This window comes from Myiozetetes cayanensis, unplaced genomic scaffold (assembly GCF_022539395.1).
Source record: "Myiozetetes cayanensis isolate MyiCay16 unplaced genomic scaffold, myiCay2020 scf1, whole genome shotgun sequence".
Classification (NCBI taxonomy): Eukaryota; Metazoa; Chordata; class Aves; order Passeriformes; family Tyrannidae; genus Myiozetetes; species Myiozetetes cayanensis.
In genome coordinates, this window is record NW_026086604.1 from 16,483,677 (window position 1) to 16,620,413 (window position 136,737).

General features: G+C 39.1%; 1 protein-coding gene and 1 long non-coding RNA gene across 2 annotated transcripts; both read right to left on the reverse strand.

The window, feature by feature from the left end:
* Nucleotides 1-47,279: 47,279 nt before the first annotated feature.
* On the reverse strand, nt 47,280-84,073 carry EMC2 (ER membrane protein complex subunit 2). The gene is made up of 11 exons (XM_050305866.1): nt 83,999-84,073; nt 78,567-78,680; nt 77,839-77,903; nt 73,576-73,661; nt 70,682-70,739; nt 59,791-59,876; nt 59,559-59,618; nt 57,031-57,112; nt 55,795-55,905; nt 54,941-55,045; nt 47,280-49,646 (listed from the first exon to the last, which is right to left on the reverse strand). Exons 1-11 carry the CDS (start codon nt 84,036-84,038, stop codon nt 49,560-49,562), a joined length of 894 nt encoding a protein of 297 aa, XP_050161823.1. The 5' UTR covers nt 84,039-84,073; the 3' UTR covers nt 47,280-49,559.
* A 7,833-nt stretch (nt 84,074-91,906) lies between these two features.
* LOC126635112 (uncharacterized) lies at nt 91,907-116,148 on the reverse strand. The gene is made up of 3 exons (XR_007627528.1): nt 115,946-116,148; nt 115,233-115,424; nt 91,907-91,935 (listed from the first exon to the last, which is right to left on the reverse strand). It is a non-coding gene; the product is annotated as an uncharacterized LOC126635112 (long non-coding RNA).
* Between the last annotated feature and the right edge of the window lie 20,589 nt (nt 116,149-136,737).

Here is a 136,737-nt window from a genome sequence, read left to right on the forward strand (position 1 = left end):
ACAATTGTTCCTGTCACAAAAGGAAAAGTGGTACTTTTAAATACTTCTGGTTGTAAATAATTTATTATACATTTCTGTAAACTCTTTCTAGGATTCAAATGTGATATTACTACCTGATTGTACTTTGCTCTCTGCTATCAACAGTATGTACCAACAGGATTATTAACCAAAAAAGTCATTTGACTGCCCCTAAACTTTTTTTCTTAATAAGTTAAATAGATGCAGTTCTTTTAGGGATCAATTTTAATTTACTGGTTCTTAACCCAGTGTCCTCTTGGAAGTTCTTTAAGCTGTTCTTAGTTGTTCAATGCCCTTTCTGAAGTGTAAATGCTGTAAGAATGCACACTGAATCTGTACTGGTGTGATGGGCTAACCCTGACTGGACACCAGGTGCCCACCAAAGCTGCTCTATCACTCCCCTCCTCAGCTGGACAGGGAGAGAAAGTAAAACAAAAGGCTCATGGGTAGAGATAAGGACAGGGGGAGTCCACTCAGCAGCTACCATCATGGGCAGAAGAGATATTGCCAATCTGAACCAGACTAGAGTAATGAGTAGGGGATGCAGCCAAAGAAGGCTGTGACCCCATGGGAAGCCTGTGCTGCAGCAAGCTCCTAGTGGGACCTGTGGCCCCGTGGAAAGAGAAGCCTCTGTAAGGGCAGGTTTGCTGACATGACTGGTGACCCCATGGGGGACCCACACTGGATCAGCCTGTTCCTGAAGGACTGCACTCCATGGAAAGGGATCCCTGCTGGGGCTGTTTGTGAAGTACTGCAGCCCTTGGGAAGGACTCATGTTGGTGTGAGAGGACTGTCTCCTCTGCGAGGGATCCCATGCTGGAGCAGGGGAAGAGTGTGAGGAGTCCTGCCCTTGAGAAGTAAGCAACAGCTGAGACAACGTGTGATGACCTGACTGCAGACTCCATTCCTCATCCCCCTGATCTCCAGGAGGAGGCAGAGAATTCAGGAGTAAAATTAAGCCCAGGAACAAGGGAGCAGTGGGGGGAAGGTGTTTTAAATTTTGTTTTTCGTTTCTCTTTACCCTACTCTGATTTGATTGATAATACAATTAATTAATTTTCCCAAGTCAAGCCTGTTTTGCCTGTGATGATAATTGCTGAGTGATCTTTCATTTATCTCGACCCATGAGTTTTATGTTATAATTTCTCACCCCTGCCCATCTGCAGAGGAGGAGTGATACAGTGGCTTTATTGGACAGCTGGTGTCCAGCCAGGGTCAACCCATCACTTCATGTAAGTAGCAGCCTGCATATCCTACACAGTCCGTACAGAAAGCTGGCAACTCTACAGATAAGCAGGATGGCTGTGGCATGAGGACCCCTCGTATGTGAACAAAGCAACGTGCATCACTCACTTTTTCTTGATTCCTGTCTATCTTCTCCCAGTTTCTCCTAGGCACTTCAAATGGAATTCAGTGTTGCTCAATAACATGTCACTGTGCATTGGAAACTTTCACTATATGAAATTATTTCAAAGCTTAAAAAACAACATAAAGTTTCAATAGTAACAATCTGGTATATAAATCAAGCTTAAAGGAGTGGAAGAAAAATTTACTCAAAACCTTTTACCAGATCCTTCCTGGATTTGAGATTATTCCTATCAATTTTTGCATGTCTAGGTAGCACTAAGAACTGGGGCAGTCTTCTCACTCATCACAAACTTGAAGACCCTCTGTAACTTTTTCTTTATAGCCTGTTATAGCCTCCTGTTTTGTGCCAAAATTTGAAGAGGTAGCAAAGACTAAGAAATAAAATATGTCTGGGATAATACCTAGTCTGATATAATATTTATCAAAGTGTGATTTTTATTTTAATAAAACCAGTAGTAAATCAAATGTGGTGTCTGCTACACGTCAGAGACAATACAAGAGTTGCTTGTATAGAATCCAAATGTTCCTTTGTTGCAATGCACACAAATAGGTTGATGGCCCTGTGATCTCTTTGGATACTTTTAAAAGGTGTTTGTGGGGTTTTTCTAAGTCTGAAATGCATGTCACTGGAATTTTGCAAAGCCAAATTAGCAAGCTGTAATACTGCTGAATATATATATTTATCTGACAGATAATTCACAAGTCCATTAACTATTTTTCCTCTTCCTCAGCCAACAATTATATATATAAAAAAATGGTATTTTACAACTTATTTTTGACTCATAAACATTCATATTCTATGGAATCTCAGATATTGACCCCAGACAAGAGTCCCTTTGGTTCAGTTTTTTAATGTCCTACACCAATTCAGGCATTCAGATATTGCTGATTCCCATTATAGACAATGCTGTAGAAGAATATTCTCCACACTCATCACATTTATCAACATTTAACCATTTCAAGTAGCACTGCTTGCCTGCAGCTTTTAAAAAGTTAAAATTATTAAAAACAAACAAAAAAGGGTTGAAAAATCCATAAAACTTCCTGTATTTGAATTTCCGTCCAATTTATTGAAAAGTTTCCAAAAACAAAATCTGATAATTAAATTTAGTGAATTTTTAAGAATATTTGAAAAAAAACCCACAAAAAACCCAAACCAAACAGACATGAAAATAAAATTTTGTGTAGTGATAATTGACAATGGATGACCAGGACCATTAACAACTTGCAACCAAGAAAAGAAGAGGTATGGCTGCAGGATATATAGTAACCAAATCGAAGAGAAAAACATGAATACCAGTATACCCATGTGAGACCTTAAACAAAAAAATCAGCAACATTCTACCCTCCCTAAAGGGTAGAAGATCAATCCAAGCTGTAGCAGAAAATAAGTGTATCTAGGACATACAGATTAGAGAGGAAAATGGTGTATTGACCTTCCAAGAAAAGAATACAAATTTGCAGTAGCAGAATAAATGAAAAAAATTATATTACTTATTTCTGAGGGTATGATTGTTTTTTAGAATTTCTTTGAGTGGAAAGGACAGGTAGGCAAAAACATTTAGGTACCAGGCAACACTCACATTAAAACTCAAAAAGGAAACTTATCATGAATGCGCTCTGAACAAAAATTAGAAGAAGGTTTTTGACCATCAGAGGGAAAAAAAACTGAATTCCTATTAGGAAGTCTGGAAACAAAACTTACCTCCTTTTAAGCTGCAAATTCAGCAGTTCAGAAAACATGCTGTCTTTGTCATTAAAGAATTGTGCAAAATGTTCCAAGGATTTACAATCTTCTGTAGTCCTGTGAAATTCTGTACTCAGAAAACTGCATTGTTTAACTGCAGTAAATTGAAAACTAAAACTTCCAACCACATCTTAGTGCTTTTGCCACAGAAGGAGTCATTTAATGGAAAAAATATGGTACCTAAATAGAACTACCATGATAGCAGAGTCAATCCTGAATAAAATGGGATTACTGAGATCATTTACATTGCCATCATTCACCCAGTGTTACACAAAAAACTCACACATCTCAGACTTTGGCTTGGGACTCTTCACTCATATAAGCAGATTTATTTGTAGGGGAAAATTCTCATGGACTTTGCATCACTGCAGCAGAGGTTATAATTGGGTATAATTGCAGTTTCAGAGAAAAATCAGTCCGCAAGATACTGATACTATTATTAATAATTCTTGTAATATGAATGTATTGAAACTATTGTTCTGCAATACCATGTTAGTTCAATGTGAACATATTTTTTCCTGGAACTAGTATTATAAAATTCCTTACAAAAATAAGAAACTGTCACAAGGGAATTGATAAAGTTATTCCGGAAAAGGCCAGTATTTCAAATTATATGCAGGTAGATCCATTAGGTGCAATTAAAAGTTCTAGCCAGTTTGCCTAGGATCTCTGACACAAGTAAAAACATGTTCTACTCAAGTTATCTGTGACAACTTTCTGGGTAGTCCCATATACGACTGTTGTGTTTCCAAATTCATGACAAGCTGCAGATACCACAGCATAGTTTGCCACCCCTGATGAGGGTGCACCTTGAGAAGACAGCTCTGGACCCTTGAGGCCAAAAGATAAAAGAAGAGATCCAAAAGACAATAATAATATGTTTGCAGCAAGCAAAATAAAAAAAACCCAAACCAGGAATCTCCTTCCATGACTATTTGAGAAATTATAAAAACCTTTTGATAGAGCTGGGGCAAGATAAATGTTTGTGGGTAGAGAAAATACTCTATCTGGGACATGAGACACATCTGGACAAAAGGAGAGGCTTCACCAGATCTGAAACAGAAGAGCAAAGTTCAAGTTCAGTATTGGCTGAGGACCTGACAGGACAAGCAGACTCATGTCCACTAATAGTAAGACTTCAAAACCAAAGCACATGCATATAGTAATTTTTCTGGCAAACAAACAAAGGGACCAGCCTTTCAACAGCAGTATCTAGTGAAGGCTGGGCCATTGGGGAATATGGTTTCAAATAATTTATTTAAACAAGTCAAGATTCTGATCTCATTAGACTGGTGAAAATCCAAAGTAATTCCAAAACCTTCTAGTCTGGGGTTCAAAAACCTTAATATGGGAGGGAGGGGGGAGGAGATCTCCTTTTTTAATAATATTGACATAAGAATTTTGTTTGATCTTTGTGGGTTTTGCTTCAAACATTGTTTCCTTTTATTAATTAGGAAGGTTTTTATTTATTTCTACTTTTTAAAGGATCATCTTTATTTCTTCTTCACTTTTGCTGTCTCACTGTTCCAAATGCCTTGGAGTTTTCTATTTTCTGGTTCCACCCTTCTCAATGGATTTACAACAAACTTTGTTGTATATGAAGATCAAAGCACTCATCCTTAAGCTAGCAAAATTTTCAGATGTGAAAAACAGTGTAGAAAAACAACAAATTGAAAGGTTTCTTAAAAAGCAGGGTGTGTGTGAAAAAAGGAGACCAATTGTGCAGCCTCAAGTAAGACACATACCGGCAGCTGCCTCTGCACTGGGGAATACCAGTTATATAAAGCACATGTTCTTCCAGAACCTCTGAAGATGTCACGAGCAGTTCCCAGACCCCCCGCTCTACCACCCCTCGGCCACATCAGCCATCCCCATTGCCTGGATGCAATCACACTGACCCCACTGAAATTTTCCACATGCATGTCTGGGGGTGCTCTGCAAAGTCTACCTGCAAGGTGGGACCCAAACTTCATTTGCTGAAAGCTCTTTGCCTGCCTGCCTGAGACACAGGGGAATGTTGGTACATACACTGGATCTGGGGAAAAGACTGTCTGCAGCCAGGTCACTTGCCCCGAGGCAAGCAGAGGGGCTCCCTGGCACTAACCTGGCAGCACAGACTAGCAACAGGCTGTGCCCCTCCAGCCCATCCTTCTCCTCCTCCCCAGTCCCTACCCCATCCCCTGTCGGCACCACGTTGGCTCTCCAGGCAGGAATCCCACTGGTATCTCTGACGAGCTACTTGAAAATGAGACAGCCGTCTCTACAAACTCGTCCTCAATTTCTATTGAATGATTGATTGTTTTTAAACTAGTGCATTGTATATTTTGGGAAAGAATTTATGATTTACCAAAAAATTTCCTGCTGAAATAAAGCCAAAGGGAGACTGATCTGGGCCAAGTTGCTCAATGTCCATGAACAAGAACACGTTTTTCTTTTTCTTGCTTTCTTGTTTTATGCATGTTTCTGGACTCATTTCATCAGCTGTCAGTAGTTAAATACCATTTCAGAAAAGGGTTTATTATTGTAATTTCCTCAATTATTCTGTTTGTTTCTGCTATGGTCTCCTGAAACAAAATCAGTCAGCTAAAGACTTAATAAAATATTTTCCCCTGCTGCTCCTTGAAAAGGGCCTAAGCCTTCAAAGTGCTGTGTTTCCTGATCTGGTTTGTACCTTGAAGACCGTGACCTTAACCGAGGGCTTTTTCCTGTGTGCTCCACTACTGCTTTCCAAGGGACATCACTGACTTCAGTTCACAGCCAGCTCATGTCCCCAGACCATACCCAATGGCACAGCAGTGCGTGATAACCAGGAAAGGAAACCGATGAGAAATGAAATGGAAAACAAGAGCCCTTTTTCATCACATCAACAAAGAAGAAAACCAGAACAGATACATTAAGTGATGAAAGCAATCCAGCTTAAATATACACTAGACAATGGGTTAGTTTAAGCAAATGTAGGTGTCCCTCTAACAGTATGTATCTTTTGAAGTGTTACATTAAAATGTTAGGAAAAATCTGGTTTTAAAGTTATATTCTTTAGAGGAGAGAAAAGCAATTATTTTTCATGTAAGGTTAAGCAAAGCAGAACCCACCCTCTGGTTGATGGGACACGCTGGGCATGTTGGGGCTGCTCTGACACCATGGAGGTCAGTGGAAGGCTCTTGCTGGACCTCATGGGCTTTGGGTGAGGATCCTGGCCATAAATGATGGTGGAACACAGCAACACGCAGCGACATCAGGCAGCCCTGGTGCTCCCTCACTGCTCCCCCAAAAACAAGACTGGAACACAATGCGTGACAAAGGCATAGAATGAGGCAGCCAAAAAATCATGAGCCTCAGATGTTTAGAGTGTGACATCTGCTTCTGGCTCAAGCAGTTCCTATACTGAATTCAGTTGCCTTTCCTCCAAGACACCCAACAACCTCAATTTATGGGTTCCAATACCATTTATCTTAAATACAGGCAGAGATTATCTGGCGCACAATGGAAATGTAACTATTTAAGAATCAAAACTAAGCAAAATCTATTTACAGCTTTGTAATTGCCCTGTGAATCATGAATAACCAGGCCAAAGCTTTCAGTGTCAAGATATTCAAAATCATGATTCAAGCCTTGAAAACAAGCATTTGGCTATAAAAACTAAGTTTTTTAAAAAATAATAAAAGCTGGGAATTTTTTTATTAATTTCTCCATATTTTGGCATTTGTGCCTCTGCAGTCATTACAAATGGAAATTGACATCTTTAAAATGCAGCTCAGAGTCTCCCTTGTTCACTTGATGCCAGGGGATAGGGCTTTTAAAGGAGCAACCAACAATTCTGAGTCCTGCAATAAATTTCCAAGACTACTTTGTGTTTTCACTGCTCCATTTGGTCAGGTTAAACAGGTACCAAACACAGAGTCTCACACTGGAAACAGGTTGCACAGAAATTACTCGGTGTTTTGGTGTTTCAGCATATGTGTTACACACATAACTTTGCTGTCATCCAGATGCTGTCATTCAGATGAAGTGCCTGTTGAAATCACTAGGAATTTTTCACAATGTTTCAGGGCTTTGCATCATTCATACCTCCTGCATGAATTTAATATTTAAAATTGATAAAACCCCCAATAAATAAATGTTGCACTTTACTGCAAACCCATCAGAATTTACAGAACATTTGTAAATCAACACCTCTCCACTCTGTGCAGTGCAGCCCTCCCTTGTTTCCTTTGTAGAAGGTAAATTCCTGAGGCAGGCAAAGCTGTCAGTGCCTTTATGTTTGTACAATGTCCAGCACAGAGGAGATCTGATGGGGCTGTGTTTGGTGCACTACTTTCAGTTTGCTCTCACCTCTGCACTTCAAGGCTCCAGCAGGCAATAAAAGCAAAAGTGCCAAAATACTGCAAGTGTGGATAGTCTCACTTCATTTCTAGTCTACCTGGAAGCAGAGGTATCAGGGACTTTGTGATTTCCAACAGCCCTAAGCCATTCAGATTAGATAAACTGCAGATAAACATCTGAACTGCGACATTATTCTATGTGAAATTGAATCTTTTGAAGTTCATCTGTCCTTTTCTCCAGCTGCTATTATCTGTGGCTTTGAGATCCTGCATCCAATCCTATCAAAGTTATGTAAGCTCCCTGTGATGCTCATAAACAGTCTATCATTTGTAAAAATGCAGCCTCTCATTAAATGCATTTATGACTTCAGCACTTGATGCATGCAGTATTTTATTGGCTTTTTCTCAGAAATGCACATTTATTTTATCATCTGATACTTAAAATAAGTATTGCAAATAAAGAAAAAAAATCTGTGTACCACATAGAAAAAAAACCCCAAACATACAAAAGCTTTAGCTATGCCAAGATTGCTTAATTCTGATTAGCAATGACCATTAAGCAATCATTTATGGATTTACTGTGAGTGTTCATAGATACTAATGGGTTTTAGAATTCCTTGGGAATCCTCAAAGGTCAAAGGAAGAAAATGAACTATGAAGTGATAAAAAATGTATTAGGTGACTAATGGACAGGTTGTATATAAAACGGTTCCAGCAGAAAACATTGAATTTTACCGCTCAGATTTAAGTAAAAGCAAATCCTGTGAGCAGTGGCCCTTCTCCACTGAAGAAACTAACAAAGAGAAAATTAAAATGTTTCATGGGGAGGTGTGCTTTTCCCTGTCACTAAGAATACATAGGATATGGCAAGGTCACTGATACGAAGATAAAATTTATTTGATTTTTTTTTTTTTAGGTAAATAGGTCTTTATTTAGTTTTCAGTTTCTAACCATACATTGACATTTTTGCATATTTTTGCACTATGCATATTTATGCATATTTTTACACATTATGCCTTTCAGGAAACTCAAGGCTCTTCCCAGTTTAGTGAATTTAGCTTTATATCAACATTTTTGCCCTCACAGGAAGGAAGGGAGTTGTAAAAGCTGGAAGAGACCTACACACTCCACTGTAGGCACGATCTCAGATCTAAGCGGGGGCTTGTGTGCCTGCCCCGGGCCATCCCCGCCGGGTGCATCTCAGCACAGCCCGCGCCTCCAGAGCAAACCCAGAGCTCCGGGGCGCTCCGACCGCGCTGGAACCAGCGAGGGCGCGTCAGTCCAAGTGGCCAACCAAACAAACTTATTTCGCGCTGTCAGACGCGTTCAGAAATCTCTGACAGGGTGAATTTGTCTGGGCAGACCCCAGGCCAGATCAGATACGGCGGCCGCGGCTGCGGGGCCGGTGCCAGCTCAGCGCGGCTCTGCCAGGCCCGGCGCGCAGCCCGAGCAAACACCGCGGGCCCCGCTCCGCCTGCCTCGAACAAACACGGGCCTGCTCCGCTGCACATTTATACGGGCGGGTGAGTCAGCCGTGCACACATACATTATTAATGACTGCGGAGCCGTGTGCGGAGCAAACATCCAGCTTGAGAGTGGCCCTCAGAGCTTACTCAGCCCTCCTCCTGGCTGAAGTCACTCTGACCATGAAGTATTCTTCCCGGTACCATCACTCAAAGAGTGATGACAAATCCAAAGAGGTTTTTTGGAGGCAATTTTTGTGTATTTTTGCATAGTGAATGGCAGTTTCACTGAGCAGGGAAATAGATTTGGATTCTTGTTAGAAATACTTTTTATTGGGAGCAGAAGAAAGAAATCAGAAGTGAATATAACTTGGAATGTGATATATGCCTATTACCTACATGAATGCTGAAGATTTATACCACACTACATACCTTTAAAGTTATGTTATGAAGATGAAGTAATTGCATTCCAGTTTTTGAATAATAGTCCAATCAGGTGGATAAATACAGGCAAAACTTTTAGCTTGTCAGCAAAGTTAGTAATTTAAATAAAATTGTCCACCAATAAGAAAAATTAGTAGGGGGAGTTTTGTTCATAATTGGTAATTTTCTGCAGAAACCACAGATTTGTTGGTTTTCCATATTTTTAAAAATTCAATTACATACATATGTATATAGGAGAAGCAAGGCAAGGCACGGCAAGGCAGAGATCAGAGGAGAGGAGAGAAGAAAAAAGAAAGAAGAGAGAACAGAGAAGAGAAGAGAAGAGAAAAGAGAGGAGAGCTGTTGACATCAATATTTCCAAATCAGCTACACTGATTTCAGAGGCTGAATGCACAGGAATAGATGAAACCTGCAGTACTGCCAGCTTCCCCCTTCCCTCTGCTTACCCTCTTCTGCCCTGTAGTTAATTACATGCATATGGATTGTGAGACCCATGTTCCTGACTTCCTGCTGCCTGGTTCAGCATAGGAGGTTGATGTGAGTTCTCCCACTCTCCACAAGGTTGTCCTACCTGCCAGACGAGGAGGTACGCAGAGGAGGAGCTGCTCTTCTCAACCTTTCCCTCTCAAAACTGCTTACATATTGCCTGAGGCAAATAAAGCTGTGGTAGTTAGACTGAGGAGGGAGCTGAGACAGACAACGTCCTGACCAACTATATATGCCAAATAATGCCAAATTATTTATGAAAAGGACAATATCTTCATCTTAAAGGGTTAAGACAGCTCATAAAACCTTGTGGTGCAGTATCAAGTCCAAGGAAACACAGGACAGACTCTTAGACAAGAACTGTAAATACTGAGCCATATATATGGCAAGACTATTAACCCTCACTAGCTTTATGAATGCAATATTTTGAGTTTATTAAGTGTGCTATAAGTTGATTGAAAGTGTTTATTTAGCAAACAAAATTAACTGTTTCAATACTATGGAAAAACCGAGTGAATATTGACTGATTTTATTTTATTTTTAAATTGCAATTTATATAAGGAAGGAGGAAAAGGAAAGAAAAACTAGCAAAGTGAGTGGATCCAATGGAGCAAAGCAACTGGGAATTTACCATGGATAACATTGTATGCATAAGTACTTTTGCAGAAGAAAAATCATGCTGGAGGAGCCAGTTTGCTAGACTTCAGTATATGCAGGGTAGGGAAAATCTTTGATGAGTTCAGGAAGCAGGCAAGGGCTTTATTTTCTTTATTCTCAGTCAATAGCAATGAATAAAGTATCACTGAAAATGGCCCAAGAAGTCTACTGGATGTTCATGTCCGGAAGGAGAACAGAGATCAATGGTTGTCTCTATGAAGCTGTATTTAGTGGGGATTTTTCCCTTCCAAATAGTCCTGACTGACACTAGTAAAAGTTGAAAGGAGGATGGATATCTGCAAGGATAATCTTTAAGGTGTGTGTACTACTTTCACAGCTATTAGATTAAAGCCCTTTACTGAACTATTTTATTATCAGACTTATAAATCAGCCTCAGTTCATTTTACAAACATTAGTACTACCATCAATTACATGCATTTAGGACTAATGGTTTTACAGGAATGTTAATAGTACAACTTTATTTCTTGAAAACCATCACTGAAGACTATTAAAAGGTTATTAATTGCTATGTGTAGCATGCAGAGTTATTTGTTTCTGGTTTTAAAGTATCAGTAAGTTGGCATGTAAGTACATTTCCTAACCAAGTTAAACTTCATGGATATCAAATTTAGTAAATGCAAAACCATTCATAAGCCATCCTTGTCCAGCTTTCCTTCACAGACATAGTCTAAGTAGAGCACAGACCATTCTTCTGCTATCCTTTAAAGCCCTTACAGACATGCTATAGCACTCCAGACACTGCCACTGGCCCTGCAGGGTGGGGCTTGGGGCACACAGTGTCCCCAGGCAGACACTGTTTTCCCAGGTGGAGACAAGTGTCTGGTCCCAGCCTGTTTGCTCAGGTAGCAGTGGTGGGTGCAGCACTGAGACCTGAACAAAACATGGATAGCACAAGCAAATGCTTGAGGAGTGAGGGTTTCACAAGAAACTTCCTAGTGTAGGATGCGAAACCTGTTGCAGGGAACCTTTGAGCTCTGGCTCTCTCCATATCTCCAAAATTCTGAAGCACTTCTTACATTTAGCCAGGCATGTCCCCTTTTACCGTTCAGCCCCCTTATCATGCAGTATACTCCTCTTCAGAAGCACAGATTTAGCTCCAGGGTACATAATACAAATTACTAAATATGATGTTCCTCTTTGTGTGCTGAAATCGATTGCTTGCCCTATCCAGATCTACTCTTAGCCCATACTGAGTACTACAGTTTGGTTTGTGATATACTAAATAACAAAACAACCGAGACTTGAGATGTTGCACGAGCTCATCTTATCTCCTTTCTCTCTCTGTGTCATGAACCTGAGATCTCGGTTCATTAGTTTAGGAGGCTGTTTACACATAAGAGCAGGAGGGAAAGACAGATCCTTTGAAGCATGTGAAACTACACCAATTTCCACTAGCTGAGGAGACAGTCCCAAGAGAGCTGTCATGCAACCTTTAACGAACTATGTGGCGTGCAAAGCAAACTTCAGATCTCAAAGACTGCACACTATTCAGCTTCCATCAAGTCAGATATTTATGATTACCTCAAAGGTTTGCAAAGTAGGAGTAGAAAATATAGAGGAAAAAAATCGCAGTTACCTTTCATAACCCATCCCTAAGATACAGCTTTTATTTGTGTCAAGCCATGAATATACACTGTTTCAATCACTGGTCTTAGTAAATCATGCTGTCTAAAGGAATTTCAGTAAGTTGTAGGTACCATTTTACGGCTGAACCTTAATGTCAATCCTTCATTCCAGAGTGGTTCAACATAGCCATGACCTTCACATCCCCCTTCAGATTGAATCTGTTACCCTCAGTGAGTATAAAGGCTGTAAAGAAGCACCTGATCATAAAATCCACTTGGAATGCTTTCTTAAACCTCCACCAATTATCCATTAAAAATTCTGGTTTTTACAGGCTTACTCTCCTAATGAAAACCCAATAATAGCATAATTTTTTAAAACTATTTCTAGTTGCCTGGAGAAAAATTTTGACAACTTGAAATAATCACTGATTGATGTGACTAAATAAAATCATCTGAGTATTTTTGTGGATAATAAGAGGCATTATCTATTTCTTTATAAGCAAGAATCTGATCTAAAAGAAAAGATGTGGATGGCCTGACAATCACCTCCCTAGATCAGCCACTAATCAGCCTTGGAAAATAAATATAATCTATATGATAATGATAATAATATAGAAATAAAAATGGTTTTCATTCAGAGGAGACTGAGATGCAATTAGATTAGTTCTTCAGCTAGATGCCTTTTAATTTGCAAGGAGCTCTTACACTGTAAAGGAAAAACACACCAGAAGTAGCTGCACCAGAGTTTCCAGTGAGTCACCCTGTGCAAGCCAAGCATAACCAGGAGCTGCTTTGGCTTTGGCAGTCTTAAAACAGCCCAAGGCAGGAAGCTGGACCATGAAGACAAAACAGCCACTCAGGGGGAGATTTGAATGCAGTTCTATAGTCTTCTTTTAAAATAGAAACAAGTATGATTTTTTTCTTCATCATTTTCACTTGTTTCTCTCCCCTCAAAGTGGGAGCTAATCCCTCTGTTTTAAAGACCAGCTCATTGACTTCACTTGATTCTTCATTTGTCCTCATCATCCTTCCTCCCAAAGTGCATTGGCAATACTGTTTGCAGCCAGGGTCTGGATGTTTTTTTGAATTTTGTGTTAACTGCTCTACATGCAGCATCTGCTGTCCCCTGACAACTGTCTGTGACAACCTGCCTCGGTGAGATCTGTGACCTCACTCTCTGCCCTTGTCATGTTCAGGTTAACTGAAACTCTCACACAGCTGACCACTATGCTGTTCTCATAATGTTGGCCTATTCTATGTGCCCCTTTGGTGTACCTTCTCTCTACTGTTATGCAAAGATGGAACCTCCAAGGCAGTTTCTTCCCCAACTGCCAGCTCTTAAGTGAGAGCACTACTCTCTGACTGTAAGTCATCTCTCCTTGTTCGTACTTCATCTGTGGAGCTTCTCCTCAAAGCTTACTCTCAAATAGCTTTGAACAGGCAACAAAGGTGCTTGTAGTTAACTAAATACAGGACTGACAAGATAAATCACACAACACTTGGCTGCAACCTTTCCCTGGTTCTCTTATACAATTAGCTGTTTCCCACTTAATGCATTAGTTTATCTACTAATAACTTAATCTGTGTCATGGAAACTCACATCATATTTTGTAAAAAAGATCCTAGCGTGAAAATTATATCATTTTGTAGTATGTCAGAATTTTGTACCTCACCGTTTACAATTGTTAACCAAAAAAAGGCAACCTTCATGTAAAGCATTTCTATTACTACAGGCATAATGTCACACTCACACTTCATGCAGTATGAAGTTCCTACAGATCAGGAGACTCAAGAATTAGTTATGGCTACTGGTTTCAGACAAGAAAAAATAGGAAAAGGCAACCTGGGGTTTTAAAATTATTCTTATGGATCAGCACGGAGCCCCTGGTGGTCTAGTGGTTAAGGGCGCAGCACTGTCACCACCGAAGGCCGGGTTCGATTCCCGGTCAGGGCCACTCCCGGGCAGATGGAGCTTGTTAACCCTTAAAGGTAACCCATCTACGTCCTAAGGACCTCGCTGCCACCGTCCAAGCTCGCTTGGCCCCGGCAGATGAACCTTAGGATTAAAGGGTGGGCTCAGTTCCGCGCACACTGTGTCTCACCTAAAAAATCCAATGCGCAGGCTGGAAGGTGTAAAGACCTTCCCTGGATCTTCGCTCGCGAAGACTGGCCATTAATTATGGATCAGCATCACATAGAGAGAGGTAAAAATTCTGCTTCAATCCAAGGCTAAATACCCAAGACCAAAGCTGAAATTTAGCTACTGCATGTGTCAGGAGACACTGCCATTTTGTATATGCTGCAGTTTTCACAGGACTAAAGGTTTGATGAGGATGGCTGCATTGTTCTGCTGATGAGTAGTAAGGCCCATTGCTCGTGCCACAGTGCACCAGGACCTGCAAACCAGGACTGGCCATGCTTGTAGTCACCCTACCAGCCTTCCCCTTCTCATTTTATTGTCTCATCCCACCAGTGAGAAAAGGCACTCCCTCTGCCAGGATGTAGGGGAGCAGAGCCCAACTCCTCTTTTTAGACATGAATTGGAGCCAGCCAAAGGAGGAGCCATATTTTGAAAGAAGGGAATGACCACAGGCTGATTTCCAAATGGCTTGCTGGCAGTGACTTTCAGAGGAGAGCTGGAGGCCCTGTGCAGGAGAGACAATAGTTTTCACACTACAGGGTGAAATGAGTGATCTGAGACATATCCTTGCCCTGAGCGTATTCTGCTCACAGGGAGAGAGGTCTGCTCAAGGCAATGCTGTCCATTTTGTGGGTGCTTGTCCTTGTTCCATGCTTTGGAGGAGAACCTAGGGATTTGATTTGGGGACGTTATTATGATTTGGAGATGCTATTATAGTCCTGTAGCTATGGGGTTTTTAGTGGAGATTAAACCAAAAAATAATTAAATTCAAAAGGATTGCAGAAGCCATGCAGAGCCAGATATAGTCCTTAGCCGGGGGCACCCAAATTGTACTTACAGTTCGTTTGTTCAAGTCACTGTTACAGCTAACAAAAATAGATATATTTTTGGTCTAGGAGCTTTAAAAGGAAAGTTGACAGCTGAGAGACAAAATATATTAATTCTGAGACTAGTTTTTGGCAGGACTGGGAAGACTACTGAGATTGCCTGAAAAGTCTCTGGAAGTTCGGCACTGTCCTAGCAACCACGAGAATGACATTAAAGAGAGCAGATACAGACCCTGTCCAGACCACAAACCCCACATGTACTGATCCTCAGGTCCACTGGGCTCTCTTAAAACAGCTGACATTATTTTCCAACTTTTTAAATTTCCAGCTTTTTTAATTATCCCAGCTTCTCTGAGCTGACATAAATCTGGACAGTGAGCTAAGCCTGGAGACAGGAGAAACATATCCAGTTCTTCAATTCCCCACTGTATGCTGTGATGGGACTTGAACTGGCAAGAGGTTTGAAGTGAAGCTGCTCCAGACTTTCTGTGAAGCCAGCATACCAGAAGACCTCCAATCCCTAAAGCGTTTTTTTTTTTATTACAGAACAAAATAACAAAATCAAACATTAAATTCAGTAAATAGGGGAAAACTCCGAATGTCTGCTCAAGTAAAAGGCTTTAAAGCAAAGCTCCTTGCTGTCCTTGTAGGATGGGATGGATCCTCCAGCTCTGCGCTCCGGAGGTTTCCTGAGCTGTGCTAGTTTATGTCATCCCCACTGCTGCTCACAGATTCTTTCCTTCAGGAACCTCTGGGACCTTACTTTGCTGCAGACATGCTCATTGCTCCTGGCTGAACCTCTAGACCCCAGCTACACCCTTTCCAGCAGCTGCCTGGGGGCAGCTTGCAGCCAGGACCCCTACCTGTGGTGGGATGGCAAAGCAGTGGTTTACATCTGCTCTCATGTTAGGAGAATTCTCACTTTGTTTCTCTCTGGTTCAACGCTGCTGGGCTAAAACAGGGCAGTGTGGAAGAGGGTTTAGCACTCTCACCAATTTCTGCTTCTTGTCTGAGCAAATTGCATACCTGTAAAATAGCTTGGAAGGGGAAAAGAGGACACAAACTCTCTCTGGCTGCTCCTGCTACAGAACCTCTGGCAACCAGGTGATTTTGCACACACAGACATAGTTCTGATGGGGAAAAACATGGTTCCTGGTACTTCTGATAACTGCAGCCCCTGGTCACTGTCCCTTTTGCTCCTGCTGCTCTGTGCCCTGTTGCATCTTCCCCAGGCAGAGAGCCAGCGTCAGCAGACAGGGATGTATTGTTGGTGGCTCCTGCCTGGTGCTGACGTCCCCTCTCTGAGCTGTGGTCCATGCTACCTTCAGCAGCAAATGGGGAATTTTCAAATGGGTGTCTCGGCATTAACCTCAAAATCCCAGATCCAATATGCTTAGTATAACAGAAAAAGCAGAAGAGAAGTGTATAGACTGATCTTCATCCCTCAGAAAAATTACTGGGTGACATCCGTCTTTTCTGTGGAGCCACTGAATGAATAAAAGTGATTCTTGAGATGTTTCCTTTCTTCCCCCAGGAAAACAGTCAGGAAGGAGAGGAGATTTGTGTGTTTTATATTCAATACTAGAGTTGCTTGTGTTCTCATCCTGAGATCAAGGAAGAACATCAAATTCATCTTCTGATGTTATTATCAGTGTGATGAAGCTGGAGGAGGCAAAGGGAAAAAAAAAGGCAGAATTGGCTTTAATCTCATCAGGGAAACTGCTAGTGGAATATAAAAGTCACCAGAGCCCAGGCTTTATGCTAATGACTAGTAAATTGACAGAAATGGAACAGTGGAAACACAGAAAAAGAGGATCTCTGAGATAGGAAGTTTTGGGCTACGTTCAGTTGAGCAGATACAGATTTGCAAGCCAGAGATCCATGTCTCAGGATATGGGATGTCCATGTGCTGCAGTGGTTGGGACAAGAGAGAAGAACCTCATGGGTGGAAGAGAATTAGGTGTGCCCAGGCAGCACCTGAACAGGCAGTAGGGCATTGTGGGGAGGAATGGAAATGTCCACTTTGGGATGTGGTAGGTGTTGCACAACAAGACACAGCACATACTGGGTGCCAAACATCAGACACCTATCAGGCACTGCTGGATGGTGAGTTCAAACAGCTCCCAGGTAGAATTTTAAGCAAATTTGGGCTTTGCCTCTGAAACAGCCACTGTGGACTGTACTCTAGCTGTGAGGGTGCAGAAGATACCATCTCCAGTTATAGTTCCAGTTCATCTTAGAATAATTTCTGTGAAAAGATACACAAGAGAAAATGACTCCCATCAGCCTGGCTGAGTGCTGATGGTGGCTTACATCCCATGTCCCAAATTACATCTCTCTACTCTTCTGTCAGACAATAATGACTGAAAAAGACAAATACAATGGCCTCCAAGTTCCTGTGTTCAGGTCCTGAGAGGTTTTTTAATACAGACAGTGCAAAAGCCAGAACTGGATTAAATCCACTGTAATGAGTAAAAATACTTCAAGAATTTGGTCTGGTAATGTTAACGGATGGTTGAAGAGTATGTGTTCTGAAAGACATCTCAGAATTACCTGAAGAAGGATTAGTTCATTGCACAACTCACACACATCAATCATTTAGCTCTTCATAGATCCCTTAGTGTCAACGTCCACCATCTTAGTAAAGTAATTTTTATGATCCTTGATTTCTACTTTCCACATGAATTTATTATCACAACTGAGTAATTAATACCAGGCATTATCCAGAACAATCCCCTAAAACAGAAATTCTCAAATTCACATCTTTTTCAGTATTTAAAAAATGTTTGAAAGCTTTATATTGTTTTTATATAGAAAAAGTTCAGGAAAATATGCAGCAAGTATTCAATGTGTTATTTGGACTCAGCTTGGTACATTTGGCCTTCACAGAGTTGTCTGAGGCCACCATACTTCCGAATACTTGAAGAGGAACGTGGCCGTGCTGCTTCACAGGAAAGCTCACCATTGAGTGAACAATCCAATGTCTTTCAGAGAAAGAAAACCTGTATGTACCATTATAGCAAAGAGGCAGATTCATTTTGTCCTTACCTCTTACTGATTCAGCATTAAAATCAGTTGGTTTAACATGTAGTTCAATGGACTCATTCCTGGACTCTGGAGATGTGAGGACATGAGGATCACAGTCAAACCCTTCAGCTCCAAGAGTGTATGAGTTATTTCTTCCTTAAGGAGGATTGGTTCTAGATTTAATGATGAAAGTGGGAGAGTCTAGCTTATGAACTACAGTTTCATCTGCTGAATAGGTTGTCATTCATGATGGCTTACACGTTATAAGCTAAACATCATACAAATAGATGCTATTTGTATCAGGATGGAGAGCAAAGGCCAAACCTCAGATCTTGTTTCTGCCTTTTTCTTGGTTATGTTGATACGATGCAAATAAGAACATTAATTAAAATGTTTGTACTTTATGCACTGTTAGCACACTGTCACCTCAAAGCTATAATTCTGCTAATATGGACTGCAGTGATGAATTAATTAAATTGTGCTATGTGAAGAACTGGATATCACATCTGTGTGGGATGTTTAGGATACAAAGAAAGATTTGAGCAGTTTGTGACCAATTATCACATCATAAAAATGATATTCAAGAGAGAGGCAACCCAGTTGTTTTCCACAGGCTCATCTGTGCACCTCCTTCCTCCACCTGCACAGGGCAGCGAGCGGGCAGCACAAGCAAAGGGAGCACCAAAGGCTGACACAAAGGCGCAAGAGGTAGTGGAGCTTTGACTGAGCATCCCCAAAGCTCCAGCCAATGCAGCTGAGAGGGTGGTAGCAGGTAGTAAATTGACCCTGAAAAATAGGTAGTGGCAACCTTGTTCTTCCCCCTGAGGAGCAACAGGGAGCAGGAACTGCATAGTGACTTTCATTGGCAATTTGATCTTTGCTATGTTCCCGAGGCAGTGAGACCATGCCCTGCCCCTCACCTTAGTGTGGATTGCAAAGTCAGTGCTAAAGGAGATAACCAGCTGTAGGTCTTTCAGAGAGCCTGAATTTAATCCCCCCAGTGAGAGCATTCAGTTATGTATTTAGAAAGGAAAAAGGTTTCTACACGGTATAAATCCTTGCTTGATAATCCCAGAGCTAATGGGGAAGGCATTCGGTAGTGAACTACAGTCTTTGGACAAAGACATCTGTAACCAGACCGGAGCTCTATGATTAAACTCAAATTCACAGATTGGTTACATGCAGCTAATTTTATTCATTGAGAATACATGACCCCCCTAAGCGGATGTTTAAATTAAATAAGAATATTGATGACAAATGTTCAAAATGTAAGACAGATGCCTGCAACTTTTGGCATGAAATTTGGAACTGCCAAGAGGTTTGGGAATACTATTCTGGGGTCATTAGGAATTTGGATATCCAAAATGTTCCCCAGCTGCTGATCTCTTCAGAGGCTGCTATACTTGGTCCTGGAAAATTATAAAATCAGTGCACTAAGTGATGCTATGTACATTGCTGGGTTGGTAGAATGCATAAGCAATTGGAGAAACTTTCCCCCTTTTCTAGGGGAAATTCACTGAAGAGAAGGCTGTTGACTTGAGTCTTGGTTTAAACAAACGGTGTTAAAAAAATAAAAATAAATCCCTGGTTCTTTAAGAAATTGGTGTTTGAGCTGTCTAGATCTGGTCTTTCTGAATGTTTCTGAGCCCAGGCGTGACCACTGGGAGTTCAGCTACATGTCGTGTTGTTGTTTCCCACGGGTGCACACAGATCTTGTCTGCTGCAGTCAATGTCACCACTGCGCTCCTGCCGCCTGCCCCTCGCTGCTCAGCTGCTGCCTATGGAAAAGGTTCTTTCTCAGGTAAATAAACAGAATGAAATCACAAAGAAAAGAGGATGAAGGTTTAGTGTTTACCCCACAACAGACACAATATAGAAATCCCCAGAGCATGTCTGATCTGACACCCATGAAGTTAAGAGAAAGAATCTCATGCTGTTTTAATTAGCTTCACACTAGGTCCAGAAGTGCTATGCTATGGAGACACTTTGCATGCATCAGACATCAGACCAAAATGGGGAATAGAATCTGTATTTCCTGACTGTACTCTGAACCACCAGACAATGCTGTTTTTCCAGTGCTGAGTCCCACAGCTCCTTCACCTAGGGATTTGATGGGAGCTCCAGATTTTCCTTAACCATGCCAAGTTGCCATAGGTGGGGCCTTCAATCACAACCCAACATATACCACTGCTTTGCCTAACTGACCTGGGAAAATCTTGCTTCAATTTATGGAGTTATGTGATCTGGCTACACTAGAACTAGGAATTCTAGAAGAACATTGAGGTGTTTGATGTCTCATTTTCCTGCCAACAGCAAGAACAATCTATCCACTCATAACTGTTTCATAGCTAGAGTGATAACTGAGAATAAAAAAGGTGTGTGTTACTAATACTGTGTTTTTCCTAGGGTTGTATGAGTATAGGACAGAATTACAGAAAAACAATTTGAATTAAATTTAAAATAAAAAAAAAAAAGCAAAATGCCTCTTTTTTAAACTGTTACGAAGTTTAGTTTTCCACAAAGGCCACTGGCAGCTTTCTCAGCAATTCATTTTAATAATACACACTTTCTGGCAGTAAAAAGGAGATAGCAACTAAAATAATTAAGACTGCAAAACAACCTCTAAACTGAAATGTGTCTCCCAGCAGAACAAGCATAGGATTGTTCATTACAGTGCTCTCCAGGAATAACAAAAACAATTCCCAAAAATGCATTATTAATGGACATTCCCAGAATTAATGATAAAACAAACCAGATGTTCTCCTACATTTGCCTCATAAATGCAAAGTCAATATGCCAAACCAAAAACCCATCTTTGGAAAGCTACAGGCTATTTATGAAGGTACTTTAACTGTATTTCCCTTTACTATAACAGACAGGATTCCTTATCTGTAGTCTAAAATGACCTAGTTATGATTCTATATCTATTAATGAAAAAAAAGGCTCACGCTCAAGAGGAAGTATAGGTGAAATGTATGATTTTACATAGCCTGCATTTACTATAGAGCTGTCCATTTCAAATTACACACATTTTTTATAAACCAGAAAACTACAATATTCTTACACAAAGAACACTCAATTCACAGTCACAACTCCCTGCTATACCAAATCTTTTCAAAATATGTCTTAAGACTAAAAAACCTTTCACCAAATAAGTGGTAGCAGTTTTTTATTTATCCATCATGGATCATGATTATTCACATGGAATGTATTCCATTCCCCTGAGTAAAGGTTGCAAAAGTCCACTGAAGCTGATAGAAAGCAAATACTACTGATAAAGAAGATTATGATAAAGAAAAGTACAAAGCAAATTATACATATGCTAATATCTTAATGTAATAATATCAAACATGGTGGGCCATCTGGTGTAAATCATCATAGCTCTGGTGAAGTCAAAAAACCTGGAGAAATTTGCATCAGCTGAAGTCTTGGACTAGTGTACAATAGAGAGAATTTTTTTAAGAAAACCATTATTAAGAAAAATTGCTTTTGAAAAGTATAAGTGTGTGTCAGGAGTAAAGAGTGAACAGTAATCAAGCATCTGGGTTGATATCAGAAATTAATAAATAAAATTAGAAGAATATATGAGATTTTTCAAGCAAACATTCAGTTCCTATTTTATATTAATACTTGAGTCTAACTGCTGGGTTTTTTTAAATTATTGAACACTGAGTTCACTTTCAGCTGCCAAGTGACATACAGAAGGAAATGGCAGCATTTATGCTGAAGGATGCTGTAATGACAGGCTCGGCTGCAGCTCTGTGTGCAGGGAGACACAGAGCTGAAGACACTGAGGAAAAGGCAGAGATAATTTTTTACTTTGGGAACTTCTCTAACATGCCATAGGTTGTTGGGGATTTTTTTCAGCCCCATTGTTCTAATCTCTGTAATGATCACAAGATATCACCAAGATCTTGTCCAAAGACTTGTAGACTTTTAAAGTCTTTTGGGCCTCTTGCAAAGCTGCAATGCTACGAAGTGTCACCTGCCTTACTGCTCTACCTGGCTGGGGCACTGTGCCCTCTGTGCTGATCCCCACATACCCCATCTAACTAACACTGCACACTGACCATATCGTTAATGCTCCTCCACCTATCAGGTCCGTGGAATGACCCGCTAGCTAAAGCCTTTCATCACTCCTGGATTACACTGTTGCACCCTAGCAGAGAGGAAGTCTTCCTGACCTTGTAGTACCATAAATGGCCATCTTCATTACCTCTGCTTTGCAGGCCTTGGAGTGCTGAACAGTTTTGAGCTACAGGACAGCTCAAACAACATGGTCTTCTCTGAGGGCTGAACAGCACACAGGCCCCTTTGGGGTCTCAGTGCAAGTAGGGGTCAGATATACCATATTTTATTTCCAGACCACAGTCATGCAGAGCTAGTGCCAGAGAGGCACAAGTACATGCTTGGGTCTTACCCTGACATGGGACTGACACACAGACAGATTCCAGGCCTGGACCTAGTTATGCAGATATCCCATCTCATTTCCCATGTAAGGATGGTCTCAGTCTCTCCACTGCAGGCTGGGATAGGCTGCAGGGTAAATGGTGACTTTGGGAATAGCAGATCCTGCTGGCCGACCTCCCCAAATCTGAGGCTGAGGTCAGCTCGCAGCCTATTGATTGTGGGATGCAGCTGGGGAGGAGCCACGTGCTGTGGTCCTGCCCTGCTTCTTTGGCTATGAGGCCCACGTGAAGCACTGAGCCATCTCAGTTTCCCAAAATACTGACAAGGTGAGGCTGGAATACTGATGTGACTTGCTGAATCCTTTGAACTCTGCCTGCAGAGACAGAAAAACCAACTGCAAAAAAGGAATGTTCAGCTGTGCAGATGATGAGGTTCTTTTGAATGCCCTCATTTCACAGCAACTGATTATTACTCAGCCCTAGCAAAGTTTGGAAGGACCTGTGACAGTCACCTTGTCCATACTCTTGCTCAGAGCAGGTATTATACAATGGGGATCATCCTTCATGTTAGTGTGGATGGGTATTTAAGGCAGATTAAGAAAATAATACAATAATACTAGGAGGGTGCATTCTTTGATTCTACATAATGCCACAGGAAAAGAAATCGATATTGGTTTTGCAAACTAGTCTGTTTAATTTCTGTTAATCGCCTGTTCTCCAGGAATTTTACATTCAGCTTTTCATCCACTAGCAATTTTGTTAGGGAAATCATGCAAAATATATTCAAGTAGTGTTTGGGGAACTGTTTGCAGAAAACATCAAACCAATTCATTTTGACCATCGTAACTGTCCAAGATCGCAGAAAGCATGTTTCTAAATCAAACTGAGGAATACACCTGGAAAGCAAAATTTTGCCTTATGCTTAACCAAGTGTTGGAAAACAAGCCTTCAAATTTGACTGTCAGTGCTAACAAAGTGATGCAAGATTTAAATATTCAAGAGCTAGCAACAGGAGTCAAAAAAGAAACTGAGCAATGAATATGTACAAGGAGAATAAGTGACTATGTATAAGGAAAGTGAAAGACAAGTTTAAAACATTTCCCAACCCTCGGAGCTAATATAATGCAGTCCTAAAACAGTCCCAGTGAGTGTTATAGGTTATTTACACAAATTTGTTAAAATCCAATCGGCAAGATCTCTCACAATTTGGGTAGCACCACCCCAAAAGGATAATTGTCTTGACATGAATTTTACGCTGATGCTACTGGATTTGTCTCTCTTGCTGCACATATCAAGTACTGATTTGAAAAGTCCTTATTCTTATTTGCATGATACTATAATTCAGTGGGGTTTCAAAAACCTTTCTGGTGTATTTTCTAGTGGTGGCAAGGACATACAGCACTTCAAAGCTGACTTCATTAATGAGGCCACACACGTACCTGTTATATGAAATAAACACAGGCAAGCCAAAATTTTCCTGTTGTTTACACCATCATATATTTTTTTAAATGGTAGCTTTGGAAATAAGTTGGATTCGGTGACTTTAAATGGGTGGCAGTGTCATCCCTACCAAAAATGTATTTATAAGTACAATGCCTATAGGATAGCTTTAGTGTTACTGATGTAAATGAGATATGACCTTCAGGAATCTTGTGTGAGTATAGGATAACTCAGGGATGAGTCAGGCTCTGTGCCTATGACCAGGACATATACCAGTGGGTCTATCATGTGCAGAATGCTGGGGTGACAGGTATAACAAGAAAATAAACTTGAGGTGAGGGTCAGTCTCTCCCAAGAAATAATTGACAGGACAAGAGGGAATGGCTTCAAGTTGCACCAAAGGGGGTTTAGATTGGGTATTAGGAAAAATTTCTTCACTGAAAGGGTGGTCAAGCCCTGAAACAGGCTGCCCACACAAGTGGTAGAATCACCATTCCTGGAAATGTTCAAAAAACATGTAGATGTGGTGCTTAGGGACATGGTTTAGTGGTGTAACTGGCAGTGCAGGGTTAAAGGTTGTTCTCGATGATCTTGGGGATCTTTTCCAACCTCTTAATCCTTTTATGCTTCTATGTTGATGTATTTTTCATGGGCCAATTCTCATTCTCTCAGTTGCATGATCTGTTCTCTCACATGTGACACTTTATATGAAACCCCTGGGCCTAGAGGTAATTAATAACAAATTATTTGGCAAAGGCCAAACTTCTGTGATTAAAGCTGAAAATGTCTCAGTTAGTCTGCATTGAAAAATATGCAGTCAAAACACTTTTAAACAAACAAACAAAAAGCATCATTCCCCTCAAAAAACTTTGTGAAATATTTACCCTTAATGTCCTGTCAACCAGAGGTGTGTTGAAGCCTTCCACTAAACCTTCAACAAGGAAGAATATTTCGTCCAGAGATGAGAAGGAGCAGCAAATAAACTTCACAGGAGGAGAAAATTCCACCGCAGCAGTAGCAGCAGCCACTGCAGGAACCTCCCCTGATCCACAGCCTGCCCAGCTCCTTGACCTCAGCGGGAAGGCGCAACCCTAATCTAACCCATACGCCAAATGAGCTTCTGTCGCTGCCGCTCCTCAGAGCTGCCCGGCCTCCGTCCACTGCAAGACTGAGTAACACGGGCAATACTTGTTTTTCATGTGTTGCTGCTATATGTAATGTACGGGTACAGGGAACTGCAGAACTAAGTAGTGAGGTGTTCTTTGTGCTACAGGGGTTCCCTGCTCTCCCAGCCACCCACGGTCCCCCACAATCCCCAGCCGCCACCCCCTCGGCTGCCCGCGCCTCAGGAGCAGGGGCAGTGCTGCCCGCGAGCACCAGCCTGGTGCCGGCGGCCTGGGCACCGCTTGCTGTCACACAGCCACCCCTTCATGAGGGGCTGGGGCGAGAAGGGGCCTCTGAAGGGCCCCTGGCCCAAGTCTTGCTCGAGCTCTGCTGCCCTGAGCTGACTGCCCAGCACCACCAGCACGGGGCACCCCTGCGGCACAGTCAGCTGAGGGTGTTGGCCCTCGCTGGCGATGTTTGCTGCTCTGTTTTGGGTTACCCTCTGACGGTCAGAGAAATCAAAGGTAACAGTTTGCATCTGGCTGGCTTTGTGGCATAGTTTTTATGGCCAGAATTAACATCTTCTGATTGTGGCCTGCTGGCATCATTTTACTAAACATAGAGGTTGGGAACATTATGGTTCTGAGGTCAAGTGTCAATGTTATCCGTTGTGGGAAAACAGGGATGTGATGGTTTTCGGGGACAATCTCCTTATATTTTCTTGCCCTTGGCATAACCTGCTCCCTCTGGACACAAGTAAGCTGAAAATACTTTTTCCGTCTTTTACTAGAGACTACAACATAGAATTTTTGTATTCTGTATACAGACTTCCCTCTTTCACCACTGCTGCACACATTTAAATGTAAGTCTCCAGTATAACATTTGCACTGTCCTGCATGTACAATTTCTTCCCCTCTAAAGTGTCAGAGATAATTCCTTGGTCTCAGGAGTACGAACATATTACACAGCTCTGGACTTTTCAGATTGATAAAAGTAATCTCCATACTTATCCAAATGTTTCAGAGCTCTGTCAGCAAACAAAGAGTAAATCCCCACAGCCCCCATATTCCAGCCCCAAGGCATTAAGTTAAATTACATCTGTATCTAAAGTGGCAGAGCATTAGCATCAACATATTTATAGGGTTTTCTCTGGATCTCCCTCCAGCCATTTGCAAACTTGCACTTGAAACATTGTCCCTATGGCTGGAACCAAGGAGTGGGTAACACCTCAGGGGACACCTGCACCCCTCAAAAATGAGGACATGTTCCCTCCAGTCTGTCTGCCCCCAGGCCTGTGACACACCACTGGTGCAGGATAGCTGGGCAGGGCCTGAAATCCTAAACTGTCAGGAAGTTGCACTGCTGGCTCATCCATTGCTGCCAGGTGAGACACCAGGGCAAGGATATGTGAATGGTGGTATGCAGGGTCTATCTCACGTTTGTGGTTTGCTCCTCTCCCTGCCTTACCCTCGTCAGTGCCAGGCACAGGCAGCTGAGAGTCTGCTGGGCAGATTGTGCATGTGGAGCATTCCCAAACAACTTCAAACACCATTCCCAAGCATGTGCAAGAGCTTCTACACCATATTCTCAGCTGTATCATCCTAGGTGGGCTGCTCAGGGTCTCTCTGCAGGTGTTTGGAGACAAAGCATATTGAAAGAAACATCTACATTTCATTTTTACTGTTTCTCTCTTCTTTTTGTCTGATGTCAAAGATGAAAGAATGCAAAGATTGAAATATAGAAATTATAATATCAAGGCATGTTCATGCAACCATTTGGTCAAGCCTGGGATCTGTTGCTGGTCAAAATTCCATAATGTGTATGTTTGCAAACCAACATCAGACATAGGCAAGACATCTGACCAATACAGAAGGACACTATAAGAATTATCATGGTTAAAGTAAGGTAAGGGTTAAAATTACATTCCAGTTTAGTGGCTGGAGATGTTATTTACAACTTATCATTTTAGATATCTTAAAATGAGAAGTTTATGATGCAGAACTCCAGAATTGCAAGTAATTACATTTATTAATCTGGATGAGGAATTTTGCAGTACCCATAATAAAGAGAATGATAGAATGCTAAATACTAGATAATTAACCTCTGGCAGGGAAACCTGCTCCTGGAAGCTGAGGAACCCAGTGGTGATCCATTTCCTACGCAGTTTGAAAACAATGACAGAAATGCTACAGATTCTTGTAATGAAACCTTGCACTACAAAAGCGCTTCCTGCAGCACACCCTCCACTAACAAAAATCACATTTGTCAGTGCTTTGGAACAGGAATTAGCACTACAGTGACCAGAAAGAAAGCAACTGAGTATGCAAAAATACTGTATTTGAATAAACCACCAAGAAAAAAAAAGCAATCTTCATAAATACCAAATATTTACCTAAATAATCTCTTTTAGAAGCAAAAGAAGTGCTTTAGAAGGCTTCCTAAAAAATGCCTTATGACAAGCTGAGTTTGACGCTCTGATTCAAATCAGTTCAGAGGAGACTCAATTATTGGTAAGCTAAGCTGAACCAATTCGGTTTGACTTGTCTTGGGGTTCATTTTGTTCTCTGTGTGGACACCCCAACTCCTTCTGCAACTGGAGGGTGAGCTAGAATAAACAACTGTGGATTTTGGTCCCAAAAATGGAAGATGAACCCTAGTGCATGCTGTGGATAGTAAATGTGCTCCCTGAGATGAGGCTGAGGTAAGTAGTGGCTGAAACTCTGAAGTTCAAACATCAAATCTGTTGGATGCTTTTGCCGTCTGTGAATAATGTGTGATATGGTGGCTTATGATGCAGATGTGCTCTCTGGTACTGTTACAGTCCCACCTGCACCATGGAATTCCTGTGCCCTCACCCCAAACATGGGCTGCATCTGGGCCACTCACTGTGGGTGATATCCATCCTGTGACATCTCCTGCATCAGCTGAAGGGGCGCTCCAAAATTTTCCAAGGCAGGGAGAGCCCTGGCTACTGCCTCCTTCAGTTGCATAGAGATAAACGCAGTATGCTGCTCCAGAAATGCAGTGTGCTTCACCTTTGCAGGTGATGGTGGTGAGCACACGGGCACCCAGTGCTGACCAGCCAAACCATCCTCACTCACTCATCAGCTCCCTCACAGGCACACCAAGGAATGGGAGTGCAATGTGCAAGGCACTGTTACGGCCTCATAACCCTCCTGCCCTTGAGCCTCTTGCGAGTCCAGCACAAAGAGAAAATGCTCACCTAAACATTTACAAGGAAGAGAACCAAATGTCTTCAGCTTTTTAATGCACTTCAGCTTGGCTTTGTTAGCTGTGTGGTGCTGACACAAGGTATGTTTTTACAAAAAAAATAATTAAAAAAATAGCAATAACCCTATCCTAATTAGTCTTCTTACATTTATTAAAGCCACTTTCTGAATAGATTGCATTTTAAGTGTGACAGGATGTCAGACTTTGGGTGAAAAACTTTAAATGAACCAAATACCTTGGAAAACTCAGTGATGACTTTTATGAGTCTTTGGGAGTAGAAACGACTAAAACCTTTTTCCTCCTGTTATAAGCCAAAGTTCAAAAACTGGAGAAGGTCACTTTTAAACAGACACATTCCACCCAATCATCGTTTAGGTGAAACAAAATGTGAAAGTCATTGTAGATTTATGCAGTAGCCACCAATGAAATTCCATTCGATATAAATCAATGAAATTGGATCTATTCAGATTGATGGGGATAGGGGTCAGGGAAGCATGCCCATTCCTCAGCAGTCAAAGTGACAGATTGTGTAGGTTTTGCACAAATCTGACGTGGTTTCTTAATTAGAAACATAAAGGAAGCGGATATACAAATCCCACTGGTATCCGGTGGAAATGAGAGGAGAATGCCAAATGATAAACCAATATTTATAGGGGATTGTTTCCAAGAATTTATTACATTGTTTTTCCACTTAATTACCTTGAACTGATCCTATAGAAATACTATAAAAAATATAAATATGTTCTTCTTTTAACAAAGTAGCAAAGTCCTGTTTAAAATGAGCTAATTAGTCTTACTAAATACATTTGAGATCTGCTGTGAAATCCCAAGGCTTAGTCTGCTCACAGCATAATCACCTTAGCTGACATCTCTCAATGGAAAAATCTAACCTTTACGGGGCACTGGGAAAGACTATCTCATATATTATTCCAACATTTACAAATCTCTAAGGCAACTGGTTCCATTTTTATGCTAAAAATGGAACATGTTGTATGATTTGTGTGGTTCATTATTTGCATTGAAGAAATTAATTGTGTGTTTTGCAAAAGAAGGAAGCAAAGAGCAAGAAAACCGTTCACCAAAAATCACCTTGGCCTGTTTTTTTTTAAGTAATTTTTTTCTAAAAGAAATTTTTTGGGGAGACTGACTTGAGATTTTTTTTTTCCTATCAGCATTCAAACATGGGCGAGCATGTACCATTTCCTCTCAGTCATACCCTTAAACAAGATTCTCTTTTGATTTCAACTTTAAAAAATTAATCTTGGGAAATTGCTGGAATCAACAGCTACTTTGAAATCAGAAATAGTAGTGAGGTGCTACTATTCCAGATGAACAAAAGTGTAATGGTACATATGATAACAGGCAAACACTGTGGGGCAGCAGAAGATAGAGTATATTTCCTGAAGCATGGATTAGGGTCAGGTATTTTTCCAACTACTATTATTTTTAAAAATACTATGTTCTACAATTACACCTAAGAGTCTGTTACTAGACCTGTCTCATTTTCTTCCTCCAGAATAATTTATGCCCAAATGCAGAAAAAACATTGAGCTTCATATGTCCTATTAAAATTCATAGGTTTGACAAGCTTAAACATATTTGCAAACCTCATCTTCTGAATCAAATTTAAACAAAAGACAATGGCTTGATATAGATCGGCAGGGCAGCATAAATATGAGGTATTGGTAGTTGCTGACAATTCACATTTGTCTAGTTGTCCATAGACAGCAGGTAAAATGAAGATCTGCATATGGCTGTAAGGAATGGGGATGTGGATACAGCCCTGCCCACACTGCAGGACGGCAAGGGTAGCTTGGCAGTACCTGTCTGAAAACCTACCACGTGGGTAATGGAAGATGGAGTTGATCCTCTATACTGAAGAATGAGCAGGATGAAAATTAGGTTTTGAAAGGTTTTAAGTACTGAGAGAAAGGAGCTCATTTTTGAAGTGATAAAGAGGGAGCAGGGAAGAGAAGCGTCACGGTCAAAGCAACAAGTCTGAAGGACCCATGCAGCAATATGTTTGATGGAAGCAAAGGGCAAGGCTGCATTTATCATACCTCGAAAAAGTGTGCACAGAAGTCAAGACTTGATCCCATAAAAGTTACAGGGTGAGCTTTAGCCTTGCAGTTAGATAGGAAGGGTCATCTGTTAGAGAGGATGGGCAGTCTTCAACCCTTTTTGCTCTTTGAAAACTCACTCCCCTTTCCAGGTGTGAAAACTTTGAAGGATGTGGGGAGGTGATACGTCGGTTAGGTGGGGTGACCGCTGTCTGCAGAAGGGATGAAGCAGGGAAGTCTTGGAGCCCGGGAGGCTGCTTCCTGGTAGAAAGGGGACAAGATATCTCAGCTACATACAGAGTGTCAGTGAACAGAACTGGACTGCCAGCAGAGAACAATTTTTTGTCCCCAGATACACGTTTATCTGTTGCTATCTTATTGCATAAAATGTGCTGAAGTGTTTTCTGGCTTTGCACAGCATAGCTCATGTCAGTGCAGCTGTACCCTGTCCCTCTCTCCTCCAAGAGGGTGCTCTCACCTATAACTGCTCTTGGAACAGCTCCTTGGCTGTCGTCTTCCCCAGACTACTGGGGACACTCTTTCGCTGGGCATGGAGAAATGATGGTTGTCTGCCCCAAATCATGCTAGAAAATGTGCTACCAGTTACACAGCATCACTGCGCAGCAGTGCCATGTTTTGTTTAGTTTACTAGGAGTCGTTCAGACTAATTTAGTTTACCAGACTAGTGCTACTTTGCTAGAACCAACCTGAAAGCTTCCCTATGGTGGGGGAGAGTGGAGAGCATGGAAGGAAACATGTAGAAGGAAGACTTTGCAAAACAAACCTTCTGAACAAATCCCAATTTACGTAATCTCAAGAAAGGTCTCCCCCATGGCATAGTTGCTAGTAGTTGGAAAAATTCTGCAAGGGCCAAGTTTCTGGATTTAGTTGTGGGCCTGGCTTTTCACCTACGGCAAGTTGTGGGGCTGACCAGATCCTTTTAACATGTTCTGTAACACTTCATACATGTTGATCAAACACCTTAGTACTCAGAAGAAACATGAAAGCCCATCACCCATTTCACTGGGCAAATTAGGGCCAGACTGTTCCACAAAGCTGTATGCTCGTTGCAAAAGTCCCACCTTAAAGCTTTCCAGATGATTAGTGTTTATTATCTGCACCACAGTACAGCCTATGCACCCCGAGCCTCAGTGTATGAGGTGCTATACACAAAACCAGCACAAAAAGATGTTCCCATGCTCCAATGAGCTTATTCCAATCTGGCTGCTTAGCAATATTGAAATGTTTTGTTGAATATTAAGATTGAATAAACAGACAAGGTATGTGGCATGTACTCAAATATTTTTTAATGAAAATTTCTGACCCAAGTGACCCTTTAAAGGTAGAACCTGTCATTCCAAGAAATACATAGGGGCAGACGTCATCTTTTACGGTGCAGAATCTGACATGCTTTCAAAATGCTGTCACCAAAGAGAGACTTGGGGACAATTTTTGGTGTAAAAATTAAGGAAAAGTGCCTAAACCCTGGAAGAAACAGGAAAGTTTACACCTTTTTGAGAATTTAAACTAATCTATGGTGCTTCAGGGTATTTTCCTTTAGAATAAGTATTCTGTCTTCTGTGGTGCTCTAGAGTACATACAGCAGGGAATACCACTTTTGAGAAGCAAAATAAGCCTCATGACACAAATCCTACACACCGCACTTAAGCAAACATTCTTCATATTGAATCCAATAGGACAACTTATTGAAAAGTAGAGAAGAGAATTTGGTCCATTATGTGGCTATCAGATTTAAATTACACCAATAACTGAGACTCATGGGGTATCAGTGACAGGAATACTGGACCCAGAGTGTATGATTACTCAATTACTCCAATGTCTGTTGGATGCTTAAAGGCTAAAACAATTTTGGGTTCCTTCCAGTCAGCGCATATCACTGTCAGCTCTTCAGACAGTTTACCTTTCCCAAGAAGCTTTTGCTTACCTTATCACCTTCCCAGATCTGCTGCCTGCATTCTCCAATTACTGCACTTAACTGCAAGCCACATTACATATACTTTACACTTCATCTTTATCTGTTCCATTTTGGTGATGTGATATTAGGCAAACATCTTAAACTTACAGCACTGGGCTTTAAGTCACTGACATCTTAGATTTATTTTCCCCAAAGCTTTCAGTTTTAGCAGGAGCTCAAATGGAGCACTGAGAAAGTGGAGCAGGGAGCCACAGCCACAAATGTGAAAGCAGTTTGGTAAATGAACGTATTCTTAAAGTGCAAGGCAAAAAGGGGCAAAAATCTTCAGTACTCGAGTTCTGACTCATGAAGGAGATCAAAAATTGAAAGTCGAAAACTGAAACATAAGATAATACAAATCAAAAAGGAGAAACATGTGAAGCAAGGGGTCTAATTAATGTAAGTTAAAAGAATCTATAAAAGAGAATAAATTAGCTAGCAATATTTATTATTAGTATTGTTGTTTCTATTTAAAAATCTTAAAAAAAAGTAGATATTCACAGAGTGAAATAGAAATATCTATTATTTCCTCCATTAAACACTTTTATCTGATTTAGGTTTACCCTGCAGTACCACTACTTGAAATGTAATGCATCATTTGGGAAAGTAACAGCCAAGACATAGAGTGCTCATAAAAGGGATGTGCTTAATACTTAATATCAAAATCAAATGTATTTGTTCATTCTAATTTGTCCCATGGGTCTTAGACTTGCTTCTGTGTGATGATAAAATGAATCCATAACCAACTGGCCTCCGCTTCCATCGATTACACATTTTGAGCACCAGTCATCACTTTTTACAAGTTCTCACTAATATTTTCCTTGGTTTTTTGTTTCTCTGAACTCTTTTCTGCTCCAAAACTAAAGAAACAATTTTGTAATGCAAATTAAAAAAAAATCAGCAAAGGCAAATGAGATAAATTTATCACAGTTGATATATACAGAAAACTCATCCACCAGTGAGGGGAAATACTAAGAAAATCAGTAATGACTACAAAATAACCAAACTATTAAACTGCTTTTCTATTTTTTTTCATATTAAAATACAGTTGTAATATGAGATCATAACGGATACATTGAAAATACTGTCTAAAGAAAGTGGGGCTTTCCACATAACCTCAGAATATTTCTTATCCTTACATTTCCAGAGCAAGGAATGAGGCCTACAAAAGCACACAAAATCCACAAAGGAGGGCTAGAAACCTAAATACCTCTTCAGAGCCAGGCTACAGTCAGAACCAGAGTTCTGAAAGAAACTTTACAGGCACTGAAGGCCCTGATTTAAAACCATAATTGGGTTACTGACATCTTCTTCAGGGAAGCACTTAAGCATTCATTTGATCACAAGCAAATGCTTAAACAGTGCTGACTCAAAAAACTTGAGAAAATTTTTTTTCTTGAGAGGATACCATTGGCACTGCTGGTTACTTAGCAGCTCTGTAAATAAGACTTTTGCTGGAGGTGACCCTATTTAAAATTAAAGGCATAAAATTTTAAAATATCAGTTCCAAGTCACACATACATACCCAACCCATCTGTACACAAACCAAAATCATAGAAATTCATGGACTGCCTTTCTCAATAAGGCCATATAAGCACACTCCGTTATTCACAATTTGAGAAAAAAACCCTCTCTAGATAATTACAATAATCACTGATTTGAGCTTTGCATAATTCAGAGCTAGTAACCCAAAACTGCCTCAAATTAGAAAAAAAAAAATGGATGTGGTAGTAGTTACCGTTAAGGTGGAATTCTTCTGATTGAACTATATATCTGGTAGTGTTTCACATAATTAAACTGAGCTCTAAGTAATATGAAAGGGTACGGTTATGGTCAGTTTTTTATCTTCTAGCACTGCAGGGCTGTTGGGACTTGAAAATTATATGCAGGCAGGTTTGGAACGGGTCCAAGGTAGACCACACCAGACTAAGTAACATCTGGTGTATACGGCTTAGGTTTTTTAAGAGTGTGTCTGGACAGCTGTAAAATTGAAATGACATATGTCTCTGACTAGAGGCTGTACGTAAAGTTGGCAGTGAGTTAACTGTATGTTACTTGGAAAGGCACTGTTCTCATCTCAAAGCTGGGTACAACCATCCTGGAACATGTGCAAAGACATTCCAGTTACTCTGTAAAGAATTTATTTTACATCAAGTGAATGAGAAATACTTGTAAGACCTTCATCTTTGACTAACAATTCTCCCACCTCTCTTTCATGTTTAACAAGTTGAAAATAAAACAAAGACCTTGGTCCAGCCCCAGGATGTTACCAACACAGACAATACATAGATGACTTCAGAAGCTGTTAACATGGTATGGAGTGCTCCACAAAGCACCTTAGTGATCCAGTGCCTTGACTGTTACTGTAATGATAGTGTGTAGGCAGGAAAGAGCATCTGACCTGGCAGAAGGAAAATTCCCTAAAGAGGCTTCTTCATTAAAGAAGAGGTGGAGGGAAGAAAAAAGATGCATCTAAGAAATTAAAGAATTAATGTGTTCAAGCACAAACGAGGATTTTTTTTTTCCTTAGAGAAACAATGAAATGGTATTTCATGTTTTTAACCAAAACAATAAAAAAATTTTTTTCTATCGTTTGACATGCACATTTCTATTGGGAAAAAAAATATTTGGGCAGAAAAAATTTGATCTTTGGTGAAACAAGTAAAAGGTAGAAAAGGAATCCTATCACTAAAATCACAGAGTGTCTTTAAAATAAGTTGCATACTTGGGTCATTTCAGATGTATGTATGGTCAGTTTTACCATTCCTCAAGGACTGTTGCTCGTGGGAGCAACTACAAGACATATGCAGTGGGAAGGGACAGCCCACACCTCAGCTTTCCAAGGTAACTTCCATCTCATGGTACATGTGCTGAGAGCTCAGACCTCACGACCAAGTGGTAGGTTGGGTTTGTTTTTTAGCAGAAGCAGTTGAAATGCCTATTTATCAAATTTGCCTTGGCTTTACCAAGATGGGGACCCTGTCTGCTTTGGAGTGACAGTAAGAGCACTGCTGGTCTTTGATGGAGGAGCTTTCATTTGTCCAAATTTCAGTGTTTCATCATTTTGTCACTGTGACTCAAAGTATGAACACAGTGTGGGATTAGTCTCTCAAGGAGGGAGAGGTAGGGCAATGTGTCCCACACTGACCGCTCTGCTTCATTTGTAGGGAAAGGAAAAGAGGAGAGTTTCCTCTTATTTGAATCACGTGAAAAAGATGCTTTTTCTTTATAAATAATCTCATAGCTGACCTAAATGCATGTCTGAGACAGTGAGAATAATATATTGTTATATATAAATAAATAAATGTGTGAGATGGTGGTGCCCCTAGGGAGCTTTTGCTGAGAGCAAACCTATTCTACTAGTTTGGGTGCTCAGCTAAGTTCCAGCTGTGGTAACTAAGTCCAGTCAATACTTCAGTTAAGATTGGGTTACATATTTGTAACATGATGAGACATTATTAGGCCTTGAGACTATAAGATCTGAATCCATTTTCTTCTTCACTGTGTTCAGTACAACACATTTTTTCCAAAGGAACAACTGCATGCTGTCCTTTGCTGCAGCCTCCCACCCAGAAGAGCAAAACGTTGGGCTGGGCAGGCTGATCACACCCCACAAGGGCAGCTGCACACCAGCACCCTCAGCTGTCACTCCTGGCTGCCTGGAAGCCACTTTATGAAGGTTCGTGATGTGTTGTTTTCATAAAGAGTCATACTGTAAAACTCTGAGAGACACCCCAGGACAAAGCACCTGCAAAACTCACTTACTCCAGAAATATTTTTTTCATTTAACGGCATCTGAAACCATTAAGTCAGAAAATAATAGTGTTCCTGAAAGGAAAAAAAAAATAAGCCAAGCCATTTTCCTTCCAAAGTCTGAAACATAATTCCTAGGCTCTGAGTATAGCCAATTTTTATTCTGCAATTACATTTTTGCTCGTTTTAAATCTAAATTTAAGGCAAACTGCAACTGAGACTTTACAGCATATCAGCTTCATATTTAAAACTCAGTCACTAATTCCAATATGACAGATTTCTTACAATAGGCGAAATGGACCTTTAAAAGCAATGGTTTATATTTTAAAAAGGCTTAAAGGGCTAAGGAACTCTTTGCAATAGGAATGTTCATTGCAAAGTTAAGCAGAGAGAAGTTAAAATGCAAGAGTTAGAAATAGTGTGATTTTGTCTTCAGAGTAGAAGATTGCCTGTGGAAATATGCCACTGCTCAGCAAAGCATTTCAAGAGACCAAGGTAAAGACAAACAAAATTTTACTATGAAGAAATGAAACCTGGCAACAGGTCCAGTAGATGCTGAAATGACAACTGGGCAGCGCCACCTCAGAACCACTGTCTGAGAGGTGAAATGCAGAGGGGAAGGACTGAAAGCATGAAAGACTGGGCACACAAAACTTCCTGTTCAACAGTGTCACTTCAAGTTTTCATCTCAAAGCTCTGCCTCACTTGCTCAAAGCAATGCTCCCACTTTATAAAATGGTTTGCAGCCATTGGTGTGGGAGATATTAACACCACAGCCACGCAGCAGGGTGTACTGGCATGCTGAGCAACAGGTTATTTGCTGGCATTATACTCTTGCTTCACCATCTTGCACTGTGCACTTATGCTGGATACTCTAAAATCAGTCTCAGATCAAAGTCTTTCAGCAGAGATAGCAACATCCAAAGTACCTCAGAGCCGCCCATCTGCCTGTTTCTGCGGTGCCAGTGCCATAAATGGCTTCCCTCCAAGCTTCCTTGGTGATGGCAACTAATCTGAGGGGGAAAATTAATCCCATATACACCATCTAAAAGAAGATCATGCTTTAAAATAATGATTAAATTGTATAATAATTTATATATTTTATATATAATAAATTATATAATAAAACAGCTTATTATTTCACTACTTTTTCGCTTTTACATGGAATATACTACTACTTGTAAATTTCTCACAGCTTTTCTTCTGCATCTGAAAATATTCTTCCTAATTTGAAATACAGGGAACATAAAAGAGGTCCAGCTACAAAGTGAAATTCAGATAAGCTTCTAAGTAACACCAGAGACAGGGGTGGCTTTACACTGACCTGTAATTCAATAACAGCTTGATCAATTTTTGTAAGGCCCAAATACCTAGAAGGTCAAGAAAAAGGCAAACATACTTTCTATAATAAATTTTGGAAGGAGTAAAAATAATGACATAAACTTGCATCCCTGGGTGACCTATAGGTGGATTCACTCAAGAACTATCTGATGTAGCTGTGGCCTACTGGAGGGAAAACCAGCACACCTCTAGAGCGCAGGTCCAACGCATGCCTGAACCCGCTTATTCACCTGAACTTGCCTCACATCCTTGCTGGCTGGACACAAGCTAGAAGGCAACTTTTTTTTTTTTTTTTTTTTTTTTTTTTTTTTTTTGCAGCTGAAAGTCAGGAGCAAAACCCTGGGGTCTCAGCAGTGTGGGCCAAAGCACACACCACATGTACCCACTGCACATGCAAAACAGCACTACAGACAGGCAGGCATCCCATGCTTCCAGGAACCCTTAATTTGCTGTCCATGGTAAGACATGTTTTAGATCACATCTCTAACCAGCTTGCACGGAGAAAATATTTCCATGTCTTAATATTTTTCTAGTGTCTTCCTTGCAGTGCTTATCCCAGTGCTGCCATTGCTCTGCCTGACCACACCTTGGCTCCTCTTGCTGTCCCACATAGGAGAAGGCCAAACATGTCCCTCCGGGCTGGTCACCTGGCCAGAGCAGCACAGGGCAGGGTCCCTGTCATTACAGACTTGCTCCTTCCCAAAAGACAGGAATAGCTGTTGCTACTCCCTACAAGAAGGATTGTAACTGTACCTGCAGAAAGTTACACGTAACAAGTCACAGCTGAACCACAGCTGCCGCTCCAGCACGTACCTTCAGCCACGCCATGCGCTTAACCAAGACCAGTTTCATGTCAACACAAACTGAGCTGAAACCCAGGCGATAGTTTACCCAATGCAATTAGAGCAGATTAGGTTTAATTTCCCATTTAGCTTACCAAGGTGAGTGGTCAGCACCATCAACACAGGCGCCTCCACTCATGAACGAAGCACCTTGCTGCTGATTCTTTTCCCAGCTGTGGCCGGTGATTTCCTTGGCTGACCTGGCTGCTATATGAACAATCTGACCAGATTAACAGGGTAGCTAATGTCCTTCCTTCTTCTCTCTCAGAATCTGTACTGACAGTGGTTAATAGCTACATTTAAATAGTAGCCTTGCATACGAGTTTGCAAAAAGTTTTTCCTCTCTGCAAACCTGAATACCATGTTTTCAAACTAGGCACATGGAAAAACCATGCAGCAGGTGACATAATGAGAACCCAGCAACATCTCTGACTGACTTTTGCAGAAAGACTCTCCTTAGAATTGAAGCTTGCCACTCAATTCCTGCTAAAACAATATTCCCAATAAAAAAGCACAGGACAGGAGGAGGAAAGTAATATAACACCAGAAATAACGCATTGTAGAAGTTTATGGTTTCAGCAATAATTATACAACATTCACAAAGAGGTGATGAAGCTGAGCCCTATTTCAGCCTAAAAAGCATTAGGCCTTTGTTACACTCCTGCTGAACCCCTCCAGTTCCCCCTCAGTCCTCTGAGATACCATAAGCTGTCACAGAGAAACATCTCCAGCCCAGTGTGCAGTGTAAGGGCCACCACATGTTCCACATACCCTGCCAGGCCCCTCTGGGGCATGTTCCCCATTGGGTTTGCTGTTGAATGTAGCAGAAGGCTGGCAGTCCAAAGTATCCTGGGCCTCTGAGCTTCACGAGTGCATGTGGGATTTGTCCAGCAGACAAAAATCTTCTGTACAGCCTCCCAGCAAACAAGTACAGAAAGTCTGGATATACTATACCTCATCAGGTAGATGGTTTATCAGGACCTAAAGCTGACCATACCTCATAAACATGTCCTTTCAAAGAGTCACTCATAAACTGGAAACAACACATCCTGCAAAGGGGAAAGTGTGGCTTACAGTTAACTTATTTATTCCTACCTAACATACTACAGACGTCCTGATTTTTACAGCATTACATGTTTTGAACCTTTTCAGTAAACTGGAGGTTTCTCATTTCAGCCTAACTGCTGTTAATCTGTTCCAAATGTTAACATTGCAAATAAGGTCTGGTTACCATCTCTGCCCCAAGTTGATAATAGGAACAGAGCTGATCAGCATCTGGTTTAGTTCAGAGTACAACTTGCTGCCTAACGTTGCAGAATCTGAGTTGGAAGATTGTTGCATTTCATGAACACCACAAAAAAAATTAACTAACAACACTCACATACAGTCATGTGTCATTATTTATTGCTCTATAGGCTTGCTAAAGATGGAATATCGCATTACTAATTTTGGCAAATTCCAGCACACATAAACAGGCCAAAACCTCTTAACATAAATTGTACCAGAGCTGCCTAATGACAATTTTTACAAAAAATCAGTCACTTACTTTCCAGACTTGTGATGGAAAAATAGTTTAAAAATATAAAAAAAGGTTAGATCAGTTTCTTATTTTATCATGCACTTTAAACACTTTACTTGTTACGTGTCCCATTCATTGCAAGGTACTTGGCAGTGCAGCACTTTCAATATAGAGAAAACTATGATTATAAATGAAAATGGTCTAAGTCTGATTTACAAAATATAAACTAGTATTTTAATAGAATATAATATTTGACCTAAAACTCACACCACCAAGTTCATGTTCAGATCAAAATAAAAACTCCTACTGAGTTAAATCAGAGTTGAATCCAACCCTCCATATACAGAATAATTAATCCCAGGATTAGCTGTGACCCCTCTAACATTCAGAACCACTTCTCATTTTTGCCTTCAAGCCCTTTTTATACTTCATGCCAAATTCCTTTACTTTGTGATCTATCATTTTGCAGCTGATCATATAAAAATTCTGCATACAACATATTTCAAATACATTTCTCTTGTTAATCTAAATGGCAGATTATCTTTTATAAACTCAGTGAAGATCAAAAGCTCTTGACATATATAGAAAATAAACCATGGATAATTAATAAAAGTTTTAGATTAGTAAGACATGCTAATTTATATCCATCATATTAGATTCATATTAAAGTGCAGTTTGAGCAGAAAAATTAATAACCATCTCAACTATTAAAAGACTATTTTTTAAAATGAATGTGTAGAATGCTTAAAACATCTGGAGTTGGTGTAAAATATACATGAATTCTGCCAAATTTACTCTGCACTTTCCTGTCACTCGGAGCACTGACTGGAATGACCCACCTGACATAAATTTCTTGTTACCTGTGAAAAATTACTAGACACAGAAATTACTTCTTTCCCCAGACAGATTTAGCTGGTTGATGAGCCAACCAGTAATATAATATTTATGAACCAGAATAAAACTGATAAGCACTGTATTAATTTCATAGCAACACCTATGAGCAGTGATTTTTCAGGCACAAGAGATTCCATTGATTTTATGTTTGAGAAATCTGAAGCAGAAAAATTCTAAATTACTGAATTGCATCATGTTGCAGAGCCAAGTCAATAAAAAAACTCAGGGAGTGGGAGGCTGCTTCATGCTGTTCACAGAAGTATACCATTCCCCGCATTTTAGTGAGATTTTTTGTCATTATAACAGATTGAATAACTACCCTTCCACTGCACAAGGGAAAAAATAAATAATCAACATAATTTCCAGCAAACTTACCTATTTTCTGCATACAGATTTCATCAGAGAGATTTTAAACTACTTAGGGGGAGAGAAAAAAAGGAATAACCCCACAGACTGAATGACTTGACAAATAAGACATGTTACTAATAACACAAAGAACAGAATTTACAGGTGTCTTTTACAGAAAGATCAGCATAGTAAGGAAACTTATCTACTCAACCCTGCTAAAATCATATCAAAACCCAAAACCCATGAGCCTTAGGGAAGTAAAAAAAATGAAGCTATGTTTTAAGATCTGTCTTCCCTGCAACGGCATGCACCTTTCTTACGAGCACCAGTTACATCACTTCTGAGCTGTGTTATATGCCAAGTTTATTGATTTTTAAGAACTGAAGAAGCATCTGTATGTCTGAAAGATAGTTTTATCACTTTATCCAAGCTCAGTTAACACTTCAGTAGTTTGCTGATGTATGAAGTTCACCGTGAAAGAAAGGCGAAGTGTCTTAAGCACAGTTTCTTGTCATCTTAAGCTTCCAAGAGAAGCTTACTCCTATGGAGTTTTCCCATTGTTGCCAGAGACTTGACTCTGCAACATGATGGTTAGGTCACTTGCTGGGAATACATGAAACTCAAGTTCAAAGTCTCTCTCTTAATCAGGTAGACAACATAAATCCCCACCTCCTGCCACTCAGGGAAATGACTCAATCATTAGGTTACTGGCAAGCCAGTGTAGAGGGAATCTTGTGGGTACAGCATTTTCAGCAGTTAAGAGGTTTCTGGTTTTATTTCTATTATGGTACAAGAGCAGCAGTCAAACCTCAATTTTATTGTAAAACAAAATTCTTGCATTCTAGCCAGTCCTCAGTAATATCACTTCCCATTTAAATAGTTTCTTCATTCACAGTGTTTGTGCTCCCCTCCCTCCCACCCCCATAGTGGTACTGAAGTGTTGGTCCCACAGATTCCTTTGGATCACTGGGGACACAACAGCAAACAGACATCCTCCTGACACTTTCAATTCCTCTGGTTCATTTACCTGAAAGGATCAGGAGTAAATGAACACAGCCAATACATGGAAGTCTTCTGGTATTTCTTGTTTACTGCCAAAGAACACATCCTCAGGTCTCACCCACCACTGAAAAGGAAACGGGACAAAACAACAGAAAAACCACCACCCAGATGTCATCCCTGTGTCCTCATATGTGTCATGGTTGGCCACAGCACACAGACAGGAACCCTGCTCCAAAGAACCACCACAAAAGATGTAACTGGTGGGAGGCAACAGGCAAGAGACTGTGGGAATGGATGAGGCATGAAGAAAAGAGACCACGTGGCTCCTCCAGGGCCCCGCAGAGCACAGACTTCGTTACATCTTCTCTAATTCAAGTAGATCTTTAACCTCACTAACTCTTACTATTTCCAGTCTCTGCAGCCTTTCATTGATTTTGTTTAAAATGTTGATCTTACTGCATTAGTCAGCAGTCACTTTCATTGCTTTCTTCCTATGACTTTAGGCGCAGATGGCCATATATTAAAAGTCACTCTTCAGCTGCTTACAAACACAGAGCCAGGGCAATTGAGACAACTATCTGTTCTGCTTCCACTTAGGAGTCTGGCAAATTAAGGACACAAAATAAAAGAAAAAAAAAAATTGGTGCCTAAATTTAAGAATCAAATCCATGTCTAAGCACTTAAGCACTTAAATATGTGGTCTGATTTCAAAAAAAAATTGGAATCAAAAAAGTGCCAGCAAGGCCAACTGGGAGCCGATGACTTGGAGAATTCCATCCCTTATTTTGTTGCCTAAATAGCAATCCAGAAATAGGGCCCAGGAGCACATTTTGAACAAAATATTTGTATGTATGCTGCCTAGAGCTGGAAGGAATAAATTGGATCATTGATCCCCTCTGAACTGGGAAATCACTGGAATTTTTTTTAAAAGCCCTGTTCATGTTATACAGGTATTCAGAAAATTGATTAGGACAGTTGGGCATTGAAAAAACATGAGAAAGACTGTTCTTATCTTGAAGGCAGATTTTAGAGTGGGGCACCAGGCCCTACTGCCTTGGCACAGAAGGCCCAGGTGCTCTCAACCTGGAACCGGCGTAAGATGCTGCTCCTTGCACTGACCTCAGCCACCCAACAGCCTCTCAGGCTCATTCCCACCAAAATTCACATTATGTACAGTATGTAGTTAAACAGCTGAACCCCTGAACTTCCTTCATAGAGGGCTTTTTCTTCAGCAAACTTCGCATTAAAAAAAAAAATGGTCTAAGGAGAAAGAGAGATAAATCTCTTGCTAGACTTTTCCATCCAATTCCCTCACAAAGTGATGGTATCATATATTGATTTGTTCTCTAAGTTGCTTCCAAATGACCCCATTTACATCTCTGCTTTACTGAGAAGATGGTTTGTATGTGGAAAAGCCTTGCTGTTCCTTGAAACAACTCTGATAATAGGTGTAGCTGTTTCTTTCATATGGCTAATCAGGCTCAGAATTACCTGAATATTGGAGCTTCCCAAGAGGAGTAAATTTTCTGTATTAGCAAAGGCTCCTTTCTATGTCTGGGTGGTGTCTACACTTAACTAAATCAAAGTTTACTTAAAAGCTTATTAGAGCTTTTGGCTCCATACAGACATCACATTTCTGGGAAGTTTTGATCAAAAAGCTTGGCATGACTACAATTACAATATTGTTACAGGTCACTAAATGTTATTGATATGCTTAAAACAGAGATTCTGTGTTCATTTTATATACAATTTATTTCAGTTGCAGTCAGCAAGGCCAAGGGATTTTTAGATTTCTCAGAGTTTTCATCCTCCCTTTGAATCTTTCAAAGGTATTTCCAGCTTACAATAAGGCCTGCTAATAATGGCCAAGCAGTCCATTGAATAATCAATTAAAAAATAAGGCCATAACATTGATTTCAAAATAAAACAGACACAGCAGCTATTGACTTTTAATAGACCTATTAATAATTTTTCATGGTTTTCATTCTTGATTCTAACTTAAGCAGAATAAACTGTAGCAGCTGTCCAGGGAAAGATACAGTTCTACTGGGTAGTTTTCTTACACTACTGCCCACCTCGTGATCTATCCACATTTACACAGTTTTCAAAGTCTAAACTGAAACAAATATTCTCAGATGGGCAGTGACAGCTTTAAGTGTCATAGCTGTATTTAATGGAATAAAAAACACAGAGCAGCTTGTCAGACACACCACTGTGTCAAGCTCAATTACCTAAATAAACAGAGGCAATGGTTAATTTTACTTGCAGCTCACTTTTTTGAAACTGCTTCAGCGTTGATTTTTGCAGTCTCTTCCTGGGAGGATTACATCTGCCTGGTTTAAAGTTTCACTTCCAAACATCATGTCCAAAACCTAAAAGCTCACTACATAAAAACTGTATAAATTTGGGAAAAGATCCTTCATTCTTTGGGGAAAATTAGCCTTGATCCTAAGAGGAACCTTATTTAAGCAAGCTCCGTCTGCGGGACAAGCCGTGATTCTGTTGCCAATGCAAACAGGTCATGACCTGCCATGATGGAAGCCCATGAGGAACTTTTCTGAAGTGAGCAGTCCCTCTAAATGTGTCTTTCTCCACTGGTAGCCTTGAGGTAGATGCCTACGTGCTGCCCAAATGAGGAACCCTAACATCAACCAGGTCACACTGAAAGCAGCTAAAATACACACGGATGACAAAAACACATTTGCTCTACAATTTCGATTTTTTTTTAAACACAACCTTACACCTCTCATTATTTAGGCAATGCAAAAATGCAGCACATTTTGTCACCTTCTGCAGAGCAGAGAGCTAGAGGACCTCTGCTGACTCCCTAAAGTTGAAAAGGTGGTTCTTCCTCCCTCCAGTCATCCCTTTGACCTTGGATAACAGGCTCCCATCTGGAAGTGTTTTCCCAGTTATTCACTCCATGCTGTTTCACACACACACACACACAAAGGCCCAGTGACTGTGGAACTGCAGTCACCACATCACCATGAGTAATAGGTCTTTCCATACACTTGCAGGGCACTCAGCACGGATCACATCCAACCTCGTCCATTCTTTGTCAAGCCTCCACAGAGGAGTGAAGCAGACTCTGGATATTTGACAGGACAGGTCTGAGATCCTTTCAGTCCTAGGCAAAGGCTTACATGCTGACCTTTAGGTGTGCACTGAAGCCAATAATGTGCAAAACCTTCAGAGCCAGGATCAATCCAACAAACTGATTCCTCGCAAATCTACACCCTCAGTTCCGCACCTAAACTCACAGTGAAAATCACACAGTATCACATCAGCATGGATTTTCTGCAAGACTCCAGCTGTGCAAAGGCCCGGGGGGAGAAAAGTTAAAACAGAGGACAGGCCAGTCTTTAGTAGGAGCAAAAACCTGCAGGAGAGACTCGTGCCAGCGTGCAGCCCATCTGACAGCTGGTGGAGCTCAGGTGCTGTGCTGGGTCTCTGAGCATGGGCACCAACTCTGCAGGCTCTGGTTGTGCTGGTCCATTCTCACTTAGCCCTTTTCACCAGGAACGTTCACCTCTGGGATCCCAAGCGCAGGTGAGAGGCATGTTCTTTGCAACATGCCAGTGGAGGTCCTACTATTGTACGTGGGTCAAACAGGCCTATGTGCTGTTCTCCAGCCTTTCTTCCTTCCCTGACAAGCATTGAAAGGATCGTACTGCTTGCTATAGGGGGCTTCCTCCACAGAGAGCAAAGTAAACTCACCTGTGAAGTGCACTGACTAAGGTTTTCCATTTCACATCCAGCAGCTGAAAAACAACTTTACCGGAGGTGACTTTGGGGGGGTTGGTTTTCCATAGTTTTGTTTGGGGTTTTGTTTTTTGGGGGATTTATTTTTGGTTTGCTGTTTAAGAGGCAGGTAAATTAATGAGCCATTTATTTCTGAAAACTAGTCGCTGCCTGAATCTAACTTCCAACTAGTGCCTATCAAGAGGATCTCTAAGGTTCCAGAGTCATTCCAGAGAAGACTTATGACTATTTCAGGTACTTTATTTTCCACATAGACTCAAGTATCTGTAGTTAAGCAACAGTTAGTCCTAGGATTCTATTCATGCACTGAACAATGGAAGTACTAACCAATATTTTGAGGCATATTAAGTAGCATTAATTTTCTAGACAAAACCACACTCCAGAACTGTTCTAATGCTGCTCCACTCTGACACCAACCTGAGGGAGGGTGGGAGTAGTCCTTTCCTGCATACAGGGGTACGTGCACATCACATAGCACCATTTCACTGGAATCTGTATGGTTTAGATTTTAATGGAGTGTTGGGTTTAGAGTTGAATATATAGAAGCTCTTGAGTTACAAAAAGAATTATTACTGCAAACCTGACTGCAGCTACAGTTGGTGTTCTTGGAAGATGAGAGTGCAAGTAACAAGAAGCTAACAAATTCATGCCAGTAAGTCAAGTTTAATTTGCTTTCCTTTTCCCCTCCCTTCTGAGGCTGGCTGAAATACAAGTTCCACTGTAAATGCAGTGACTAGCAAACATGGATGCCATTACAAATACAGCACTGCCAAGAGGAAGTCCTCCGTTGACTAATAACAGAGTTTCCAATAGCAACTGCAAGATATTCTGGGCACTGATCTGAAGAGATTTAGGGATATATACTAGACAAGATCTGCTTTTTGCAACTACATAATATGAATTGTATAACATTTGGACAAAATGTTTTTAAGCCACCAGTAACTTGCATCACAAGGGCAGAATGTGAGGTTTTGGTGGCTCTTCAATGAATTGGGTAACACTAAGCTCTTGCTATCAAGCCCATTATCTAAGTATGGTCAAAAAAATAAAGACACAAGTCTTTGCTACATGGTCTGGCATTGCAAAGGTCCCAAGTTTTTGCTGTCGACTGAAACAATATGAAAACGCAGCCTTTTATTTTGGAATGAGGAGACTGCATGCTTGATAATAAATTTTTTGTGTAGCATTTGTCACTGTCAGAGCACAATACAAAATATAATCAAGTTCATTTGTTAATTAAGTAACCCATTCTTTGAAAACCTATTTTTCAATGCAACACAGCATCAGTGACATTACAAAATCATTTACTAGAACTGGAAAATTACTTTTATAAAGATCATATTATATCACAACTTCCCTTCTCAGCAAGCTCCTTGCTTGCTGAGACTGCATGGCATTTCATACCATTATTTTCCATGCAGATAGAAGCTTTTTAATTTTTTATTTGAATATGGAAAAGCCCCTCAATGTCCACTGCTTCAATTCAATAATTCTATCAGAGACTGCCCACGCATTTTCATAGGAGTAATTTATTTTACCTTTGAAGTAAAGTTGAATTTGTCAGAAATATTTGCAAGGTCAACCTGTAAGCTCTACTATGTGGAAATTATGCCAAAATACACGCACAAATCAGAGTGCTAAACAGTAATTTCAAAAAGATGATAAGCAGTAGTGAAAAGGTTCTAAGCAGCCAAATGACATGAAATTTTTCATCAGATCACTGAAAACAAGAAACAGAACAAATTTCCTTATGGAGAAACTGATATACTACATAACCAAGTCTGACATTATGTTAAAAGTTGCCTCTGAATAAAACACACATAACACATCCCAGCAGCACAGATACCAGCTGCACAAAAATACCGCACTGCTGTTTTTTAATACCTTGGAGATAAAATGTTATGCACTGCTAAGTAATTTTAGTCTTCAGTACAGCTTCACACCATTTTTAATTTTATAATGCAACCAAGTTACATGAAATGTAGATAAAAGAGAAAAAAAAACACCTACGAGGGCCTAAAACTCTAGATGGCACACTCCTACAGTCAAAGACTACAAGTCTGAACAGAAATACACAGGCTCACATACGATACTTTCTTGGTTTTCCACCCAAAACATATACAATCTAGCCACAGATACTGTTTGGAGGCCAGTTTTTGAATTATTATTATAAAAGGATCTGCACTATTCCCTCAGGTTAGAATTGGATAATTTAATATAACATTATGCAGTATTTCCAGTTTTGTATTTCAACAGTAGTGAATTAGGTTAATTTAGGATTCCACATACAATTAATTCCCATGGCATAGCACCCATCCTGTCCCACTATCATACTCCAACCTACTTTATGGATAACAGGAGTGAGATCTTACGTGTTTCTTAAAGGCTCAGTCTCAGGCAACAACCAGGTCAGTTATACACATTCCCAAGCTTTGAACTCACAAAGAAAGTTTTTGTTCTTTGAGTGAAACTCAGGTTTGTTTCACTACATCAAGTCCAGGATCATAAAAAGGACATTTTGGTATACAGCCTTTAACCTACCCATCTATACAGAGCAGGCAGTATAAAATCTAGAAGTCAAGTCATGATGGTGACAGTCATGAAAACTACATTGCAGTATTTTTATTAGAATTTGCCAAGGGTACATTGCTGCCGTTATGCAATCTTACTGAAGATTGCTGTAATAAATGAGATGACAGCTGTGCAACTGGATCACCACAGTACACATCTGAACAACGTCCAGAACGATCAGAGCTCCAAAATGCATGAATTAGGGTGTTTGACTAATTATCTGAGTAAATAAACCAGTGCCTAAAGACAAACACAGTATAGATTTACAGTGTGCTAGATGCTTCATGCTGATGGTGTGACAAACACCATCCTCCAGCCAATACACAGCAGTTGAACAAGCTGTCCCATCTCACCCTTGCAGGGCAGTTCCCCCTGGTTTCTGCGCCGATCATGCACCAGTTCCCCACAGCGAAGGGGTGCCCAGACGCAGGCACAGGATGGGCACACACAGGCACACGCAGGCTCGCATTCAGGTGGTTTTGAAATTCATGATGTGGAACATATGTGCAACAAAGGAGAAGGAATAAAAAAAGTGCATATGCATATACTGATTGGAGAATTACATGGACATGGAAGCATTTGCCCACAAAACGACAGAGAAAAATGTCTTTGGCCATAAGCCAGCACAAGAGCACCTCTGGAGCCAAGTACACGAGCAAGTTTTCTCCTTTTCTACAGTACTGGATATCAACTCATTAAGAAAACCGTTAACAACAACTTTTTTTTCTCTACTGAAGTGTGTTCATAATAACTCCTTGCTGTATGGTAAACATTTTCCAGAAAATGCACATCAGTAGCATGCTTTTTACTCTTAAATATGCAAATAAGACAAAAATGTTTAACATATGTTATTAATCTACATATATAAATTCATAATTTCCATTTGCAAGAACAATAAATCACTATTTTTTAAAATCATTTAACAAGTTTATTTCTACAAATTATGGCTTAGAAGCAGGTACTGTAGATACAAAAAATCTGAAGAAAATTATGTGCAGCATGTAATTTCTTTATGATGTCTATGTGGATAAGTTATTCATTTCAGTGGGTATTCATCACATTTCTTATAGCAGCAATAAATAGGCATTTTACTTTTCATAAAATGTTATCTTATATAGTACATTAATCAATACAAAATTAACTTTTAACAGCACTACAGTAACATAACCCACAGGTTGAGCACAGTATTGAAAAATTTCATATTGGATCTCTGTGCCAAACTAAGACTGAGTGATTTGCAGGGTCTCCAGCATGTCTTCCACTGCCTTTAAAGAGTATTTAGTTTCTTTCTTACTGCGACCTGCAAACTAAGCAAGAAAGAAAGGATTGTTATTAGTCATACATCAAAATTCTGTGCACAGATCCTGTGAAAATAACAGTTCCAAATAACAAATCTAAAAAATTGACTCTATTCACTACAAACTTTAATGGACAGCACTAAAACTCAGAATTTTTACCACACTACAAGCTCTATCACCCTCCTTCTGTGAAACAATGAAAAATTACTTAAGAGTAGAACTCAGTTTCACTATTTTGCTCTGAATTTGAATATTCTGTGCTAATACTCCACTTTGAAATTTAACATTTATCTGAACAGAGATCTTTATGGTTTTTTTGTTTGCTCTGTTAACATAAATTTTATTTCAGACTTATTTTTATGTGATCCAAATTAGACTATATTAATAATTTAAATAGTAGTAAGACTTAGACTTGTTATTAAAGCCAGTCTTTTTTCTGGTTTTGTTATAGCTAATCAGAGAAAAATTCTACTTATCAAAATCTACTATAAAATAAACCAGACAACGTATATTTTTTGGTTCACAGTAACTGTGAGTGATGACCTTGTAGTTGATTGTAGCCTACTATTACAACAGCAATTTCAGAGTACATTCGAAATAAAGTCTGTCCTGATAAGAAAGAAAGACACAGTATAATAAATACTACTCATGGCTTTAGATTCCCTAAGACACATGCAGCCAAGGCTGGGAAAGGAAGGGGTACAAGGATTGGAGATGTTGACCACCCCATGCTGACTTCAAAAGGGTTTTTCTAACAGTACTGACAATTCCCATCACTCATCAGCCATATCTAACACAGTGGATTTATGGACCAGGTTGGTCTTCATTCAAATGAAACTCTTGACCATTTTTAATACACCTGCACTAAAAAGTTTTGCATTTGGGATTGGGAGGGGTGAAGAAATTACAGAAGCAGTAACTATAACTCAGTTGTAGTAAAACAGCCTATTCTCTACTTAAATGTTAACATCTAAACACTCAATAAATTTTCAATCTGATGTTTTTTATTTCAAATACCACTGGTGTCTCGCATATTTAGTCCTTGATTAATAATGTGTCCCTTCTCTCTTGTAATTAACTTAATTTAGCAAACTCTTCATGACCTGTTAAGAAAGATTAAATCATCAAACCCAGGTAATATCACACTAGCAACAAGCTGCAGGACCTGTTAACCTGCTTTTGACCCCAGGCTACAATTTAGCACTGGGATCCCCAATCAACACTGAGTTTTTAAAAAAATAGTTTTGGCACAGTAAATGATAAGCTATTGCAAATTAAACAGTTAGGAGAAAGACATTTTGCTACTGTGACAAGACTTAAGAGATGTACTGAAAACACCGTATTTTCACATTTAATATTTCCAGGTGGTTAACTGATGTGCCGTGTTATGATTCTAGTAGTATGCATAAACCCACTCTTCAGGCTGTGGAGTTTCCATAGTGACCTGCAATAGTCAGGGGAAAATCCAAGATTTCTTAACACACTCTGAAGTGAGAGAAGCAACTTTTGCTTAGATCTGACTGAATATAATATCCTTTTTTTGTTCACAGTAAACAGATACTTGGGGATTCCAAATCCTTTCACAAATACAAGTTAAAAAACAGAACTCAAAATGTTCAACTGAAAAATTGTTTCAAATTCAAATCATTGAGAAATTTCAATAAAAAGCACAGAAGCCTAAACATACTGTGTTCAAAAAGCACATTTGGCAAGACACACAGAAAGCATGCAGACAAAAGTTTCAAAATAAGAGAACTCTCTTCATGGACAGTGAAAACAAAACTGACATAAGACATTAGTTTAAAAAAACTAATTACTTGATAATTTCAGGAGCGGCTGCCTTCATGATACTGACATATAGTTTAAGCTGAACAAATAAAACCCAACTCTGCATCATAACAAACAGAAGTACACTTGGAAATGTAATCACTTCAAATTTGCCCTAACAAACAATTATTTTGTCTATTCTGCCATTACACACCAATTTGACTGATTGAGCTGGAATCCATTTCTTAAAATCATGATTTAATTTTCTGCTTCCCAAATGGTTAGTAACAAAATCACCCCTCTCCAGCCATAAATAACGTGTAGATTGCTAACACAGAAGAATTTAGCAATGTACCCAAAAAGCATGTATCTGGAAAATTACTATGAGCAGGATCACGTTAAAGATTCTTGTGAGCATTAATCAAACTTGTCTGCCTCAGCTGAAATGCTTCTGCCAGGGGACATGCTAAACCAATTACCTAATTGCACAGCTCCAGGTAGCCACATTTTGTTTCAATCTTAAAGTAACCGTGACTCATGTCCTCGGTCAGAACAGATAGAAGTCCTTTCCAGGGTCTGCATAGACAGAATAGTCCAGTTTCCCAGCGGTAAGGCAAAACTAAGCTAATAATAATAATAACTCTTAGAATAACAAGTACTTCACTAATTTTTCACTAATAAAAATTTAAATGAAATTTTGGGGTTTTTCCCCACCCAGTCGATTAAATTTAAGAGGCCTGAGAATAATGACCCTTATTTCAGAGGATGTGCTAGCAGTCAGGAATTCCAGCTCCATACAGCTCTAGCTACGAAACCTTTCTGCCTTCCTGCAGAAGTTTACATTTCTCTTAGATTAGACACAGATGAGAAGCACTAATCAGCATGGATGGTTACATATTTAGGATCAAAATAAATATATTAACCAGATGTCAAATATCTGTGCTTTTCAGAGAATTATTTAACTATTCTGCATCATCATGTTTTCCTGTAAAGACACTGCTGCATGGTCTAACCAACAATGGTGAAAAAATATTTCCTTTTTATACTCAAACACTGCTTTCTTTAAATGACAATAAACTAAAAAGTTCTGATTTTATGCAGGAATGCATAGGAAAAGCAAAAACCAAGTTCCAAAGCAAACTGACTGAATGACAGAATAAATTGAAAGAAGGGGACCAGTCAAAATATTTCAAGCAAATTGTATATAAAATAAAATAATGATAATAAAAAACCCCAGCGACTACAGCTAGTACTTTGAAAAAATAAAGGCAGCTTCCCAAAATTACTGAGAAAACTGCTGGTAATTCAAGTTCAAATCCAAACTGGAAATGGGGAAAGATCTCACTGCAAGACAATTGCTCAAAAGTAATTTTTTGAATTAATAATCTCATAATTTAAAGGATTCTCAATGCATCTTATTCTCTAGAACGTGACCAGCAGAAAAATTTCATTTAGCAGTATGAGAAGGTCCAACCAATAAAACATGTCAATGCCAAACCCAACAAGCTTTTAACGGTCTTACTTTACAGGTGGATAATACATGGAAAGTTGGGAGGATTTATAGAGATAATATAAATATCTAGCTTAAAACCTGGCTAGGCATACCCTCCATCAAGGGAGGAATACTGGCACAAACGACCAAGGTCTCATCCTCAGGTCCAAATGATGACATTTTCCAACCGCTCAGCTCACAGAGGGAGCAACAAATCAACACTGATTCACAGGGGAATCCGACACCTACTCCATCACCAAACACCATCTGCTGCAGCCACTGGATGTTACAAGTCTCTGAACACAGACTGGAGCAGCCAAGCGCTCCTGCAGCCCTGTAACCAGGTCAGGAGGGTTGGGCTGGGGCCGCCCTGCTCAGCCAGAGTCACTAGAGCGTCTCCATGGACTTCTGAGCAGAGGAAAGGGTGTTGACCCCATTTACTTGCCAGATCCCAGCTCGAGCACTTACATTTTCTCAATAGCTAAGTTTCCCCTATGATTCCAATCACACATTTCACTTTATGTCCCAAAGAGCTAACAGGAGCAGCTGAAGCATGCAACGTATCACAAAAGTATGAAGTCACAAAGTTATGACATGTGTTTTACATACCCATATATTAATAGATAATAGACAGATAATAGATAGATAGATAGATAGATAGATAGATAGATAGATAGATAGATAGATAGATAGATAGATAGATACATTAGTTGTATTAACGTGGTCTGTTCTTAGGTAAGCGCTAACCAAAAAAGCTAAATGTAGGATCCGTGGTTTATTAATGAAAAGCAGAGTCATTTAAAGAGCAAAAGAGAGAAATAAATGTTAGGCACACAAGTATAAAACGCTTAATTATATACTCAGGGTTACAATATTCTTCACTGTGAAATACAGTCAGAGGCTACAGGGCCAATTAGGACAAATGGAAAATACCTCTAAGTTGGAATACACTGAAAACATGTTAGCCACAAGAAGCTGCACTCTTGGCAAGGAACTGACATAAAGTGTGCACTAAGAAAACTGCACTGGCCATAAAAGGAAAATTTCATTTAATTCTATAATAGATGGAGCTGGTAAAAAGGCCATTTGGTAGTATTAAGCATGAAATAGTTGCAACAAGAGAAATATTAAATATGGGGTTCCAATACTGAAATATTGCAGGAAGAAAGGAATGTTATATGCATATGAGGTCTTTGCATTTAATATCAACATTTTTGCTCAAAAAAAAGTTATAGGGAGAACTGGACAGTAGGATGATGATGTTCAGGATTACTTATATATAAACTTCAATTGGCAGATTATTAAGAATAGTTGTAAGGGAGTCAAATAGACATACTATATTTGGGATGCATAGACAGCAAAACCTATGTCCTAACACATGTTTTCAGAGTTGTAGAAAGAAATAAAGACTTAAAATACAATATCAAATATAAAATTTTAAGCAAAATTTTTCAAAGAGTTGGAAAGACTCCTAATGAGTTCAGCAAGCTTTGACTGTGGCCTAAAAAGTCTACATTTTCACAGTTCAATGGGCATTTTTCTACAGAACTATGCAAAACCAACTTCAGTCACAATTTCTAAAGTAATTATTAGAAACACCATTAAATATGATTTTGAAAAGTCAGAGTAAACTCAAGGAAAATAAACTCAAGGAAAATAATATTCTAGAATTTCCATTTCTTTTTTAGTAAAACAGAAGTGGGTAACAAAATTACTCTAAAAATTAAAACATACCAAGTTTTAATAAAATAGCTGTGGAACCAAGTCTTGGAAGTCAACATTACATTAGTGTACATTCAGTTAATGTTAGTAGAAAAAAAATCTCTTTAAAACTATTAAATAAATAATACTAATTAATAAATGGAAAATATCAATCAATATTAATTACAGCTTCTAGGAAATCAAACAAGTAGAATGCAAAAAAAATCCAAGCAAATGATGCTGGTTTACACGTCATATCTAACCTCTTGAACAGCAGCTGATAAAAGGGCATAAAAGAACTATACAGCATGTTAAGAGTATCATAAAGCAAAGATGTACTAACCTGGTATGCTCTGTTTATTTGGTTTGCTGCCCAGCTGGCATATTTCATATTATCCTTTTTCATTTTTGCACTTGCTTTTGGATTGGAAGCAATATGACTGGCAGACTAGGAATACAATAAAATAAGAACAAAACCCAGTTTAACTATAAAATTTATGCGCACTGGATAAACTGAGGACATTCAGCATCTTTGCAGTTCTAGTCCCAGACACAGTGACAGTGGAAAAAGACAAAAAATTGAAAAACTTACTCGCAAACGGCATCCAGATAAGAACCAGCTAAACTTCTTAAACAATTGTTTGTTTTAATTAAAGCTACACTACTTCAGTTCAGTTGTGTCTTGATTTAAGAACCAAACATGGACATGATCAACTAATCATGATCAGCTATTTGTTTTCCTAAGGTCAGAGTTATGAATTAGCTTTCCTCATTCAATGTGTTACCAGAGACAATATAAAATACGCCATTTGTGTGCCATTAAAAACATGACGTTCTTTCCTATGGTATCAGGAAATACATTTTAAAAGCAGGTAAGACTCTACATAAACTATGGCCACCTTCATCCTGCAGAGAGGAATATGATTTTAAATCCTTTTTCAAGAAGTTACTTTTATGTGCCAATAATTATAATTCTTTGGAAAACACAAGCAAGACTTAAAGGGTAAGAGCACTTCAAGTAAGGAGTAGTTACTGGCACAAGATTGTCCATACCCAGTATTAAAACAGTGTTAATAATATGAGCTATTAAGTTAAACCAACAGGAGGAAAAAAACCAAACCAGCAAATGGTAAAGGAGAATACACATGCATAGACATATTCAAAATGATAACATGGAAAATGTATAATCATGCTTACCATGTAAAGTCCAAACAGAGCTCTCATATTTCTGTTGTTAAGCTTCAGTGCTTGTGCAAAATACTTTCTTGATAGCTCAAGGTTTTCAAGACCCCCTTGAGTGTATTTAACCTGTAAAAATGATAAGCTCTTGAAACTTGCATGTCGTTCATACCTCAGGCATTTGCTCTGAAGCGAAGATATTATGAAAATTCACTTCAGGTTTGTTTCACGTGATATTTCAAATCAGGGAGTCCTACCAAAGGCCAAATACTGGCTTGGGAGAAATCCAAGATTTTCTCACTATACGAATTTTAAAATACTTCACTACAGGAGAAAAAAAAGCCAGCATCAATTTGATTAATTTTTTGGTACAAGAATCAAAAGTGATTACTTTGCACCTATAAAGACTTAAAACCTTGAGATAGTCTCTTATGAAAAGCAGTACAAACTTTAAAGCTAAATTCTGACTGCCAGAAATCCACATTGACTCTGTGTTCCCTCAACATGCAGGACACGAGTACACAAAACACCACAGTGCCTTTCATTATGCACTCAACTGCAAAACAGCACACAAAGTTTAGAGGATTACTCCACTGATTTTCTATTCATTTTGCCAGTTATTAGATCAACAAAAAGAGGGATAAATACTAGAAGACACGTTCACAGTCCTTCTACCCAAAAGCTATTTATACTTTCAAGTTTTAATGTTAACCCAATTTAATCCACATTAACAAATTAAACCCATCCTAAGGACTTAACAGTACATTTTAGGAAAATATAATCTGGAAAAGAAAAAAAGACTGCAAATGGCTAAAACCTTGAGCTAAAACTTCTAAGTTTACCTCTAGTTTTTACCTCTCTTCTGCCAGTGCTCCTTCAGGCAAAATTTCATACGTGGATTCCAAGATCTGACTCCACAGTAACAGGCAATATATCATAACCTTCTAAGCAGCATTGTTGTGGAACTTTAACTTCTCATGCACTTAATTTGAAAAGTGCATAAACACTTCAACAAGAAAAGTTAATTTAAAATGAGTTTTTATCTACAGTAATTCCTGCCCTAACTCTTAGCTTCGTCACAGTGAGTAAGAAAACACAGTTTTCTTAACATTTTCAGTTCTATGAGATGTCAACATTCTCTGTGTACTCTTTGAAATCTCTTAGGGAAAAATTAAAGAAACCATTTTCACCACTTCTGTAACATAAAAACAGAAAATGTAGTCAAACATAATTGATTTCTCTGAAAATACCTACTTCAGCATATTGCTGACAATATAAGTGGTTGTGTGGATTAGTCATCATAAGCTCCTCTAAGCAGAAGGCTGCCTTTGCATAGCTGAGGAATATAAAAAACAGTGACAAAATGAAACAAGAATATGCGGCTCTTTGCTTCACTTTTTTTACAGCACAATAAAAGTCTTACTTTCCCCCCTATAAAATCATGTGATTCACAATTAATAAAAATGTTTCATTTTCAAATTATGTTTGGAACCAAATTACGCTTTTTACATTACAGACAGGGAAAAAATACACAAAATCTAATAGTCTGAGTATATATGGAACAGCTCATGGAAAGAATTTAATATCCTAATCTCTTATTAATAAGTGCCACATCTTTTCAACAAGAGTGATGAACAGAAACAGGAACTAGGTACTATGAGGCACTGAACTGAGACTACAAATTAATTCATTTTTTCCCTACAAGAAAATTCTGAGGATCCACAAACTAAGCTACAGGCCAGAGCATTTACAATGACAGTTAACTTTACCAGTCAACCACAGAAGTGAGATCAAAAAAAAACATACTAAGAACAGTTAAAATCTATGTATGCAAACAGCATCAGACCAAATGGGCAAAAACGTATGATTTGAAAAGACTAGCCCTTGGGTTTTTTTGGTGAAAGCTTTCAGAAAGAATTTTTTCAGAAAGAATTAAGAAGTCAAGCTCAAAATGTAGGTTTATTTAGAAGAATCTTAGCTTCATAATCTTTCAACTAATAGGATTTTCTGCAGAATTTGCATTGTCTACAGATATGTGACAGCACTATTGCACAGTTTACATGATAGGATTCCAAAATTCAGAGATGCAATGTTTATAATGGCAGTGTGGGTAGATATTTAATATCACAGTAAAAGCAATTTAGAAATTATAAGCCAGTATTAAACCATATAATCTGTAAAATCTTGTAATTTAAAATAAATATACTGTGGTTTTCTCCTGTGCATGATATCATACTTGTGCATCTATTTTAATTTGGAGATAAAATGACATTCTCCAAAAGCAGAAGCCACAGTTCTCATTGCAGAACAGTGCAGAACTACAGACTGTATAAATCCTGTATATCTGTGTGTGCTTATGAACAACAGTAAGAGAATGGTGATTTCACAAACCAGACTAAATTTGTGAGCCTGATAAAACAAATAAACTGATGAATTGTCTTCTTTTTAAAAATTAATTAGTTGCTTTTTAGCCAAGAGCCCAATTTTTTCCCCATTTAATCATCAAAATAATGATAATGATGCTCACAGAAATACAGTGAGCAGAGTAAATTCTTTCAATGAACTGAAGAGAGTTTTATATATTATTTTTAATTGGAATTACAGACCAAGACTAATACAAGCAAAAGCAATTTCTTTCTCAGGTTTTATTGCACAATTTTGTAATAAAGATTATAGCAAAAAACCCCAAACCCAATAATGGAATACGTATGTTTGCACCACTCTATCATTCACTTTCGTACTGACAGACTTGACAAGCTTAAATGTCTTTCTAGCCAATTTTTTTTTTTTAATAGCTATTTTCTTGGAAAAGTGGTTGGTAAATTTCCTCAAACAAATGGAAATCCGGATATCAAAATTCTAGATTATTCCTTAGGTCTAAATCATCATTTAAAAGAATTTAGTAATTATTTTCTTTGAGAATGAGGTGGAAGGAAAGGTGACAGGGGAACAATTTTTTCATCACAGTGAGAACAGCTATTTCTTCCCTGACAATTTGATTCTTTTACTACCCTCTGGAAAGGAAGGAAGGAAACAATGTGATATAATTCAGGCTGGGCTGAAGAACTAAAGAAAGAGAGGGGAAAAAAAAAAAGATACGCCTTTGGGTGGAGGTTAGAATTAATGCTGTGATATTAGAAAACTTGCGCTAAGGCTTTGAGCTAATCCTCTCACACTGGGATTTCCTCCTGTCACTACAGCAATAAAAAAAGCTAACAAAAACATTAAATATCCAATAAGCAAGTTACTACAACATTCAGCATTCTTGATTGCATTGGGTTTTGTACCCAGGTGACCAGATGCCTCTAACTCTGGATCCATGTTTTCCTTTGTCCTTTTTTTTTTAAAGGTTACTAAAAGTTCTTGGAGAGGTAGGCTAAAAGAAAATCAGAATTTCAGTTGTTGTGATCTACTGATTTTAGAAGTAAAGAATTTAACATCTCTAAAAAGTAAAATACATCACTTGAATAAAAAATTATGGGAAATAAGTGCTGTTCCCTGCTACACTCAAACCACTTCTTTTAAAATATCAGATTTTTAAAAATTACTCAAACACACATGTAATTAAGTAAACTGTTTCTGTTTTAAAATCAAATGCTTTCTTAAAGCTTTTGGTAGTCAAATAAGGTTGGTAATTATTTCCTGTTGATGTCTGTTATTTTGGAAATGAGATAATATACTTTGTAACAGTAGTCCTTCAAAAAAAAATCACTGAGGTTTTTGACTTACACAGAGTGGATTTTAAATTAACAGTTGTTATGTGGACTCAGCAAACAACTTACTCATGTTCATTGATGTAAAGCTCTGCAAGTTCATGCCAAGCTTCTTGGTCTCCAACAAATCTGTATAAAGAAGACAAGAGAGGAAAAAAGGAAAAAAAGAAAGAATGTGCAAGGGCTTCTGTAAATGATCAGCATGGAAGCAAAAGCGTAAATTAAATGCAAATTCCATTTTAATTAAAAAGATTTATCAGAATAGCAAAACACAATCCGTATTTTCTTGTAAGACACTCACTGTTCCAGATACTCATTCAGCTCTCGGATGGCCTCGAGATTTTTCCCCTGGGCTTTTCGAATGGCAATCTTACGCTTTCTTGCTGCCTATGGGTTGACATTAATAAAGGATTAGGCCTCATAATTCCCTGGGTTTTTGTAAGGAAAGCAATTTGACTGTGCAAATTATTATCTCAATACCACTGGAATTTCACTGCAGAGAAACTGCTAGGTTGGAGTTTATAAACATACCCTATGACATCCCACTGAGATATTGAAAACCTCTCCTTACAATCACATTATGTACGCTTTTCTTTGGAGGCGCAAACTGTATGCATTATTTCATTCAAATAAATGACTGTCCAGATTCTGATAATTACAAAACAGCAGGGGATGCTAATCTTCAGCCATTCCAGAGACCCCCACCTTGTCATTCACAAGATCCATGCCTAAGAGGAGAAATGGCCACTGAGTCTTAGAGAATCCCACAGATGCATCTAGGTTTCCATAGCATAAGTATGGCTTTCATCCATTTAAAAATATTCTTGTTGGAGTGCTGAATGCCATCTTTAATTAATGTTAAATACACACCAATTTCCTAAACAAGTCTTTCATCGTTCTTGAAGCAGAAAGCAGACTCTGCAATGTAAAGGGAATACAAAATAGCCATTTCAATGGCAAAACCTGAGCAGTGCTTTGATATGTGGGTGGAACATATTTTTAAATTTTTAAAATTGAAATACAAGTTATAAGAATTATAATATATTTAAGTTTTGAAGTCCATAAATGCTGTTACAGACCATCAGAAGAAAAGATATACAGAATTCTTATAGTTGATTACTCTGTACTTCAATCCAATATTCCAGCTTCTGAAGGATGCTGGTTACAGTTTTCAGGCCTCTAGGTTGTGAATCTTATAGATTATTCTGAGTAGGAGGGGACCCACAAGGATCATCAAGTCCAGCTCTTAAGTAAATGGTCCATAAGGGGATCAAATCCACAACCCTGTTGTTATTAGCACCATGCTTTAACCAACTGAGAATAAAGATACACTTGAGGTGTGATTCAAAACAAAAGACATCTTCCCAGTTCGGAGCAAACAGCACCACACCTCAGCCAGCCTGAAAGTCATCTGATCAGGAATCCCACAGAATGAAAGTAAAATCAAATTCCAGCACAACAAGCCTCAAAGAATGAACACCGTCCTGCCTCAAACCATAACCCTGTTCTCCCGGGTGATCGCAACCACTGAAGTCAGACATGAGATAACATTAATGACAAAAAAATATAAAGCACACTTTTCTGGTAACTAAGGCCCACTGCTTATTCCCTTCATAGCTCTCATCCTACTTCATATCCCAATAAAGAGTTTATACAGTTGGGTATCACCTTACAGAAGCCTTGACAAAATGGGACCAGGCAACTCTTTAGCAAAATTCTAAATTATTTTAATATTTGAATTTCAGATAGCTCTGAAATCAATTTCTTCATGATGTACCTTAAGTTCACAGCCACATATACCCCAAAAGAGTTTTTATTTTCTACAGTATTTTAAACATAACTACACTCCTAAATAATTTCTTATCCTTTGATCATCATTTGAACAAGTCAACTGCTTCCAAAACAGGAGAGTAGCAAACTAGTTCACGCACCAAAATAGCCCAGATAGAAATGCTTTTAACACTAACTCTAGGTTTTTTCTTTCCTTTGAGTTCATCCCCTTTACTTCCCCCATGAACATCTCTTCGATAAAAATTCAGTGAAAACAACTCAAGAGAGAAAGAAGTATTTCCTTCTTCTGCTTAAACGTAAGGCACACGCAGGGAGAAGATTCATTAGAAGAACCAGGGGACAAATCAAGACATAGGCAGTGTGGTGAGTTTACCCACCATCATTTTTTATCTCCACTGCTTCTCTGTCACACTGCAACCTGTGAAGTCACATACATCATTCTACTTTTACTGGTAGACACTTGGCTAAAAGCCATAAATGGAAATGTTAACTGCTGACACAGTAACAATGCACAGTTACATTGCTGTAACAATCACATATACTGCTTATTTTATTTTTGCTTTTTCTTTATTTAAATAAAGATAACTGCATAGTTAAACTTATTTTGATCTCACAGGTCTTTTCCAACCTGGTTGATTCTATGATTCCATGATTCTATGATTTTCTTTAAATACAAAAAGAATAATTCCACATACTTATCATACTGCTATTACTAAACAAACCCACAAAGTAACAACAAAAAAAACCCCGACCAAAACCATTGTGCTCTATCACATTTTATGAAGAGTTCTCATAGTTTTTCATAAAGTAGGTCAACCCCCTGCTACGGTGGGAACACCAGGGCAGTGTTAACTTACTACCCAAAGCTAGAATTATCCACAGCCCAGTGACCCACCCACTGAGCCCGAAACAGGAGAGAAGGGGAAGTGGGGATAAACAGCCTGCACAGCCACAGGAGCGGATCATGCAGCTACAGCCTACGGAGATGGGGATTTTGCAGGTAACAGGCTATCGACTTTAAAATATAGCTCTTGGATTAACAATTCAGTTGTTATTTTCAAAAAAGAAAAAGAAATCAAGAGACTGATCAAAAGTAAATTCCCGAGAGCTGAAATCTATTAAATATATAAAATCAATCAATGCATATGACAACTTAATTTGCAATGGCAAACAGGACCAGTCTCCATAAGTCACCCTCTGCTTTGTTACTGAGGCAACTCCTTCAATCACATCTAAGTCAGTCCTCCAAAAGAGCCTGGAAACAGATTTTTCTCCACGGCTGCTTTTTTTCTTAACCACAGCACTCCCAAGCAACATAAAGTGCTGGAGCCTCAAGACATTAATTTATGAAAAGTTACAACTATTTCTAGTCATAACTATAAACTGACATTTACCTATAGCAAGCACATCATCTATTGCAATCAAATAATCAGGACAGAAGCATTAGACATAATTAACATGTTCTGGTGGAAGCACTTAGGAGTTAAATGAATTACATATACATTTGACAAAATTTCCCTGCTGCACCAAATCCCAGAAAACTTTCTTCCAAATTACACTTTTGTTTCCACCTTCCTTTTCACCAAGAGTAAAGCAGCATCGGGGCTTTAAATCTGCACTCTCGTCACCCTAAAAAATGCAGGGATGATTTATTTACAGAGAACTCTGAATTTACAAAAGAGAGGCTCAACCACTCACAACAGTGCTGACATACAGAGGATGAACAAAATGTTGTATAGTAGCATAGAATTTTTGAAAGTATCTTTAAACACACTGGAAACAAGTCAGTGAGGATGTAGAGGTTATTTTAAAGCCATTTCTAACATTTTTTCCATCACATAAATAAAACCATAAAGCCAAGATACATACACATAGGTATTCAATAAATCTGAAGTATTCAGATCTGTGATGACAGGAGTGATATGACAGGTGAAAAAACAAAGACATTAAAACAAATTACTGTTGCTTTTATTTGTATTCACAAACTACTCTTTCATCTGACTTCCTAGTTTTTCTTTGAATCATAAAGTCTAGCAGGTTTTCTTAAAATAAAACCCAAAATTCAATTACTCCAGTAGTCAAATATATACAACAAGGCCTGCATTACAAGCAAAACATGTGCTGTTTTGTGTGCTGCAAACTTCTGATTTTTGTTCTGATTTATGCTGCCCCTGAGCTCCCTGGGGGTATCAACTTAAGTGCTGCTCTGTGACCTGGGGCTCACACACAGTGTGCTTGCAGAGCATCCTGAGGACAGCAGCATAACCAATGAGGATTTACACACGCAGCATCAGTTTTTCTTTATTTCCATACAAATGAAAAAAAAAAAAAAGTTTTACTGAGCAAAACCACTGGCAACACTAATAACCACTTTACCTGACAAAAACAGTTATTTGATAAGAAAAGTCAGACTCCTACCAATTCTACAGAAGCTTTACCTAGTATTTATTTCATATATGCAATTTATTATCTGCCTTACTGACAGTTGATATAAGAAAAACACGCAATTTCATGTTTTATTATATTTAAGGTCCTTTTTACCAAAACCCTCACATTACAAAATACAAATTCACTTCTAGGGTACCTGTTGCAAGATACTAAAAAACTGCAAAATGCAGAGTACAAATCTGTTCAATCATTAATTTCAAGTCCACCAATAACATCAATGAGAAATTTATTTTTAATTAAAGGGATGTGAGATTATTTTGAAATCAAAAAAGCCTAAAATTGTCACAACAAGTACACTGATAAAGATAAAAAAATAACATTCAAGAGGTTCATTTCAGTTCTTCACAACAGTAAGATTTTTAAGAGCAAGCCTCATACAAAAATAAACTCAATCTCCTTTCTCTTTCTACCTTAAGGGAAAAGGAAAAGGCAAAACTTTCTGTGCTATAACAAGATCTGCAGTTTTTGACTGTGCAGATCCTATGACATGAATCTCCTTCTATCAATTTTCCAGAGTTTAAAAAAACCACTAAAATGGTTATTAGTTGATTCTGTAATTGCAGAATTCTTAATTGAAAGATATATGCATCTTAAAGAAATACTTAAACTGTAATCAGTATCATATGGACTTAGGAACTTTAGTATGTACATAATTATTAAACAGTGAACCTTTCTAAGCTATTTGTTTTAAAGACTAATAATCCCCAATCTGGCACAAGAACTAATCCTGTATTTGTCATGATTCCTTTTAATTATCATTAAGTAGATTCAGAATGAAGTGAGGACTTGAACATTCATCAACTTCTGTATTTTATCAGTAAAATGTACCAAGAGAAAGTCTAAGACTGTTCTAAATTTCATGGTTGCAAAGAAAGTATCAGTAGGAGAATCTCCAGGTATTGATAGGTCTAAGAAAGAAACAATTTCCTATCTGTGTAACTATTAGAGCATTAAACAAATCATATTTTTCATCTTAAAAAGAAATTTATCAGGTTTTTCACATTTTAGAAAATGTGCATTCGATCCAAGAGTTTGATACATTGAAATATTTTCCTTCAAATTGCAATACGCAAATCAAAACAGAAGTGTAAACAGCTACAACAAAGATACAGACGTCAAAAAATACCACATAATCTGAATACAACCACAGTAACAAATGTACTCTTACCAGACTTCAGTGTTTCAAAGTTAGTCATGGAAGACAGTTAAATCAGGGTACATCTTGCAAACCTATGCAGGCACAGCTGCTGAGCTGAAGCTGCTTCTTTAGGGATAATGTCAAAGCAAAACATAACATTTTACAGAATTCTTGGGCGCATCCAATAAACAGCCTGTAAAGTCCAACATCAGCATACAGCAAAGTGGTAGAAGCTGTAAAAGCTAAAAAACTAAAGCCTGGAATTGCAAAACATGAAAACTCTTATATGCTAACGAAAAGCAAGAACTTTACACAAAGGAAAGTAAGGCTTCCCTAATCTACTGGAGTTCTTCAAGGGGACACTGAGAGTCTGCATGAATAAAGATCCATTTAAAAGTCAACTTTGACTTAAAAAATAATTTCCACATAATGTCTCACTCTGAAGCTGAAAGCTCTGAAGGAAACCAAGATGCCACAGTCTAACAGGGGAAGGTCTTCATGGGGATAAATGAATTAGTCAAAAGGTACAAAACAGAGAAAAGAGTTCTCTGCACCGAGAACCCAAAAATCATTTGTACTAAAAACTACTTTTCAGCATCCTCATAACTAACAAGGGAAGTAATAGTGATGTAAAAGTAAATGATGATAAGGAGTTATTTAAGTATAAAGAACAAAAGCCAATAGCAAAGAATAGCATTCAAAATAATGAATGTCAGCATGATAAAACAGCGCCTGAAATTTACTACTGATAAAGGCTTACATATACTAATATAACATACACAGAAAAGCCAGGGACAAATTAGGAGGGAGATGCTGGAGTTACAACAAACAGTTCTATATCAGTTCAGTGTTCAGAAGAGGTCTTAAAAACATCCAAAAACCCTGCCCCAAAACTTCAAAAAGAAAATACTGTGATACTGGAATTATCAGAAAAGAATACAGAAGATGACACATCCGTGGCACCATTTTGTTACTTGTAACTGCTTAATATTCTTGTATTTTTTAATACTGACTGCCGTTCTGTCCTCTCATTTCTCACTGAAATATACAGAAAAAAACCAGAAATGACTCAGAACAGCAACAGGATTTCAAGGCACAAGAATGGCAACAAGAAATGCTGGACATTAGGACTTCTTATGCTTACAGGGAAGAAAAGAGCAAAAGATATCTAAAGTCATAAGCATTAATAAAGTGAGCAGAAAACAACTGTCAACAGTAACATATGAATTTAGAGGCGTTAATTAAAAAATTACAAAATTTAATTTCTGAATGATGTTGTAGAGACAGGTAGAGCAAACTTTCACAAGTTTAAAAATAAATCTATGCAGAAATTTCATTAAGAGCTATTAAAAACAGAGTTATCATTTCTGGCACAGGAAAGCTGCAACACGAATAGAATCTGGTAGAACAGACCACAGCAGACTGTGATCGCCTTGTTCTTTTACTCTTCTCCTGGTATCTGCTATTGGTCACTGTCAGACACAGGACAAGTAAAACGGATTTTTGCCACGACTCAAGTACAAACTGTTCTTAGGTTCTCAAATACCTAATTTCAAGGGACAAAATCTCCATCAGCATTTAAAAGAGACTCAAAACACAGGAAAAATGGTGGAATGCACTCTGCTCTCTCACTTCACTGATCATCATCGAAGAAGAAAAAAAAAAACCCTGCAAACGTAAATAATCCTCTGTCAAAAGCAAACCACATTTCTTTAGGAACCACACAGTGCATTCCTGGCTTAACCATCAGTTCTCACTAGGAACTAACTGAAGGGGCAGCTGCACTTCTTCACATCTCTCACCAGCTCTATCCTGTATCAGACACAGTGCCCAGCTCTTTGACTCCCTTTAAAACTACCACCATACACATTTAAGTTTAGGACTAGTTGTTTCTTTCCTGGCAGTGCTGCCAATATATTTACTGAAACATACACATCACCTCAGAAAACACCCTTTATTAGCAGATATTTCATTTGGTGAGCAATTTTCCTTTTTGCAACTTAGAGCATCCCGCAGGTCAATGTACAAAACTGCAAGATCTTCACAGGATGTCTCTGTTCAAAATGAATGGCCAGTTACTCCAGCAATTTTAAGGAATTATCACAGTTCAGACAATAAATAGATATTCAATGATCAAACCTAGTGCTCATTATTCTCATCTTATTTACTAGAGACAAGGAGCTGTGGGGAAAAAAGTTACCTATACAGTGAATGGTCGTAATGTACAATCATGGAAAGAAATTAACTCCGATGTTCATGAAAAATAATTGCTGACTACATGATACTGAGGACTAAGATTTTGCTCTGAATCTTTCCACTATTCTGTATCCCCATAGGTCTTCTATCACCTCCTGTGCCTCTTCTGAAAGCCATCTTTCTACAGCTTGTCTACAAAAAGGATCTCAATAGTATGGGAAAGTGTAACCTCATGTGACCATATGCATACGCTTGTTCCTGTCCACTCCCATAAACAACAGAGCTGTTAGTGAATTATTTTATAAACACTGTAAGACACCACCCTCACTCAGAACACCGTCTTATTATGAAAACTTTAATTTTTAATTCTTTGTTCACACAATTTTATTATTAAACCCATGAAGTTAATGAGATTATCCACATGCCCTAAGATAAGCAAGCATACAGAGTGTCCTCTTGTATTAAAAGCTTAGTTGAAGAAGTGGCAAGAAAAATAGCAGAGGAATTATCCTAATAAAGACATCAGATTTTCTGTGGATTAGAATTAAGGCAGAACTGTGTTTGTCTTATCCCCCTTTCCCCTGGTGTTGACCAAATCCTCTGCAATCATCTTGATGGTTGAGCTGAATAATCAGGAGAAACTACAGATGCACCAGGATGACAGTGGAGTGGGACAGACACCAGCCTGTCTTGACACATGAACTCAATTTCCTTTCTCATCACGAATCTTCTTTGCACTCCTGGACAGGCTACCTCAAGAAGGGCCTGACTGCTGCCTAACTAAGTCTTTTCTCTAACGCAGAGCAGAATAAGGATTTCTCAGTGAAATACATTAACAGCAAAAACAAACAAGAAAGTCCTTATACCAACACTACTAAAAAACAAAAACCCTCTTTTTTTGTTCAATATGTTCAGAAACAGAATAAGCATTGTATCTGAAGCTCTACAAACAGCTTAGTCACTATACAGTATCAGTATAAAGATTTTCAATTGGATACTACATGAAATTTAAATTAATGAAAAAGGCCCTGCAATAAAAAATATTATGTAGCCTTCATAAGAGAGTCATCAACCAGTCTGAGCTCTAATATGCCTTCATTTCAACAAAATGGACAAAAATGGAAAAGGTTCCAACTCTTAGGCTACTGAAATGTATGCAAGTTGTTCACTTCAGAAGAGTCACATTTCATTCATTAATGTTAACCTCTTTAGGACAGACTGACTATTACTCAACGCCTACATGCTTTGAAAAATGAAACAAAATCTCTGAAGTGACATTAACATTGCTCCATTGTCAAATGAGTCATCTTTTTTCAGCAAGTAAGCTCAGAGTGAGATTAAACATTGAGAGATGATATTTTATAAACAAAGACTACTTTGAATTCTATCAGAAGAAATTAAATTAAATAATTACTGTTATCTTAATTTCAGCCTTTGGCAAGCAACAAAACCTTATCCAAAAGTGTAAATGTCCATTTACACAATTTAAGTTCAAAGTTCACTTTTCATACTGGAAAAGTCTGCTATGTGTCTAAAAGAAATAATTTTTTGGAAAAGTTTTTTCCGTGCTTCTATCTGATGAGTCAGCATAAGGTATGATTTGTACATGATTTGTGTGAACAAATGTCTATGTTCCATTTCAAGGACTTGCCAAAATGTCTAATGTATATGAGCAACTCCGTGTGTCAGCAGACCAGAAGAAATGTCTGTAAGGTAAGGGGAGTGCCAAGGCAAACTCAGCAACAGTTGTTTTTTTAAAATCTTGAAATATTTATCTTCCTACTGCAGCCACATGTCTGCACGGAAATAATTAACAGGTAAAGGACACACAGAAATCTGCACATGACAATTTATCAAAACTTTCTACTTACCTTTCACTCTTCCACATGTAAAGCTTACCCAACCTATTCTTCAGCTGTATAGCAAGGAACTTGCACTTTGCGTTTAACACTCTCCAATCCTATTCTCAGATCTTAAGAAATACAACCATGCAACTGTTCTAATATTTACAACTTATGCTTCTAAATATTACAACTTTATGGATCTTTATGAATAATCTTGCATTTTACTTATTTTAATATATCATTTTGTTTTACAAGACCATCCAACAAACCACTTGGATGACATCAGCTGTGTTGGACAGCTGAAGAGTAAAACTGCCAGAAGTGCACGCTTCAAAGATCTGTGGTCCAGAGAGGTCACTGTAATATGGTGCTCCATCTTCCACTGGCGTCAGCAAAAGGTCATTAGGTGCACCTTGGTGAACTGTTCCTGTGACTTCATTGTAAATGGTTCCATATCGGTTTACCATGGCTCTTACCACTTAGCGTCTCCGAAACTCTTTGGGCCATACACTCATAAAATGCACCATTTACTGTGGACAGACACATATCTTGTGCTCAAAACTTCTTGAGCTCAAACTTCTACTGCTCCAAGGGGAGTGAAAAATAAGAATGAAGAACTGAAATAGTTCTTTTTACTCTTGCACAAAACCTCTCAGTTCTATCACTGCTAACAGACAGACTTAAACTTACCTGTTGTCCAAGTGCTGGACTTGGGACTTACGTTTTAGATGCGTTGCCTTGAAAATAACTTTCCAGTGGTTTGGGGGTGGTTTTTATTATTGCTGCTTGTTTTTTAATTTGTTTTGTGGGGTTTTTAAATGATTTACTTACTTTAAGTGATGGCACTTGATCTACATCCAGCTCTGGCATACCCTAGTTAATCTCAGTTATCTGTGTTTCTGTGTATTTTCCCTTCCTGAATAGCCCACCAAATAAGCTGACCAAAGAAAGGGAGAGGTTCAACGCACACCCAGGAAAGTCTGTCTGAGACTGCCAAAACATCTGCAATAGCCCAAGTATTACATTTACGCAGAAGTTTACCCAATACACAGTTCCTCAAAACCAAGTAACACAAATATATACCCTCAATCATTAATATTAATTAGCTGACTTTTCAACACATCACCTAAAATTTTGAAACTCCATAGTTTCTGCATATTTCTAGTTTTATCCTTGTGTGAAAAAAAGTATGAAAATATATTGCTACAAGTTTCCCTAGACTTTTATTTTGGCATCTAATAGCTCACTGTGGCTTCCACCACCAGTATTCAAAAAATGCTTAAAAGAACAGTACAGTCTGTCTCAGATTTTGTTTTATACAACTGGCATGCTTTATGCATTTTGATTCAAGAGTTAGTAAAGTGTCCCAGACAATAAATCAAAATAGGTGCTATTCAAGCATTACCTGAGTGTATTCATAGCTAATCTTTAAGTAAGATAAAGTATTAAGAATACAAAAGACACATGGCAGACTATACTGGTCTTTTAAATACAGAATGTTCAGGAACATGAAACAGCTGAAAGGCCCAATCTAAACGCTACTAAGACTGCTGGAAAGATTACTAGTTATAACCTTGTCTTTAAAATCAGTGTTTAAGCAGGTATTACATCACATCTTCTCATCATGAAAGGAAGGTAACATAGTTATTACACTAGGAAACTAAAGGAAACAAATACAGTAATATAGACACACATTTTTCCATAGTGAAACATAGAAAATAGTTAAAATTTCAAACAACAAATCATTTCAGTTTAGAATTATCTTTTAAACTTACTGTATTAGTTGAATCTTCTTGTAAAATTCTATCATATAACTGGATAGCATCATCATACCTGTTCAAAGAAATTATTTGCATTTATTTCTGCTAAGACAGAATTCCTGACTTTTTGACTGTCCTTGCAATAGTTAATAACCCACTTGCACTTCTTATACTGAAATATAATATACATATACTAAGCAAACTATATTTATAAAAAAAATCTTTTGAGCTAGTGCTAAATATCAACAGCAGTATTTTATGTCACCAAGTTAAAAAAACCACATGGTAATTATTTCATGGAATACTGTTTCAGCAGCAACTTAGGTATTTTACATCCAATTTCTTACTCTCCTGTCCTTTCTTTTTCTATACCCAACAGATCCCACCATCACATCACTACTCTCCCTTTCATATCTCCCAAGAAACAGAAACTCCAAAATTTGAAAGGCCATCCAAAATAATGACATTTCACTTCACTGTTAATTTGAAAATGCATGTAAGTTTCTTCTGTTGTGACTTCAAAAAGTAAAACAGCTGTATACATCAAACTGAAAAGATATACAGAAGAATCCACCCCAGAATATAAGTCTTGAAAAAAAATGTTTTCCACCACTACTTTTAATATTTTTTTAAATTAATTAATTCTGCTATTTGAAGTATGCTCAAAACAGGTTACTTCAGGTGCTATGAGCACTTCAAACCTTCTGGGAAACAGATCTGTGTGTTCAGTCAGAGGTGTACATGACCCAAACTTGACAAATGAAATAATTCAATTCAAAACACATTTGACTACACAGCTGTTGTACTATCACCACAGAACCAGAGCATACTTTGTGTCTTCACATATAGTTTGACAAGAAGTTTTTCAGTGGTACTGCTGACTGATTTTTGATGATACACACTCCTTCTCACCTTGGACACTCATTACGTACTCTCACTGTTCCCTACGCACTGCTGACATAAGCACAGCTCAGCTGTCCAGTCCAGTTACTGTAAGGTATGAGAGGAAATGTGAAACAAAGTGCAAAAGAAGAAGAGTAGAATGTGACTGCTACAGACTTGAGCAGATGTGCTGTAAACGGCTGTATTCATGTTCTCTGTTAGTTGCTACCTTATCAAATGCAATTTGGAAGACTGAACATGATGCCCATAATCCCAGCTCTACATGGTGAAGTTCCAGGATATTATTATTTTGATTAGCAAGTGTCCACAAGGATGTCTCAGACTATGGGGATGTTCTTCACTGTTTCCTCTTCCTGTTGGGGAAAGCAGGATCCTTCGCAGATCCTACACGTCACTTAAAATCTAACAAGTTCACTTCTTCAATTGAAAATATGACCAGAGTTTTCCTAGACTTCTTTTGTAGTCAGTGGAGACAGACAAGGTTTCTCCAGGGCATGGTTTAGAGCACCTGCAGATGGGTTCCTGTTCAAGACAACCCAAAGCTGAAGCCTCTGTCTTGGACTTCTAGAGAAAATCTGTGAAGATGAAACCTCAGTTTTGCTAATGCCTCTGCTCTCTGATACTCAAATCTCAAGGATCTATCCTGAAGGATTACTTTTGTCAAGTAATTTGATGAGCACTTTCAGAAAACTGTGGCTCAATAGCACTTCACTACTGGAACCACACATAATGTCTGTGCAGCAGTCATTTCCTAAAAAGATAAGTTCCCATGCAATAACATCTTCAATGCAGTCACATAAGGCTGAACTGAATTATGATCTCTTGTACTTTGGAATAGGTTTCAGGAGGGAGGAATATCTGCTGCCATTTTTTCACTGTCTTCCTATCCTACATAACATGCAGACAAGAGAGTTAAGCCTAATTCTTCAAGAATATTCATTTGATATACAGCGAGTGTGAAACAGATGACAAACCTGTGGATGGAATCCAGTTATTCCTTCTTTTTGATCCATGCAGTGGATAATTATTGGTGGCTCACATTAAATACCATTTTCAAAGTTAATTTTGCAAGAATGTAATGGAAGAACATTTGCTATATAAATATCTTTTAAAAAAGCATTTAGGGTGTACTTCCAACTCCTTTGTATCAAGATGGCCCAAAGGCTCCAAACCTCACCAACTCTGTATGCAAAATGGGCACAGAACAGACCTTCCAGTATTCAAAGGCACTGAAAGCTGGAAGGCCCTCTCAACACCCAAGACAAGGGCTTCAGAACAGAATGTTGACATCAATGATGTAACGAAGGAGAAAGGTGGACAACAAAGGTTGTCCACCATCATCCTCAAGCCTTGAGGTCATTCATCTTGGAAAGATGCATAGTTTTAATGTGTTCACTATTTTAATAAGTCCTTTTAAACTTTGTATGTTATAACCATTCTATAGGATATTTCAAAAAGGTCAGTCTGATATTTAGGTTCTGCAATTCAATTCCATGTGTTTTTTGAGTTGTTTCTGTAACAAACTCTATAGACTTAATCCTTATTAAGGTCATTTACCCACACTCAGAAAACAAGGGTAAAGAGCTGCATCCTGCAGTAACTCGGAGAACAGGAGAACAATTAAGGTAAAAAAATGATGGCACTGATTTTCATATGCTGCTCTCGCTCTGTGAGATGAAACATATTGCTCACAGCATTTGCCAAAAAAGTGTGCAGTGTTTTACTGTATAAGGACTTATGCTATCAAGGAAGATATCTTTCTGACCTAGGAAATCTGATGGGAAGATTGCAAAAATGAAACACTGCATAGTACCTGCAAAAATGTAACACAGATGTCTAAAAATTATAATACGATCATGGCACCACTGTTATTTCCTATAAAGAAACCGTCCAGCATTGTTTTGCCATGACTTTGCCATGACTTCATGTTTTGCCTGAATGCTTTTTTAAGAAAGAACAAACACTTTTCCAGACAGAAAGTACATTTCTAAAAACTCAGGTTTTACCTTTCCATAGCTTCAAATCGCATTCCAGTTAATCGTTTAACTCTGTGGCTCCCAGGAAATTGCCGCCTTAGTTCCTGAAGACAAAACTATACAAAGAACCAAAAATACTATTGTGAATACAATAATCTACACAGAAGCTAGAAGAAGACAACAAAAGAAAAAAAAGGAAAGAAAAAAAAAGGCCTTGGTCGATAATTCAACTACCTGGAATGGCAGTTTTGAGTAAAAGTAAATACCAATTTTGGAATAAGCAACGCATTGATAGAGAAGGTCAGAAACAGAAACTCTGTTAGAAGACAGTTTTAAGAAATATCTTCCATACAGGTCATTAGATTATGAGGCCACCTTGGAAATAGTTATTTGCCTAGAAAATTAGGCTCACCCACTGAAACAGAGCTGATACTATTAAAACTTTAAGTCTTCTCAGTTGCTGCATAATAACACAAGACAGTAAAAAAACAAAATAAAGACAGTAAGAGCTTATGTGATATTTCTTTAATAAAGGGATATCTCACAATGGAACAAACTATGCTAATACAATGCTCTGTGTTTATTTTTAAAATAAAATTTTGAAATCCAAAGAAAATGTTTGTCACTGGCTTGGATACAGCCTGCTGGCAGAAGAGGCATAGTTTTTAACTCGTGAAATCAATGAGACACCTGGGATGGATAAAAAGAATTCATCACAGGCAGATTTCTCTGGATCAGTGAAAAAAGGATGTTTGGTAGAGGGACTGAGTCATAACTTCCCCAGAGCAAACTAACTTGTAACCATATCATGAACGTGGTTAGATAGCATTGCAAAGTTTGTAGCCGACTCATTATGGTGGGAGGCAGAATAGTCCACAGGCTCTCAAAGAGACCAGTGGTTTGAACCACATGAAAACCTTCACACTGAATCCTCCTCTTCTAGACACTTATTTATACAACTCAGCTTTGAAACTTCAGAGCTAAGGTTCTAGCAGAAGCCTATCTACATAATCTCTTCCATCTCATCACATCCCATGGTCAAAGGAAAAAGTACAGAAGTAACAGTTTGTTTTTGTAAACATGTTGCTACAGTACATCCAAGAGGAATATTCACATCTCTTCCAGATGCTAACAAACAGAGAAGATGAGAGAAAGGAAACAGTAACCAAAGTAGCAATGCTTAGCCTCAAGTAAGCACAGACTATTTTCATCACAATCAACTTAGTTTGCAGTGGACCAAGATCTTAACAAAGCAATTTCACATAGAAAGGCTCAGGTTTAGTACAGAAATGGTTTACTGGCACTTTGAGTGAGTTCTAGGTGAACTGCTGCTGCTCTAGTCACAAAAAATTACATGTAATTAGCAGCATGTTATATGATGTCCGAATTAATCAGTGAACATTCTTAAGAGACAGGAAAATTTACACGAAACTCCAGAAAAGTGGTTTCACTCCAGCTTTTAAAATCCAAACAACCTTACAGGCTTTAAAAGAACTTTTGTGGACAATAAATCCACCTGTGGTCCAGTGATCAGGGAATCCTGAAGGATCCTGATTTTTAGTATAAAAACACCTACTACTTTTCTCCAATAAAATGTTTGAATAAGAAAAATTGTAACATTTACAATAATACTGAACTCCAAAATCTGTAGATGGGCATTTACATTTAAAAAAAGTCTCATTGACAATACGAAAGAACTAGTGCACAAGTGCAGGAGTCATACAAGACTCATACAAGAACTGTTCACATTAGATCTGAGTACACAATCATTACCCAACCAAACACAGCAGCCAGAAGGCCAAAATAAACTCCTGTAGATTACACTACCAGACAAAACAAAAAGAGCATGAATTAACTACACCAGTTATATTTTCAAAATGTTCTGGACTCAGCAGCACTGAATATCCTCTTTTTAAACTTGACTTGCAATCCCTATAATCATTTATGCTATTGAGGACTGGTTCTGCACCATATCAATAATCTACTTTCGAGATTCTCTCAGAAACTCAGCAGTTACAATGGCAAATGTCATTTGTACGTGAAACTTGAATTTGCACTTAATTTGCATTCTGACTTTTCAGTCACGGGTTTTAATTTTAAAGGTCTGACAAAAGCAAAGAAATATAGACCTGAACTTCAGCAGGTAAAACACTGGTAGTACAAGTGCTGCCAAGGTGATTGCACTAAAACATGTATGAAACAACTGGCTGATTGCAGAGGGACATGCATTACAGAGTCATTTAGTGCAGGACAGAAAGGACCTGCACAAAGAAAAAAAGAAAGAAAAAACAAAAGTCAGATAAACCACTCTGAAAACTACCTCAGCCTTCTCCTTTAGAGTAGATGAGACCTATTCCTCTAAGCACAATGCATCACAGTTGTCAAGAGCTCACTGCTGAAAAAAACAGTAGTTCCAAAGCTGTTTGTCTACTTTGGAGCTACAGTTGCAGTAAAATGTCACATATGATGTTGACTTGTTTGAATTAACTACTTCTTCATTATAAATCAGTCAAATTAAAAAGTAAAAAACAAGCCTAAGGTTTCCCTCTAAGCTTTTAACCTCCTTTCTGAGCTGCATATGAAACACTGCATTCCCTCATCTCAAGCATTATTCCTTAAAGGGCACAGAAACTGAAATTTAAAATCCCTGCCAGGGTTAGTAAAAACAAAGAGTGTTTCACAACTGATCTTTCAACACTGGCTCCTTCAACAACTTTGTGAAAGTCTTCCTTAAAGGACCCTGAAAATAAAGACCAAAACCCTTTTACATATAAATCAGGACACAGAAATGTATTTATTTAATCAGTAAGTCTATTTGTTTTTGTTTGAACAGACAGCTATACTACAGCAGTATTTTCTTCTGAGGAACAAAAGAGAGGGAAATTCAGTGGGTTCACAAGTTCAAAGTCTTGTGCTATATTTTCCAGCATACTCCATTTTACCATATACATATGGGATGCAAGATAAACTTGTTCTGCCTACTTTCAAAATGCCCTTCTCCCAACTGCATCCTCTAGCCTGACCCAAATGACATGACAAGAAGCTCAAAGACTTTAAGAGGTATTTTGCCATTTGACTGAGAACAAGGTACTGGAGGAGTAATCCCCATGAAAGATCTGAAGCCCTGAAAATGTCTTTTTACTTAGAATAAGCTCAAGCTTGATGGCTTTCAGGGCACAAGACAAACCTCTGGTTTCTTCTGACTGTTGTGTGAAGGAGGAGTAAAAAGATTATTAAAATTTTCCTGCAAAACACACTTTTCCTTTTTCCTGTTGATGCCTTTAAAGGATTAGCTAAGCTTACTTGGTTTTTTTTTTGGTTCAGTGTTTTATTTTTTAACTAACGAACATGTGTTACAGTTAAAAATAAACTGATTTTATCTGAATTGTTATTTGTATCATGCAAATAAATTTGCATACAAATTGACAAAAATCAAATATCCATTAATAATATTTTTATCAACAATCACTTTATAAATTGGATTGCAAGGGCCCTTTGCAAAAGTTCCCTGCTCCAAATGCTACTCAAAACAGAGCCAGTTTCCAGGGCCATATCCCAATATATTTTTATGCATTTCCAAAAGAGATTCCACACCTTCTAAGTGCCCTTTGTCATAAAGTGTTCACTAAGTTTTTCCTAACATCTAATTGGAATTTCCTTTGTTTGCTGCTTATGTCTCACACTTTTTTTGCACATCTATGGAAACATGTGTCCACCTTTTTTATGCCTCCCCATTAGTACATATTCAAAGATAGCAACAAAATCCCTTCTTAGCTTTCTCAAGACTTAACAAACTTATTCTTTATTCTTTATTCAGCTTTTCCTTATACATTATGCAGTCCAGCTCCTTATTCATCTTGAAGACCTGCTCCAACATGTCAATGACTTTCTTTGATGGCAGCCAACATAACATATAATATGATATGTATGAGTGGACATTTTACCTCAAAACATTCAAAAAACCAGTATAATTTGAGAGGTTTTCAATAAACAAACACTCTCTGTACAATATGGCAACCTCAATATTATTCTTGACGTTTAGCCCATACCAGAGTAGCTGTAAATATTTTCATGGCTATTGGAAGAGATGTGATCTGTCTAAACAAAAGTTACACATTAGAGAAGGTAGGTGGTGGCGGTTTCTTCCCAGCAGTGTATTTCTTGATAGATACTCTTTCCACCAGCCCAAGCTGTGGAGTTCAGAATGTCCTGTAACTGCCCAAAAAACTATCTGGAAGACATATCCAGGACAAAAACTTACAGCGTGAAGGAAAAGTCAACGTGAAAACTTACCAATGCCAGATCATCTCGACTGCAGTCCAGGGCAGCAATCATCACCTGTTCATAAATTATCCAAACTGGACAAAAAAAGAGACAATAAATGAAGATAATTGACTTTTTTTTTTAAAGATAATAGGAAACACCTATGACATAAATAGGGTTAATGAATTCTGTCTGTACATTTTTCCCCTTCTACTCCCATGGATCACTGCTGAAACAGGGAAAAATTAAGAAACTGCTGGAATTAATTAAAAATATATCTAAGCAATTTAGTGCTTTTAGTACTAAAGTACCTTCTGACATCCTGAAAGGCAAAAAAGCTCTAATTCTCTATTTTTCCCACACTATAACTGCTATCTTCTAAACAGATTCCCATTAGGACTTGCTCCTCGATCAGACCTGCAGAACAGCCACTTTTCAGTTTTTGCCACAGTGCTGAAGAACAGAAAATCAGACAAACAATGGCTTAACTAACAAAAAAGTTATCACATAATGGTCCAACTACAAATACAGCAAGCTAACAGTTCTATCAGGTAATTTTTAACACCTGTTTTCACTGCAGCCCATATTTGAGAAAAAAATAAACTCTTGGAATTATGGTAGCCTAATAGACTAAGAAAGTAATATATATTTTATCAACATCACATACAGAAAGACAAAGCAAAGACTGTTAAATAAAACAGAGACAAAAAAAAAAAATAAGAGAATGGAAATTTTTAAAATAATGTTTGTTTACTCACTGTCATCTCCAAGTTTAGATGCATATTCATTAATTAACTCTTCTCCAACATCCACTATCTGTTCACTGTTTCGGTAGTTTTCTTCCCTCCATTTCCTCATTTTATCACGCATATCTGTGGGCAAAGGGAAGAAAAAAATTGATATTTACAGATAGTAACAGAATTTTAATGTGATTTCTGGAAGATATGCATAGGAAGAATGGGTCTAGAGAGCAACATACCTACAGATGTGATTCTACTAATATTAAAAAAACTACTAGAGAACAGATGGGTGTACCAGACCTCTGAAACCCTATTACACAAACTGTGCTCATGCTCTAATACAATCAATCTACCCTCAAAGTTTGCAGTCTCTCATGGAAGCAACACGTGCAGTAAAAAACCCTGTACTCAGTTATCCCACAAATAAAATTTATCCATGATTAGGTAAAAGAGGCTACAAGAGATTTCTTCCAAGTAGTTTCACACATTTACAAATGACACTAAAATTGCATTTCTGTTACATGTAAATAAATTTTCACTTGAAGTATTAGAAAAACTATTATAACTTCCACTCTAAAAAGAACCTAGACACTTGTAGAGCTCCAAGAAGGGTAGACATGGAATTGAACGCTTTCTATACCAGAGAAATGCCCAAAGGTATAGAAAATATCACTGTTTATCTAGGCAAGATAGAAAACATGGTTTAGTTTAGCATTAGCATTTTTGTTCCAAGAGTACATTTACTATGTGTCAGATCTCCAAGAGAACGGGCACATTCATGAAGTCAGCACTATCTAGCCTAGGCTTTATTTATCCTCTGGACAAGGAAATTGCTAAGAATGTGATTTTATATACACATACATTTATATACATGATCTGTATACAAGAACAGATTTTGAGGAAACATAAGGAAAATAGTTTTCATTACTATATAGTGGCTTTACTAATAAGAAGGTACCAGGATAACTATTGCCAATACTTTTTAAAAACTTTATAACAGCTGGAAAAACAAATATAATGATAGACCTAAACACTGTCAGTTTTTCTTGTACTTCAAAACACAACTAATGTAAATGACAGTTAAAAATTAAGCACTGAATGTTGCTCCATCTACCTGAAGTGATCCCGGATCGCTCATAAGACCGTTATTGTGCTACATTTTGTATTTTGAAATTCAACCAAAACCACCACAGTGTTACATTTCATAGGCACAGGCAAAGTTAAATGGTTCTAGACACATGATGGTCCCTGGAAATTCAACGTTAGACAGCAAGAATGTGAGAGAACACAAACATTCACAAAAGCTGACAAGCTAAATGCCTAAAAATAAATAAGCTGTCTGATTTCCACACACTCATTTACTTGGAAATTATCAGTGCCTTCATTCCAGTGTGATTCCAAATGGAATAGTCTGAATTATGTATTAACAGAATGCACATTTACCATTCATCGCACAAGTACGGCATTTACAGCAATAAAAAAGCACCTGTAGGACAGCGATTAGACCATCAGCTGATGACTGAAAAATGAAGTGGGAAAAAAGGTTCTCATTAATGTGAATCTATTGAAAGACTTCTTGGTTTTAGAAATACTGAATTTTATGTAAAAGGTAGAAGAAAGAAAACACTAAAAACTACAGTAAAACTTACACAGGGCTTTTAACAATGTTGTCAAACAATGAATTTTTTACTAAGAAAGCTATCCCAAAGAGTCAGACAATAACTTAAGTCTCAGAGACATATAATACAAGGCTGGGCAGGAGCAACTAGGGATTTTAGGAAAAAAAAAAAAGTACGGTAAAGAAATGTCTAGTTTTAATTACGACTTCTCCTGTCACATATATAGGCGGATGCTGAGCACTTGATACATTGGGTTTAGACTTGGGTTTTCCTCAATTGGCAATCTTTGCACATATAAATCAAAACCATACAAGTTCAAAGGAGCAGATGCACTTGCTACAATGTTTGCTGTTTCCTAAAAGCAAGCAAGCAGTCTACTGCAAGCCAAGAGACACAACCTGGGTTTTATTTTTGAGTCTCTAAAGGCATCAGTTCATTTGGCCTGTGCAACCAGATATGAAGTAATACTCCTATAAATACTTATACCTTCCTTGATGAGTCAGATCATAGTTTTCAAGTCCTCAACACCTAAAAGCACTCAATGAAATGCATGACATTACCACTGTTGCTGGAGAGACATCCCTTGACAACTCCAAAATGTCACCTTGACATACAGTTGTCAAGGTAGTCTCTCGGGGAGCCCACAGCCATTATATTTCCAGAGCTCATTTGTATATTGTTGCTCTGTTACAGCCACCAGATCTCCTACCACAGCTCATCTGTGTCCACTCTCACATGGCAGGGGCAGGCAGAGGCACAGTCGGCTCAGCTGGACGCTGCAGATGCTGACGATAACTCTGACAAGTCATGTCAGTGGGGCCTCAACTACAGCAAAAAATCCCAGCATCTCACCTTTGTCTGCTGTAACTCCATAAATTCATATACAAACCCCAGATTAAACTGATCTGTCTCTTTGATTACAACTCTAAATTAGGAATAGCTAAAAGAAAGCAAAGACAGCACAGAGCAGAACAAACCCACCTCAACAACACTTAATTGCACATAGATTATGATGAAGATAAAACGATTTCCATACAAACAAAATATGAATCAAGTTTCTAAGTCATAGGAAGGAAACAATTTTTTCATCTGAAGTGGACTCTAATGACTAGAGACATTAAAAACAGAAGGGTGGAAGTTTTTAAATTCCTTAAGAACTTTCCCTTTTCATATATAACATGTTCCCAGATGCATCCTTTTGCAAGAAAATGGCCTCACATACATACAATGTTAAGAAGAATTCCTTCAAAAAAGTATCTCTCATGTGGAAATGTAATGAAAACTCTAAAAGTGCCACTACTTAAGTAGTGGAATTTTTAATACAGAAAACACCAATACTTAACAATTTAACAATACAGAGAACTTAATCAACAGGCATAATGACCTAATAAAAAAATCTTTTAAAAAAAATACTCTTTTCACTTGTTTTCAATTTCTATAAAGACAAATCTAGTTTCAAGAATGTGCCATTCCTTTCTCTTTTTGGTATTGATACCCAGGGAAGACAATTACTGACTGAAATGAGAGTTGCTGTGACAGCACTCAGAGATCTCCACAAAGCTCAGTTATCACTAGTTGAAAGTCACTGCTTCATTTTCACAGGGTTTGAGATTTAATGCCATGATGCTTCTGTGCAAGGTAAAGAAAACTTAGTTTATTCTGTCCAATTCTGACAATATGTCAGATGCGTTTTCTGTGAAAGCTAATTGTTATTTTAATAGTTCTTTACTATCACGACTGGTGCTTGTTTGCAGATCACACTAATTCTATGCACAGAGACTAACTTGTGTGCTCCAAAACCTGCTCCTAAAATGAAGTTACACAGGTGTTTGTTCACCTTTTTTTCAAACATTTCCACTCATGGTACAAATTCATATTCCATGTGCCACTGATAATACGACAAATGTTTACTTTGTGAAGTTCTATGCAGCTCAAGAAACTCCTAGTAAGAGGCTGTGCATCACCAGTTGCCATCTGATGTGCTAACTTACTACATCATGCTCCTTTGCCAGACCTGCAGTTCTTGACTCCCTGTCACTCCACATAGTTTCTTTTATACATTAAGGAAGCAGGAAATGTGCCATTTTCTATAGATAATTAGCAACAGTGACCACAAAGGAGCACATATCACCTTTGTCTCAAGTAAATAAGCTGTAAAATATACGATGCATAACCATATATAAGTTTCTCTTTTAAGATCATAGCATCCCGAATCCATATTTGGATCATCTAAGTCCACTGATCAAGACCCTAAAGTTAAAAGAGAGGTTTTCCTGCTCCATAGAGTTCCAAATACACTTTAAAGCTTCAGTCACAGCAAGAAAGTAAAGAAAGAAAAAATAAAGACAACAGCTTCAACAGTGGAAAACACAGTTATTTTCAGTTACTTTTCCTAACCACCTGTACAACACATCTACCTAACAAAATTTAATCATGGTTGAACTCCAACCTCTGTCTCAAAGAACCCGAGTGAAAACCAAAGCAAAGCACAAACAATTTCATTTGTCTCATGGTATTCTACTTCCCCAACCTCGAATCACATATTCATCTTCAAGCAGTATGTAAGTATAAAACATCTTGTTTAGAAAGGCCTGAGTATATATAAAGGACATTTTTTAGATAAATATCAGGCACATACTTGGTTTCACAGGAATTGAGCATTTTAGAGATTCAAAATGAGCTACATTAAATTCCTAGAACTGTGTTCAAATTCTTTGCTAGGGACTAGGCACTATTTCAATGGGCAACTTACAGCGATCTGTTAAAATACATCCTCTTCCTCTTATCTACAAAGCCAAACTAAGCAATGATTCATGATTGTGGAATTATTCTATTAATCGTGTCTTCACAGATTGGTAGTAAATAAATACAAAACCAAAGATCACACAGCTTCTCTCTGCATTATCTTCTCTACTGTATGTTTGTAGCATACAGTACAGAGCTAAAGGTTCCCCGTTTATAGCCAAAATTATGGAGAACCATTGATTTACTACTGATAGGAGACTGCAATGGGCTTGAGTGCTGTCTCGAGCTCACACGTGAATACGTACTGGTTATGAATGAAGGACCACTGAGAATGTCAAGCAAACCTCAAACAGTATTGATATATGAAAAACAAATCACCATTATGATCAAACAGACGTGAAAGCTCCAAAGACCCAGGAGGGCGGGATTTTCAAGAACTTTTGTGTCACTTCAGAGCTTCTTGGGAGTTCCCCCACAAACGCTTATCATCAAATTTAACGAAAATACCGAGTTAATTTTCAGTTCACCAAGAAATGAACTATGACACAAACTGCTGAGCCAGCCAAGAGGCCATTTTCTATTGGAGGCGCTGTGTTCCTGAGGGGGAGACGGGGCAGCGGGAGGAGCGCCCGCCGCCGGGCCCTGGGGACGGGGGGTCCGGCCCTGGGGACGGGGGTCCGGGCCCTGGGGACGGCGGGTCCGGGCCCTGGGGACGGGGGGTCCGGGCCCTGGGGACGGGGGGTACGGGCCCTGGGGACGGGGAGTCCGGGCCCGCGGAGCGGAGGCGGCCGGCGGGGAGGCTCGGGGAGGCCGGCGGGGCATTCCGGGTGAAGTGCGCGTTCACCGCCGGACCTCCGGGCACCGAGGGGCCGAGCACTGCCGGCCGCTCAGGCGGGCCGGCCGCCCACAGCCCGGGGAGGCAGAACCGCCGCCTCTCGACCCAGGCCGCCGGGCCCACCTGGGGACGGCCGGCCCGCCCCGGGCCCGCCGCGCTGAAGGGCTCCGGGAGCGCCGCCTCCCCCCCGCGCCCCGAGGGCCGGTCTGTGCCGGCACGGCCCCTGCCCCGGGCGGGGAGCGCGGCGTTACCTTCCCAGGTCACGTCGTACATCTCCGACACCTTCGCCATCTTGGCGGCCGCCGCGTGACGCGCGCGCTGACGGTCCCGGCCGTCATTGGCGGGAGGCGGGAGCGGGGCCGGGCTGGGCCCCTCCGCCCTCGCTCCGCGCCCGCTGTGCCGCTGCTCCGCTCCCGCTCCGCTCCCGCAGCCCCCGCAGTCCCCGCAGCGCCGCGGCCGGGGGAGCGTCGCCCCGCAGGACGGGAGCCTCCGAAGGGCCCGAGCTGGCGGGGCCGGAGCACCAGGCAGCCGGCGCTTGCCCGCCGGGGCTCGGGGCTGTGCCGGTCTGTGTTCGCGCCGGTCTGTGCCCCGCACTGAAGGGGCACCCGCGCGATCCCCGCTCCTGTCTCGCCCGCGGGCCGAGAGGCCTTGCCGGGGTTAAAACCTCTGAGCCCAAGCTGAGGGCTGCAGGTTAATTTCCTGCTTTATATTCCACATAACTTGGCCGCGTCCAGGTTGTGCACCTGGAACACGCGGCGCGAGGAGGCGCCCGGTGTGGTTCGGTCCGGCGGGAGAAGTGCCCGGGCGTTTCCTGCCCCGGGATCCCGGAGGCGGCACGACCCGGCAAGCATGAGCTGTCGGCTTCTCTGCAGCTGCCCCAGAGCCGCTATGGGCAGTGAAACTCCACGTAACAAATTCCTGTCCACGGGTCGGGGGAGCCCTGAGGGGGTCACAGCCAGGAGTGGGGCTGTGGGCCGCCAGCCGTGCCCAGGTCTGTGCCCTCTCCGCTGTTTACCTTCCGACATCACGGCTTCTGCCGACCACCAGCCACAAAAGTGGTTTCTGAGTAAATGAGACTCCCCATTTCAATCCCGATTTCACTGTTGAAATTGGATAAATGTATTCAGCACATAAATGAATCTCCACTGAAGATGTTAAAAAAAAAAAAGATGATGGATTTTTAATTTCATGCATAGTTTAGTTCACGTAGTAGTGTTCAGTCATAGGTTGGACTTGATCTCGGAGATATTTTCCAATGTAATTGCTTGTGTGATTCTGTATGCTAAAGGAACTGGGTTTTAGAAAATAGCACCAGAAACTTAATTGTCTGACATTTAACTCTGTCAGGGTCTCTTATGGGAAATGCCTCAGACTCCATACTCAATCCTCTAACTCCATCAACAAAATGAACCGTAGATTCAAGAACACTGCTTCTGTATTTATTATGTTTGTTCCTCAGACTAGAATAAACTACTAATTTTTAATACTATCTACAGTGTAATTAAATGTCACAACTTTGACAGCTAAAAGGCCTCAACTAGAATTCAAATGGTGGTCTAAAAATACTGTGTATGCCTAAATTTTCTTTCCTCTAAAGTGGTTTTTGATCTTCTAAGTGAATGGATTGTTTAGACCTTATGTAGCGCAGCTGTACTTCCAGTTGAATTTAAAATGCCAGTATCTGTATTATCTGAACGCTTCCAAAAACATTTATATATTTATTCTCGTAGTATATGAGTAGGGAACTGATATTCCTGTTTTACAAGTTAAAGAATGAATATGGAATGGTTACAGGCTAGATCCATAAAGGATTTAGCACACACCTGCTCTTGTGCATTACGGGGTAACACTGAAATAGCTGAGGTAAAATAAAAAATTAACTTGCAGAGTTCAGTGCTGCTGGATTGCTGAGTTAGCAGTAATGCCTAATGTGGGACAGACAGAACTTTTAAGCATATAAATCCAAAATTCTGATGCTTTTAAAAGCCCTGTCAGCTGTCACCTAGTGCTGAAGGAGCTGAAATTTCAGAAACATGTGTTTGAAGTGTTTGGGAGAGGTTTGGACTTGGTGTTCCCTGGACATCTAGCTCTATACTTCTGCACCTGCCCACAACTTCATCTCGGCAAGAGGCTGGAGACAGTACCCCACAGGGGCTCAGTCTCATTACTGTTCTCAGAAATAACTGTGATCTCTCTTCTAGCTAGATTTAGGCAATTCCCCAGTTATTCTGGATTCCTTCCCGAGACGTGCAGCCCTCCACCTGCACTGTAAGACGAGACCAGGTCCTGAAGTTATGCACTGTAAGTGTTGCCTGCTGACTTTCTTGGACATAGTCTCGAACGCCTTGCCTAAAATCACATACACCGTGTTCTGCCGAGCTCAAGGCTGACCCTTCCACTGCATACCTCTGCTCTTGCTGTGGAGTAGAAAACCATCCACACTCACCAAGAGACGGGAATTATTGTTACAATATCCCCTTATGCCAGATACTGTTATAGTTGGAAACAGGAATGTTTTTGGTATTAAGCTTTCTCTTCTTGGAAACTAAACCAGTGGTTTTTAAAGCTGTTTTCTTATGCCAAGGAGCTTCATCACTTAATTCAAAGTTTAAAGTGTTTTGTTAATAAAGCTCAAAATGCTCTAAAAAGGGAATAATCATGTGAAATCTTTTTTTCTGGATCTGTCATTTTCTGCTCTTGTGCCACTTCTGCAGGAACCAAGTGGAAAAGCAGTGGTCCCAATCTCACATATTAAGTTGGAAATGCACAGGTTTTTTGAGGGGATTGTTTAAAAGTGCAGAAAACTCACCACTTACTTTTTGTGGGTAACACATCTAGTTCTACAGATTACCAAATGAAAATGAAAAAAAAAATATTTCTTTTTTCTTGGTGTGCTACTTAAAAAACCTTTCTCTTTTATTATGAAACCAATCAGTTAGTTCAACAATAATCCCATCAGAATTATGGTTCAGAAAAGCGATAACAGCCAAGAAAGAAAAACATAGTAATTTAATATGCAGCTTATTAATATAGCAAAACATGGACATCTGTGTCCTGTGCATGGGATATGTGGCATATAGAGACATTTGGGCTCAGCACCTCATAAATAGGGTCTAGGACCTGTTTTAGTTCAGTAATGGGGATGGGGTGTTAGTTTGGTCAAGTAGGTAGGACATAGGAGAAAATAACTCCAGTATAGTCACAACACAAAGAAAAATGTACATGTATAGGATTTGTATATGTCATGAATGAATAAAGTGACAGTTTATCTTCTGTGTGAATCAATGATTCGTTTGCTTGTTAAGATGCACTTTCCCACTGTGCAAAATATGGACAAATGTCGTTTTATGTATGGACCATTTAAAGATACTGTTATCTTGTTTAGTGATGCTAAAGATCAGTCCCAGAAGTTAAATTAGTGGATGAAAATTATAGGGAATTCAAAATTTTTGAATCGTGAATCAGTTTAATGACTTCACACTTAAATGTAGGTGCCTTTGAGTCTGACCCTACTTGGCATTCATCTGTTAGTGTTAGAACTTAAAATATTTTCTTGGATCAAATTTAAAACTTACCAAAGTAAAAAAAAAAATAGGTAAGAAAATAAATTAATATGTTTGCTTTATGAGAATTACTATGACAGGTAATATATAGAGGAGAACATTTTAACATGCTTTTAAGATTTATCACAACATCACCACAATAAGAAACACCAAGTAAAATTTTGTAAGTCATCTTGAAAAGTTTGAGGCATTTTCATACCATTTTGACCAGCATAAACTATTACATATTGGAACATACACAGCAAAGCAGTATGATTTTGAATTTTTAATTCAGCGTTAGTATTTACAGTCAATTTAAAATTAATTCCCTCTTTCTGACTCCTATGATAAAGGACAAGAGGAGACCATAGCCATTAATTCTTAGACTATAAATCTTCCTGCCTATTGACAATCACAAATGGGGAACATGCCAGAATCACATCATTCACCATGCCATGAGAAAAGGAAAAGAGAGACACTTTCGGAAAGCTGGGGAAAACAAGAAATATAAATCAACTTGATGAATTGATAATGTTAACAATCCTTAAGCAAGTCAAACACTTCCTCTATGGCTTGATACTCTAAACCATACCCTGAGAGCCTTCTGAGACTGATTTTAAAATGGGAGTGAGATGAACAAACACCACAGATCCAAGTTTCTGAGTCCATATGGTAAGGTAGTATGTGCTTCAACATGTTCATGTTTACTAGCTGAGTAACTGGCAAGCTTGAAACTGCTGTCCTTAGAGACACTTCTCTATGTGCTTAATTAATTTTTGCAGAGGCTTAACTGTGCCTGTGGGCATTAAAGAAGTGTAAGAATACAATAATTGTAATATGGTGCAGAGGCTTAAATTTGGTGCTGGAAGCTCCTGTTTCCTATAGCTAAAGTGAACAAATTCACAGTAAGGAGCAGCCTTTGCTGGGGTCAGGCAGGAGGTGAGGAGGGGACTTCAGGCCAGGGCAGCCTCCACTCCTGCTGGCCTCCTTCCACTCCCAGTGAACACCAGGAATGGGGCCAGCCCTGCTGGGAGCAAAGTCAGGCCCTACCACCCCAGCGCTCCATGACAGCTGCACTGGGTGTGAAGGGAGCAGTCTCTGCACATCACTGGCTGATCTAATGCCACAGTTCTTATCCAATTTCTATCCCATTTCCCAGGCAGATGCCCCACTCTACTTAGCAGGCTTGCAGGGCTTGGCAGTCTCATGCTTGCCATAGCAAGCAGCAATACCCCTCTGAGGGCAGAGCAGAAGAAATAAATGTCTTGCCCAGGTGGCTGCAGGGACGAGAACTTCTCTCTTGCACAAGAAAAGAGGACAAGAAGCAGTGGGATTGGAGAAAGCTCCTCGCCCAGGGCAGCAGACGTGCCAGCGCTCCCAAGCCAGCAGTTGTAGGAGAGGTGGATGGGAAGAGCCAGAGGGAGGGCTCGGGGCTGGGGGTCTGCAGCTGAGCAGATTCCATGGATTTCCTTCAAGGATGGTGGGGTCATGGCAGGCAGCTGTGTGCCTGTGGGCCTGCACTCAAATAGGGTCAAATGTTCCCGCCTGCACTCACCTCTCCAGCTCCCATCCCGGTAACTCATCTCCTCATAGTTGCAGTAGTGTGTCATATACATTTGGGGTCTTTTTTGACTGACTTGAAATAAATTGTACTGAAGTTAAGGGAATTACAGCAATCTCCCTGGGCTGAAGTCTGCTCTTGGAATGTTTCTTTAACGCCCTCCTGACATCCTGACCATTTAAAAATCTTCTCATTTCAGAACTACGTGTTTGTCTCACAAAGAATTCTCCTGTGCTTTCTCCCAATCCTTATTTATTAACTTTGTTCCCTTTCCCAAGTTCTCTCCTTGTGTTCAGTTACATCTCATTATTTTTGTGGTGTTTCTGAGATGACTTTGTCTGGACAACCACTGGACTTGAAGAGGAAATGACCTCTTTGTAGGACAGTATGTTTTATTCATGGATACAGTGGTTTGTGTTTCTACTGTTAAAAAGAAAGATAAACTGTAGTGGACACAGGGCCTGGATATCCTACCTGCCAAGGCAAAACGATGGTGACAGCTTGTCACTGACAGCTAATCCATTCTTGCTTCAGCAGATGCAGAAATGGCTTCCATGCTGTTCCTTGAGCAAGGCATCACCTCATATTGAGGAAAATAACCAGTTTCTGTATACATGTTTCTCAGTTTGGTATTAGAGATGAGAAAATCAAAATGCAGGGAGCCCATGTAACTTACCTGAACTCCTAAAGCAAAACAAAGGACTTACTCCCCATTTATGCACAGTCTGTCTAAATTAAAATTCCTTATTCTTGGTTTTAACCATCTTGGTGTTTGGTATTCACACACATTAGTTTTACGTGCTGATCACAATGTACACTGCCAGGTCCTGCTGTGGTTTGGATAAGCTTGTGAGGTGTCAAACTTGAACATTAATTTTTCTAGGTATTCCAGGCCTTCTTGCCTTGACTTCTTAGAAACTTAGTGGCAGTGTATACTTTGTTATTTGTCATTTAACCCCTTGTTTTCCTTACAAACTGATCAGGGTTGCTTGGGTAACTTTTATGAGTTTCTACGCTGTCAGCTAGTTGTCGTTTTACCAGTCAAACCAATTGCTCTCATACTCAAATCACTGATTAGAAAGGTAGAGTCTGAGTCCAAAGAATGAGGCATGTGTGGAGGAGCTACAGGGAACACAAGCACTGCAGTAGTAAAGCACATTAGTATTAGCAGCAGCCTCCTGAACTGTATTTTTATTTTACTGAGCCACGAGCACAACAAACATATGAAAAAAGCTCAATTAGGAATCAAAAGAAATTCATTAGAGGGTCAAGAATTACTTCACTACATACCCTGCTACAAAATCCTGAATTTAGACACTTGGTAGCCCTCTCAGCACTAATCTAGTTTTCTTCATCCAGTTCTTCAGCTGGGGCTTCTTTGTGGAGACAGAAACAGACTTGAAGAGCAGAAGTAGAATATGGACACTGCAATAACAGGTGTCCCTCAACAAATGCAGACCCGTGTGCTCTGAACCTGCTCCATGAGATGGCCTGGGGAGTTTCTTGGCAGGTGCTTTTTGTAGTACAGCCGCAGTCGCATCCCGAGCTACCAGGCAGTCCCAATTTCTATCCTCTTTGCTTGATCTTGGGAGAAAAATTTGAGGGGGAAGGAAGTTTTCTCATGGATGGATAATGAAAACAGAGGATTCTGACTTTCCTGGGGTGTCGCTAGGTTTGACTTGGATAGAATCTTTAGTGAATCATTTACACATCTCCCCACATCCTTGGCAATGTGGCTGCCAAATGGCAGAAATAGCATTTTAAAGCACAGGCCAAGTACAAAATGCCTCATAATAGTCAAAACTGTGATTCTAATTATCCTGACATTGTTACACACTAGAACTGTTACATAAGATTTAAAAAGAATATACAATACATCATTACAGTCTGCATGAGTAAGTGTTAACAGACTGCAGCTTTAGGAAAAAAAAAAATTAATCAAAACAAGGCTGTGATTTTGCCTGAAAATAATATGACTCCTTCCATGGAAACTGCTCCTGTTAAGAGTCAGCAGTAGAAGGGTTCCTCTCACTTCACTTTAAATGCATGCAGTCTAGATGTCTATATACAACCTATTGATCTCGGGTTCAATTTATAGTCAGTGGAGCAAACTATGCATTTATGAGGTGCATCTCATCCTATAGAAAGTGTCCAGGGCATAAGCTGAATCACAACCAAAAGCAGATCTTTCTTTCCATTAACTGTAAAGGGAATCAAGAGGACTAACTCAGCTGCAGATGTCTTCATTGACAATGTCTGTGTTTAGTTAGAGGAACTCTCCATAGAGGAATATATCCTGTCCTTGCTTAAGCGTGCTGCAGCCACTGAAAATGGGACAAAGGAAACTGCTTTTAGGAAATATCTCTCTCTTAGGGAATGGGCTATTAAAGTTCTCAACACAAATCTCCTGAGCATCTTCTTTCTTCACCCCTATGATGTTCTTCCTTTCTCTCACCATTGTAGAGAAGTGACATTTGCAAGTTTTTAGACATTTACTAATTGTGAGTTAAGGAAATGATCATGCCCCTTTGTTCCTATATATATTTTGCAGTCATCAGACTTGTAAAAGAGTGTCTTTGAAGAAAGTTCTTCATTGGCATGAAGTGCTTTTCCAGTCAGGAACTTCTGAAACATATATGTTCCAAAGAAGATGATCAACTTAAAAGAAAGCAGTGGAGCCCTGACTAGTCAAAGAGATCTATCTTTTGTATCAGCCATAACCATGTCCCACTTTCAGGAAAATTGCAATCCACCAAGGAAAAAAAGATAATGAAGGTAACTGAATGTTGTAAGAGACTGCTTGGACAAATTATGGAGTCTTTGTCACTGGAGGGTATTAAGAACAGACAAAATAGGAATGATTGCATTAGGAGATAGAGTTCATGTTTCTATGACTTCCTATTAATCAACTGAAAAAGAATACTGTAACTTACCTTCTAATATGACTCCAGTTGCTTTGCCTCTCAGTGTTCACCTCTGCATTACCCATCTTGGATATGAGTAGTCATGATAAAACCATAAAATGCAAACTGTTGCTTTGTAATACTCAAGACAGGATAGAGGAGGAAATAAGGAGGAACTATATCTATTTAATTTAAAACAAAACATTGAATGAACTATTTTTGTTTCACACTGAAAGCACGTGGGGTTTTGTGGGGTGAATTGACTGCTGATCAACAGGAATATGGCAGTGCTGCTGCAGGTGACCAGAGGAGGAACCCTGATGGTCATTACCTGGGTGCTGTAGAAGCTCAGCAACTGCAAGGCCAAGGCTTTACCCTCTTCTTACACACTTATTCACAGGAGAAAAGATGGGAAGGGAAAGTAGAAAGCAGAGGGAAAAGACTATAGAGGGCATAATTTCTAGGGGGACCATATTTACACCATATGTAAGATTAGGCAGTGAGACTGGTGTAAAGAGTTGACTCTCTTGTCCAGCCAGACCTGTTGTCTCACCCCTGAGGGCACAGTGTATCCTCAGTTGTGCTGGTACAACTGTTCTCTGGTTCTATATCAGTGAATACAGATGGGGAAAATTAACCCTAAAAAAGCTTATAAAAAGGAGGGTCTCTGCTCCAGCTCAGGGGCGAGGCTCAGTTAAGTTATTGAAGGAGCAATACACTGTGCCCATGGATAGGAGAAAATGGCCGAAGGATTTCCTTACACACGGAATGTTGAATCCCTTCTGTAGTGGAACTACAGCTGGATAGTGTGACTATTCTGCTCTTGAACTTTAATTTTATACACTCTTCAGTTTTGGAATTATTCTGCATTTTTGTTTTGTCGAGCCTCATTTGCACATTATTTTAGTATTTAAAAGAAAACATTTGTTTATTTTTGGCACAGCTGACTGTGGGCTTGTTTAGCTTTCTTTATCACTTATTTTGCCAGTTTAATAAAATTCAGTGTTTGTTGAACAATTTATTGCTATAAAAGCATTTGCAATGAAACAGAAAGCCTCAAGACATTACTGAAATATTGCAAACCACCAAGCAATATGTACAAGCTTTAGAAATAGTGTTCTCTGATCTCAAAATTGGAGACAGAAAAAACTCCAATTAAATCAATACTTAATTCAGCAGAAAAATAAATGTTTTATACACTATCAGACTTAGAATTTATCAGGAATAACATCTGTCCTACAGATCAGCATCTTCCACAGTGCGCTATTGCAGCAGTAGGAGCACTTCCAGTTTCCAGAATAGCACAAGTTAGCAGGTGACTTCTTGAAAGGATAACTATGTGTGGCATGAATGTGAGCAGCATATACATGCTCAGAGTGCCATATGGGCTATATTTATTTGGTGTATATATGCAGAGGAGAAAGAAGTATATGTGTTACATTTCATATAATAAAACAGGTGGTGTTGCTTTTTGTAAAACAGTTTTTGTCCTTCTCATGCTTTTCTGTGAAGGCAGAAAAAGTAAGCAAGAAAAAAATGTGAAGAATTTCAATAAAAAAAGGTGCTATAAAAATGCTATTGACTATAAAGTGGTCCTGAAAAATTTGTAATTATTGTACACTAAAGTTCCAGTGTGACTTTCCTAATTTCCCTAGTTTCTTGAACTAGGACCTGCATTGCCTTTGGGAGTCCTTTCCAGATTTTCAGATCAGTTAATGAGTTCATCAGTATCCAGATATTATTCCAATAATAAATAAAATTACCTCCACTTTCCCATGTGTTGTAAAAAGGTAAATCAGGTCATCATCATATATATAGTATTTATAATATTGGCATTCAAGTGACTCTGGAAGCCATGCCTTCCTGCCTCCAGCTTTTCCAGCGAATTGTCCACCACCATTCTGCAACTGTTACAGGCTGTAATAGTATGCACTGGGTGGATGCACTTTGTGCATATTTGGCTTCTTAAGTCCTGGCAGAGGAAGCTAGATGGAATTCCTCAAAATAACAGGAGGCACCTGCACCTTATTGGGAATGTTATTAGTGGGAAGAATAAAGACCTCAGCTTGTCCAAGGGTCTGTGTGTCTTATCTGCTCCAAACACACATGTTGCATATCCTGCCAATGCCTCCCAGGTTGATGCTCATAAGCTTTCTCCATGGTCCTCAGGGCCCTTAAGGAACCTCTTATGGTTCACTTACACACTGACTTCTTTGGTGAAAGGACAAATAATGGGTTCATTTGTACCACCTGTGACCTTACTGCAGTTTGTAAGCCCTATTCTTTGAATGCCAGAGTTGATCCAGTATTTATCACTCAGAGGTTAACAACTTTCAATAAGCATCAAAAATCTGTACTAATACATGTAAGGGTTTTTCAAGAACACATGATAGTTTTGATTGGCTTTCAGATCATGATCTTCTGTTGGCAGGTGACTCTAATTTGTGTGCTCTAATTTGTGCTCTCTAATTTGTGTGCTTCAATAGCAGAGTGATGGGTATACTTTTTAGGTTGACTGAGGAATAGAAGATCATCTCAGGCAATGGATTTTCCAAATGTCTCCCATTTTGTCACTGTGCTGCAGATCTTCTGGCTTGAACATCTTGGCAAACTCACCAAAGTCATTCAGCTCTCTGACCGTCTGCCTGCATCACAAACATTTGGTCCACATTCTAAGAAATTCTTCTGATGAATCTATAGTTGTTGCTTCATACCACATGACTAATTTTTGTCCTTTTATTTACAGCACTTTTGTGAATATTTTCTCTAAGTTGATACAATCATTTCACATCTATTGTAACAGGAACATTGCCATAGCACTCCCAAAGTGGTGACGGGTTGGGGACTTTTTGTGGTCCCTCAAGGATCCTTTTGCCTGCTGGCCTACTATTCTAAGGCTTGAAACTAACACTGCACCCATCCTTCAGTTCTTACCTTTCTGTCCTTTGCCATTGCACATCTATTAACCTTTAACAAGGACTCTTCTGTAAGGCAGACCTGCCTTCTCTTATCCTGGATTTTAAGTTCCATTTTTCTCTTCTCCCAGCTTTCTGAGTATCATTCTGCCTTTTGTTCTTTCTGATGGTCTCCTAAATATCCTGATGATTTCTACTTAAGCTGTGACTATTGACTATTCCCACCATATTTCTTCTCTACTTCCTGATACAGAATCTTCTTTCTCTTCCATCTTTTGTTTCTCCTCATTCTACCATAAAGTACATACACCAGTAAGTGTGTTGACCTCCTGGTCAGATGATGGTACCACTGGTACCACTCACAGATTGGTCTTTTGGGTCTTCTCATCAATATGTGTCCACAAATCTTGTTTTTCCTCTCCTGTTTTTCACTGTGTGCCTCTCTCAGTTTCTGGACTCCAGACACACTTCTGGATATTCTCTTCCTTGAGGCCTGTCAGATGACCAGATATGGCACAAACTGCTGTTTAATGCTCAGTGGTAGCGTTAAACCCATAACTCTTTTGTGCAGATACAATTTTCCAGTTCTCTTCCCCTTCTCTAACAGCTACTGTCTTCTCTTTCCTGTCTTACCAGAAAAAAATCTGCCACAACAACCACAGAAACCAGACCTCCTGCAACCTTTCTCTCTTTCTATTGTTTGCCTGCTGTTGTCCTTAATTAAAGGCCTCAGGTATTGGCAATCTTTAAAGGTTCCTTGTTTAAAAAAAATATAAGTAAAGCACTTGACAATGTAAATCTAAAAGTTGCAGAGCTTTTCTTCCGCATTAACAGAGATAACCGTACTGGTTTGAGTATGAAATGGGCCACTGATAATCTGAATTTCTTGCCTGTTCTATAATGAGTCCCTTTTATTAAAAGGAAGGGACTTCCATCTATCCAGGTCCACTCAAGTATCCAAGAGAGAGTTTTCCTGAGGGCAGGTAATCAACCCTCAGCGCCCCTATGGAGGAGACCCTATTGGCATCCTGATTAGCTTCTTCATTGCTTACTGTGCATGCACAGCTAGAACCCTTAAGTAGACCCACCTTTATAACAGCCCAGTTGAAATAAAAATAAATTGTATGAGGTGCTCATATGATGTATTTAGTATATAGTTCTTCACAAGCTACTATCAAAAGGATGTATATAATTGAATTTTCTGTATAGGCTGATAAGCACAAGGAAATTTTTCCTAAATTCTGTAATAAGCTACTTTTTATGCTAAAATATATTTGCAAGAACTTCTTTGGTATTTTTTCACATCTGACTAAATTTAGGTAAAGGCCAGTAGCACAGTGTTGAAGGGAATATTATGCCTTTCCAAAACTGTGTAAGCATACATTCACCTTCCTTGGAAACTCAAGGGCATATTCTGTCCAGATATTTTCACACACCCACTACTTTTGTTTTGTGTCCAAAGTAATAAAAAATTACTTACACTAATATCGTTGTGAGAAGATCAAGCAAATACCCAACTAGAGAAGTATTTTAATGAGATTGGGCTGGAAGTATGAGTTAAAAATGCATTAATTTTCCTTTAGTCCAATGATGAATTCTACCGTCTATTTTCAACTATTTCCTCTGTATGTCTTTTTTTATTAGTCATCTGCCACTCCATGAAACTGCCATTTTTGGAAAAGGCAGCAGTGAATGTAAAAATACATAATGTGTTTGTAGAGCACTGTTGTAGGATCTATAAAAATTAACTTCTTTGAAAGCCACAAAAAAGAAATTCATATGATAATTTTTAAAATTTCTACTTCAGTCATCTCCAGATCTTAAATTTTAATATCTCTAGATGATTGTGAGTAGCTATGCACCCAGACTTATCAGGGAACCAAAGCACTTCTGTAAAATAATCAACTGCCTTTTGTCTAACTACAACTTTTCTAAAAAGAACCAAAGAATAAGGGAAGTTATAATCTCAAACTGCACTCTAGACCTGCCTTAAACACAGCTTGATGTCAACAGCCCTTCCTTCCAGAACAACTGCTTGTCTTACAGATTCTGAAAGCAAGCCACAGATGGAAAATCTGACAAGGGAGCAACACAGCTTACGTGATGAGAGGGAAAAATAGTGAAGATATATATTTTAATAGCTCCTCTCTAGTGTAAGAAACCATACTGTGTTGTCATTTACACTCATAACATCTCTTGATGAACTGGCATCATAGAAGCAGAAATGAGAGCTTGTCACTAGATCACCTCTTATTATAATAAGAACCATCTGGATGTTATGAGATAAAAGTCTCCATGATACTCCTACAGTGGAGTTGCCTCCAGTGAATCAATCCCAGGACCTGAACTCAGATCCAGGTGCCAGGATGTGAGAGCTTTCTGGTGGAAGACCCCTTGTAGTGAGAATTATGGGGGTTATTAAGACTTCATGTACTTCTTTAGTAATACAAAGAAGCCCATGGCTGTAGGCAACGCTATTCAGGCTGTCATATGCTGGAATTCTTGGTGAAAGAACCGCATTTACCTGGGTGAGGTCTCAGAGGCTGTGGTCTGATGGGGTCAGACATGGCGGCCGCATCCAAACAGCAAAAAAAATTGAGATATTGCTAGCTAGCCTTGGACACAGCCATCCCAGGGACTATTCTGGCAGTTTAGCAGTGGAGGCAGTTAATTTCCTGGGAACAGTGTTTGATTTACTAACCTAGATAGAGTCACTGGATACCATTTAGAAGAAGAGTGAATGAGACTACCAGCAATGTGAATTGAGGGATATGGCAGAGATCAAAGGAAAGGAGCTCAGATACTGACCTGTGAGTGGCAGAGGATTTGTGGCATCCTTGCTTTTAGATGATAATATGGATTGTCACTGCACTTTTTTTTTTTGAGTATTCATTTTTAATATTTTTTTCTGGCTGAACAAGCCTGTTATAAATCTAAGGGAAAATTTTTCACTTTCATTAAATGTTTTTTTTACTCTTTGACTGATACTACAAGTATTATTTCCAGGGTACGCTCATGCTCAATGGGTAGAAAAGTAGAAAACTATGTCCTTCAATTTTTAGAGGAATGAATTGGCTATACTTGCAATCTCAGTTCTCCTAGATGCATCAAGGAGAGCTTTGATTGCAAAAGACAAGCAGAATCTGGACCAGTGCATGTGTAACAAATTATTTAGTCATCAGCACTTTGCTTGGCAAATGGATGGCTGCTAAAAATAATAGTTGTTACTGTCTTCCCCTCCATTGCACAGTAGCTGTACAATGAATACCAGAAATGCATTAGTACAGCAATTGAAAGTTTCAACCACAACATTCTTCTCAAAGGTATCACTGCTAGAAACCCCAGGGACATTAAGTGGAAAGGAACAAGAACTTATTCCATTACATGAACCACAAACTATTTCTGAACTAAAAATGTGCAAAAGTTGTCATAAAAAATAGCTACTGTGCACCTCACCATACATTAAGTGTTGCTACTGGACCACTTCTCAGCCAAGTAGTTCAAACTATTGAACAAAAAATATTTTACTTCTGAAAATCAGAGTGAGATAGAAAGTCTCTGCTGATGAAGGGAATTTATCACTAACTTCAGTGCCATCTTACTTACTAGTTCGTCATCAGATTGTAAAACATTTTACCTAAACTGTCAGTAAATGTAAACCTAAATAAATACTGAGTAAAATGTAAGATCTCATGAAGTAGTTGCTGTTCACCAGTATACTGAAGAGATCCACAGATAGGATTTATTTGGTCCTGAATTTACTAGACTTGATCCTACTCAATACATTTAATTTTTATTTCTATAAATTGCAAGGGTCTGCAACACACTCCAGTATATTTTTCCAGTAAATCAGAAGCAAGAGGCAATATGTTAATACTGCCCAAAATGTTAATATTGTCATCAAGAGCTATACACTGTTGTCTTTTTACCTCTCAGACATTTTGCATTTCATAATTGTGTTATGAAGAGAGAACATGGTATATTACCAACACAGGGTTTCTTAGGTCATCCTATGGGGCACACTGTGCTCTGCTGTGATCCTGAAGCATGAAGCACAGTTTATGTATTAATAAAATAATGGGATGGTATATTTAGGCATTTGTAGAAAGTTCAAATGAGATGGTTCCAACCTGTATTAAAGTGGGCAATGTCCAGATAGAATGTGTTTTACTGTCTCGCTTCTCCCTGCTAGTAATCAAGAAAACTAGTATTTTCATGACTGTAAAAATTAAGGAATGTCTAAGTTTCTTAGAAATTACAGCTTAGGGTAGGTACTAGAGTTGGTATGAGAGTAACTCTTGGTTTGTAATTTGTGTGGATTTAGTACTTGTATTTTTACATATAGTTAATGATATGAGTTCTTAGCAAACATAACTGAAACTTATAATCTAGGTCAAACCTAGTATGTATGGATATTCTACCAGTGCCTTTTTACTGTTCTCATTTTCCCTCTTTATTCAATAACACAAATGCCTTTTTATTTTTCTGTAGGAGAGGTTCTGCCCAAAATCCTGATATCTCATGTATACCAAAAGAAGTTGTACCTAAATGTCTGTAATAATTATAAGCAAAGACCTTAGGATTTGTGCCATACTTATTTTCATTTTACATTCCTCTCTTTAGACTCTCAAAATGTCTTCATTTTTTTCCTTCCCCATTTGAGAGGCACCGCCTTTCGCTTTTCTGAAACCAAAAAAAAGTGTTGAAGTAATATTAAGCAGAGAAAAAGAGCTCTTTTGTTCTGTTAGGAAGTTCTAACTGAACCTCTTTAGTCACAGCTATGAGAAACCTGGCTGAAGTTTGAAAACTGAGATGCCACTGCTAAATTGACTAGACGGCTATAACGGTTACATTTGACTGAAAAAACACTTCTGAAAATACTCCCTGGACATCTGTCAAGAAGCAGCTCCTCACTCATGATCTCACATAGGAAATGGGAAGGGCATACATTATTTATCTGCTGAGTTTGATAAAGCCAAGACTGAAAAAGTGATTGTAAAAAGAAGATTGCAAGTGCCTTGTTGCTATGTGCATAACAAATTTCTCCCAAAAATTGTTGCCTTATCCTGAGGGGATAACTCCTGCAGGAGCTAAGTGCAGTTAGTCAGATGCTGGACTACTCAGTGAGCATTTAAAAGGTCAGCATGCAGAAGAAGCAGTCTGGTTAGAATATCACCTTGGCCTCATTGTTCTGCCTGTGTATTCTGTGAAAACAATGCATGTAGGACATGAGGGAACAAACACATACCACAGAATCTACACTGCAGCAGACAGGGAGTGGTAATGCCTTGTATGCAGGTGCAGTTGTTCCATGTTTACAATGCACTTTGGCAATATTTCACTTGTAGGGAACAGATTTACTTGATTGTGTGTGTGTGTGTGTATGTGTGTGTGTGTGTGACATTTTTTGTTTAATTTTGAACTCCACTAATTTACCACGGAAATTCCATATCACAATTACTCTGTGCATTTAATAGTTCCAGTTCCCAAAATTAACTATCCAGTAACACAGCCATTAGGTCCCAGCTGAAGAAGCCACTGTTAGAGGTACAATACAATCGGGTGACTTTACCCAAAGCTTTGAAAATCTTGAATAGCTGCACCAACCTATTTTACAATGAATAGTTTGTAAAAACCTTTGTTATTTTCACTCTTTTTTTGCATATTATTTTCACTGGAAATTACTGTGAACTTGTGACTGCCCTGTACTTGATGTATATGTGCTTGGCTGAACATGAAGAAAGGAAGAAAGAACACTGTAGTCAGTGGCAACTTTCACCATCATCTAGAAGGAGGCAAAGTTTAGTCGCTTGGAAACGGCAAAGGTAATCCTCCATCATTCCATAGCTGTTGTTCTGAAGGAAATGAGTACGTCTTGTGGGTACTACGAATTATAAAGATAAACTTGGATAACCACAAAAAAGGATTAAAAATGAAATGCAGCCTGACTCCTGTTTCGTTTTCCTGTTGGAGGTACACAGCTCACTGTCTGTGTCGGTGTTACCTAACCACAAATTGCCTTCTCATCTTCTGCAAGCTGCATTGCTGTCAAATGATAGTGATGACCCAGCCACACTGTCTAAAGATGTCAGGGGAAGAGAAAAACCAGACTACTACAAGTTACACAGTGAATACTCCTTTCCTGTTACAAATTCCACATTAAATCTAAGTAATTACTTGGCTGCAGTGATACTTAGTCTACAGGACAATGCATTTACAGGCATTTAGGAACAGCAGTTTACAATAATGCTTGCATATGGGTTTGATATCTTGTGTTGTTAAAAGAAATCAGCAAGTCTAGACTGTAATTTGCTGAAGCAATTTATGGTTATTTCATGGCTTTTTTTCCTCCAAGTAGAGGTGAATACATTTCGCTATCCAAAGAGGAAAGATGGTAGTGCACATTCTTTTCATTTTAACTGTAAGACTGATCTGAAACAGAAGGATTAACATCCTGATTTTAATACCACATTAAAAACCACCCTCAACTATTAGTGCTGTATTCCACTATGATATTCAAATATTTTGGGAACTGCTGATTAATTGTGAAAAAACACTGTTGCATGCATTTCTTCACAAATTAGTAAAATGAGACTGTCAATATAATAAGTCAGTAGCAGAGCAGGAAGCAAAGACCCATATGGGAAACTCTCAGCTGCCTTATATTGTTACTGAAGTCATCAAAGTATAACAGCTGACAGTAGTTGAGGGTTCCCATTAGCTTTTCAATGCTGGGCTCCTGCTCCACTAGCAAGGCAAAACAAATGCTTTTTTGCTTTTCTGAAAACATTGCAACATTGCTTTATAACAGACTTCCAATACTTTTCTTCTAGGTGAGCAAGTACTTGCAGGAAATTTTTTCACCTTATTTTCCAACCTTATTGCAAGTCTTGACACAGCATCAAAATCTGTATAATACAAGAAGACACTGCACTCGTTCTGCTTAGATATGATTGCATTTCTGAAGAATGTAACATGATATACAGATAAATAAACAAAAAACCCCCCAGGCTTTCCAGAGCTAAGAAATCCTTTCCCAGTGAGAGCTTGATTTCCTTGTACCTTTTAGCCAGAAAAGCTAGTCCCCAGTCCTACAAGGCTGGTGCCAGGCTCTCCTCTGTGGTACACCCTGATGCCAAGTTCCTACATGGATGAAACTGTTCCCAGATAAAAGACCCAAAAGGGCTCTGAGATTTGCAGCAAACCTTACAAAGCCACCAACCATCTGTCTGTCCTCTGAAAGGGAGGCTCCTTGAAGAGTGTGGACCATGGCTTCAGGTCACTCACCAGCAAATGAGCACACTTAGCACCAACAGAAAATGGATTTAGCCATTAGATGACTATGAATCAGAGGAAAAAATAGGTCATGTATTTGTTATAAAGTTTTGTAAAGAAAAAGAGGGAATTTAGCCAACAGAAACCTTTTCATTTGCATGGACATCTATGCTTTCCAAAGCTAATCAGTTATACTGATGGACATGGGCATCATGGACATGATGGAGTCTTGTACTGTACTACTATCTTTTTTCTGTATTTTTTTTTAATGCTTATGTAGATGTATATGAATTCTAATAACATAATGTTTAGGTAATTGTTTTGGTTTACTGCAATACTGTCATACTGACAGATAGACTTTGAAAAAACAAATGCATTTACTGTTCCTAGAAATCATCGTGTTATGAATTTACAAGGAAGCATTTCTTTTTGTTAAGAAGGTAGAATGTCCATCATCCCCTATTAGTACAAAGTGGAATAACTCCACTGAAGTCAGTTATTTGCTACAATAGCCTGTTTTCATGAAAAGTAGAGGTGTGTTATGAAAGACATAACTAGGTACTCATTGCTTATTAACCTTAACTAATACCCAAGCTCCTAGATGTCCATCTCACATTTTCCAGTGGCTCCTAATTTCTGTGCTTCAGACAAGCATAAATGCATCATTTTGTAGTAGAAAATGAAAGAGTTGCTGTTTTACAGATCACTACATGAGAATCTTAGAGCATTGTACAGACCATAACTAATCAAGCCTTTGAACCTTCCAGGACCTGGGAGAAGGAAGTTGGATTGGACTTCTGTTGCAAATAGACTGCAGTTTGTAACAAGCCACCTCATATCAAATTATTGCTCTTCTGACATTATTATACTTTGGGCTGTGTTTGATTTTATTTTGTATTGCCCATATGGAGTGCAGTTTCTCTGTAACCTAATCCTTAAGACATCAGTTCTAAGAAAGGATCGTCCTTCATGTAAGAGATATGCGGGTTTATCAGGGTTATTGAGAAGCAGACTTGAGATTCTGCAGGCTGGCACTTAGAATTCACTGAATGGCAAAAAAGCCTGGGTTTATGATCTTAAAAGGCTGTAGAAAGACAGGCATGAAACTATGTGATTGTACTGGGGCAATCTACAAGTATTAGCTGAGTATCTGTCCCCTAATTGTTCAGAGAGATGTGCCAGGTTATTAAACTGACAATCATAAGTGAAAAATGTCCTGGGGCTCACACTGCTGTTTGTAGGAGGCCTCTGCCCCTGTAAGATGTTTTTGAAATTTCCATGTGCCATTCCAGGATGTGTGTCATGGCCTCTTCTGAGAAGAATGAAGTCACTTGGCCTTTGGCCTCATGACTTCCAGCACACTCCAGGAAAGGAGTTTCTCACCAGGAGCCATAGCTACAATGTCTTCTTCTTCAATTACCCCCCTAGCTGTGCCAGACTATATTAACCCTTACTAAGCACATATGCTGCCACTCTCCCTTGGATGCCTATGCGAGGGAAATCTTTGGAAAGGCTTATTGCAATATCTTTTGTAACAGGGAACTGCAGCAGGAGTGATTTCAGTCTCTCCAATAAATACTTCAAGCACAGAATCTGATTTATTCTTTTGCCTTTCAACATCTTTTCTCTAACACAGAAAGTTTTAAAATGGTATAAAAATCAACTAAATACAAGGTCCCTACAGTCAACCCAGATGTAATCCTCTCATATTCCTTTTCTCCTATGACTTCTGTCAACAGTTTGCTCTTCAGTGCAGGATGATGGTGCTGGAATGTGACTGTGACACCACAACCACTGACAGTCTGATCGGACCAAAGCTGTTACTGTCACGGGCAGGGTAGATCTGGGCTCAGCAGGGATATGCATTTAACCCCCTTGAGCCCTGTGCCAGATGGGAAGGTAAAATGAGTCTTTCAGATCACCCTAGGGTCCTCCCAGCAAGCACTCACATTTCTCTGTATATGACAATCACTATATCTGGCAAGAAGCCATGTATTTAAACAAATATTTCTAACTAGACCCTTGACTCTTACCACTGTATTAAAGGGCTAAAGGTATTAGATTTGTGAATGTGTTCAGACAACCTGGTATTTTTTTCGTACTCCTAAACAGTTCTGACAATGTCTTTCATGATCTCCAGTCCAAAGGTTTTTCCAAACATCCTAACATCCAGAAAGAAGTCCCAGGTGTCATCTTTTGCCATTTTCTCTGCTAAACCATGTAGAAGATCAGAGAGAATTTATTTTCCAAGAATTTGAAAAACTAGATAATAAAAACCAGAAATACTGGTTAATGAGCATCCCCACATAACACAGGACTTCTTTGCTATTCCACTTTCACTAATTAGTGTGAAAAATTACCACTGTAAAACAATGCATTTGTATGTAGCTTTACTGGAACAGGCTCCCCAGGGAAGTGGTCACAGCACCAAGCCTGAGAGAGTTCAAGAAGTGTCTGGACAACACTCTCAGGCACATGGTGTGACTCTTGGGGATGGCCTTGTCCAGGGCCAGGAGTTGGACTCAGTCATCCTTGTGGGTCGCTTCCAACTCGGCATGTGCTGTGATTCTGTGATTCTGTGAAGTGGCACTGATGTAAATGCAGAACAACTATATTGAATTGAATTTCCTCCTGATTTTCACCAGTGTGAAAACATGATTAGCCCATCCTTTTTACCAGAGCCCTTACCTTTCATCTGGAAATCAGCCACTGCTCCAGATGAAATGACATTTGACTAATGACAGGAAACCAGTATCAGAAAACCAGCTTATAATGTACATACAATACACACAGCAGTCAGTCAAGACTTAGGGATTATGGCAACCTTTTACCAGGGGAGGAAATGGAGAAAGAATTATAAATTTTTCACAGTAGGTTTAAGAAAATTATTAGTTGCAAGAAGGTATTTTAAAACACTTTACTGAGTGTATGCTCATTTCATCTGCTGCTGCTGTTCATCCCTGTCCTGAATTTTTGGGATAAGGAGTTTTCTTGCCCATAGGTCTTGGCTGAGGATGGCCCTCTCTCTCTCTTCTCACAAATCACACCAAAAGACTTATGAGCTGTAGCACAACTATCTTAGACACTTTTCTTCTTAAAACACTTTTTTCAAAGTAAACGCAATTGACAACCATAAAGTAACAACCCTCATTTGCAGCTGTAGCTGAACAGTGTTATTTTACATATTGGATCCTGGAACCAAGTATTTGGTGGGAGAGGACCAGACTCTCCTGGGCACTGCAGCCATGCTGGACTGCACTGAGCCATAAACCAGCCTGGCCACTCCAAAGTTCATATTAAGCAATACTGGAAACTGGTCAGTGCGTTATTCTGAACCTGTTGCTATGGCAGTCACGAGAATGCTGCTGGAGAAAAGAACATCTAGCAGAAAAGCTGGAACCCATGATATAAGACATCTTCATTCCTTCTCTATGAATATGGTTTTTCAGCTGCTTTAGACTTGTCTTGAACTCCCTGATAAGGCAATGCTGTTGAGAACAGCATTTTCCTTGATCGTAAGAGTTTCAGTAGGAAGCAATCACTTGATCCACCTCTACCCATTAGAGCTACAGTGAGCTGCTCATGTACCTCCAGCTTAGGGCCTAGCTCCACAGATGGTGATTCCAGAGCTTGCTTTCTTAAATCTCCATTCCTGGCCTCAGTCTCTGCCTCACACAGAATTTGGCTGAGCTCAAGTACATTAAGATGGTATCACACAAACTTCCCTCTGCATGGTGTGCACACAGCAAAGACTCAGCGGGGGAAGGCAAAGGGGAGATGGCTGTGCCATGTCTTACAGGCTTTGTAGATAAAAAGTATCAACTCCAGCACGGAAAGGGGAAGAATTTTTTGTATGTCATTCTGTGGTTGTAAAACAAGATATTATTTGAATTCTTTGGCAGGTCCTTCAAGCCTGATTGGAGAAAGGCAGACACTGGGCCTCTTGGAGACAGTCCTGTGTTATTCTGGTACTCCCCAAAGTAACCTTGAGTTGAAGAAGGGTGGACCAGCCAGCTGGCTTCTGGTTGACACCAGAAGAGTAATGAGGGAGAGAGGGACAATAAACTGAATGCAAGCTACACACAGCACATCAGAGACATGAAGCAGAAGGACCAGAGAGAGCTGTGTGAGTGCCTGCTCTCTGAAGGACTTTAAAATACTGCTATGATCCCCATCAGATTTTTGGTTCACGACCTGAAGCTACCAAAAATTTTTCAATTTACATAATGCAAGATTTGCAGAGTATTCAGCAAGACATCCCAGGGCCCACCCTACAGTTTCTGTATAGATATGACATAAGTGGAGCTCTTCAGTGTAGTCTTATGCTGGTAAGTTTGTCTAATCAAGGTAGGTTATCACAGTATTATATGTTTTAACCAATGTGATATGTTTCTGGAAAGGTAGAAAGCTGATTTTAGTAGATGATTGAAGAAATAAGCCTACTTAGGATACAGTTTTTGCAATAGAAATTGAAAAAATAAACACAATGTTATACCAGAACCAAGAATATGCTCTGTTGCAGGCACAGAAGGAAGCACTCAGTAGGAATCACCACTTAAAGCACAGTCTGGATTTTCTGTAATGAGCATCACCAAAGCTTCTAAGTGCATCCCAAGTGCATCCTTTATCAAATGTTCTGTTCTTCCTTCCAGATCCTGTTAAGCTTCACTGTCCTGGGCACTGATGTGCTGATGCTGGAGAAAAAAGGGCCATCTTGATGCCTTGCCAGGTCCTCTGCTGAAAAGGGGAATTGTGGAACTGTGCACAGCTGGGGAACATTCCATCCACCTTGAGTAATGTGGTACAGTGAGGTTAGACTGTTGTTATATGGCACAACACAGCCTTGAAGAAGGATATAGTAAGGACATGAATGATCCTCAGCTCCCACTGACCCCACTTTTGCCTCAGAGATGTATTCAGTATTCAAGGCTGGCACTCAGTTTGTTGGAAGCACCGTGTCTCAAAAAGCCAGAAGGGTGAAAATATTATGGAAAGAATCAAGGACATGTCAATAACCAAAGCATTCACCTTCCCAGCCAATCCTATCACCTTCTTATGCATCATAACATACCCATGATACTTCTAGTTTAGGAGGAACATTCTAGATCGATAAATAGAAACCAGAAATCTCTGGGAATTATGCATCACTCCTCGAAGTCTGCAGTATGTAGAAGAACTTGGGCACCTGTATTTTTAAAATACGCAAGTGCAAAAAGTGAATTTCTACTTTGCTCTGAAATCAGGTAATATTGATTGTGTTTTTATAATGTCATCAAAAATGTAAGATTTCTTGTAACTATAAGAATGTACTGGTTTTATGTGACACAAATGTGTGCATTAAGAAGTTTTGGCTGGACAGGAAATGAAATCAATGATATTAGGATCATCCTTTTCCCAGAACAAAAATGTCAACCAACCAAGTTTAAAAAACCAATTTGCCAACCCCCTTCCCTTTCACTCTACTTTTTAAGACACACTGCATCTTAATTAATTAGACTTCAATTTTTGGGGATTGATAGTATTACCATTTTAGCAATTCTCCAGTCATCCACAAAGTTTGTTATGAAGTCTATATTCAACTTTACATTGACATACAGTAAAATTAAACAAAAGTACATCTTAAAAAAAAAAAAAAAATTCATCAGTGCGCTTGTAGCAAGCGTGGGTAGAGCCCTTCTCAAATCTTCGTTCGCGAAGCCTAGCCATGATCTTAAAAATTAGAAGAAAACAAGACAGAGAGCATACAGCTTTTGGCTGCCATTTCAGGGTAGCATAGGCAATGTTCAGGAGTTCTCTAATGTAAGATTTAATTTGGTTTTGTTTAACTTATTCTGTAGTATCACAAAATGTGCCATAGAGTCTTCAGCTCTGATTTTGCAACGGCATCTGCCTGAATAGGTCCTTATGAAGTCCCCTTCCTGAACGAGAGCTTAGATACTGTAAATCTATCCCAGTCATCCTTAAAGAGAAATTGGACTTTTTGACTGTCTGCGCTCAAACCTCAGCACCTCCAGATGTAGCACGCATCTCAGCCTTCACTTCAAAACAGCTGTCCAGAACGTGTGCCAGACTTTCAACTGCCATGCCATACAGGCAGGATCCCACACGACATACAAATGGCAAAGTAGAATTAAGTAATTGTACATGATACCAGAAGAAAAATGCAATAGAGTTACAAAATGGTAGTGGTCATGCTCACTGACTTTACAAAAGTCAAAATTTGTCTGCTGGAGTGAGTTTCATACCAGAGAGTTCTAAAAATCATGAGTTTAAGATGTGGCTGCATTTGTTGAGAGATTACCTGCCTAACGTATTTTTAAGAAAGGTGTCTTAAAATTTATCTGGACAAAATACCCCTTCCATTTAATTTAGCTCTTATTTACTGTTCCTGTAAAGCTCTTCTGTTCATGACTGATGAAGCATATAGCATGTAACTTGCAGCCTCCACACTGTGGTGTAGAAAAACCCTCTGAAACTGCCTTTATGTAAAATTTGGAAAGATTTCATCAATTACGAACACTCTTCCTCAATATAAGTAGAATTTTAGTTAGTAGCATATTTGACGAGGCAGATTAATCTGACAACTTTCATTAGTCAGACATACAACCATTGTAAAAATCTTCCAAACCAAAAGGTTAGGCTTGAGAAATGAGACACTGGTGTTGGCAGGTTCAGAGATATTTTTTCAACTTTATACAACAGTTCATCTGTGCCATTATAAATGGCAGACAAAGTAATACACTGAAATAGATACTGATGGCCTGATATTGAAAGAGGCCAAAAAATAGGGAAAATATAGATGGTCCTGATTAAGCAGTTTTATTTGTGGAATGCTGTGACCAGAAGCAAACCAGTTGAACTGAAACTCAGGTAAATACTTTTGCACTGGATTTTAAAATAAACATCATCATCAAAATGGGTGTGCAAGAAATATTGTGAGAATTATTTCATCAAATATCTATATGACAAAGCATTTCATTTTGTGTAAAGGCACTGTATGTTATTAGTTATAAAGTACCAAATGAGGAAAAGCCCTCTTAGAGGTTCTCTAGACATTCTAGACATTGCTTTTATGCAAGATCAAGTCAGGTGAGATGATCTAATAGTCCCTTGTGAGAATAACATTTAGAAATCTATGAAGACTTTTTAATAAAATATAAACCCAAAGATGATCTGGTATTTCTAAGTCTTTTGAGCTCTAACATTTCCCCACACCTCACCTCCCCACCTCCCAATTTTGTGTTTATTTCAAAGTAATCAAAGTTTTTATTTCAGATTTTCTTGTATATTTAAGGGCATTGGTGACACTGGTTGTCCACTTTCCTGTTGTTATTCTATAATTCAGTAGCCTACTATCCACAATTTCCACTGTGGCAGTGGTCTAAATAGTTAAGCTTCTCATACACTATTTGCAAATTTAAATAGAATGTTTAAAATTATCGGACCATCCAAATCCATCAACTTGTTATTTTAAATGAATACTGTATAGATTTTTCCCTAACCCCTCATTTTACAACTTGCATGTTATCTTAAAAACTCGTCCCTTGTCCTTATAGCAGCCTTCCAGTACCTGAAGGGAGCCTACAGCAGAAATTAAGAGGGGCTTTTTTCAAGGACATGTAGTGACAGGACAAGGGGGAATGGCTTTAGGCTGAAAGAGAGTAGGCTTACATTAGGAAGTAAGAAGAAATTCTTTACTGTGAGGGTGGTGAGGCACTGGAGCGGGTTGCCCAGAGAAGTTGTGAATGTCCCACCCATGGAATCACTCAAGACCAGGCTGGATGGGGCTTTGAGTGGTCAAAGTTGTCTCTGCCCTTGGTAAGGAGGTTGGAACGAGGTGATCTTTGAGATCCCTTCCAACCCAAACCATTCTATGATTCTATGAAATTAGAATCCCATTAACTCCTGATGGACATAATGCCTTGACAGGTAAGCTCTAATCAACGAGATACTTTGATTATTAAAGTATTTTAGGTATGTCTTGCTAATGCTAAATTTAGATGCTACCACTCATTGTATTACTTGCTCCCTATTAATGCAGCCTGTCCTTTTTTCCCTGCCAAACAGCACTCATCTACTTGTTCCAAATGAGAACCTTAAATGTCCTAATTAACTACTATTTCTTTATCATCACTTCAGAAATATTTCACTCTTTCAATATTTCAGTTTTATTGAGCATCACTCATGTTGGTCAAGGAATTATGAGCAGGTCTTCATAATGCAACAGCAATTTTTTACTACAGGCCACCTAAAACTAAAAATGTAGTTTAGTTGCAGAGTAGATTTGCTTTTTTCTGGTTTTGAAAGATTGTAGCGACTACGTAAAGCTAATACAAAGTTGGGGATTTGTTTGTGGTTTTTAATTAATTCACAGAATATTCTGCAGTAATAAGAAAATGTGTATGTTCAGAGGCTATTAATGAACATCGGTTTAAGAATCTACATAAAGAGATGGACTAAACTAGTTTTCCATTGCTTTGTATCCCCTTAACACCAATGGAAAGCACTCAAAGACAATTGTACTTGACTTTTGCATACCAGTTTCACAGACCCAAAGAATTATTTTTAAGTGAGCTGCCAAACCTGGGTTTGGTGCCAGACTGAGCAGTCTTAGTTTATCACCAGCTGACCCACTGCTGTAATTCTAATACTTTCTTGCTATACTCTCATATTTCCTTACAAATAAGATTCCACCGTCACTGCAACATATCCCCCTTTTCCAGGGGTTAAAACATGACTGGAAAAGTCTGTAGCCTACAAAACTACTGCTAATATTCACCTGAGTTTCTACCTGTGCTTATAATCTCCATAAGGCACTAGAATCATTAAATGTTATGGGTATCTGTATCTAAACTTACAATATTCACTGTAGCCTGACACTATCCCAATTGGTTTCCAGCAGAATTCATGCCAGTGGGCACAGTCTGGATCTGATTTGGAGGATGCGATGGAAATAGGGATCATTAAAAACACCCCATTATCATACGGTCTGGTAGTTGGCTACAGTGCTGTTCTACAAACATGATTTAGTACAGATGTTTCATTTAAACTCTAGGTTTATAAAGGTACACATTTTTTTGGTTTACTCTGATTATAACCACAGTCTACTCCTCCCCAGTAATCAACTGCTAGAATTTGTCAAATGTTGTCATTTAATATGTGGGTCACTTCCAGTGCTGTGTTTGTTGCATGGAATGCTCCACTTCCATAGAAACAGATGTTTTAACTTAACAGCAGAAAGAGCTAAACAAGTGCATGTGAAGGCGCAGTGCAAATAATGTGTTTCATTTCTGTTATTTATAGCTGTCCACAGCTATCATAATTTTTTTATTTGAAAATTATTAAATCAATTACAAGAAGTTTATTTGCAGATACTGCCAAGAATGATGCACGCTAGGCAACTGCTTCTGGGGAAAATTGTCTTCTTCTGGGCCATTGCAGAGGCATTTCAGTAAAGTCAATCCATTTCTGAAAGACTACAGTATAACAGGGTCTGTACACTAGGCCTCAGATTATACACAGGAAAAAAAATACCCTCTTTAGATCTCCCAGCCCTTCTGGCAGATATGTCAGGTGTTAGGGCAGTGGAGCTAGTACGTACTTAACTCCTCAGCATATTTGAAGAGGGCAAGACCAGCTGAAATGGTGGTTAGCAGGAAGACTCAGAGGAGAGGGCTCTGGCTGGAAAGACGCTGAGCTGAGAGGATGGGTTTCTTCCTTCTTTCAGTTTTATTTGACTGAAATACATCCCACCCAAACTGGGAATTATGTTTATATGAAAAACTAGTAATAGTCTTATCTAAAATGCCAGGGGGAAATATTTTTTTGAAACACAGAACTATTTCTACATACCACAATGAAGAAACAAATCAGCCATCTGTGAAATTCTTTGCTCTTTAAAATCCTACCTGACCAGTTTCAGGTCACTCTAGGAGCCACTGATTTTTATAACAAAAGTGAAGTTTGAAAGTGAGCCATACTGCATACTTTCCAAAGCACACAGACAAAATAATTCGTAACAGTGCTGTAATATTCCACATCCAGGGGCAGATCACGTAAAGAGCGAGCTGTGCGCAACCAAGGTAAGGGCTTATAGCTGATACTGTCTAACATCACTTCCCAAACAAATCCCATAATTTTTACACTTGAGCCATGAGCAAGCCTGAAAGTACAGGCCAGGTTACTTTAAAAGTTCACTGTGTTCCCTTTCACGCCCACCCAAAATGCCCTGGATGTGTACTCCACCCACCTATCCAGGGGTTTCTGTGCGGTAGTCAGAGCCAGGCCAGATGAGAGAAATATCTATGTTTGGAAAGCCTCCGCAAATGTGGGACACAAAAGCAGTAAACAAATCAATGGGATGCCAGACCAAATGTGTTCCACATTTGTGAAAATAACAAATTTGACTCAGGAAGAAAGGTTTATGTGTCTTCTCCTCATCCAGCCCTTCCCAAGGTACTTTCTTTCAATCCCCCCAAAATTAAATCCAGCCCAGACAGCAGCAATATTTGTGAGTACACAGCACTGACCAAATGCCTTGCAAAGCCACTGACAGCTCCACGTGGCTTGGCACGAAGCACAGCTCAAATGGCTGAGCAGGTGTTTCCTCCCACAGTCCTCCTCCGCACACAGGCGCTCTCGGAGTGACACGGATGTGCCACCGCGCGGCACTGCTGGAAGGAACACCTGCCACTTCCAGTGGACCCAAGCTCAGGAACCAGACTGGCAACTTCTTCCCACACAACTCTCAAAGCTCTGCCTCTGCCATGAAATCCTGCATGGGAAAATCTCTGGATTATATCTCTAGCCATGAGAAAGACCTCGGGACACCTGCCTCCATTTGTGCCAGTGGCAGAAAGCCTCTTTAGAGGGACTTGTGAAACCACGAGAGTGAGCTCACCTCTCCTAAACAGGTTACACAGCATCTGGTAGCTCCACAGTGTGGTGTCCAGTAGCTGTACCACAGCAACAGAAAGCAGGCATACAGGCAGTATGGGACAGAACTGCTCAACATCAAATTTATATTAAACATTAAATTTAAAAAAAATTAAATTACTGAAAAGTTTGTTCAAAGCTTCTGCTAATCCATTTTTCTATTAAAATCACTCAGGGCTATTAATTAATACTGTGTTTTGGCACATCTTTCATGAGAGATGGGAATTTTTGAAAGCTGGGATATCTGGAAGGTTTTTATTGATCTTTTCAGTGTGTTTAAACTAAATATTTAATGTCCACTCATAGTAAATGAACACAGTCCAACCCAAGCCAATAAAGAAAAATGATGTCAGCTGATGGCTTAAAAAAATTACACTTCAGACAAAAAAATAAGCCATCATGACTGTTTGGCACAGATAAATATGAAGATATCTTGCATTAATGCATTATATATTTAGGGGCCTGGGATTTTATGTATTCAGTGAACTCAGCCCTTTCCCTGCAGCACATTTTCTACAGAGGAAGTGCTATAAATTTGTTTTGAATTAATTTTTGTCTTAAGAGTAAAAAGTCAATTCATGGTATAATTTACATGAATGAAGGTAGCCATTTCATACTTGAAATTTAGAATTTCATTGTCCACCTAAGTCATTTATTATTTTTTAAATCTTTGTTGGATGATGTAACCTCTATAAAGTGGGTGGAAGGGCCTCAATAATTTACTGGGACTGTCATTCATTTAGAATCCTGGTTAAAGAAGGAAGATGTATTACACTAGCACTGGATAAGCAGATTAAAGGAATACTAGGGCATTACATAGTTTCCTTGCTTTCTTAACTAATAAAATCATTATTTTCCTAGATATACTGTCTTCATATTTAATATATGCTCTCTTCCTGAGCAAACGAACAAAAAAAAATACTGCAATAAAACTCAATTGATTTAGTAGACCTCAAAATCCAGAATCCTTTTATGCATGAGCTATGCACAGTTTTGCCTGCACATTATAGTCCAATTTATCCTTCTTCCTCTGATACAGTTACTTGCTATAGAGTCAGACTCTGAACAAGGATTTGAAGATCCAACTTGAAATATCAATGAGAGAAAAGTCTTTGTTTGGTGTGGTCTCTTCCTTCTTTTCTTTCCATTACAACTAATTTCTGTTCATGAGCTAACTAATCTTCAGTACAAACCTAAAACGTAAGGAAAAAGTTATAACAAATTTACAGCTTGCTTTCTGTACCTGGCACCATAGCCATGTGTCCTCTACCAAGTATTTCCATGTTCTTCAACTACTTTATTTGCTGTAAAAATTAATGGAATCATAGAATCATAGAATCAGCCATGTTGGAAAGGACCTCTGAGATCATCAAATCCAACCCTTGATCCACTGCCACCGCTGTTACTAGATCATGGCACTAAGTTCCACGTCCAGTCTCATCTTAAAAACCTCCAGGGATGGAGAATCCACCACTTTGCTGGGCAGCCCATTCCAATGTCTGATTACCCTCTCTGTAAAGAATTTCTTCCTAATATCCAACCTAAACCTCCCCTGGCAGAGCTTAAGCCTGTACCCTCTTGTCCCACTGCTGATTGCCTGGGAGAAGAGACCAACCCCCACCTGGCTACAACCTCCTTTCAGGTAGTTGGAGGGAGCGATGAGGTCACCCCTGAGCCTCCTCTTCTCCAGGCTAAACAACTCCAGCTCCCTCAGCCTCTCCTCTCAGGACTTGTGCTCAAGTCCCTTCACCAGCCTGGCTGCTCTTCTCTGGACCTGCTCCAGCACCTCAATGTCCTTCCTGAACTGAGGGGCCCAGAACTGAACACAACACTCAAGGTGTGGCCTCACCAGCGCTGAGTACAGGGGAAGGATCACTGCCCTGCTCCTGCTGGCCACACTGTTCTTGATGCAGGCCAGGATGCCATTGGCCTTCTTGGCCACCTGGGCACACTGCTGGCTCATGTTCAGCCTCCTCTCAATCCAAACTCCCAGGTCTCTTTCTGCCTGGCTGCTCTCCAGCCACTCTGTGCCCAGCCTGTAGCACTGCAAGGGTTGTTGTGTCCAAAGTGAAGGACCCAGCACTTGGCCTTGTTGAACTTCATCCCGTTGGAATCAGCCCAACTCTCCAGCCTATCCAGGTCCCTCTCCAGAGCCCTCCTGCCTTCCAGCTGACCGACACTCCTCCCCAGCTTGGTGTCACCTGCAAATTTACTAATGGTGGACTCAATTCCCTCACCTAAATCATCAATAAAGATATTAAAGATATTAAATAGAACTGAATTATTCTGTAGAAATCCTGGCCTTCTCAGGGATTTGTGTGTTGAACATCCAGGGGTTCAGGAGAGCTTCTTACCATCCTGTCTTCTCCAAGGGATTCCTTTCACCCCTCTGATATGCATGGCCATGTCTTCAAGGTAAAGGCTCACAAGCAGGTCTTTGCTTATTCCCCTTCCTGACTTTTTTATCATTTTACCTAAATTTTTATCCTTATTCTGAATTCCATAAATGTAACAATCTACAATGCAAGCTCCAGTATCTCCTTGATCTGAAAGACAAGACAAAGAGAGAGCTGATATGAAAAGCAATTTCACAAGGCAAAACTATCCTGTGACAGTAACTTGATAACAACTATTCTCATACAAAATTGAGTTTATCTATCTCACTGTTTTCATTGGCTTGGTTTCTTTTTTTTTTTTCTTCTTCAGTTACCACCACTCACCATTGGCATTTTGCAGAAGAGAGCTAGATGCAAGAATAGACATTATCTGCACATATGCTTCTGTCATCTCAGCAAAACCCTCCTCCCACTTTCAGCATGTGCTTGCACTCAAAGCACAGATGAGGAAACTCATCTCCTTTGGCGAGCACCGGACAGCGACCCTGGGAGGGGAAGCAGCCAGACATGGGAGGTACCACCAGCAAGAGATACCAGCTAAAACCTGACAGGTGCAGCCTCTGAACTGCCTCTGCTGCTGCTGCTGCTGCTGCTGCTGCACACATTTCACAGCCCTGCTCCCAAAGCACCACCTGCCAGTACTGACACAAACATTCAAAACTAACACACACCTGATCAAGTATGAGCCAGTTTGATCCTCCTCCACTACTGTTTTTAACGTACGTTCACTGAACTGCCAGAGTCAATGCTCCAGGCACCTCTGTCACTCCTCTTGAGCCCTCTTCACATGTCCCAATCACATAAAGCTGGAACACTGCAGTAACCCATAGGTAGATGTGTTTATATGTCATAGACTTAATTTTGTTACAATCAACGGAAGATCTAAAAAAAAAGTGAACAAAAAATGCAGATGAACAGTAGAGTCAGGTAAGTCCTAGAAAAGATATCTTCAAAATCTTGAGTTTTATTTTCTTCATGTGTTTTGCCTTTTCCAAGTAAAGAAAAACGTGTTCTGGGAAAACACATCCATCTCAGCATCTCAGCCACTTCTAGGGATTATCCTAAACCCCAAATCCTCACTCGACACGCAACTCTGTCAAATTTGGTAGTGCTGCAGTTGTTTTAATGGGAAGATCAAGCAGTTAAATCACAAGAGGCAGAGGTAAATTAACTTTTTCTAAATTACCTAATGAGACAGAGGAAAAAGCTGCATTTTTGCAATTTCTGTTTAGAATTTCAGAAATTATTTTGTCTACTAAAGCTCACACAAAACTAAGTAATGTTTTGTTGACACTGGTTTATCTGGGAAAAACTCAATTGGACAAAAGTCCACAGAACATGTATTTCCAAATCAGTTGCTTGCATGCTAGAAAGCTGTCATTTAGAGGGTTTCAAAATAGTATTTTGTGATGTTTTATTTGTTATTTTATTTTACATTATTTTATTATGCCTTATTAAAAGGCATGGAGCCCCTGGTGGTCTAGTGGTAAAGGCGCCGCGCTGTCACCGCCGAGGCCCGGGTTCGATTCCCGGTCAGGGCCACTCCCGGGCAGGTGGGGCTCGTTAACCCTTAAAGGCAACCCACCTACGTCCTAAGGACCTCGCTGCCACCGTCCAAGCTCGCTTGGCCCCGGCAGATGAACCTTAGGATTAAAGGGTGGGCTCAGTTCCGCGCACACTGTGTCTCACCTAAAAAATCCAATGCGCAGGCTGGAAGGTGTAAAGACCTTCCCCGGATCTTCGCTCACGAAGACTGGCCATTGCAGTGAGGTCCTTAGGACGTAGGTGGGTTGCCTTTAAGGGCTAACGAGCCCCACCTGCCCGGGAGTGGCCCTGACCGGGAATCGAACCCGGGTCTCCGCGGTGATAGCGCGGCACCTTTACCACTAGACCACCAGGGGCTCCTGGCCATTATTAAAAAGCCATAATAAAGGCATAATTACTTTCCAATTTCAAAATCCTTAAAAATACCATCATTAAGCTCACATAAAATTTTCACTGAAACATCTTTTATTTCCTCCCTAAGCCAAAAGACTTTGTGTTTGACAATGAAACAGCTGGACACATGGATATTGCATGTGCATTATACATATTAACATTATTACACCTAAATAAAGCAAAAGTAAAAATTTTAGGAAAATTAAAATTAATATAATACAATGCAAGAAATATGTTTATAATTTAAATTAAATTTTACAATACCTTCAACATCTTCTTCATCAAAACAAACTTTAAAGGAAGTATTTCAGTATAATCCAAAGCAGCATTTTAATTTAAAAAAAAAAAAAAAAATTCTTCTCACTTATATAGGGAATAACCAGGAAATAAGCTTAGCTGTTAGTCCCAGAATTAGGAGACATAAACATCCACTTTTCCTTTATTATTTATTTGGAAATATGAATTCCTGTAAATTGACATTATTCACTTTTACTCCTTGCAAAATTATATGATAAAATACATAAAAATGAAAAATACTGTAACATAAAATTAATTTTTATTGTATTTTTTCTGGGAAACTCCTTTTACCTGTTTGGGGTACAATGACAAAATTCTATTCTGAGATTTCAAAATGCTGGTTTCCACTGCTAGGAAATTAAAGATCTGACTTGGATGGATCTTTGGATTCCACCACACTGAGGCACCAAGACCTCAGTGCCAATCACTCCCTGTCTTGTCTTACAGAGATGCGATGAAACATTGATTTCTTTGTGCCTTTTAGCTTAGGGTACAAGTGTTCAAGTATTAAGCTGATCCTTGTTCCATTTCCATGGCTGCAAGGAAACATTTTATCCTTCTAAGGGATGGACTAAACGCTCCTCTCACCTTACTTTTTGATTTGATCACTTGCGATAACATCTGCAATCTTTCAGTCTCCCACAGAGCCTTCCCAGCACAGAATGTCCCAGGAATCAGTGTGTTCTCCTGGTTTGACTTGCAGCTGCAGGACACAAAGCAATTCAAAATCCTTTTGGGTCAAAGCCACCTTGTGACACATCAGCAGCAATAGGTATGAATTTCTCTGGAGCCATAGTGCAGGCAATATTTGAAAGGACATTCAGAACTCCATTTTACAGGCAGCTCACATCATTACAGTAAGCACATGCTTCACACAGGCTCTGCTCAGGATTTTCCATGTAAAGTACTTTCAGCCATATTATCCATGCAAGATGCATCATTTCAGTCCCCCACCAACAAAATCAGAACAGATGAATTGCTGCGTGTTTTCCCCATACATATCATCTCCTCTCTGGTAAATTCATTCTGGCCACATCCTTCTCCCAGTGCTGACAAGAAGGCCAGGTTGTCCAGCAGCAGAAGGAATTGTCTGGGCTGCAGTCAGTCAAAGACTACAAAAACTCCTTTTCATATTTGGAGTTCAACTAGGAACGTGTATATTTTCCCACCCTGTTTTATCTCTGGTGCACTTGTATCACTGAGCTTCTGTTTCCTATTTGAAATCAGTTTTCCGAACACACAATTCTCATCCTATAGGTCTCCTGGTACCATATGCTTAGGATTCGCCTAAGCTCAACAAGCTTTAGATAAGATCAAATTAGGTATGAGTCAGAAGTTCTTCATGCTCACTGCAGAGCTGATCTCTACTCTCCATTTTCCCAGAATTAAAAAAAAAAAAAGAAAAAAGAAAAAAAAAGATTTATTTTTGCACACTCACAGGACATCTACCCCAGAGTCGAAACTTTGGAGGGTGAGGAGACAGCAGGTTTGCAAGACAGCATCATCTCAGCTCACCTGTCAACAGTACAGTGGAAAGAGTGACACAGGAAAACTGTTCCTGCTGAGAAAACAGGAACACTACAATCTCACTTTGCTTGTTATGGAAACATGGCCACCATCTTTTCCATCCTTGAAAAATAAAAAGACAAATAAAAAATTTTATTATTTGTCCTGACAATTACAATGACCTTAAAACCTGAAATTTGGCCTCACAGTTTTTGTTAATTTCTATAAAAAAAGCCATTACACACGTGTATTTGGAGCAACTTGAAGTAGTCTGCTGTGCAGCTGCAGACAAACACAATTTCCAGAAGGTGGTTCCGACATCTGACTCCTGTTTTAACTTGGTTTGGGGGAGTCAGTCCATTGGCTGGTGGCCCCTGTGCAGATCCAAAGGTTTTGCTTGCTCTGACAGCTCAGTGCACACTGTACCCAGTTAAACTCCACGGCAGGTTTCGGAACTCCTTTGGAAAAGTGAGCCAGGAAAGTCATCTTCATGCCAGAGAGGCACTGCCTGCCCTGCACTGCCCTTAATGGCCTTTTGTAAAATTCAGTAGCTGTCTCAAACCTTCAGATGAGAAATATGAAGCTGTGATTTAACAAAGGAATTTGATTACACAGAAATCAATCCCCTGCAAGGATTTGATAAACGCAAAAAAATTTCCTACCAAATTTAACAAAATTCCTACTTAAATCACTCCATAAGATTGTGATAAAGCACTTTGTTAAATGAAGACTTAAGCAGAGGAAGACAGTGCCTTTGTGCTCTCTTTGCAATAACAATCTGAAATGCCTCAAATTGCGTCTGCAGTCCCTTACATCTTTTATATTGTTTCCTAAATCAGAACAATCATCTGCAGAAAAAGAGAAATGATGGAATTTTCTCAAGCTGGAAACTGTTTCCAAGCTTCATTTTTCTTGAACAAGATTCTAAAGTTGTATATTACAACTAAATTTAATTTAAATGTTTTAGGCTGTGAGGATTCAAACTGTTGCCAGTGTGCTTAGCACACTACTTCTGGAATGCTTGTAGTCTCCAATTTGTTTATTGCTAGTTAACCATATCTATGTGGGGAAAATCCTTGCATATTTATAAGCTCTACCTCTTCCTTAGGATGTCATCATTTTGGTGGGGAAGAAGGTTGTTTTAAGAATGGGAGATAATATAAAAGCATGATTTCCTTTCATCAGACTTGTCTCTCTCCCTCACTCTTCTGCTCCTAGCTCTGCATCTAAATCACCACTTTCCACCACATCTTGGAATAAATGTTTACAAGATGCAATAGCTGGATTTTTCTTGTGGGTGTGCAGTCATCCCAAGACCTGGGATTTAATGATTTGCATAGATTTTATGCAGAGATGGATACATTTCACCAGAAATAAAAGGCAAGAGCAAATCTGGTTATCTGTGTATTCCTTTGTACACCCTTGGCTTGTCTCAGTTCAGTAGATGGAAGCACACATATTTAGGTTAACACCTGTAATATAGTGTTGGATAAAAAATTTGTAAAATATGCTAACTTTGTAATATTTTCTTATTTTTTTTTAATTCAAGCTAAAAAACCCTGTTCTACAACACACTGCTGATGGAAAGGCTGTGTTCTGAGTGTGTTTCTCAGCAAGTCTTCATATTCCAACATTTTTTGGTGGTCTAAGCACAAAACAATCATTTCCCTGCAGAGTCACAGGTTATCACACTTGGGCCCAGCCTCCCAAGGTGCAGGTCAGTGGCGCTTCACCTCAGTTTTGCCATGAAGAAGGGGATTTGCATGCAAAGACTGAGACACTAAAAGAGGCTAAAGCATAACAGCTTGCCCTCAGTGGAAAGCAGCTTGCAGCAGTGCTGCTGCAAAGCTGATCAAACTTCCTTTTAAGCATGTTCATAATAATGTTGTTTTTCATGAAATTATGAACTATTAAATCTGCGTGACATATAGATGAGAGAAGAAACATTCACAGGCCCACTGTAATTTATGAACATGTGGTGCACAGATGTTATATGAGATTTTTCTTCCCTTTACTTTTCAAAATTTGGATTTCATTTTCCCTCCTTCTCTCTAGTGTTCAAACTCTGTATTTGATGCTTTATTAGATGTCTCAGCAGGGTAAATGGATGATTAATAATTGTTGATGACAGCAATTTGGTTTCTATAAGCTGTGGAGTGAAAGATAAATATGATGGGAACAGTCATACCTATGTATGACAACTAGGCCTCTTTAAGACTGTGTTAGGGTTACCCATGATTTATGAAGATGTCACCACTGTCCCTAGATAGGGAATACCTCTTAAATTTATCTTATTGTAATCATCACTTTTTCTTCAGGTACCTAGGGGGAAAATATCCTCCAAAAGAAAAGAAAAGAGAAAGAGAGAAAGAAATAGAGAGACAGAAAGGAAAGAAAAGGAAAGAAAAGAAAGGAAAGAAAGAGAAAGAAAGGAAAGAAAGAAAGAAAGGAAAGAAAGAAAGAAAGAAAGAAAGAAAGAAAGAAAGAAAGAAAGAAAGAAAGAAAGAAAGAAAGAAAGAAAGAAAGAAAGAAAGAAAGAAAGAAAGAAAGAAAGAAAGAAAGAAAGAAAGAAAGAAAGAAAGAAAGAAAGAAAGAAAGAAAGAAAGAAAGAAAGAAAGAAAATTAACTACTGATGATACTTTTCTCATTCAAAAGTTTTTTCTTAAAGAACTCCTAACTTTCTGGAAACTAATTTCTCCTGAAGAAAAATAGTTTTAAAAACTAAATTTCTCCAACTCTTACAGTGTCATCCCCCTTTTGGTCTGTAGGAGGATGGAAACTCTCCGCTTTTCTGCACCTTTTTTCTCAGCTCCATCAAATTTTCTTAAGTCAAATTTGCATGTAGAAAGAGAATGACTCCACACATCTGGTAATTAGTCTGGGAAATGTTCTGATACAAGAGATTATTTTATTAAGAACCACAGGTGAACTATATTTCTATAAATGAACCCTCTTAATTAATCATTATGCATGTTGATAGAAACCTCATCTGATTTGTTTCAAGAGTACAGGGTTTGACAAAGGATTTTTTAAAAAGGTTAGGAAGTCTGCTTTCTGTTTTCAAAGAAAATAGCAATCACATTTGGCCCTTTACTGTTGCTTTGAGTCCCAAGCCCACATACACCTGGAAACCTAAGGCAACACTGGCCAAAAGCACGGTTAATTTGAAGGGACAGGGAGGGACTGTGTGAGCCATGAGAGGCTCAAATACTCTGCACCGACATATTGGCCTCCTCCTGCAAGACGTCAGAAGAAACAGCAAATTTCTATTTCTCCTATCCACTTTGATCTGAGCTGCTGGCAGCATGTTCCTCCACAACAATATGAATTAATGAATTAATGAAATCAATAGAAAACTCTCCTTAATTTAAATTGGGTTTGAGACAACTTATCTTTACTAAATTAGCTTCAATTTTGATCACCACTTAATTGTGGACAAAAGGAGAGGAAAGCTTAGAAATAGGGAATGTGTGACAAATGCTCCTCTGACCCATCAGAGCTAATATCATTACAAAACCCCACTCCGTTGTGCTGAAGCAAAACAATGGCTCTCAGCTGCTGGAGCAGACAGATGAGCCTGAGGTGTTGCTCCACTCACGTTGTGGCTCCGTGGCCGGCAGGAGGAACTGCAGGGACACCCAAAACTGCTGGGTTTTGGCAGAAACTCTGAGAAAAACCAGCAGAAAAATCTTTCAGGCTAAGAACAGGATATAAGGCTCTTTTAACTTGATCTCATTTGCTTCTGAGGACTGGCAGAAGCCCTGATGCCCTGACAGCATGTCGCCCTTATGTGCAGGACAGGCTGTGCTGCAGAGGATCCCTCCCATGAGCGGAGGCAACTCCTCTGCAGCCTTTCTTGATGATGGTAAAACACCTTCTAATGCAAGGATGTGTGATAGTTATTGTCGTGATATCAGTTTTGAACCAGTGTCCCCAGAACTGAAACGATTGTTAATTTCAGGTATGCAGGTAATTTTCTTCAGCTCTGCCACTACCAGATCATCTTTCCTCTCTGCTCTCCACTTGGCACAAAGAGGGACTGATAGAGAATTACACGGGGGGATAGAATAAGCTCCACTTGCAAAAAACCAGATAATTTTGTATAGGTGAGAACAAGTATGTTTTAATTCAGAGACGTTTCCTTCTGGAGCAGAACTCGCACTTAACAATCTAAACTAGGATGTGCCTCTGAGTGTTTCCTGTCTGAAGAATATGGAGGGACCCAACCCAACAGTCCTCCAGCCTCCTAGTGCTGGAGCATGTGTGTTGGGTGCAACAGCAGGGACAAAGGGAAGAAACCTTGTGAGTTGCTCCACCTTCCAAAAAATGCTCAAGACATACAGAATAAGAACCTCCTACTGTCTGAGGTTACTGAGCAGACCTTAACTTATTTTAGGATTATCCTAATAGTAGTTTTCAAACCAGTGAACAACTGGACAGACAGCTGCCCTTGTATTTTGGCAGTTCTTACATTTTCATGCCATCCACAAGGTATTTGTCTGGACTTGGGTAAAGCTTTTGGCACAGGCCCCCCCAGCATCCTTCTCTCAAAACTGGGGAGAGATGGATTTGATGAGCGCACTGCTAGATGGCTAAGTGTGGTTGGTTAGTCGTATCCAGAGGGTAGTGGTCAACAGCTCAGAGTCTCAGTGGACATCAGTGACAAGTGGTGTCCCTCAGGGATCTGTATGGGGACAAGTCATAGTTAATGTCTTCATTAATGACACAAATGAAGGGAATGACTGCACCCTTATCAAACCTGCAGATGACACGAAGCTGAGTGCTGTGGTTGACACATGAAGGACAGGATGCCATCCAGTAGGATCTGGACAAGCTCAGGAAGGTGGCTCATGGGACTCTCATGAGCTTCAATATGATCAAGTGCAAGATGGGTTGGGGCAACCCTCAGTATCAACACAGGTTGGAGGTTAACCAGATGGAGAGCAGTCCTGCCAAGAAGGACTTGGGGGTGCTGGTGGATGAGAGGCTGGACATGACCCAGCAATGTGCACTTGCAGCCCAGAAAGTCAAACGTGTCTTGGGCTGTATCAAAAGCAGCTTGGCCAGCAGGGTGAGGGAGGGGATTCTGCCCCTCTACTTCGCTCTGGTGAGACCCCACCTGGAGTGCTGGGTCCAGATCTGGGGTCTCCAATACAAATCTTGCCCAAAATTAAATCTAGTTTTCTTTTCTGCTTTTCTCTCTTCACAACAGCTCAGGCAGTGTAGTTCTCCCAGGTGAATCAAGATGATGGATAGTGCACTTTTTTCCATAGATGCTGACCAATAGGACAATGATGATTAGCATAAAGCTACAGTAGATAAAAGAGTTCAAATATTCTTGCTTTGTCTGATACATTTCAAATACACTGCCCTGTGCTAATGAGATGAGAAAGAGGACAAGCTTTCTCCTTTCCTTAGTTGATCTGAGCTGGGCACAAAGGTGGAGCTCTAAAAAAGTTTAACTGGTTCCAGCTGGATCCTACAAAGCCTGTGAAGAACTAGTTCTTCTTAGGCAGACTAGAGGAATGTAAATTATTCTTATGTCATGACAGTGGCAAGCACTCAGAATCTTTACCATTGGGAAAAGTTGTGGAGGGCACTGTAAGACCATGTAACAAAGAAAAGAGGGATTCTCTTAGGAGGATTTACAGACTTCCAAAAGATTGTAATAACTAGATGTGCGCAAGAGTAGACTTCATCAGGAAAGTACAGAGAACTGTATGCCATGGGACAGTGCAAAGTAATGGAAAATATACTGTATTGAACAATTTTTCGTTAGAAGCAGGAAGGACACAATTGAACTATTAAGTAATATTTCTCACTATGCATGTCTTTTACTGCTTTTGAAAATAACCTAGTTTTCCAGATAGATGCTTGCTGTGGGACAGCAGCGTCACATTTACAATAGTAGTTCACAAAGAAAGAGTTAATGGGAAACATTTTGAAAAATGCACCTTTGACAACAGTTTGCAGGTTTAAATGTGTTGCTTTTATTTTCTCTTCCATAAGCAAGAACAAATCCAAACTGTAACTTTTGATGATGGGCACATTGTGCATAACCAGAGCAGTTTCATGTAAGTATTTGAATGTATTTAAACAAATAATCTAAGGCAGTCTTAGCACAATGAATGAAAAAAATTAAAATCAATATAATCCAGAGTTACACTGGTGCGTGCTCTTGCAATACACACCTACTGGAACTTAGTTTAAAAGCGTTTTGAAATATTTCTTTCTCTTATATTTATTTTAATGGAAACTTTCCCAACTGATGGCAGATATCATATGCTTGTGGTGATAAGAAAAATGGTAACATTTCTGTTCCTGCAGAATGTCTTGTTTTAGCAGCAGACAAAGAAACACCATATTGTAAAGCTGAACTGGAAGCCTGTCAGTGACACAAAAATATGGAAGAAATGTAATTGTTTCCATAATTTGTTCTTTGAGTTAAATAAATCTACTTGGACATGCAACCCCTAAAAACCTGACAAAGCTGCAGATGTTAAGTTAAACAGTTTGTGGTACTTTTGATAGCAAACCTTTTTAAATGTGAACCGATATGGTTTATGCAAACGTGAGATACAAAATAGTAGGATCTTTTAACTTAATTCTTATAGCAACTTCCAAATATAATCTGTAAATATTTAACCAGGGACAAAAGGTACTGGATTTTACAGCATTTCATTAAAAACAAACCCAATAACCTGGTACACTCAATTATAGTATAGTGCTGGCAATGACTGCTGCTCTAGCCAGTATTTTCTCATAACGTCTGTTACTTTCTCCCATTTTGTGATTGCCCTGAATTTCTCCTCTTATTTTATCAAAACCAGGCCTGAATCAGTTTAGTTTATTTCTTTTTTCAGACCAAGGATGAAAAGGTAGTATAATTCCCACTAAATCTTGGAATACACTTTCTTTTGTACTAGCAAGTATTTTCTTTTTCTAAAAATACAATATCTATCCAATGTTAAACCTTGTTGTAAAATAGAAACTGAACTGGCAACACTGACTAAAACCACATATCCAACCTAATTCCTTTACATCTGCTTTTATTTCTTGGACTTCTTCAACCTTGCTCAGATTTTGGCTCCATGACCAAGTAAGCAAGAATTTAGCAAAGGATAAAGCTATTGACCTGCAGGAACAGGCAGAGTTCATCGGGAAGGTTGCAAATATACTGTCCAAGGGGTCAACACAGACATGATGAGGTTCTCACCGAGCCTGCTGTCATGGGAGGCATCCAAGCACACCATTGCTGTGTGAAGACAAGAAGCCAATTGTAAAGACAGCTACAGCACACTAATTATAGATATTATGTGACTAGTATTGCTAACCAGTAGCAAGTCTGTTACTGATACTGTCAAAGTATCATAGAGAGAGGCAGTGCTTTTATGTCTGGATGATCTTCCCTTGCGTGCCTGAGTAAAGAGCCATCTTTAGAAAGGAGTAAAATTGAACCCAATAAACTGAACCCATCAGAAAAAGGTGTACCAGCTCCAGAGCTGAACGTGACTGGCCCCTGTGCACACGGCCGGCTGGAGAGAGGCAGCTGAACAATAGCTCTGAGTTTGTCATAAACACAGCAGTCCCAGGATCCCGGGAACATTGTTCCCAAGGAAATATGGGTGAGCATGGCTGGCACATAGTGGAGACTAGTCAATGAAGGACTGGGAAGATTTAGACCTGAGACAGAATTCCTCCTTAAATCAGCAATGCATGTACTCATCACGCTCAACATAGCAGAACATAAATCCTTTAGCCACCTCATAGAACACCAGAAAGTGATTTTTCAGAGCAACTGCATTTCAGATATTAATTTTAGGCTCTTGCTTTTCTGCTTTGTTCCCCTCCAGTCAATTATACAAAGACATGTAGAGGAACCAAGGAGAGAAATACGAGCAGCTGAAACAGAAAAGTGCTGTCATGATTGTACAATAGGTTGCTGGTATTTACAAAATTCCATGTACTCAGATTCAATATTTTCCATATGAAGATCCTCACTTCGTATTAATGCTGAAGCGGTATGGAGGATAGGGCCCCTCTTCCAATAAATAATTTGCAGATACAAGGAAAAGTACAATCCCTGCCCTGAGGAGCTTGGAAATAATATCCTGCTTGTATAAGTTGAAATAGAAATGTGTTTATTTTTACTACAGTAAGTGCTTAACATACAATAACTAAACCAAAACTATTATTTCAAAAGGATTTGGAATAATATTTTAGTTATCTCAATGTTTATAAAATTGAAAAAGTAGCAACTACTAATAATGACAGTCTCAAATACTTGTATTATTTCTCTGGAAAATCCAGAGACTGGTATAATGATATGTACTTGTAGAAAAAAAAGCAATTGGAGAGATGAGCTCTTCCATTACAGGATTTGGCCTAGAGGCATGCAAACAAACTAGCATTCTCTTCAGGGCAATTTACACCTATTGGTCTCCAGAAATTTATATTGTTGAGGAACTTTGGGAGTTTTACTATGCCAAGTCAGAATACGCTGCAAGTTATTTGTGAGGCCACCAAAGAAACAGTATCCACACAAAAGAGAGTATAATACTTCATTCAGGTTATGTAGGAATACAGAATATAAAAACAATCAAGGAAAAAGGGTAAGATCGTAAGATCCAGGAAATAATTATTGTGGGAACTCACTCTTTTCAGATAATTTTTATCAATATGAATGCTGAGAAGCATCCATCCTTTTTTGTCTGTCAACATATCTGTTGACAGCTATATCTAGCTTTGGAGAAATGTTATCACACTGTCTGGTTATCTCACTCACAGAGTATCTGTGACATTCACAGAATGAGGACCTACAGGTTTGTTGTTAAGTTACTACCCACCCTCACTGCCCTCGGTAACACAGACCAGCATGAATAAAGCACATCAAGGAAGAGAGTCAAGACAAGTGCACATATGGTTAAAAAAAAAAAAAAAAAAAAAAAAAGTGCTATTCCATAGAATAATTTAGGTTGGAAAAGACCTTCAAGATCATCAAGCCCAACTAGACCATGGCACTAAGTGCCTCATCCAGTCATTCCTTGAACACCTCCAGGGATAGTGACTCCATTATTTCCCTGGGCAGCCTGTTCCGATGCTTGAAAAACCTTCCAGTGAAAAAACTCTTCCTGATGTCCAATCTGAACCTCCCCTGGCACTGCTTGAGGCCATTTCCTCTTGTGCCAAGAAAAAGAGGAAAATATTTGGAAAATTCTGCAGTATGTACAGCGCAGAATAGCTAGTGTGGGATGAGTACGAAGTGGAGGGCAGGACCATCCCCAGGCAGAGAGGTTCTGGCCTTCCCAGAAGTGCTCCCTGGGCTCCTTCTTTTCCGTGCTGCGCTCCTCTGCTGCTGCAAGCAGCACCAGAGTCTCACATGTACAGGCTTTGCTTGCATGCCTGTCAACCAGAGTCTTTGCAGGATCACCCATCTCACGGAGAAGCTCCAGCAAAGACACCACAAACGAGCTAAAAAAAAGGGAGAAAAGACACAGAAGAGAAAGGAATACAGAAAGGAGAGGAAATCACTGTTTTAATCTACACCACATGTACAACATGGCTGAGCTACAAGCTCTAGGGAGTCATAACTCTGAATGTCCTGACTTATGTGTATTTAAAATCTCAACTGTAGCATTACAGCATGGGGTGGGTTTTTTGCATTTAATTTAATTTTTTTCTTTGGGGAAAAAGAAAGTATGAAGAAAGTATGCTTTACTCTCCAGTCAAAGAGACCACATGACGGACAGTCAAATAAATATCATCCTCACATTTATTTGCATGATTAAGCCATCAGACAGTCAAGTAAATGAAATGGAGTGCATTTATTTGAATAACCTCCAAGGTATTTTGGGGCACATAAATAAAACGGTGATGGCAAGCCATGACCCTTAATTTTCTCATTGTTTAAAAGAGAGCAACTCTAGAATAACTTCTCTGAAACAAAGGCAAAATCAGTGTAAGAACAAATTAATATACATTTGAAAACTTCTCTGCTTTCCCCATCCTCCTTATACACAAAGAAGCTGATGATTTTAATTAGTAGTGAAGGGCAACATACATTACAAGTATGCGTCTTGACAAGGTTCAGTGCTGTAGTGGTTAACCAGACACTAAACACAAGACAGTACAGTGCCCATACATTCTTGCTCTGTAAGGAGATCAGGAAGCTTAAATAATTTCTGAAGAGATAAAGAAGAAACATGGACAAGTGGTTCTACTGTTCTCATGACTCCAAGACATTCTCTTCTTCAAATGCATGTAACATCTGCATTGTGTGCTGTGGTTTTCACATCCACAGAGGACCAGGAGTAAAGCATTGGTAGAGCAGAACACTCAGTGTGGAATACTTGACATCCACAGTACACATGTTTTAAGGGTTTTTTCTTGCTTTTATCTTGGGTTCTTTTTAGAGAATTCTGGACTAACTCTAGGCTGGTCCCACAGACTAAATGCCCTAGTGGTCATTAGGTGTACTCTTGAAATCTGTACTCCAGTTTAGCTACATCCAAAGAAACCTAGACCATATGCTCCAAAACCCACCCCACGACGAGAAGCAAAGCAGTCAGTAAGAACAATCGGGGCTGTTGTTTCAAAGTGCGCTCGTTATCTGCACTAAAATATCAACACTGGCACACACTGTGATGGAAAGTCAACTTAAACTAATCAACTATGCCTTCTATGTTTTTCTCAAAATAAAAGAGTAAAGCTAGAAAAAGCACCCAGTTCTCACTTCTCCCATGGTGTGGACAGATTAATGCACCTACAGCTGGGAAAGCTTCAAGACATAATTGTGGAAATGCTTCCAAGGAAGTGTATATTAATTCAGACATTACTTACAGTCCTTTATGACTCAGGCCCTGATATGATGCTTAGTCATGAGTCCTGTGCTTAAGGAGTGATGACAGAAAATGTTTTACTATCCAGAAGCATCCAAATACCAAATGGATCTTATTTTTACAGTTTCATCCAACAGTGGTGAGAAAAATGAACAGTTTTGTTTTAAATCAATAGTGAAAGCAGTTCAGTACAGTATTACAAATCACAAAAGTGGAAAAAGTGTGAAAAATATCCAAGGTAATGATTATAAACAAAGAGATAGTATTAAAGTTCTATCAAATAAGGAAAAGGTTCTTTAAGTTTCCTGTGCTGCCTTAAGCCTTATTTTCCTTGTGGGTAGGTTCACGATCAAGGCCATGAAAACAGCAAAGGTCATAATTTCCAGACCTGGTAAAACCTGGTGACATATATGGAAGCACTAACAACTCCAGAAAACTGCCCAAGGAGCTGCATATTCTGCTTTGTATCATGCAAGCACAGCTTCCTAGAGAAGCAAGAAACATGACTGTCAATAGACCACTTGGCCCTTGACCCTGAGCGACCAGAGAGGAACTCGGATCCAGGTTGCCTGTGGAGAGGTGATATGTCAAAGTCCAGCAAGCCAAGCAACATGGCAGGGAAGTGATTCTGGTGCCAGGTGGCCATCAATTTTCACCTGTGGTACCAAGGTACCAGCCTGAAAGCCTGTGAATATAAGAAGCTGCATCCATCGTGTTCAACTGGCACCATCTGGGAGATGTTCGACAGAACAAATGGTTTAATAAAGAGATTTATTCAAGTATTTATGTCTGTATTCCCACTGAGGACTAACCAAGATTAAAACCACTATAATTAACAATAAAATTTTAATCCTGAAATGAGTGAGACTTCTGCCTGAGTAAGAATGTACTGCAAGGTATACTGCCATGCACTTTTACAGATTAAAAGTGGCAGATGCTGTGAAAATAAGAGAGTTCTTTGGCAAGAAAGGAAATTAAACCATGTTGAAAATATTTAAAGCAACATGTTTTATCCTAGTAACAAACCTTAATTTCTCTATCACATTACCAGGAGGGATTTCAATTAATCCTTCTGAAACAAATCATATCAGTCATCCAAAAAAAGTTTTAATGACTCATCTGAAATGAATCAAGCCATTACTTCTCAGGATTCCTCATAACAAGTCACATAACACAATCTGCTAGCAATACCTGAACTGTAAGCTTAACATAGAGGTTGTTACTTTCAAAGTGTCTGAAATTCAGCAGACAACAATGCCAGTGCAGTTTTAGAAAGGTGTTTGCAACTTCTTGCTGAAGAAGTAAAAATTTAATTGCCAAAAACGAAAGTCAAGGGAGGGCCAAATGCAAAAAGAACAAGAAAAACTTTTTTGCAAAAACTTTAAACCCCAATATTGTTGTTCACTACAAACGGAGGCTTGATCTAGCCAGTACTTACATTTGTGTAACTTCACTAGCGTGAGCTTGCAATCAATTAAGCAGAATCCCTGTGGCAAGCCATGACTGAGCTTTGCTCAGCAGGGCCCTGACTTGAGTCTCTCTCCTTTAGTATCAATTTTCATGAAATGTGTAAGACCTTAATAGTTTTGAGACCTCTAATTCTCAGTCAAATTTGGCTGAAATTGGCTACCAGTTCAGATATTATTAGAGGACTGTTGGATGTGCTCATGAATGAATGGAGGAACAGAAGAGAACTATAATCAAGTAATTTCCTTCCTTACAAAGAGCTTAAAATAAAAGGGGCACATTGAAAGCAGGAAATAGTTTATACTGATGTTACTGTTTGATTATCAAGAGTCTTCCAAAGACAATGCTGGAAATGTCATCCTTTGACACCTTTCAAACTTCACTTGTCAAGGCATCTGTGAATATATGATAACAAATTACCCTGTAGTAAATGCATTTTTACAGTGAATAATTAAGTATTTTCAGTAGAATTTGTAGACTACATACAGAAATGGTTCCTTTTCATATCTCTCTTCAGGTAAGCAAATACATACGTAACATATAGAAGTTTTTAAGGGTATGAAACTGTTTTTAAATTAAAATCTTCTTCAGTAAGTCTTCTTAAGACATGAAAAAGCCCATAAGGCTTAAAAAAACCACTGTAGGTGCTAGACCAAAAATCTGTCACTGTTGGGCTATATACTAAACCATAATTTCAGAGAAGTACAATGAAAATAATTGAGTTTACTTAATATTTGTATCTGAATGACTCATCCACTGAACCAGACTGGCGGTCTGGTTCTATGTCCTTTGCCATTAATCATTCTGAGGAAGAACAATCTTAAATATCTCCTCAAAGCACATGGCTACCTTTATTGTAAAAAATGCACCCTGGCAGTTAGAAAAATTCTTTACCTGTACAGCTATCTTCCTGTACTCACTGTATGTACATGTACAAAGGAAAAGCAAATACCATTTACTCAGTCTCTCCATCAGTACTTAACAAACTAATTTCCTTGTGAAGAACCCAGTTTAGATTAGTTTCTCCTCAGCATCCTTATCGTTAAAAATCATCTTTGCATAAATTCTCCACCCAAGATTTGGAGATGTATTTTTTTTCACAGACCTAACTACAGCAGTCTTCACCTGATCTGAGCCCCACAGCACTCACAGATATACGGTGATGAGATCTGGTAATGTAAATGCAACATTCATTACAGGGTCACTGGCTGGGAGGTGGTGTTAAGATTCTGGGATCACAAAAGCTAAAAGTAGGATCATGTAGTTTATTGCAAAAGGACTCAGAAACACGCACTGGTATGTACATCCACAGACCGACACATATTGGTTATATTCAGCAAATATTATCTCTCTTAAAAAAAAAAAAGGCAAAGAAAAGCTACTAAATGCCATATTCACACATCAGTTCTGGCTTTTGCCGTTTGATTTTTATACTGAGTTTTTTATTAACAGCAAGGGCAAAAAGAGAAAGCAGGGAATAATACAGCAAACAAAAGCAAATCCCAGCTGACAACTCACTGGTAGGCAAGCGAGAACATTTGCATTTTCAGCAAATTGCAAGACTGCTGAACGATGACGTGGGCTTTCTATGTGCTCATCCTAGTAGTAGCTACAGGTAGGACAGGTACTACTGCTTTCCTTAAATTAATGAAGTAGCTGAAAGATCAAGTTTAAAAGTCTAAAATTGCTTTTAAAATCTCATCAGAAGTTAGGAGATTAAAAACTGTCGTTGTTTGAAATGTGAACATCCTACTGAGGGCCTACAGCAGTCAACTGGCACCACACATTTTCAGCATCTTTAAAATGAATTGGAAACTTAATTATAAGCCAAGCATAGGCAAACAAGGCAGAAGTCTAATCCTGCTCAAGTCAGTGGCAACCTCTAGCTTTCAAACCTTCCCACTGATGGGAACATGGTCAAGATTTCACCAGCAGCTTAAAAAGAGGCTTCCCAAGTTACTGGAGCAATATCCTTTAGGGCTGAGCAAGCTCTCAGTTCCACAAGTTGGTTTGATTTTAAAGCCTGACAGAAAGCTGTGTGAAAACACAGAACTGTCATTGAGAAGAGGACAGAAGGGCTCTCCCCGAGCAATCCATGCCCCCATACAGGCACCCTTCTCCCATGTCTGCCTGCGTGGGCCCGGCCCCAGGGCCAACGTGACTTGTACAGACAGCAAGGGATTTCCTTCTCTCCTGGCAGCACCTCATAACTGCAACTGATGGGTGGATGACAGAAGGAATCCTGCTCATGAAGCACACCAAACTTCTGACAACGTTTAAGCATCCACGTAAAGAAAAGTTCAGGGGATACGCAGATGTAGTTACAGTACACTGTAATGAATCTTCCCATCCATGCTGTCTACAGGACCATTGTTTTCAGAGCAGATGATGAAAATTCACCAAAGTTTCCAAATTTGCACATTTGGCAAACTGTTTTATGGGACTTGGAGCCTAAGCCTCCAGAGAACTAGTTGGTTTTGCAACTCCTTTCTTAGGGACAAACTCACAGCATCATCACAGATTTTTGTCTTTCTGATCACAGTCCTGCATGCATGTACTGACACCAGGAACTTTCAAAACGATCAAGATGTGCAGTCCCAAGCCACGGGGGACCCAGGGATGATAGAAAAACTGGAAAGATTAATGATGCCTCCTTAGAACAGTACAATGCAAAATGAAATCTAGATTAAAACAAAGGGGAAATGAGGCAATTTTACTTGCCAAAAGCATTGAAAGCTCCATTTCAGCCAGCTATCCTGCATGGTGCCTTTGTCTTTAGTTACCCAGTAATGGTTAAAAAATTTTTACATGTATTCTCTGCACTTCAGTGAATTAAATTCCTCAGCCTACTACTTATTTACAGTTACTATTTTGTGTCATGAACAATTCTAAAACTAAGCTCCTAAGAACTACTTCCTCAAGTCTAAAGGTAAAATTCTTATTCACCTGCAGAATAATCTGAAGGACTAGTCAATGGGGGCAGCTGATCAGTCATTTAATTTTTCTGTCCTACTGAAACAATTACCAAAGCAACAGTGAAACTCGCTTTAACACGAATACACCTGGAGTGAACTTTTTCTCCTCCTTGCTCAATGGTAACATCAGAAAAAGTATGTCTAAAATTTAATCTCTCTCTTTTGAGAGAGATGTGTCAAACTTGGGATGCTGTGGCACATTAAAGAGGGTTGCAGAGATGGCCACTACTTCCTAAACTCACCACCTGAGGTTTTGTTAAAATTCAGTCATATGGTGTTCTTTCATCGCTAAAACACATCAAGGTGATTGTACCAATAACCTTATTGATAGCCAAAGTGATCAGAACACTTAAAATTCAGAAGGAATGGGCAAGATGAAACCTCATCAGGACTGCTCTCCCATATTTCCACATGTAGAATGCATCTACATTGTTCTAGAAGCATGTAAGATATAGTTTGCAATTTGCCCTAAGTTCAAAATCACATTCCTACAATCACTGAGGAGAGGGCAGGTTTTAATGCTGCTTTGGAAAAGGTTAATCTCTTCCAGGATATACACTGGCCTGAAAGAAGAAATATGACACCTCTGAACACGAGTGACAAGTAAAGACAAGGAGCTTCCAAAATTAGAGGAAAAATAAATCTGCAAGATGCTTCTTTCTACTATTCTGCCTCAGATTGATTGTGTGATATACCAGCTCTAGGGCCTGAGCTAAACAGCTGTAATTCTCTAGGAGATCAGATGCTCAACTCCACGATACTCACACAATGCAATGCTTTACAGCTGCTAGATCTCCTGCATTACCTCTGAGCCCTGAAAGGCTTCCTGCAATACTGGAATGTGCTTCCTATGCAAGTATTTCTGATTTTCTACAAGGAAAACTGTGGATTTCTAAGTCAACAGTTTGGATTGTTGTAATAAATCTATATCACACTGCATTTCTATTTAGTATGTTTGCTTTCAATGGCAAGATCATATTTAAGGAATATTAAAGCAAAAGATGACCAATCAATCAAAACATGAGAAAGTTTTGAAGAAGTATGGTCACAGATTTATACTTCTAGCATGATCAGGGCAAAAAAAGTATTTCTTTTATTAATTTTTTTTTTCACTCCCTTCTCTCAACCTATGGGACAATTCCTTTTTTTACATGACTTGAAATACATCAGGAGCATTTTAATAATTAATTAATACATCCTGAACTAGCTATTCCTATTAGCTATTCATCATTTGCAACAAAGATCTGCAGAAACAGAAGGACTTTCCTTGTTATAAATTTTTGCTGATGAAAACTATCCCACTTGATCCCATGGATTTACATGTGCATTAACCAGTTCTGTTCACACTAGTTCAGTGAGTAGTTCCATTGCAATTAATAAACCAGATAATGTTTCAGTTCATTTTGATACAGGTCCTACAACTCTTTTAATTTCAGCATAACTGATGTAAATAGGATGATATACTCTGCTATGAGCAGTGAAATACAAAATACAAATACAGTGAATTCTCTTCCAAGATAACTTGAACTTAGATGTTTAAAATCTGGAAAAATGAATTTTATTTTCGTGAACTGAGGTGACATGTTGTTGTTGATAAGGCAGCCTGTTGAATCATCCCGTACTTCCAAGCCTGCAGTTTTAGGAGTTGCCCAAGCGGTATTTAATCATAGTTCTGTTAGAAAACCTTAAAAGTGTACTGAATTATGAAGGGACAGAATAGCTCATAATATGCATGCAAATATGAAGTCACCTTTTTAAGATAGTCTATTGATGGTTTGTAGTTTGCAAAAACTAAGGTGTATTGTGAACTCTGGAACCCTTATCTGCAAAATCTTCTGCTTTGGGCTGTTTCACATGAGTTTGTTATCAAGCAGGCAGCCAGTCACCTTACTGGCTTTTCTCTGAAAAACAGATACAGTTTCCATTTATGTTATCATTGTATAAATCAGCTTAAACACTTTCATTAAGGGATATTATTCAATTTTGTACCTACAGAAACTGTCTAATGTTTCAAAATCTACACTCTGTTATTCTCAGGTAGGGGAGAGTAACACACAGAGGAAAATAAAACTTAGCTCCTACAACAGCAATAACTAGAGCCAGACAGTTTTTGTTCAAGCTCAGAGTTTACAGCTTTTGAAGGCATTTTCAGTATTTGTAGTAAGAGCTGTGATCTCTACACATATTTTGCCAATCACGAGGACAAGCATTTTCCTCTGAGTAACTCCTCATGCCTGCAAGGGGCTGCATTAGCAACACAGACATCCTTTTAAGGGAATAGAGAACACCATCCTTGCTCTAGCCTTGACCTAAACCCAAAAGAGCAAGGCCCTTGGGGTCATGATTTCAAGCAGAACTACCCACACCTTTCCCCTCAGTCATGTACTAGATCTTTACTTCACCACTACGGGAAAAGAAGTATGAACAAGTTCACTTCTACTG

Coding starts and splice junctions, on each gene's coding strand:
- EMC2 (XM_050305866.1), bottom strand. CDS start 84,038: ATGGCGAAGGTGTCGGAGATGTACGACGTGACCTGGGAAG. Junction 78,681..83,998: donor GTACGACGTGACCTGGGAAG/GTAACGCCGCGC, acceptor CTTTGCCCACAG/ATATGCGTGATAAAATGAGG. Junction 59,619..59,790: donor CTGAATGAGTATCTGGAACA/GTGAGTGTCTTA, acceptor TTCTTTATACAG/ATTTGTTGGAGACCAAGAAG.